The sequence below is a fragment of the Phalacrocorax aristotelis genome, chromosome 27 (genome assembly GCF_949628215.1).
Source record: "Phalacrocorax aristotelis chromosome 27, bGulAri2.1, whole genome shotgun sequence".
Lineage (NCBI taxonomy): Eukaryota > Metazoa > Chordata > Aves > Suliformes > Phalacrocoracidae > Phalacrocorax > Phalacrocorax aristotelis.
In genome coordinates, this window is record NC_134302.1 from 360,696 (window position 1) to 495,621 (window position 134,926).

The 134,926-nt window shown below is 54.6% G+C and overlaps 8 protein-coding genes and 1 long non-coding RNA gene across 10 annotated transcripts in view; all 9 read left to right on the plus strand.

Moving 5' to 3' along the window:
* The first annotated feature begins 3,254 nt into the window (after positions 1-3,254).
* LOC142048778 (maestro heat-like repeat-containing protein family member 1) lies at positions 3,255-11,486 on the plus strand. The gene is made up of 18 exons (XM_075075970.1): positions 3,255-4,093; positions 4,253-4,332; positions 4,530-4,655; positions 4,892-4,971; positions 5,091-5,211; positions 5,490-5,579; positions 6,098-6,202; positions 6,592-6,760; positions 7,337-7,446; positions 7,724-7,873; positions 8,090-8,244; positions 8,611-8,764; positions 9,079-9,216; positions 9,448-9,615; positions 9,999-10,154; positions 10,767-10,868; positions 11,163-11,252; positions 11,415-11,486. The coding sequence occupies exons 1-18, from the start codon at positions 3,976-3,978 to the stop codon at positions 11,484-11,486; spliced, it is 2,184 nt and encodes a 727-aa protein (XP_074932071.1). The 5' UTR covers positions 3,255-3,975.
* Positions 11,487-11,562: 76 nt separating this feature from the next.
* Positions 11,563-17,681, plus strand: LOC142048794 (uncharacterized). Of its 2 annotated transcripts, none has more exons than XR_012657534.1 (3): positions 11,563-11,643; positions 17,150-17,300; positions 17,531-17,681. It is a non-coding gene; the product is annotated as an uncharacterized LOC142048794 (long non-coding RNA). The 2 variants fall into 2 exon arrangements; XR_012657533.1 differs by having other exon boundaries at positions 17,150-17,291.
* A 6,331-nt stretch (positions 17,682-24,012) lies between these two features.
* Positions 24,013-28,294, plus strand: LOC142048779 (ubiquitin carboxyl-terminal hydrolase 42-like). The gene is made up of 9 exons (XM_075075971.1): positions 24,013-24,037; positions 24,646-24,846; positions 25,303-25,413; positions 25,957-26,027; positions 26,478-26,560; positions 27,329-27,440; positions 27,828-27,968; positions 28,082-28,182; positions 28,285-28,294. The coding sequence occupies exons 1-9, from the start codon at positions 24,013-24,015 to the stop codon at positions 28,292-28,294; spliced, it is 855 nt and encodes a 284-aa protein (XP_074932072.1).
* A 19,004-nt stretch (positions 28,295-47,298) lies between these two features.
* Positions 47,299-48,881, plus strand: LOC142048780 (ubiquitin carboxyl-terminal hydrolase 42-like). The gene is made up of 4 exons (XM_075075972.1): positions 47,299-47,323; positions 47,932-48,132; positions 48,589-48,699; positions 48,775-48,881. The coding sequence occupies exons 1-4, from the start codon at positions 47,299-47,301 to the stop codon at positions 48,879-48,881; spliced, it is 444 nt and encodes a 147-aa protein (XP_074932073.1).
* A 15,362-nt stretch (positions 48,882-64,243) lies between these two features.
* Positions 64,244-68,525, plus strand: LOC142048781 (ubiquitin carboxyl-terminal hydrolase 42-like). The gene is made up of 11 exons (XM_075075974.1): positions 64,244-64,268; positions 64,877-65,077; positions 65,534-65,644; positions 65,720-65,822; positions 65,964-66,031; positions 66,188-66,258; positions 66,709-66,791; positions 67,560-67,671; positions 68,059-68,199; positions 68,313-68,413; positions 68,516-68,525. Exons 1-11 carry the CDS (start codon positions 64,244-64,246, stop codon positions 68,523-68,525), a joined length of 1,026 nt encoding a protein of 341 aa, XP_074932075.1.
* A 12,657-nt stretch (positions 68,526-81,182) lies between these two features.
* LOC142048782 (ubiquitin carboxyl-terminal hydrolase 36-like) lies at positions 81,183-85,465 on the plus strand. Its single transcript, XM_075075975.1, has 12 exons — positions 81,183-81,207; positions 81,816-82,016; positions 82,473-82,571; positions 82,665-82,761; positions 82,903-82,970; positions 83,127-83,197; positions 83,401-83,411; positions 83,648-83,759; positions 84,432-84,611; positions 84,999-85,139; positions 85,253-85,353; positions 85,456-85,465. The coding sequence occupies exons 1-12, from the start codon at positions 81,183-81,185 to the stop codon at positions 85,463-85,465; spliced, it is 1,116 nt and encodes a 371-aa protein (XP_074932076.1).
* Positions 85,466-98,124: 12,659 nt separating this feature from the next.
* Positions 98,125-102,407, plus strand: LOC142048783 (ubiquitin carboxyl-terminal hydrolase 42-like). The gene is made up of 11 exons (XM_075075976.1): positions 98,125-98,149; positions 98,758-98,958; positions 99,415-99,513; positions 99,607-99,703; positions 99,845-99,912; positions 100,069-100,139; positions 100,590-100,672; positions 101,442-101,553; positions 101,941-102,081; positions 102,195-102,295; positions 102,398-102,407. The coding sequence occupies exons 1-11, from the start codon at positions 98,125-98,127 to the stop codon at positions 102,405-102,407; spliced, it is 1,008 nt and encodes a 335-aa protein (XP_074932077.1).
* Positions 102,408-115,066: 12,659 nt separating this feature from the next.
* On the plus strand, positions 115,067-119,349 carry LOC142048784 (ubiquitin carboxyl-terminal hydrolase 42-like). The gene is made up of 9 exons (XM_075075977.1): positions 115,067-115,091; positions 115,700-115,900; positions 116,357-116,467; positions 117,011-117,081; positions 117,532-117,614; positions 118,384-118,495; positions 118,883-119,023; positions 119,137-119,237; positions 119,340-119,349. Exons 1-9 carry the CDS (start codon positions 115,067-115,069, stop codon positions 119,347-119,349), a joined length of 855 nt encoding a protein of 284 aa, XP_074932078.1.
* Positions 119,350-132,006: 12,657 nt separating this feature from the next.
* The window catches only part of LOC142048785 (ubiquitin carboxyl-terminal hydrolase 42-like), a 4,288-nt gene continuing 1,368 nt past the window's right edge, over positions 132,007-134,926 (plus strand). Inside the window, exons 1-5 of the mRNA XM_075075978.1 lie at positions 132,007-132,031; positions 132,640-132,840; positions 133,297-133,407; positions 133,951-134,021; positions 134,472-134,554. Of these exons, the coding sequence (XP_074932079.1) occupies positions 132,007-132,031; positions 132,640-132,840; positions 133,297-133,407; positions 133,951-134,021; positions 134,472-134,554 (491 nt within the window). The remainder of the gene's footprint in view (positions 132,032-132,639; positions 132,841-133,296; positions 133,408-133,950; positions 134,022-134,471; positions 134,555-134,926) is intronic.

Here is a 134,926-nt window from a genome sequence, read left to right on the forward strand (position 1 = left end):
CGTCAGGGCTTTGCAGGGCCGTGCTGGCCGTGGCTCCCAGAGCAGCTGTGTGGGCAGCAGCCCCGCGCGGGGAGAGCTGCAGGCTGCTCTGGTGCACAGGGAGGGGGACATGGCCTGGCTGGAGGGTGCCTGGCTCCCTACCTCCTGTGCGTAATGGTCAGCCAGCAAACGGCTCAGCACCCTAATCCTCCCCAGGGCTCTCTCCCACACAACTGCTCTCTCAGACTTGGTGTAGTTGAGCAGCACCTGGGAAGAGAGAAGCTGCTGGTGTGCCCTGGGAGCAGACACCTGCTCCGGCAGAAGCAGCACTGCTGACCTCCGGGGCAGGACTCTGCCCTCGCGCAGTCCATTCGAGGCTTCCTGTGATGTCGAGCAAAGCCTGCAGTGGGGTTCCTGCCCTAGGAGTCTCGCAGGCTTGCAGGCTTGGGACGAACACCGCTGGCCAACCTTGAGGCCAGGCAGGAGGGCAAATGCCACCCTCTGCCGCCACTGTGCTCCGGAAGAGCCTGGTGGGCAGCCCCAGGTCACCCCAGGGAGGTGGGCAGCCTCCCTGCAGCGTGCTCTCTCTGCATGGCACTGGGGTGGGGGCCATGCACTCAAGAGTGGACAGTCCCTTCCCCCCAGGCTGAGGAACAGCCCCTGTGAAGCCCCGTCTTTGCACATGCCAGACCTGAAAGATGTTCTGCAGCTCCTCGCTGACTCTGTCGGCAGCAAAGCTGAGCACCACCCTCTCTAGCATGTTGTCCATGGCTTCCAGGGTCTGCAAGGAGGACAAAGAGCTGTGGCAGTGTCTCCTGCTGTCCCTCTCACCCCCAGGAATTTGATCTGAACTCCCAGAGCCAAGGGAGGCCTCCCGTGCTGCGTTGTGGTTCCCCGGGAGAGACGCAGGGGCAGACAGTGTGCTGCGGGCAGAGCAGCCTGCGCCACCGGATGGGACCAGGCCCGCGGGAAGTGCACGAAGGGACGAAGGGATGAGGGTGGGAAAGCAAAGCTGAGACCCTTCATTGCCTTGGATCTCTGGTCATCTCACAGCACAGGGTGGCCCGGGGGCTCTTGTTGGTCACCCAGTGCTTACCTTGATGTAGAGATAAGCGTCCAACCGGCTGCTCATATCCTCTTTTGGAGGAAGCAAGAAGACACTCAAAAAGCAGGCTTCTAGGAGGCTTTGCTCTTTGCCCTCCCGCACCGTCTGCACTGAGCTGCAGGGAGAGAGCGGGGCCTGTCAGAGACTGGTGCTGGGAGCGGTGCCTCGAGGACTGGTGCAGGTGGAGATGGACCTCTGGGGCAGGGGTCCCCAGGAGGGATGGACAGGTACCTCAACTCGGCGATGGCATTCATGGCTTTCAGCCGCACCGCTGTTTCTATTTGGTGCGTGGGCTCCTCTTGTAGCAGGTCCTGCAGAGCAGAAGCAGGATGGCACCCAGCAGCTGCCAGCACCCAGCGCCCCCAGACCCTCTCCCTGCCCAAGTGCTCTTCTCACAGGGAGCCATTGCCGGGAAGACTTGCCCCCTTCCCAAGAGCCGCCGGGTGTCCCCTCACCTTGATATTCTCTGCCAGCTTGTAGCCCTCGCAGAAGACATCCAGGCCCCTTGACAAGCCATGGCACCTGGCCGTTCTGCACAGGGTACAGATGCTGGCAAGAAACCCTATCTTCTGTCCCTCGTCCTGGCAGCCATGGAAAGAGAGGGACAGACAGGGAACGTGAGAGGGGGGCACGGGGCCAGCAGGACTGGAGTACTGGTGGTGCAGTGCCACGGGGGCGACCTGGGAGAAGCCGCTCTGCCCAGCCAGCACACCTCCGGCAGCCCGGCAGCAGAGCCCCTGTCAGCAGACGCTGGCACAGCCACGTTCAAACTGGTGACGGTTACCTTTTCTGTGCTGCTGACAAAGGCGTGGATGAAGTCCACAGTTTCCTTTTCGTCTTGGTACACAGGTAACCACGAGGCATCTAATAGAGGAGGAGAGCAGGGAGGCTTGTAGGGAGGCTTGTAGGGAGGGTCTGGTGGCAGGGTAGAGCAGGGGAGGGAGGTCTGCCCTCCGTCCAGCCCCGTGCCTGCTCCCCTGGCACGTTCTTCCCATGCACGGCAGGGCTGGAGCGTGCCCGGCAGGCGGGCTGCCATGCTGGAGCACAGCACAGCTGGGCAAAGCCCCCAGTGCAACGGGCTGCGGAACTTGCTTGCAGATGGGCGGGAAAGGTCCCCGTCCCACAGCGTTGCTGCCTCCTGCCAGCCCTGCTGCCCCTGGCTGCCCGTGCCCCGGAGCAGGAGCTGGGTCCCCTCTGCTCTCTCCCTCCTTGGGGGAGGCTGTGCCGGGGCCAGCTCCCAGCCCTGAGCATGCCCTGCATTCAGGCCACCGCCCATGGGACCCCCACTGCCAGCGTGCCGGGGAAACGTGAGCCTGGCGTCGAGCAGGGTGCGCTGGCTGGCCCCAGCCCTGCCCAGACCAACAGGACCCCTCACTCACCAATCTGCAGTGGCTGCACCGTGCACACCTCGTAGGGTTCCGGTGGAGAGCTGCTCTCCTGGGGAGCCCTGTCCTCCTGCCAGGCCACCCTGGGGCGGCTGGGGGGTCTCTCCGCCATGCTGCGGGATGGAGGAAAGGGGTAGGAGTGGGGAAGGGGGAGGCTTTGGCAAAACGCCTTGGTGCCGCGGGGCTGCCAGCGGCAGCAGGGGAAGATGTGGGCTGCGCTCGGGGGCTCCTCGCCGTCTCCGTGCTCCTGCCCTGTCCCGTCGCTGTCCTGCTGGACACTGCGGGCTGGGGGCCGCAGCCGCACTTACCACATGCGGCGCAGTGGGGTGTCACAAAGGGAGGTGTCAAAGGGCCCCACTGTGACCCGCCGCCCGGGCAGGGAGGGGCAGGGCGTCCCCTGGGGAGGCACGGGGCCGGCTCAGACCAGGGCACCTGGGTACTCTCCAGGTGCCTCCAGGTCCCCCTTTGCCCTCATGTCCATGCAGGACCTCACAGTGGCCCTCCGGTGTGAAGGGAGCATGTGTGGAGAACTCGGCCGCGATCATTAACGATTAGCACGAGATAACCAAAAGCTTGGAAAATGTCATTAGCGCCACAAGAAGTTAGGTGGGATAGAAACACTCGGGATGCTGGCTTCACATTTTTTCATGCCCAGCTCTGAGCTTAAAGCTGAAAGTGATATTTCCTACTGTGCTGCAGCGGAGAAGTTTCCATGTTGCTAAACACCAACCACCTCTCCAACCCCTGCCTGGAGACAACATTGTCCGTGGGCCAAAAAATTCAAATTATTAAACTCTCCTGCAGAAATGGGCTGTTCATGGAAGCTGGCCCGAGGAGCAGGGGTTCAGGCAGGAGGAGTGCCCCAGCAGGTACCCACGGAGGGCTGGAGGTGGTGGTCAGCCACCACCAGTGCAACCATCGGGGAGTTCTCCATCATGGCCACAAACCAGGCTCAGAAAACAAACTGTAAGACAGGGATCTCCATTTCTGAGAGGTTCCCAAAGCCCAAAAGGGGTAAACTTGGGAAGTTGTTTCATGTTCTTTATCCTCTTCCCTGCACAAGCTCTTCATGATGAGAAGATGAGAAGAGATGAAGTGGTAAAATGATGGTTTCTGTGAAGCTAGAGTAAATTTCATCCTTTTAACTTCAGGGCTCTGGGACGTGCTGGAGAGCAACAGGGAGATCCTGAGGGCACATGAGGGTGAAGTTGCCTCGGGGTGCCCTGAGAGGACCCAGGTCGCCAGGGGCCACCCTGCCCCTCCCACCTGGGCGACGGGTCACAGTGGGCCCCTTTGTGACCCGCTGCTTTGAGACCCCCTGGCACTGTATATAGCCGGCGCGGCTCCACCCCACAGTGTCCAACAGGACAGCGGCGGGACAAGGCAGGAGCGTGGAGCTGGCGAGGACTCCCCCAGGCACAGCCCACATCTTGTCCCATTAGCCCTGAGGTGTTTCCCCAAGGCTTCCCCCTTCCCCATCCTTACTCCCTTCCTACATCTCTGAGGATGGTGAATAGACCCCCCAGCCACCCCCTTGTGGCCTGGGAGGAGGTGGGGGTTCCTCAGGAGAGCAGCTCTCCACCGGAGCCCCATGAGGTGTGTGCAGTCCAGCCGCTGCAGGCAGGTGAGTGAGGGGCTCCAGCATCACAGTCTCCAGCCTTGAGGCCCCTGGGGAGGCTGCGCCTGGGGAGTGGGCGTGGGGATGAAGGGCAGAGTTCCTTCCTCTGCCCACTCCTGCCTGCAGCTGTGCTCTACAGCCCTCCCGGCTCTCCTCCTTTGCTAGATGCCAGCTGGCTAGCTGTGTATGAAGAGGAACAGGAAACGGTGGACTTCATCCAGGCTTTTCTCAAGAGCTCAGGAAAGGTAACCGCAGCTATTTCCCTTGCTTCTCTGCCAGCGCCTCCTGATCGGAACCCCAGCTCCGCTGCCTGCTGCTGGCCGGCTGTCGGCTGGGCAGAGCTGCTCTCCCACACGACTCTGCACCCCCAGTGCTCTAGTCCCGCTGGCCATGTCTCCCCTGCTCACACTCCTCCTTCGTCTCTCTATCCCCTGGCTGCCAGGAGGAGACCGAGAAGATGCAGTTCCTCAAGCGCATCTGCACGCTCTGCAGAGCTGCCAGGCACAAGGGCTTGTTGCAGGGCCTGGATGTCTTCTGCCACAGATTTGAGCTGGCCAAGAGCATCAAAGTAAGGGGACACTCGGAGGGTCTGGGGAAGGGGTCAGGCTCCCCAGTCACCGGCACGCTGCGAGGGCAGCATTTGGGCAGGATGAAACATGCATGGACGCTCCAAGGGGACTCAGGTGCTGCTGAGAATCCCCGCCAGCAAAGACCCCAGTGCCAGGGCTGGCAGGGACCGCACTGGGTCTACTGGCACTGGGTGCTGGCGGCTGCCAGGTCCCTCATCCCAATTGTGCTCCGCAGGCACTTCTGGAAGAGGAGCCCAGGGACCAGCTGCGCACGGCTGTGCGGCAGCTTGCCATGGATGCCATTGCCGCCTTGAGGTACCTGCCCATCCCTCCTGGGGACCCCTGCCCTGGAGGTCCATGCCCTGAGGTGCCTGAGGCCTCCAGGCACCTCTCCCCAACACCAGCGTCCAACAGGCCCCTCTCTCTCTTTGCAGCTCAGTAGAGACAGTGCTGGAGGGCCAGAAGGAAAGCCTCATACATGCCTGCTTCACCAGCGTCTTCTCGCTCCCTCCAGAAGAGGACATGCAGGGTCTGGATGCTTCTCTCTACTGCCAGGTATGTGCTGAGCGAGCCCCTGGTCCCTCTGGGCTGCCCTGTGCCAGGAGATGGCTGCAGATCCAAGGCAGATTCAGGGTGTCGGTTTTGCTTTCCCGCTCTCGTCCCTTCGTCCCCTCCTCATGGGCCTGGCTGCGTCCAGGCCTCTCTGCCCCGAGGCCTCCCCCAGGCATCGCGAGGCAGCACGGATGTCCTCCTTGGTGCTGGGAGTTCAGGTCCATCTCCTGAGGGTGAGAGGGACTGCCAAAAGATGCCACCACCCTCTGTCCTCCTTGCAGACCCTGGATGCCATGGACAGCATGCTGCGTGTGTTGGTGTTCAGCTCTCCTGCCTCTGGCCTCAGCAAGGAGCTGCAGACTGTCTTGAAGGTCTGGCATTTGCAAAGATCAGGGTTGGCAGGGGCTGTTCATCTCCCTGGAGGGAAGGGACTGTCCACTCCTGAGTGGACGGTCTCCACCTCAGTGCCATGCAGGGTGCCCACCTCCCCTGGGGGAGCTGAGGGCTGCGCACAATGCTCTTCTGGAGCCCGGTGTCCCCGGGCTGCAGTCAAAGTCCCTTTCCCCTCCACAGACTTCCTCCTGTGTCATGGTAAAGCCTTGCCAGCTCAGGTCCCCAAAGCTTTTCTAGCACCAAAGCAATGGGGGAAATTTGGGCCCTCTCCTTCAGCACCCTGCGTTCCTCCCCCGACCCAAATGGGGCAGAGACCCCACTGGGACCTGCACGGGGATCCTGGCCCTGAAGTCCTCCTCCCCTGGCTTCCCAGGGGGGCGTACCCCCAAGCCTGGACTGTGTGAGTCCAGTCAGGAGTTCAGCAGCTCTGCTTCTGCTGGAGTGGGCCTCAGCTCCCCGGCAGATTGGCAGCTTCTCTCCTCTCCTCCCCTCCCAGATGCTGCTGACCTTGACCAACTCCCAAAGTGCAGCTGTGCGCACAAGGGCCTTGAGGAGGATTCAGAGGCTGAGCCACGTGCTGGCCAGATGGCCCTCACTGGAGGTAAGGAGGCAGGCAGCCTCCAGCCAGGACATCTCCCCTTCCCTGTGCACACCTGAGCAGCGTGCAGCTCAGGGTTCCTGCCAGGCCTTGGGCACCACTCAGCAAGGCTCTGCCCTGAAGCGAGGGTCTTGGTCCCGTGGACTCCTCTCCCCAGTCCCATCTCTGCCAGGACCTGGAGCTGCACCCAGCCCCGTCCCTGTGTGGGGCAGCACTGCCCCAGGAGCCTGGTGGGAGCTGCCCAGCTCTAGCTGCTTGGAGAGCTGGGGCCACCAGGGCCCTGCAAAGCTCTGAACCGCCTGAGATACTGCCCTGGGCACAGTCTTGGGTTCACGGCTTTGACCCCAACGGCCTCGCCTCAGCCCTTCTGCTGTTCTGTCTCCCTCCCCCAGGCCTGGCAAGATGAGTTCAGCCACGGCTGCTACACAGAGGTCCAGATCCCCATCCTGGGACGGCTACTGGGATGTCTCATCCTTCTCAGCTCTTGCAAGGAAGAAGAGAGCAGCCACGTGGCTTCAGATGCTCTTGACTCCATCTACAGGTTCATCTGTAAGCGAGAAAGTAAGAGGAGCTGTGTCGTGGGCTGGGTCCCTCCACACACAGACTTCTCCTGATAGCGTCTGCTCCTCTTCCTGGGCATCGCGCTGGACCGTTCTGGTGCTTGCAGGAGGCTCTCTGTCACAGTCTGCCAGCTTCCCTGACCTCCCTGGCCCTTTGCAGCTGCTTCCCATAGGATCCCAGCTATCATTTTTCTGCGGAGCGGAGTGCTCTCCTGAAGTCCAGGATCCACTCTCTGCTGCTCTCCTTCCTTGTTCCTTTCAGGATCTTGAGCCCCCCTGTTTTGTGGTCCTCACACCCACAGCTACCATCGATTACCACAGCCTGAAACCAATTCTTCCCTCTCATTGAACAGCAGATCAGGCTGGGCGTCACCCCGGCTGCACCCTCCAATGCCTGTGGCAAGAAGCTGACCCTGACACCCTCCAGAAATCCCCTTGCCCACCACCACCTACCCTGACTGTGGGTCGTAACCCCTCGCCGCGGCCATTCCAAAAAGCTCTTTTCAGCGTTTGGTAAGCTTGTTGGCAAAGTTGCTGCCTCCTAACAACAGCTCTTTGTTTTCCCCTCCCCATTTAGGTAGGACGCGGTCAGAGGACAAGCCACAGCATCAACAGGCCCAAAGGGAATGGGAAGCTGAGAGCACTTCCTCGTGTTCTTTGCTCCACAAAGCCAGCACCCTGATCATGGTAATGATCTCCCCCCTTGCTGGGACTCTTGCCTGTGGCATCAGCAGGGGACTTGTGTGAGCAAAGGCATCCAGAATCAGTGGGGCTGGCGTGGCCTTGCTGTCCCTGCTGAGAGGGTTCCTGCTGTCCCGGCGCAGGGACGATGCGAGGGCTGCTCTCCAGTGTCCCAGCAGAAGCTCCAGCCCTCCTGGCCACCAGCAAGCCCCGCTTCTCTGTAGGGGCAAGCAGCACCATCAGGGCAGTTGTGTGACATGTATTCCCTTCCTCCCTCCCGTAGGCAGGTAAAAACTACCTCCGGCCTTCTGAGAAGACAGGCATTGTCCTCACAGCCATTGAAGCCATGAGGCACTCCAGCACCTATGACAAGCAGGTGGCCAGGGCGGTGCTGAACAGGACCATGAGAGACCCTGCCTCCTGGCTGACAGATGTAAGTAGCTGGCCTGGCCTGCCCTTGAGCCCTTTCAAGCCTTATGCCTTGCCCTGCCTTTGCCCCGCCTGTCCCTGCCTTTGCCCTGCTGTGCCTTGCGTCAGGCACCTAAAGCCATTTTGAGCCACCGGAGAAGGATGGGAAGTTTCAGTGGTGGCAGCTGAGGAAACGGCTGCACTGCAGTGGCAGCGCCACCTTCACCTGTGGCCCCTCCAGGTGCCAAGCATCGTGAGGTGCATCCATGAAAGCCTGCAGTCCACCAGCACAGTGTCAGCCTGGGAGAGCCTGGAAGCCCTGCTTGTCTTCCTGGCCTGCAAGTACCCCAGGGAACTGGTCTTCAGCATGGTGATCAATGTCCCACTATGTGACAGGTATGAGCCCCGACAGACCCAAGGGCTTGCTCCATTTGGGGAGAGGGGTCCCAGAGGCTCCCTTGGCTGCGAGAGACACTGAAAACTGCACGACATCCCCGAGGAGCGGGACCCTCCATCCCACCACATTTCCCAGCCCTGGAGGGTCATCCAGGCCTACAGCAGGCAAAGCTGGCCAAGCCAGGGCCCAGCGCTCCTCCCAGCCCCACGAGGAACACCACCTCAGCCCTCTCCTGCTTGCCCCCAAGCGAGGGGGGCGGGCGGGCAGCGCCAGGGCTGCGAGGCAGCCCAGGACTGGCTGGACTAGCCTGGGCACAGTGCCATGACTGCGGCAGCTCTGCTGACGAAATGCTCTGTGCTTGGCAGCGCTGCCCTGTCCATGTGGGGGCTGATGCTCTTCCAGAACAAGACACCGGCTAAGTTCCTGCCCGAGCTGAAGACAATCGTTAATTCACGGAAACGGCGGCACCGCAAGCTGATAAGCACCGCTGTGTTGCACGCCTGCAACATTCAGGAGGCAGTAAGTGACCAGACCTGGCCTTGCTCACCCTTGGGGATGCGCACGGCCAGGGACAGGAGACGCTTGTCGCGTCCTGTGTGCCCTGCCTCCTTTGGGCCAACTCTTGCTCTCCAGTCGCTCCTCAGAGGCGTGAGAGCAAGAGGCTGCTGACAGTGGGAGGACAGGAGGAGCCAGCAAAGGCACTGCGCGGTCCTCCATGGGCAGGGCTGCTCCCACAACAGGCTGTCTGGTCCCGGTGCCCTTTCCCTGAGCTGCCAGTGGGAAGCAGGAGCCCCACGGGCTCTGCCCGTCTCTCACTGCCATCTTCGTTTCAGGTGCAAGACTGCACCAATGCTGAACGGCTGCGTTTTTCCTCCACGCAACTCCTCCAGGAGCACCTGAGGGGTCCAAACCTGGGGCTTCACTGGCTGGTGCTCAAGGGTCTCATCACCCTCTCAGAAAGACCCAAGACGGTGAGCAAGGCGTCAGGTTGAGCCACGTTGGCCAACACGGTGGCTTGGCCTTGGCTGGCAGTCAGGAGACGACTGCTCTCCCGCATACCACAACTGTCTCCAGCCAGGACTGCTGCTGCTGTGATTGCTGCACCAGAAGCTGGAGGGGGGGCTGGTGCTCAGCAGCCAGAACATGTTTGCCAGGGTGGTCTCTGAACGCTTCACAAAGAGGAAATTCTGTGCTTCATCCAGGCAGGAAAAATCCAGGTCCTGCTGCCAGATGTTGTGGAGACCCTGCAGGATGCCAACAAGAGGATGGCCCTGCTGGTCTTCCAAAACATGGTGCATTATATGAAGAGGAAGAAGGCCAGCCACACTGCTCTCCAGTTCTCAGAGAAGCTCCTGCTGCTCTTTGATGATGTAAGGCTGCTGCGGGAGCCTGAGCTCTGCAGATGGATGCTGGCCCATGATAGCTGCCCTTCAGCCCAGCCCTATGTTGGCGTGACCTTCTCCCCTCCTTGAGCGATCCCTCAGGGCTGTGTCCTGGGCTCTGCAGCCCATCACGGCTTCCCCCTGGCAGGCTGATGCCTCCGGGCAACTTGTGACCCCTGTGCTGGAGCCCAGCCCGGCCCCTGTGCAAAGCATCTGCAGGCCAAGAGCTGCTCTCCAAGCCCTGAGAGCTCCCCCAGCTGCGTGGCCATGCAGCAGTGGGCAGGATCCGACCGCAGAGCAGCTCCCCTCCAATCGGCCTCGCCAACGCCTTTGCTCATCGTGTCCTGCCCTCCTGTCCTCCTCCCTACCAGGAGTGCAGCCAGCTGCGAGAGACCTCCATCTGCCTCTTCAAAGACCTGATGGAGGCTGTGGTGTGGTGTGACAGAAGGAGGATGAAGACCAAAGTGTGGAGGGGGCTGCTCCCGCTCTTCTTCCACATGAGCGACCAGAGCCCGAGCGTGGCCAAGGTGCAGATTTCAAAGCTGGCTAGTGATATGGGGAAAGGTGTGACGACACCACCAGGGTGCTCTGGGTGTGCTGGGTCAGGGCTGCTGGCAGCTGGCACGGGCATTTCCCAGAGTTGCCCTACCTGGTCAGCAGGTCTCAGCAGCAGCAGCCCGTGGCCACCGAGGCCTGAACGCACCCTAAGGGCTGCCCAGATTTCCCTGCAGCTGTTGGAAACCAGGGCTTTGAGCCCCTGCCCCCCAGGGCTGTGCCCAATGGTACCTGAGATGTTTAGGCCAGCACATGTCCCAGCTCCCTAAGGGCAGGATCACTCCAGGGCTCAGAGCTCTGCCCACCTGGAACCGGGGCAGCTCCAGCTGAGGAGCCAAGTGTCCCTCTGGGGGATGCCCATGGGAGGTGCTGCTGCCTCTGCCCTGCCCCAGGGCCTCTGGGACTGGGGCCCTCATCGCCTACAGCGTGAGCCCACAGCTCTTGCGAATCTGTTCTGCTGGCTGGCAGGATGAGATACCTGAGGTGGTGGCTGGGAACGGCTGGCAGCCCGGCCAAGAGCAAGGGGATGCCAGGTCTCCTTTCCCAGGCCATGGTTCCACCTCCCATCCTCTGCTGCTCTGCAGGTCTCTAGGAAAGCCCTCGCTGTTGTGGCAAAGATCCTGGAATGGGAAGAGCTCAGGCACGTGATCTGCCCACAGCATACTCAGAGGATCACAGAATGCTTGGTAAGGACAACCCCCAAGCTCCAGGGCCCTCCCTTACCCTTGAGCACAGAGGCCGCAAGGGCTCTTCTCCAGTCCACTCTCCCCTCCCCACCATGTGGGCCCTGGCAGACGGACAAAGGGGTCTCTGGCCCCGGACCACCCTCTGCCTGTGGCTCTCTCTGGTCCTCAGCCCCACAGGGCTCTGGCTGGGAGATGGGAACAGCGTGGGGGGGGAAGGGGATCACTGGCTGGAGGGAGTGCTCCAGCCCACTGGGGAGGGTCCCTGCCAGCCCCATGCCCTTCTGCTCTATCCAGCTGGTTCAGGACAGCAGCAGGGTTGAAGAATACCTGCAGCAGAGCCTGCCATACCTGAAGGATGCTCAGGCCCCCTTGCGCGAGGCAGCCGTGAGGTTCATTGGTGAGCCACAGCCCCCGCAGTCCCTCTTTGGGCAGCCTGGCCCCAGTCCCCGCCGCTGCACTGGCACCAAGGAGCAGCCCTGTGGCTGCCCGAGCCCCAGCTGCCCCGCGCAGGGCCTTGGCCTCCCTCTCCCACCCCTGCCCACGCAGGTGGCCTTGGTGGCCGCCTCGCTCAGTCCAACCCCGCTGAGCTGCTGCTCTTCCCCGGGCTCAGCCCTTTGAGGGGGAGGAGGGCGTGCGGCCCATCCGGCAGGGCGGGGGGCTGCGCTGCTGGGAGCGTGCTGGGGAGCAGGGGGGACTGACAGAGCTCTGTGCCTAGGGCTTGCCGCGCGGCCCCTGAGGGACCAAAGCAAGGAGAAGCTGGCCGAGATGTGCAGCGGTGAGTAGGGGCAGTGCTGTGTTGGCCGGGGCTGGAGGGGCAGGGGACAGAGCCTGGGCAGGGTGCTGCCATGGCTGGCCCTGCTCCAGGGAAGCGCTTCAGGGCCAGGGGAATGTGTCGGGGCATTTGGGGCATTCCTGTGCAGCAGCAGCAGCAGCAGCTGCTGCTTTCTCCTGGCCGGGGAAAGCGGCAGGTGGGGCTGCCACGGTGTGCAGGGGATGCCTGGAAGCCTCTGCAGAGACAGCCCTTCATCTCACCTCTCTTTCTGTCACAGCCCTTCAGTCCCTGCAGGAAGACAGCGACCTCTCCATCCGTTCCCTGGCGGCTCAGACCGTCCTCAGCCTGAGCTCTCCCAGGGTGCAGCCAAGAGTGTGACGCACCCTGCGACCACTGTGCTGCTGGTGCTGCTAAAAGCCAGGCAGAAGAGGTGCAACCTGCCTCAGGGAAATGCCTGTCTCTCAATAAAGCCGGAGCAACAAACGCCAAACCCCTGGTCTCCTTCACACGTGTAGCACCAGGAGCGTGCTGAGCAAACAGCATCCTTGCTGGCTGCTCCTGCTGCCTGCAGGTCACTCCCCCTCAGCACACCCTGGCTCCAGGCTTGTGTTACAAGTGTACCTCTCAAGGGGGCTTTCCCCCGGAGAAGCCACGTTTGTTCCCCCCTGGGCAAGTCTTTTCTTTAGAGAGCCAGAAGGCAAAGGGGAAACGGCGGCCGTGAAGGCACCGCGATTGCCTGGAGAGCTTCCTGACGCTCCCGCTTTCCAGCAGCTCGTGGCAGCGCAGCACCCGCTGACCCAGGGTGTCCTTGTACCAAACTCCCAGCTGCTCAGCGGGGACGGAGGGGAGCGGGACCGACAGCTCTCGTCCCCTGGGAAACAGGAAACTCAAGGGGCTGCCCAGCCTGAGGACTCTGGCAAACCTGACCATCACCACGTCTGCAGCTCTGCTCGTGGCTCCCGAAGCGCCTGCAAGGGCAGCCCAGCCTTTGCACCCAAAACCCAGCAGACATCAGCAAGGCGCTAACGCGATTTCTGCACTCGGGGGACTGACATGCGAGCCAGGGTAGCAGCTTTCCTAGCTTGCTTCTTCTGAGGTGTTGGTGATGCTGGGCCCGGCCTTGAGCCTGGCAAAGCGCATGGATCCAGGCAATCTCTTGGGGAAGGAAGGGGTGGGCGATTTCACTTTGCTATTAATACCTTGAAGCAAGTGGATTTGACCCAGCCACACCTTCTCAGCCACCCGCGGACAAGAACCACACCATGAGCGTGCACGTGGCCTGCTCAGCCCCACTCGGGCGCAACGTGGCGATTGTTAGCAATTCTGCCGCCTGGGGTTTGTTTTGGCGCCTCGGCAGTTTCTCAGCCTTCCAGGCTCTTTTGCTGGCGGGCTAGCAGGAAAAGCGGCGGCGTGCGGGGTGTGCCGCAGCCTTGTTGTCAGCCTGCCCTTGTCACCTTCGGCCAACGGCTCATCTGTTATTAGCAGAGGGCAGGACAACTGGTCACAGTGGAAGCAGCACATCCCTCAATTCACAGTGAGGGTTTTGCGGTTCAAAATGAGGCTTTGAGCTTTAACACCAGGGTTTGGACCCTAAAAGTGAGGTTTGCGGTCCTAACTAAAAGGCTTTGATGTTAAAAGAGGGTTTGGGTGCTCTAAAGTGATTCTTTGGGACCTAAGAATGAGGGCTTGTCCCTAAAGAGGTGTAGTTTGGAGCCTAAATGTGGTACATAAAAATATAAAAAAGTGGGATATAAAACTGGGGCTTTGAGCCTTAAATACAGATTTGAAGCGTATAAGTGACGCTTTGGGACAGAAACCTGAGGCTTTGAGAGTTAAAAGAGGGGCTTGGGCCATAAACGTGAGGGCATGGAGCCCTAAAAATGAGGCTTTGACCCTAAAGAAGACAGGTTGAGAGCCTGAAAGTGAGGGTTTGGGACCTAAAAATGAGGCTATCATCCCTAATAGAGGGGTTTGGAACTTGAAACTGAGGCTTTGAGAGTTAAAAGAGGGGATTGGACCCTGAAACTGAGGGTTTGAGACCTCTAAATGAGGCTTTGTGTCTTTAAAATTGGGGACTGGACCCTGAAAGGGAAGGTTTGGAGAACTTAAAATGAAGCGTTGAGCCTAAAAAGACAGGTAGGTTTGAAGCCTAAAAATGACACTTTGGGACAGAAAACTGAGGCTTTGAGTGTTAAAAGAGGGGCTTATGCGTAAATGTGAGGGTTTGGAACCCTATAAATGAGGCTTGGACCCTAAAAAATGCAGGTTGAGAGCCTGAAAGTGAGGGTTTGTCACTTTAAAATGAGGCTTTAACCCCTAATAGAGATTAGAAGAGAGTATCTGTCACGCAGCGAGGGTAGGACATGGGAAGGGTGGTCAGCTCCAGCCTCCCCGTGGGTCTGTGGGCATCGCAGCGAGGCCCCAGCAAGCACCTGCTGTTGCTGCTTCGCCACTTCCCCACGCCGTGATGGACTCCGGAGGGTTTGCAAGCACAGTATGAAGGTGCTAAGGGGGCTGGAGGGCAACCGCAGGGGTCCTAGAGGGGCTAGAGGACAAAGAGAGTGCCTTGGTCGCCATGACTGCCTCAGAAAGAAAGGGGTCCTCAGGGGCCCAGATGAGCCATGGGAGGCCCTGGGCCCTGACAAACCCCTCTGGAGGAGTGCTGAGGGGAGTGAGGTGGTACTGTAGAGTGGAGGGGGCCAGGCCCTAGTCTCGTGGGGTTTCATGGCTGCTAGAGGTCCTGCAGAAGAGGGGCCTGGGGTTGCAAGGAAGGCCCCCCGAGGGGTCCTGCGTGGGCTGGAGCAATCCTCTCACAGCTACAGAGGCAAAGGGAGGAGTCCTGAGGTTGGACTGTGCCCGAGAGCCCTCCACCGGCCCCAGAGAAGGCCCACGGTGGGCTTTTGCGCCCAAGCAGGGCCAAGGGAGGGTTCCTGAGGCTCAAAGGGAGGGAACAAGGAGGCGAACGGAGGGGTGCTGCGGGGACCAGGGGGCAAGCTGAGGCCTCTGGAGCACATCAAAAGGGGCACTGGGGCGCTGAGAGGTTCTGAGGGGGCAACCGCGTCAGGCTGAGGCAACCCGAGGGGCAACTGAGGCAACCGAGGGGTTCGGAGGGGACTAGCGGCTATGAGGAGGCCTCCAGGCCTCAGGGGACTGGAAGGGAAACATAACAAGTCTCCAGGGGATCCGACGGCAAAAAGAGAGTCACCCCCCCTTACATTTCCGAGGCAGCTGGGGTTTATCCACCGCTTTCCCATGCAGTCCCCAGCTCTCCCCACTTGCCCTCAGCCAGGCAGCTCGCACGCCCACACCCAGCCAGCTTGGGCAGAGCAGGGCTCTGAAGGTGCCTGAGCGTGGTCACGCTGGGCAGCGGCTCCTTGGGACCTGAGAATGAGGGCGTGATGCTGAAAAAGAGAGGTTTGGAGGCTAAAAGTGACGGTTTGGGACCTGAAAAAATAATGCTTTGAACAGTAAAAGATGGATTTAGACCCTAAACTGGAGTCACTGCAACATACAAATGAGGCTTTGACAGCAAAAGCGACAGGTTTGGACTCTACCAGAGAGGGTCTGTCACCTCTAATTGAGGCTTTGTGCCTTAAATGAGGGGTTTGGACCCTCAAAGTTAAGAGTTGGCTGTTAAAAGTGAGGCTTTGAGAGTTAAAAGAGGGGTTTGGACTCTGTAAGTGAGGTTTGCGTCGTAACTATAAGGCTTTGCTGTTAAAAGTGAGGTTTTGGGTGATTTAAAGTGAGGCTTTGGGACCTAAAAGTGAGGCTTTGATCGTAAAAGTCAGGTTTGGACCCTGAAAGTGAAGGTTTGGGACCTAAAAATGAGGCTTTGTGCATTAAGAGAGGGGTTTGGACCCTGAAAGTGAAGGTTTGGGACCTAAAAATGAGGCTTTGTGCATTAAGAGAGGGGTTTGGACCCTGAAAGTGAGGGTTTGGAACTTAAAAATGAGGCACTGAGCGTTAAAAGAGGGGTTTCGACCCTGAAAGTGAGGGTTTGGGTGTTAAAAACGAGGCTTTGAGCTTTAAACGACAGGTTTAGACTCAAAAACTCAAGGTATAGAGCAAAAGAATGATGGTTTGAGCATTAAAAGACCTGAACTGATGCTAAAAGTGAGGGTTTGAGACTTAAAACTTAGGCTTTGAGGCTTAAACGAGGGGTATGGACGCTGAAAGTGCAGCTTTGGCTGTTCAAAATGAGGCTTTGAGCTTAAAAACAGGGGTTTGGACCCCGGAAGTGAGGTTTGTGTCCAAAGTATAAGGCTTTGAGCATGAAAAGAGGGGTTTGGACAATAAAAGGGAGGCTTTGGAACTTAAAAATGGGGGTTTGTCCCTAAAAAGGAGGGGCTTGGACCCTAAATGTGAGGGTTTGGGACCTAAAAGTGAGGCTTTGATCGTGAAAGCCTGGTTTGGACCCTAAAAGTGAAGGTTTGGGACCTAAAAATGAGTCTTTGTGTCTTTAAGAGTGGGTTTTGTACCCTGAAAGTGAGGGTTCACGACCTAAAAATGGGGCACTGAGCATTAAAAGAGGGGTTTGGACCATGAAAGTGAGGCCTTGGCTGTTAAAAATGAGGCTTTGAGTGTTAGAATTGGGCTTTGAGTCCTAAAAGTGAGGGTTTGGCTATTCAAAATGAGGCTTTGAGCTTTAAAATACGGGGATGAACCCTAACAGTGAGGTTTGCGGTCCTAACTGTAAGGTTTTGATGTTAAAAGTGAGGTTTTGGGTACTTTAAAGTGAGTCTTTGGGACCTAAAAATGAGGCTTTGTGCCTTTAAAAGCGAGGTTTGGACCCTAACAGTGAAGGTTTGAGACCTGTTAATGAGGCTTTGTGTCTTTGAAAGTGAAGGTTTGGAACTTAAAACTGAGGCTTTGAGAGTTAAAAGAGGGGGTTTGACCCTGAAAGTGAGGGTTTGAGATATAAAAATAGAGGCTTTGAACTTTAAAAGAGAGGTCATCAGATCCACACAGTCCAGTAAGCCCGGTTATCCCTTTCCTCCGCCTGGCTGGAGGCAGGGCCCCTCTAGTCTTGATCATGGCAGTCACAACTCACTTCCTGTAAATGTGAAGCAGGAGTCCCTCTGTTCGCTCAGAAATAAAATCAGCACTTCTCCTCCTCTGTCTGGGGACCTGCTCACCGGAAACTGGAGCAGCAGCTCTCCTGGAAGAGCCTCCCTGAGAGACTCTTCGTCCTTGCAGCTCACGCACTCGTGCCTCTAGGGCCGAGGTAGGCTTGCCTTCCCACCTCATCGTGTCCTCTCCGTGGTCACGCAGGTAGAACCATAGGGTGGCCCGTGGTGTGTATCCCCTCCTTTGAGCCAGAGGACGCTTGTTCCTAACAGCTGCGACACTGCTCTGTCGCGGTGGGGAGCAGGGCATATCTTCCTTGAGTTGCTGGACCTCTTGGGATAGTTTCTCCACAGCAGAGACGAGCGAGGACGAGAGATTTGTCTCGTAACCCCGGAGTCTATCAATCACCTCTGCCACTGTTGGTGCCTCATCCCCTCTCCAGGCCGTCACTGCCAATGAGGCTGCATACGAGGATGGTGCGCTCCGTACAAACTTCTGCCCCATGGCTCGTGTGCACTGGGCTTCATCTGGATCTTTGGGTGACCGTTGATCGTCCAGGTCACCGTAAATCACCTCAAGCACAGGTGACTGAGGTACTCTGAGTTACCAGTCATTAGTACTTTAAATACCAGGTGGTCTGAGTTACCAGTCATTAATATCAGTGTTTAATGGGATGTGTGCATGTGTCTGTCTGTGTGTTGATTTCTGTTAGGGCTGGTGGCATTTACAGGAATATGCAGGTAATTTTACTCTGTGGGGGCTTTTGTTCCTATATCTACTGAAGTTTCCTGTCACCTTTGTGTCAATGCTTTTCCGCCTCTAGGCTGTGAACAACCTCAGAAATGGGACTGGCTACACAAAAAGGCTCTGTAAGGAGGTTCGGCAGCAACAGCAGCCGCCGCCGCCACCACCGGTCCTGACTGTTACGCCTCCTGCTGCTCCAGCGATGGCCGCTGAACTTCCCAAATCTCCTCTCTGTCCATCAGCAGTTTGTTGGAAGAGAAGGTAAGATTTATTTCTACATAGGCCGTGATTCTTTTCTTTCAGTAGAGCTTATTTTCCAGCCGTTTGCATTGATTCACAAGGGCTGTTGGGTTCCTCTGCTAAGACAAGCAGCGTTACCAAGTCTTCTGGGCCCCCAGGGACAATCAGTACCCACAACTAGTACGTAACTAGAACTTTAGAATTGCTTTTCAAAAATTATCTTCAGATAAACTGAATAGGATTTTTTGGTTTTTCCCCTCCCCACTCCAAAAGGTCGTCCATGAGAGCCAGTACAATTCGCTCAGCAGGTGACAGACCAGGCTGGGAACTGTAAGTGTTCCACAGAAATTCAATGTATTACTACTAGTAGCCTGTTAAAGGAGTCTGTAACGCATAACTTCTACAACAGCTGATTTCTAATGAAAAAGCTACGCCCAGATAGTTGCGGAGAATACAAGTGGTAAGTGATTTTGGAATGGCTTGATTTGAATTGGCTTTAACAACAGGGATCTGTGCTTGCAGTAAGAGTATTTAAAATAAAACTCCAGTCTGTGATTGAAAAGGGAACTCTGAAAAACAAACGCTTTTTGAGGAAACCATGATTACCTATAAAAACCGAATATAATTAAAGGATCAGATGGAAAGCCACCCTTTTGATTACTGGCTGAATAGGGCCGAAGAAAGTGATTTCCCAATAGAAATCAGCCTCCAACTTTCTTTTTTTCACAACTTAGTTGATACTAATTGAAGAGATTGTTGCAAAAGTCAACGCTGTTATTTTCTGACAGTTTTGAATCTCTTCAGTTTAGTCATCCCGGATAGCCAAGCTGCTTTCCCTCGGCTGGAGAGAGAGGAGGCTGTTTTATCTATTATTGCAGTGTCAAGTTAGTCCTTCCTTTTGGTGTATGTGTGTTAGAGGCAGATTGTAAGGGTGCAGTGTGCTTATCGAATCTTAAAGATGAATCAAAACAAAACCCAGGATCCATCCCACAGATTGCCTAAAATCTCAAAATCGGTAAGCAAGAAAATAACAGTTCAGGGACCAGAGCAGGACAAAGACATCATCATGAGGCACCGACATAGGAAGCGTATGTGGCCGAAGCTAAAACGAGTTTGAGAGAAGATCGGTTCATATCTGTGCAGTACTTGGAAGATCGGGAGTGTGAAGTATTAAGTGTATCAAGGCGTGGCGGCGGAGCGGTGGGCACTTGGCACGAGGGAGATAGATGGGAGTCTCTTTTAAGCACGGGCAGCCTCCATCCACGGCGGCAGAGCTGAGCGTGAGGAGAGGAGACTGAGGGAACTCTTGGAGGGGAGGCTGTGGAAGGCAAGGATGAGGATGAAGAATCTAGTGTAGTCTCAAATGGACAGAAAGCAGGGAGACAGATGCTTAAGCTGATAACAAGAAGTGCTCGCCACCACGCTCCCACTTCATCTGCTTTCCTCTTTAAGATCAGGGCAGAGTCTAACAGAGAGTGACACATTTTTGCGGTTTCTTTAGAGGATCAAGTCGAGGCCGCCCGCACAGCGAACGTGCCCAAAGGACTCGGGCCCCAACTCTACCAGCACCAGCCTCTGTGCCTGTGCCTCCACCTCCCTTGTATCCCCCACCACCCCACACACTCCCTCTTCACCTGGTCAGCCTCCCCCTGCTGGGTGCGCTCTCCCCCCTCCCTGATATCCCCCAGCTCCTACAAACATGTGCCCAGCTTGGGTACCAACAGCAGCACCAACGGCTCATTCAAGTGCCATCCCAGCAATGCAAGCACCTCCTTTATAGAATCATAGAATTATTTAGGCTGGAAAAGAGCTTTAAGATCCTCGAGGCCAACCGTAAACCCACCACTGCCAAGTCCACCACTAACCCAGGTCCCTAAGTGCCACATCTACACACCTTTTAAATACCTCCAGGGATGGTGACCCAGCCACTGCCCTGGGCAGCCTGTCCCAGGGCTTGGCAACCTTTTTGGTGAAGGAATTTTTCCTGATATCCAGTCTAAACCTCCTCTGGCACGACTTGAGGCCATCCCCTCTTGTCCTACCCCTCAGCCTCCTTTTCTCGAGACTAAACAACCCCAGTTCCCTCAGCTGCTCCTTACAGGACTCAGGCTCTACACCCTGTCGCGTCCCAACCTGAGAGGAGGAGGACGAGCGATCAAGGTTCTAAATTAAGATGAAACACCACCAAACGATCAATTAAACACTTGATTTCAACACAGAAGTAACTTGACCTTGAAAAGGCAGCTCCCACTTGAAAAGATGGAAAAGCATTGACGGTGGGGGTTCTTGTTAAGACTAGTTGTAAAAGAAGTGGGGGGGAGAGAGGAGGGGAGAAGAGAGAGACGGGGAAAGATAGAGAGACATCACCACCCTTGGATCCAGCGCCGATGACGACAGACGCGATGATTCTCCGGTGGTGGGCACATGCCAGTCTCTTTGTTGTAGTGTCTTTTATAGTCTAAGCCCCGCCTTCAGTTGTGCCTCCTGTGAGCTTATATGGTTCCTGTTCCAGAGGTTTCATGACCTTCTGTTGGCTGCCATCTTGAGGGGAGGTCGCGAGGGGTCTTTTGGGTGGTCATAAACGCCTTCCTCAAATGAACTTTGCATGACCTCAGCAAGTTGCTCTGTGAGGCCCAGCAGAACCTGGGACTGCGCATCCTCCAGCGCACCCCCCCATGCCCTGTGTCCATGAATTTCCCGCCTGCCATTTGCTACATCCCACTTTACAGCAATGTTTGAGACATTGACCCTTCCAGTCCCTTACACCTGGGATCGGAGGGGGAAGGATGCAGGGGGACAGGCTGGGGGCAGCAGGAGAGCGGGAGAGTTTTCCTGGAGGAATGTAGTCAGCATCTGCTGTCCCTACGCTGTCGCTTGGCAGGGCGAGGCACAACTGTGTTGTCTTTCCACGGTGGACGTTGCCAGCAGCCCTGCTGCAGCCGACAGACGAGGTCATCAAAGAGGGAGAAGACATAAGGCAGATGAGGCAGCCTGGAAGCTACTATGTGACTTCAGGCGCTGCTGCTCCACCACCTCCCGTGAGCACATCAGGATCAAGGGCAGCGCACCTGGAAGCAGGCCAGAGAGGTGGAAAGCAGGAGTCTTGAAAGAGGGCTGAAGAGCAGACCGCCCCCCGCTGCCCTGCTGTGGATCACTCCTCTGTGCCCAGTCCCCACGGCACTGGAGGTGGTCCTGAGGCGCTGGAGCGAAGCGTTGGGATGCTGCAAAGCAGCAGGCAGTGACAGCCAAGAGGCAGGTCCTCTCCTCGGCTGCACGGTCACGCCTGTGTTTAGCAAAGACCTTCTCGCTCTCTACAACTACCTGAAAGGAGGTTGTAGGGAGGTGGGTGTTGGTCTCTTCTCCCAAGTTAGTAGTGATAGGGCAAGAGGAAATGGCCTCAAGCTGCGTCAGGGGATGTTTAGATTGGGTATTAGGAATAATTTCTTTACTGAAAGAGTGGTCAGGCATTGGAAGAGGCTGCCCAGAGGGGTGCTGGAGTCACCTGGACGCATTTCAAAGACATGTAGACGTGGCGCTTCAGGGCATGGTTTAGGAGACATGGTAGTGTTGGGTTGATGGTTGGACTTGATGATCCTTGATGCCTTTTGCAACCTTAATGATTCTATGATTCTGTGAAAGTTGTTGGGTTCCGGTGGTGCCAGTGAACAATTTGTGGTGCCTGGCGGGAGCATCACGGACTAGTTGGCTCTTCTTCTGTGCTCTGAGCTTGCAGAGAGCTACAGAGGTGGAAAAACTTCTTGGCCAAGAAGGTCCTCCTCAGGTGGCCCAGCACGTGCCTGAAATCTACCCCCACAGTATTTATTCTTGAAGAAGACAGACAGTCCCAAAGCATGAAGCTTTGGATGGCTGCAACAGCTTCTGGAGTCAAAAAAGACAGCAAAGTTAGAGCACTCCTGTTTTTGTTTCTCTCAGTCAAGGCATTGTTATTTACCTCAGTGATGGGCAATGTATCAGATCTGGAGAGAGCTTTGCAAGTTGGCATTTCCAGCGTCAGGGATGTCTAATGAGGGCAAACACCATCTGCACAGGTCTGACTGAGCTTTCTAGTGCCTGGAAGCCCTGGTAGCTGCTTCTGGTCAGGCTCCTTGGGCCTTTACTAATAACAGCAGTGAAATACGTATATATATTTGACATATATCTATTTTAAAACTTTTGTTTCTTTGTTTGTTTTTCACCAGGTATCTTGGGAAGAAGAGTAGTAAAAAGTCAAATAAGAAAAAAACTCTGGCCAATTCCTCTTACGGCCAAGATGCCTTCTGTAAACGGAGCCTCTTGGGGCACAAGCATTCTTCAGCCACGGTCAGCCAAGCCAGCCCGCCTGCCGTGGCGTTTTGTGAAGGGTAACAAATGCCCCTGGCCGGTGGCTGCTGCCAGGGAAACGGTTCTGGAGCCCTGGTAGTCCTGCTGTGGCAGGGGCCAAACTGGCTGCTGGGAGCGGGGTGGGTGCAGGGGCAAAAGGAGCAGGACAGGGACAAACCTAAATGCTGCAAGCAGGGCAGGAGCAAAGCTAGGCACCCCACCTTGGCCAGGGCATAAAGGGCCACCCGAGCAGGGCAGGAGTAAATGCAGGGAGCCTGTGTGGAGAAGGGGCAAAACGAGCCTCCCCCCAAGCAAAAGAGGGAAAATACCAGCCATCGTGAGAGGTGCGTGATGAAAATAAGCCAGCCGAGCAAGGCTGTGGCTAAACTGGATGTTCCAAGTGGAGGATGAAAAGGGAAAGTCCAGATAAGTGTCCTGAGCTTGGCAGGAGTCAAACTAACTGCCTCGAGCAGGCCTGGGGAAAAGCAGACGACGCAGGCGGGGCAAGGGCCAAAGCGGCCAGTTCAAGTGAGGCAGGAATAACAACCAGCTGCTCGTCAGGTCAGAAGCAACAGTGGCTGCCCTCGGAGCGGGCCAAGGCATTAAACCAGATGCTAAAAAGCTGCCCACACATTTTTTGGGGGAGCTCCAGGGCGAGGGAGCAGCTGGCTGGGGGGCTGGTGGCCAGGCAAGGTCAACCCAGCGCAGTTGCTGAGGACACTTCCTTGGTAGCGCTAGTTCCGAGTCAGCCTGTGGCTGTATCGGGGGGAGCAGATAAAGTGCCTTGGCAACGAACATGTAAGAGAGCGAGTGGTTTGCTACACAGGGCTCATGGACACAGTCCTGTACCTGGGAGGAGTGGAAAAGAAAGCCTTAGGAACCTGAGTGTGCCAGCCAGAGCTGTGAGCAGGAACGCTTACAGGCCTGGCCAGGCTTGTCTTCACCTGGCCGTGGGGCTCAGAGAAGAGGCGGGAGCTCTGCCGGCGGATGAAGGGCCCTTCACCAGCAGCGTGAGGGGAAGCCCAGGGGCTGCCAGCGGCTGCCTACGTGAGCTGCCGGGTCTGTGGCGGCTGCTGGCCGCAGCGCGTCCCCCTGCGTCCCCGTGTCACAAAGGGGGGGTGATGCGGCACCCGCCCGGCGCTTGTGAGCTCACCTGGCCAGGGCTTGTGATCCTGAGGAGCGGGCCAGGGAAGGCCAGTTGGGCTGAGCTGGCCTTGGGGACAACTCGGCTCCTGCCTTCGCTCCTCGCGTGGCTCCTCTTTTCCAAGCATTCCGCGTTTACTGCCCACTTCTCCCCAGCTTCCATCGTCTCCCAAAGGTAATTCTGATCTGACTTGCAGGACGGATCATAGAGTAGGTAGATCCAGGATAGAAGTAGGGGCTGTTCTAGACTTTCCGAGCCCTAGGCCGAGCTATTGCACCTTTCCAGGCTGGCCGGATATTTGCTAATACTTCTTTCTTTGCCAGAACCCAGTGTAGGTAAGTAGGGGGGTGGCAGCGTAGTCGGAGGCATTGGGGCAGCCTAGAATCACCAGAAGCCCACCCTGACTGATGCAGTAGGAAGGGTGACAGAAAAGGAGCGCGGCAACTGCAGCCGTTGAAGCAGCAGGAGCAGCAGCCTAAAGCCAGTCGCTCCTGCAGACAGGGGGGAAGTGTGGGCTAGAGAGCCAGAGCGGGCTCTGCTGCTAACGGTGGCAACAGGCCGGCAGCAGGTCCTCTTCAGAGGCGGTGCCATGCACTGGAGTCTTTCAAATGGGCCTTTGAAATTGCTGTGAGCTGTGGCCCTGTGGCAGCGATGGTGAGGGCGTCAGCCTGCAGCTCCGCGGCTGTTACAGGTACCACTGAAACAGGTGTGATGGCAGATGCTGTTCTGTGGGTTTTGTTTGAGGGGTTTTTTAAAACTCATTTTGTTGACCTACAATTCTTCCTTTGCAATCAGGTGACGGGACTCCTGACATCCTCTGTCATCCAGCGCTATCCCCTCTGTTCCTGAGAGGAGCGATGGCCACAACGGGGAACGACTCCTGTGAGTAACGGCTTCACCGGCAGGCTTGGGCTTTGCGAATCCCCAAAGGCAGCGGGCGCGGCTGGTGCCCCTTCCCTGAATGCTGACGTGCTGACCACCTGGAGTAGCGAATCCTGGGGCGTTCCCTGGTAGCAGCCAGACTCAGCCAGGTGTTTTCGGTTCGACAGCAGAAAACACGTTTTGTCACTCCTCTGCCACTCTGCACAAGCCTTTGAAAGATGTCATTGCTCGTAGAAAGGTCTGGCATCAGTAGGGGTACCTTCTGTGCTAGGTCCTTGCTTGGTTTTGTCAAGTTACACTCAGGAAAAGGGAAGGCTTGGCCTGCTAATCCAGTTGAGGACTCTAGAGGGAAAGGAAGGTAGCCCGAGGCACAGAAATCAGGCTGTGGGTTTGCTGGACTTTGGCCAAAGCAACCCGGGGAACAGCCTATTTTCAAAACTGTTTCTTGACCAGCAAATTTCAAGGGCAGTGTTAGGTTTCCCCCGATGTTTCTGTGTTGGAGGTTAGGGCTGGTTGTCCTGGGTGCTCCTGTACAGAACTCAACTGCTAAAATAGGCTTTCGAGCAGCAATTTCTTCTCATCTCTTTTCAAATGTCATTTCCCTGCAGTCATTGCCGAGGGAGTGGCTCCTCCACAAAGGATCCTGTTTCCCCCAGAGAAGATTCACATGGCCTGGCAGCAACGACAGAGAGTTGGAGCAGGGCTCTACAACCTGGGCAACACATGCTTCCTCAACTCCGTCCTGCAGTGCCTGACGTACACACCCCCTCTGGCCAACTACCTGCTCTCTCGGGAGCACAGCCAGTCGTGTGAGTCCTTTGAGGAACATCTCCTTGTCAATCTGTTGGGCTCTTCCCAAGGATTCCCAGAATCTGGAATTTGATTAAGGAGTACAGCAGCCCTTCTCTCTCAGCCCGCCAAGTTGGTGTTCTTTGAACACTCAAGCCTAGAAGCCGCTTATCGTACCTTGGTGTTCATCTTCAGAAAGGCAGCTCTTTCTAGCCCTGGGTCTCGGTCCTTATTCCTGCAAGTTCAACCCTCCTTGCTTACTGCACAGAAATCTTGGGTCAGTTAAGCTGCCCTCTGAAGGAAGTTTTCTACGCACTAAAGTGTCCTGGGCTTGTTGGGACCTTGGCACCTTGGGAGAGGAGGAGTGGAGACTGCCCTTGTAACTTCAAGATCTCCATTAGGTTTCCCACTGCTACTGGTATTTTGCTAACCTGCGAAGCTTGCTTCCTTCCCTCCCGCTCTCCCTCCCTCTTCAGGTCGTCAGCAAGGCTTCTGCATGATGTGCACAATGGAAGAGCACGTTAACATCGTCCTGCGTTCCTCAGCCAGAGCCATCCGGCCTAGGGCTGTCGTCAGTGTTCTGACACGTAAGTCGCTTCAGGTGCTTTGGCATGTTCCCTTCTGTTCTGGTACGAGACAACTACGAGCTGCTTCTTTCGTAGGCATAGGAGAACATTTCCAGCTTGGCGTGCAGGAGGACGCCCACGAGTTCTTATGCTACGCTGTCGATGCCATGCAGAGGGCTTGTCTGAGCGGAAGCAGCGAGTAGGCAAATTACCTCTCCAATGTTCCGAAGCCCGTGGGACTCCTTCGTGTACTCCCGTCAAGGAAAACCTGTGCCCAGGGTTTTCAGGCCGAGTAAAACTCCTGGAGGAGATAACTCTCTGCCTTACCATTTATTTCCAGCTTGGACATCTCTTCTCAAACCACTACCGTTGTCCATCAAATCTTTGGGGGCTTTCTGAGATCCAGAGGTACTTTTCCACAACTGTCGCTCTCCTGGAATTGTCTGTGCCCTTCTGCCTGCCTGTGAGAAACGGCTGTTCATGTGACTGGTGTAGTAGGTAGGAAGAGCATAAACCGGCACCGTTGATTTCCCCTGTCGCTGAGCGTTTTGATTTGCCTTCTAGTCACGTGCTTGAGCTGCCAAGCAGTCTCCGATTCCTACGAGCCCTTCCTGGATGTTCCTTTGGATATCCAGGTGAGATGTTTGGATATTGGGGTGCAAAATATTTCAAGGCCCCTGCAGGGGGCCCAGGTTATCTCCAGTAAAGTCCGTTGCCTTGAACCCGTGCGCCGTTACCACGCAAGAGCTTGTTGTTGGGTGGGAAGGGACCTGGACTTCCGTGCGCCGCATGTGGAAGCTCTGTCAATGGTCTCCCTGTGCCGTGTGCTGGGTTTCAGCTGGGCAAAGAGTACAGATGGTTCCTACAGCCAAGGCGACACTGTCCTACCGCCCTGCTCTGGGCTCCCTCAATACGTGTCTGACTGCTTTTGTTATTTCTGTTCTTTTGACCACGCGTACCGCAGGCAACTCTGGTGCCCCCCAGGGGTAGCTGTTTGTTGGGATAGCGCTGGTACCCCACGGGGAGCTATTTCTTGGGGCGCTGCGTTTCCAGCAGCTTAGCGCTCTCCTTCCTTTCTCATCCAGGAACCCTCCTCTGTCGCTGAAGCTCTGGAAGGCTTTGTCAGGCCTGAGCTGCTGGGTGGTGAAAATGGCTACAGATGTAGCAAGTAAGATGATGCCTAATGACAGCTTCCCAGTAGATCCTGGCTTATGGGATTGCGTGTCTGGGAGCACTAGTTATGGTTTGACTTATTTGGGAAACCCACTCCTGACACAGCTTGGGGTTTGTGGGTTTTTTGTTTTTTTTTTGATTTCTTCCCCATACAACTAATCCTCCTGAATCGTCCGGAATTTGGAAAATAATACATTTGTTTCTAAGGCAGGTGTTTTTTTCCCCTTCTGCCTGAATGTTTGGAAAGCTTTGATGAGCATTTTATTCCTGGCATTGTCTGCCCTGGAGGTGGTCAGCCTTCCTAGCTCTGAAGCCACCCGCTGAACTAGCCCTATGTCCAGAGGGGAAAAGACTCGTCCCCTGTGTGGTGGTGAGCCGAAGCCGGGAGGAGCTCTGGAGAGGGATTTGACAAAGGCAGCTTCCTCAAGAAAGCAGTCAACAGTTCCATTTGAAAGGCTTTTTGGATGCTTGCGTCTCTGTGTGGGAGACCTCAGTCCTTGGGGCAGCAGCCGCCCCCGCTGGCTCTCTGAGCAGTGTCGTGGCTACTTCTTGTCTTGTGAAGAGTCGCCTGCTGCTCTCCAGAGTGAGGCACCCTTGAACGAAGCTAGTAGCTTCAGTGAGAGCCTACGGGCTGAAGGGCTCTGCGATGCAAACACGGGCATCCGACAGCTGGGCAAAGCAAGCCGTAACTCCAGCCTACCTGGAGGAGGGTGGAGCAGGGAGAAGATAGGTTGCAACAGTCGGGTCTGTGCTTGTTTTCAAGGTGTGAAGAGCTGGTCGCTGCGTCCAAGAGGCTTACGATACACTGTTCCTCCAACATCCTGACAGTGTGCTTGAAGAGATTTGATCCTTTCTCTGGCAGCAAGATTAGCAAGGTATGTCTATGAGCGCGCTGGGACTTTGTCTGCTTGGAAGGAGACCTTTCCCAAAGCAGAATCCGTTTTTGGAAGTTGTTAGCATCTGCACAAAACGGCTATCGAGTGCAGCCATGTAAGAACAATCAATGCAATAGCTATGCCTGGCTCTTTCCCTTGTGGTAAGAGGAAAGTTCGGGTGTGAAGATAAGTTCCTACTGTGCTCATCAAGAGCTGGTTTGGCCGAGCAGAGATTTCTGCCACTTCAGTGATGAAATGGCAACACCTGCTTTTGCTGAAGCAAGAGCTATTTCTTGACCTCTAGCCTGTGTTTGGTGAGCAGGTTTTCTCAGGCTGTTTCCTAAAGGCTCTCAGGATAATTTCTGAGTCTTCTTGGTCTCTCTTCAGGATGTGGAGTATCCGGAATATTTGGACCTTGGCGCATACACATCTGAAGCGCCTGGAGAACCGCTGCTCTATTCCTTGTACGCTGTCCTGGTGCATGAAGGTTCCAGCTGTCAGGCAGGACACTATTACTGCTTCGTAAAGGTAAAAGTCAACTTTGCATTGGTGTATTGTGTGTCCTTCAGTGGTGCCCTGCCTGTGTTTTTCTTTTCAAAACCCTGCCGTTCGTCTAAAGATAGCGTTGCCTTTCGTTGCAGGGCAGCAATGGACAGTGGTACAAGGTGAACGATGCCTCTGTGCGCCTGTGTGACATCAAGACGGTTCTGCGCCAGCGCGCGTATTTGCTCTTCTATGCCAGGTAATATAACAAGTGTGAAAGGGTGTTTGGAATACAGTCCCCCTCCTGTTACTGACCTTGTTGTTGCTGTTTTCCCTCAGTGGGTTTTGCTTTCCGTCCCAGGAGAGCATGAGTTCTGTCTGTTGTGCAGTTTGCCAGGTCCTTCCTTCACTCTTCCCGCTTGGCACTGCAACAAGCTGCTGTGCTTGTGTAAATCGCCAGCTGCCTGCTCTCTGAGGCTGGCTAGCTGCGACAAGGGGCAAAATGGAGGTCCGAGAGGGCATAAAGATGAGTTACTGCTCTGAAAGGGGCAGACGTGGCTGCAAGACCCTAGCCTAATTTCCAGCTCCTAGTGCTGGTTCAGGCTCCTGCGTGTCATATCAAGTGCTGCTAGAAAATGATAGGATGAGACCGAAGCCGTGAAGAGGCTGCAAGAACAACCCAAGACTAAGATGACTGTTGTTTCTTGCCAGGCAAATGAAAAACCAACACACAGCAAGAGGAAACACCCCTGTGAAGAGGAGGATGAAATTGCACTCCAAAGAAAGCAGCAAAAGACAGAAGCGAGCATTCCAGTGATGCAAAATGGGAAAAGAAATGCAAGGAAGTGAAGAAGGAAGAGATACCCAAAGAGAGCTCTGGAGGGGAGGACTAAAACGTAAGCAACGTTTGCAGCATCACCAGGAAATGTTGCCTCACTCTTTGCCAGGCGTTTCAGGTGTGTGGCTTATGGAGAGATGCATTGAGTACTTGTGCCTGAGCTTGCCATCGCAACCTGCGACCGACCAGCAAAGGCTGCAGGCAAACGTTCTCAGAAGAATGCTGACCATCAAACCTGACATTTAGATTGAAGCAATAAAATTTTCCTCATAACCAAACCCAGTCCGAGGCGGTGTTGCCTGATTTCTGTAGAGAGTTTGACCACGCAAGAAATAACAGAGGGGTTCAGGGCTTTTTTAATTATTTTTTCAACTCAAGACTTCCTTTGCAGAGGTGAAGCTTCAGCCAGAGTTGTGGCTCACTTGATACTCATTTCTGCTCTCTTTAGCAAGGTGACGGCATGCGGAATGTTAGGTTTCATTTTGACATGACTTTTTCTAGTAAATCTCCCTCCCCCTTCTCTTTGAAAGAAGAGAGGCTGTGCTAACTGTTCCTGTATTTCTTTCAGTCTTACAGAGGTGAGTCAGGGGCTCCTCAGGTGATAAGAGCCAACAGGGAGACGCCAGTGAACTACCTCAAAGGAGCAAAGGGCTGTTCCTCTAAGAAGGTGGCATGGCCACCAGCCCAGCTGAAGTGCCTCTACGCCAATGCACGCAGCATGGGCAACAGACAGGAGGAGCTGGAAGCCACCGTGCTGCTAGAAAGCAACGATCCAGTTGCCATTACGGAACTTGACGGGACAAATCCCCTGACTGGAGTGCGGCTACCGATGGCTCCAGGCTGTTCAGAAGGAACCTCTGCGTCAAGGAATGGCTAGATTGTAAAGATCTGTCTCTGAAGAATAGCCACAAGCAGGTCGAAAGCCTATGGAGAAGAATTAGAGACTGAAGCAACAAAGGCCGCCCGATCGAGGGGAGCCTATTGACCAAGGCTTCTTCCTCCAGCTACTGGAGGCATCACGCTCGCAGGCTCTGTCAGCCTGCTGGGGGACTTCAGCTACCCTGACACCTGCTGGAAAAGCAGCATGGTGAGCTGCAGGCACTCCAGGAGACTCATGGAGTGCATGGAGGTTAGTGGTGCAAGACGGGACCTGATGGTCACCAAGTGAGCTAATCGGTGACAGCAAGATTGGAGGCAGCCTGATCAAGTGCAGCCTCCTCTTCACTACGTGCCTGCAGAGGATGGGAGTAGCTTTGAACTATTGCCATGAGTCCTGTCCCTGGACCCCAGGGAGAAGAGACCAGCCCCTCCCTCTCCACAACCCCTCTGCAGGAAGCTGCAGAGAGCAATGAGGTCACCCCCTCAGCCCCCTTCTCTTCAAATGAGACAAAGCCAGAGTCCTCAGCCGCCCCTCTCAGGACATGCCTTCCAGCCCTGCCACCGGCTTTGCCACCCTCCTCTGGACACATTAAAGTACTTTCGCATCCTTCTCAAATGACGGGGCTCAATTTAAGGGATTGCATTGCCACACTGTCCCCCCCCAGTACGGGAACGCAATTAGTAGAGCTATAGCTAATTGTTTCAGGCTGTGCTCTGTCAGCATTCATTTGCCTTGTGCGGCCCTTTGCACAGAGGAAAGCAAGCATGGTCTTCGGATGCACTGGCTACTAGTTCATTTTCAAGCATTTTCTTTTCTCTGTTTGTGTTGTTTCCAGAATACACAGATGATCATTCCCCGACTCCAAAGAACTACTCGGTAACTGTTAGAAGAATCCCTGCTGGAGGAGTTAAAGCTACCAGCAGAGCATCTGTTATGTGAGTAGCCATAAAGCATTACATTCTTTGTTAGGGTCTTCCGTGTGTACACCTTTTTGATGGGTATTAGCTTACAGAGACATTCCGATTGTAGCTTTCTTGTTAAAGCTGCTGTTAGTTTTTGTTGTCCTGGAGTAGATTTTAATGGGTCTGTCCCCAGGAAGACTGACATATTTAGGCCTGCTGGGACATGGGGTTCGAACTCCAACAATGGTAACTATTAAGATGATTCTCTTGAGTTTGTTCTTGGGGTTGATTTTTCTGAGAGCCAAGTTGTAGATCCAGTTTCCTGAGCGAGGACTGAGCGAGGCGGCCACCAAGGCCACCTGCGTGGGCAGGGGTGGGAGAGGGAGGCCAAGGCCCTGCGCGGGGCAGCTGGGGCTCGGGCAGCCGCAGGGCTGCTCCTTGGTGCCAGTGCAGTGGCGGGGACTGGGGCCAGGCTGCCCAAAGAGGGACTGCGGGGGCTGTGGCTCACCGATGAACCTCACGGCTGCCTCGCGCAAGGGGGCCTGAGCATCCTTCAGGTATGGCAGGCTCTGCTGCAGGTATTCTTCAACCCTGCTGCTGTCCTGCACCAGCTGGAGAGAGCAGAAGGGCACGGGGCTGGCAGGGACCCTCCCCGGTGGGCTGGAGCACTCCCTCCAGCCAGTGATCCCCTTCCCCCCCACGCTGTTCCCATCTCCCAGCCAGAGCCCTGTGGGGCTGAGGACCAGAGAGAGCCACAGGCAGAGGGTGGTCCGGGGGTCCAGAGACCCCTTTGTCCGTCTGCCAGGGCCCACGTGGGCTGGGGACTCCAGCCCTGGGGCTTGCAGCTTGTCGTCACCAAACACTCTCCAATCCTCCATGTCTGCTCTGTCTGAGTAAGGTGCTTGAGTTGTTTCCACTTGAGGAGCTCTGCAGTGGTGATGAGGCCTCTTCCAGAGAGCAGCAGAAGCTGTGAGATGTCACCATGGCCTGGGAAAGGAGACCTGGCGTCCCCCTCCTCGTGGCTTTGTTCCTGGGGTGGTCCTGGCATTTGGCAGATGGGAAAAGCCCAGTCCCAAACATGTGGGGGTCTCCTCCCTGCATCACTGCTTAACTTTGAAATCTCTGCCTTGGCTACGCTCTGGGTTTGGTCGCTCATGTGAATGAACAGCAGAATGAACAGGCGCATTCGCACTGTCTTCTTCATCTGTCTCTTGTTGTTCTGCACCATGGTCTCTGACGAGGCTTATAGAGAGCTCTCAGCTGACTGGACTCCTGGTAGGAAGAAGCACAGTGGGACTTCAGCAACAGTGCTCTCTGCTCATGGTGAGCAAAAGCATTAGCATGGCTGGTCCGAGGGGAGATGCTCTGGGGTCAGATTCTGCACACTGGAGTGGGAAGCGTCCCGGCTGCGTGCTGTCTCTGCATGGCACTGGGGTGGAGGCCCCATGCACTCAAGAGTGGACAGTCCCTTCCCCCCAGGCTGAGGAACAGCCCCTGTGAAGCCCCGTCTTTGCACATGCCAGACCTGAAGGATATTCTGCAGCTCCTCGCTGACTCTGTCGGCAGCAAAGCTGAGCACCACTCTCTCTTGCTTGTCCATGGCTTCCAGTGTCTGCAAGGAGGACAAAGAGCTGTGGCAGTGTTTCCTGCTGTCCCTCTCACCCCCAGGAATCTGATCTGAACTCCCAGAGCCAAGGGAGGCCTCCCGTGCTGCGTTGTGGTTCCCCGGGAGAGACGCAGGGGCAGACAGTGTGCTGCGGGCAGAGCAGCCTGCGCCACCGGATGGGACCAGGCCCGCGGGAAGTGCACGAAGGGACGAAGGGATGAGGGTGGGAAAGCAAAGCTGAGACCCTTCATTGCCTTGGATCTCTGGTCATCTCACAGCACAGGGTGGCCCGGGGGCTCTTGTTGGTCACCCAGTGCTTACCTTGATGTAGAGATAAGCGTCCAACCGGCTGCTCATATCCTCTTTTGGAGGAAGCAAGAAGACACTCAAAAAGCAGGCTTCTAGGAGGCTTTGCTCTTTGCCCTCCAGCACCATCTGCACTGAGCTGCAGGGAGAGAGCGGGGCCTGTCAGAGACTGGTGCTGGGAGCGGTGCCTCGAGGACTCGTGCAGGTAGAGTTGGACCTCTGGGGCAGGGGTCCCCAGGAGGGATGGGCAGGTACCTCAACTCGGCGATGGCATTCATGGCTTTCAGCCGCACCGCTGTTTCTATTTGGTGCGTGGGCTCCTCTTGTAGCAGGACCTGCAGAGCAGAAGCAGGATGGCACCCGGCAGCTGCCAGCACCCAGCGCCCCCAGACCCTCTCCCTGCCCAAGTGCTCTTCTCACAGGGAGCCATTGCCGGGAAGACTTGCCCCCTTCCCAAGAGCCGCCGGGTGTCCCCTCACCTTGAAGAGTCTCTTTGGAAGAGACACGCACGCCCCTGACGGCTATGGAGACATCCAGATCCCAATCCTGGGACAGCTGATGGGACGTCTCCTCCTTTTCTTATATTCTGATGAAAAGCCAGAGTATATAGTTTACCAGGCGCTAGATCACCTCAGAGTGTTCATCAAGAATCAAAACCATAAGAGAAGTTGTGGTGGCTTCATCTGTTTGCGCGCACACAGCTCCTGATGGGTCTGCTTCTCTCCATCACATCCTTTGCCCCTCACAGCTGCTTCCCATAGCACCCCAGCTGTCATTTTGCTGCAGAAGCTGAATGCTCTCCTGAAGTCTCCTTCCACCCTCCTTTCAGAACCTTGAACCGCGCTCTTTTGTGGAGCCCACAGCCAAAGCTACCGCTGCCATGTCTTCCCAGTTAGTGAAGAGCAGATCCATCTGTGCATCACCCCGGGTGGTCCCTCCAGTGCTTGCAGCAAGAAGCTATTCCTGATGCCCTCCACAAACCTCCCTGACTGCTTGTGTCCTGCCATCTCGCAAGCAGATCTCGCGGCCCTTTGGTTAAGCTGGCTGGCAAAGCTATTGTGTCTTATTGACCCTTTCCTGTTTTCCCCGCTCTTTAGGCAGGGCAATGCTCAAGGATGAAGCACAACAGCTCCATTGGCACCTTGTGGAAACCTCCCTGCTTTCTTTGGACACCACTGAAGACACTGCCATGGTAAGGAGCTCCCCCCTTGCTGGGACTCTTGCCCGTGGCATCAGCAGGGGGACTTGTGTGAGCAAAGGCATCCAGAATCAGTGGGGCTGGTGCGGCCTCACCCTCCCTGGTGAGCGGGTTCCTGCTGTCCCCATGCAGGGACGATGCGAGGGCTGCTCTCCAGTGTCCCAGCAGAAGCTCCAGCCCTCCTGGCCACCAGCAAGCCCCGCTTCTCTGTAGGGGCAAGCAGCACACTGCGCCCATGAGTCCAGCCTTCCTCCCTCACCCTGGGGACCCCTCCTCTCATCCTCCCCCGCGCAGTGACTGCAACCCCTGCTGCCAGCTCTCCTGCAGGCGCTGCCGCCAGCACTGCCGGGCATCTCTGGCCAGGGCTGCTTGCACTGCCCTGCGAAGCAGCACCCCCAGGGCACTCGGTGTGACATGGCTTCCCTCCCTTCCTTCCTCCCACAGGCCTTTGCAAAATACCTCCTACCTTCGGAGAGGACAGACATCGTCCTTGTGGCCATCGAGGCGATGAGAGACTCCAGCATCTTTGACAAGGGGGAAGCAAGAAACATGCTGAATGGGGTCATGAGAAACCCTGACTTCTGGCTGGCAGACGTAAGTGGCCTGTGGCTGCATTGCCCTACCCTTCAGCCCTGTCAGGCCTTGCTCCTCCCTCCCTCCCAAGCCCAGGTGTAGGTGTCTCGAGCACCCGAAGCCACCTTAAGCCAGCAGGGAGGGATGGGAAGGGCAGCTGAGGAAATGGCTGCGCTCCACTGGCAGCACCATCCTCCCCTGTGTCCCCTCCAGGTGCCAAAGCTCATGAGGTGCCTCCACGAAAACCTGGAAGGCATCAACCAGGAGTCAGAGCAGCGGAGCGTGCTGTCACTGCTTCTCCTGCTGACCGACCGGTACCCCGCGCGAGTGGTGGCAGGGGCAGCCGTGGAGGCAGAACTGACAAGTTGGTTAAGGAGTTTGATGTGATCCACACAGCCAACCAGTCAAGTGCTTCTACTGCTGATGTAGATGACCCAGAGGCTTTCCCAGCTCTGTCCTAAACTGGATGTCATAAGCCAACCCTGCCCTCGTCGGGCCTTCCTCTCCGAGGCTTGCATGCTTAAGGATCCTAAACAACTAAGAAATCAGCCTGGTGAAGTTCTCTCCACCAGGACACAGGTACTGGCCCCAACAGCCATGAGGGCTTGTTCCCTGAGGGGAGAGGGACGCGGAGCCCCTCTGGCTGCCAGACCCAAGGAATGCTGCAGGACACCCCCGAGGAGCAGGGCCCTCCATCCCAGCACGCTTTCCAGCCCTGCTGGCTCTGCCAGGCCTGCAGCAGCCAAAGCTGGCCCAGGCAGCCCCGAGCCCTGCCACCACGCTCCTCCCAGCCCCGCGGGGAGCACCCCGTCAGCCCTCTCCTGCTGCCCGGGGCATCCCAAGCAAGGGGCAGGCTCTGCCTCCTGCAGGACCCTCCCAGGCCACGCTGCTGAGGCTGCGGCAGCCCTGCTCACCCAGCGCTCTCGCTTGCAGCACGGGCATGGCCCTGTGGGAGATGGTGCTTCGCGTCCCCCAGGCTTTGGAGAACATCTTAACGGGACTCCTCAGATTGCACCGGTACCAGTGGTGGCGCAATCTTCTCAGCTCCAGCAGCGAACCCACCTGCATCTTCCCCTTGCTTGTGAGTTACCAGAGAAGGCCTTGATCCCCTCCAGCGAGCCTCACAGGCTCTGCCAGTGTCTCACTGCTGTGTTTCCTTCAGCTGATGGCCTCCGGCGAGCTTCCCTCAGAGGATTTTGGTGACCCGACCCACAACGAGACCTATCGGAGGCACCCAAGCCTGGTGACAATCTCCCTGTTTCTCAGAGGCCTCATTGTGCTGTCACAGAGACCTGACATGGTGAGCAGGTGTCATCAAGGGGAGCCATGCTGGCAGCCGGGGGCTGGGGCGCTGGGTAGGGCCGTGGCTCGGCCTTGGCTGGGAGTCAGGGGGTGGGTGAGCGCTCCAGATGCCCACCCTGCCGTGGTGGGGCCTGGTGGCTGCCTGGGGAGCTCTCCAGGCACACAGGGCTACCGAGCCATCTGCTGCTCAGTGACCAGAGCGTTTTTGCCAGGGTGCTCTTTGACCGTTTCACAAAAAGGAAACTCGTGTCTTTCATACAGGCGAGAAAAATGCAGGTCCTCCTGCCACACATCATGAAGGTGCTCGATGATGACAGCACGGAAATCAAGAAGGCGGCCCTGCTGGTCTTCAGAAACGTGGTGCCTCACCTGAAGAGGAGGCAGGCCAGCACCTTTGCTCTGGAGCTGGCGGAGAAGCTCCCACCCCTCTTTGACGATGTAAGGCTGATGTGGGAGACTGAGCCCCGCAGAGGGGCACTGGGCAATGACAGCTGCCCTTCAGCCCAGACCTGCGGGCAGCCCCGCGCGCAGGGCCTTCTGCCCTCCTCGCTCCCCTGGGCTCTCGTGGGATGGCTTCTGGGCGTTGCAGCCCAGCGCAGCTTCCCCTGACAGTTTGGTGCCGCCAAGCTGCCATCACACCTGCCATGCTCATGCCCTTGGGCTAATGCTCACAGGGAGCCGGGAGTGGCTCTTTCTCAAGTCCCCCTCTCCTTCTCCCTAACAGGAGTCCGGCGAGACGAGAGAGCTCTCCATCAGCCTCTTCAGAGTCGCGGTGGAGACTGTGGTGGGGAATGGCAAGCAGAGGATGAAGGAGGAAGTGCAAAGATGCCTGCTCCCGCTCTTCTTTCGCTTGCACGATGAGGCGGACACCGTGGCCAAGGTAGAGATTTCAAAGCTGGCCAGTGACACAGGGAAGGGCGTGCTGACCCCTTGGGTTCAGGGGCAAGAGCTGCTGGCAGTCAGGCTCTGGCAGCGTGTGTCACCTTGGGGTCCAGCTGCCCGAGGCACTGGGGACAGGGCAGAGCTCCCATCCGTCCCTGCACTGGGCCCACCACTGCCTTCCTGAACCCCCAGTGCCTCTTGCTGCAGAGCTGGAAGGGGAGGTGGGATCCCCTCCCACCCACGCTCCCACTGCTCAGCCCTCCTCCAGCACAGCCCATAGGGAGGGTCCCTGCAGACCCAGCGCAAGCACGGGCAGAGAAGCTGCCATGGACATTTCCAACACCTGCCTTGCCTGCTCCAGCAGGGCTCAGCAGCAGCCCGTGGCCCGTGAACCGTGGCGTGAACACATGCGTCCCTACGGGCTTCCCTGCTGCCCCTGCAGGTGTGGAAGGCCAGGGCTTTGAGCCTCAATGCCTGCCCCTCAGGGCTGTGCCCAAGAGACCCCCACATGTTTGGGACAGGGCATGTCCCGCCTTCCCAAGGCCAGGATCACCCCAGGAACAAAGCCACGAGGAGGGGGACGCCAGCTCTCCTTCCCCAGGCCGTGGTGCCATCTCCCAGCTTCTGCTGTTCTGCAGGCCTCCAGGGAAGCCCTCCTTGCTGGAGCAGAGCTCCTCAAGTGGAAACAGCTCAAACACCTGGTGCAGACAGAGCAGACATGGAGGACTGGAGAGTGTTTGGTGAGGACAAGCTGCAGGCCCCAGGGCCCAGGCTGGACGAGGGCTGCCCGCCGTGTCTGGGCTGTGGGCTCTGCACATGTGCCTCACCTGCCCTGCTGCAGCCCAGAGCCCACAGCCGTGAGCCGCAGCCGCCTTCCCTTCCCTGTGCGCAAGAAGAGAGCGCCCAAGGGCTCTTCTCCACGCCCCTCTCCCCTCCCACACCCCGCAGGAGGGTGGAGGGTCTCAGCACCCCTGGGGCACCTCTGCCTGTGGCGCTCTCTGCTCCTCAGCCCCACAGGGCCCCTGGCTGGGAGACGGGAATTGGCTGGGGGGGGAAGGGGAACGGGGAGGTGCTGGCAGGAGGGAGTGCTCCAGCCCACTGGGGAGGGACTGTGGCATGCCCATACCCTTCTGCTCTCTCCAGCTGGAGCAGGACAGGAGCAGGGCCGAAGGATACTGTCATCAGAGCCTGCCATACCTGAAGGATGCTCAGGCCCCCTTGCGCGAGGCAGCCGTGAGGTTCATCGGTGAGCCACAGCCCCCGCAGTCCCTCTTTGGGCAGCCTGGCCCCAGTCCCCGCCGCTGCACTGGCACCAAGGAGCAGCCCTGCGGCTGCCCGAGCCCCAGCTGCCCCGCGCAGGGCCTTGGCCTCCCTCTCCCACCCCTGCCCACGCAGGTGGCCTTGGTGGCTGCCTCGCTCAGTCCAACCCCGCTGAGCTGCTGCTCTTGCCCGGGCTCAGCCCTGATGAGGGGGAGGAGGGCGTGCGGCCCAGCCGGCAGGGCGGGGGGGCTGCGCTGCTGGGAGCGTGCTGGGGAGCAGGGGGGACTGACAGAGCTCTGTGCCTAGGGCTTGCCGCAACCCCAGGCAACCCCAGGGGCAACTGAGGCAACCGAGGGGTTCGGAGGGGACTAGCAGCTATGAGGAGGCCTCCAGGCCTCAGGGGACTGGAAGGGAAACATAACAAGTCTCCAGGGGATCCGACGGCAAAAAGAGAGTCACCCCCCCTTACATTTCTGAGGCAGCTGGGGTTTATCCACCGCTTTCCCATGCAGTCCCCAGCTCTCCCCACTTGCCCTCAGCCAGGCAGCTCGCACGCCCACACCCAGCCAGCTTGGGCAGAGCAGGGCTCTGAAGGTGCCTGAGCGTGGTCACGCTGGGCAGCGGCTCCTTGGGACCTGAGAATGAGGGCGTGATGCTGAAAAAGAGAGGTTTGGAGGCTAAAAGTGACGGTTTGGGACCTGAAAAAATAATGCTTTGAACAGTAAAAGATGGATTTAGACCCTAAACTGGAGTCACTGCAACATACAAATGAGGCTTTGACAGCAAAAGCGACAGGTTTGGACTCTACCAGAGAGGGTCTGTCACCTCTAATTGAGGCTTTGTGCCTTAAATGAGGGGTTTGGACCCTCAAAGTTAAGAGTTGGCTGTTAAAAGTGAGGCTTTGAGAGTTAAAAGAGGGGTTTGGACTCTGTAAGTGAGGTTTGCGTCGTAACTATAAGGCTTTGCTGTTAAAAGTGAGGTTTTGGGTGATTTAAAGTGAGGCTTTGGGACCTAAAAGTGAGGCTTTGATCGTAAAAGTCAGGTTTGGACCCTGAAAGTGAAGGTTTGGGACCTAAAAATGAGGCTTTGTGCATTAAGAGAGGGGTTTGGACCCTGAAAGTGAAGGTTTGGGACCTAAAAATGAGGCTTTGTGCATTAAGAGAGGGGTTTGGACCCTGAAAGTGAGGGTTTGGAACTTAAAAATGAGGCACTGAGCGTTAAAAGAGGGGTTTCGACCCTGAAAGTGAGGGTTTGGGTGTTAAAAACGAGGCTTTGAGCTTTAAACGACAGGTTTAGACTCAAAAACTCAAGGTATAGAGCAAAAGAATGATGGTTTGAGCATTAAAAGACCTGAACTGATGCTAAAAGTGAGGGTTTGAGACTTAAAACTTAGGCTTTGAGGCTTAAACGAGGGGTATGGACGCTGAAAGTGCAGCTTTGGCTGTTCAAAATGAGGCTTTGAGCTTAAAAACAGGGGTTTGGACCCCGGAAGTGAGGTTTGTGTCCAAAGTATAAGGCTTTGAGCATGAAAAGAGGGGTTTGGACAATAAAAGGGAGGCTTTGGAACTTAAAAATGGGGGTTTGTCCCTAAAAAGGAGGGGCTTGGACCCTAAATGTGAGGGTTTGGGACCTAAAAGTGAGGCTTTGATCGTGAAAGCCTGGTTTGGACCCTAAAAGTGAAGGTTTGGGACCTAAAAATGAGTCTTTGTGTCTTTAAGAGTGGGTTTTGTACCCTGAAAGTGAGGGTTCACGACCTAAAAATGAGGCACTGAGTATTAAAAGAGGGGTTTGGACCATGAAAGTGAGGCCTTGGCTGTTAAAAATGAGGCTTTGAGTGTTAGAATTGGGCTTTGAGTCCTAAAAGTGAGGGTTTGGCTATTCAAAATGAGGCTTTGAGCTTTAAAATACGGGGATGAACCCTAACAGTGAGGTTTGCGGTCCTAACTGTAAGGTTTTGATGTTAAAAGTGAGGTTTTGGGTACTTTAAAGTGAGTCTTTGGGACCTAAAAATGAGGCTTTGTGCCTTTAAAAGCGAGGTTTGGACCCTAACAGTGAAGGTTTGAGACCTGTTAATGAGGCTTTGTGTCTTTGAAAGTGAAGGTTTGGAACTTAAAACTGAGGCTTTGAGAGTTAAAAGAGGGGGTTTGACCCTGAAAGTGAGGGTTTGAGATATAAAAATAGAGGCTTTGAACCTTAAAAGAGAGGTCATCAGATCCACACAGTCCAGTAAGCCCGGTTATCCCTTTCCTCCACCTGGCTGGAGGCAGGGCCCCTCTAGTCTTGATCATGGCAGTCACAACTCACTTCCTGTAAATGTGAAGCAGGAGTCCCTCTGTTCGCTCAGAAATAAAATCAGCACTTCTCCTCCTCTGTCTGGGGACCTGCTCACCGGAAACTGGAGCAGCAGCTCTCCTGGAAGAGCCTCCCTGAGAGACTCTTCGTCCTTGCAGCTCACGCACTCGTGCCTCTAGGGCCGAGGTAGGCTTGCCTTCCCACCTCATCGTGTCCTCTCCGTGGTCACGCAGGTAGAACCATAGGGTGGCCCGTGGTGTGTATCCCCTCCTTTGAGCCAGAGGACGCTTGTTCCTAACAGCTGCGACACTGCTCTGTCGCGGTGGGGAGCAGGGCATATCTTCCTTGAGTTGCTGGACCTCTTGGGATAGTTTCTCCACAGCAGAGACGAGCGAGGACGAGAGATTTGTCTCGTAACCCCGGAGTCTATCAATCACCTCCGCCACTGTTGGTGCCTCGTCCCCTCTCCAGGCCGTCACTGCCAATGAGGCTGCATACGAGGATGGTGCGCTCCGTACAAACTTCTGCCCCATGGCTCGTGTGCACTGGGCTTCATCTGGATCTTTGGGTGACCGTTGATCGTCCAGGTCACCGTAAATCACCTCAAGCACAGGTGACTGAGGTACTCTGAGTTACCAGTCATTAGTACTTTAAATACCAGGTGGTCTGAGTTACCAGTCATTAATATCAGTGTTTAATGGGATGTGTGCATGTGTCTGTCTGTGTGTTGATTTCTGTTAGGGCTGGTGGCATTTACAGGAATATGCAGGTAATTTTACTCTGTGGGGGCTTTTGTTCCTATATCTACTGAAGTTTCCTGTCACCTTTGTGTCAATGCTTTTCCGCCTCTAGGCTGTGAACAACCTCAGAAATGGGACTGGCTACACAAAAAGGCTCTGTAAGGAGGTTCGGCAGCAACAGCAGCCGCCGCCGCCACCACCGGTCCTGACTGTTACGCCTCCTGCTGCTCCAGCGATGGCCGCTGAACTTCCCAAATCTCCTCTCTGTCCATCAGCAGTTTGTTGGAAGAGAAGGTAAGATTTATTTCTACATAGGCCGTGATTCTTTTCTTTCAGTAGAGCTTATTTTCCAGCCGTTTGCATTGATTCACAAGGGCTGTTGGGTTCCTCTGCTAAGACAAGCAGCGTTACCAAGTCTTCTGGGCCCCCAGGGACAATCAGTACCCACAACTAGTACGTAACTAGAACTTTAGAATTGCTTTTCAAAAATTATCTTCAGATAAACTGAATAGGATTTTTTGGTTTTTCCCCTCCCCACTCCAAAAGGTCGTCCATGAGAGCCAGTACAATTCGCTCAGCAGGTGACAGACCAGGCTGGGAACTGTAAGTGTTCCACAGAAATTCAATGTATTACTACTAGTAGCCTGTTAAAGGAGTCTGTAACGCATAACTTCTACAACAGCTGATTTCTAATGAAAAAGCTACGCCCAGATAGTTGCGGAGAATACAAGTGGTAAGTGATTTTGGAATGGCTTGATTTGAATTGGCTTTAACAACAGGGATCTGTGCTTGCAGTAAGAGTATTTAAAATAAAACTCCAGTCTGTGATTGAAAAGGGAACTCTGAAAAACAAACGCTTTTTGAGGAAACCATGATTACCTATAAAAACCGAATATAATTAAAGGATCAGATGGAAAGCCACCCTTTTGATTACTGGCTGAATAGGGCCGAAGAAAGTGATTTCCCAATAGAAATCAGCCTCCAACTTTCTTTTTTTCACAACTTAGTTGATACTAATTGAAGAGATTGTTGCAAAAGTCAACGCTGTTATTTTCTGACAGTTTTGAATCTCTTCAGTTTAGTCATCCCGGATAGCCAAGCTGCTTTCCCTCGGCTGGAGAGAGAGGAGGCTGTTTTATCTATTATTGCAGTGTCAAGTTAGTCCTTCCTTTTGGTGTATGTGTGTTAGAGGCAGATTGTAAGGGTGCAGTGTGCTTATCGAATCTTAAAGATGAATCAAAACAAAACCCAGGATCCATCCCACAGATTGCCTAAAATCTCAAAATCGGTAAGCAAGAAAATAACAGTTCAGGGACCAGAGCAGGACAAAGACATCATCATGAGGCACCGACATAGGAAGCGTATGTGGCCGAAGCTAAAACGAGTTTGAGAGAAGATCGGTTCATATCTGTGCAGTACTTGGAAGATCGGGAGTGTGAAGTATTAAGTGTATCAAGGCGTGGCGGCGGAGCGGTGGGCACTTGGCACGAGGGAGATAGATGGGAGTCTCTTTTAAGCACGGGCAGCCTCCATCCACGGCGGCAGAGCTGAGCGTGAGGAGAGGAGACTGAGGGAACTCTTGGAGGGGAGGCTGTGGAAGGCAAGGATGAGGATGAAGAATCTAGTGTAGTCTCAAATGGACAGAAAGCAGGGAGACAGATGCTTAAGCCGATAACAAGAAGTGCTCGCCACCACGCTCCCACTTCATCTGCTTTCCTCTTTAAGATCAGGGCAGAGTGTAACAGAGAGTGACACATTTTTGCGGTTTCTTTAGAGGATCAAGTCGAGGCCGCCCGCACAGCGAACGTGCCCAAAGGACTCGGGCCCCAACTCTACCAGCACCAGCCTCTGTGCCTGTGCCTCCACCTCCCTTGTATCCCCCCACCACCCCACACACTCCCTCTTCACCTGGTCAGCCTCCCCCTGCTGGGTGCGCTCTCCCCCCTCCCTGATATCCCCCAGCTCCTACAAACATGTGCCCAGCTTGGGTACCAACAGCAGCACCAACGGCTCATTCAAATGCCATTCCAGCAATGCAAGCACCTCCTTTATAGAATCATAGAATTATTTAGGCTGGAAAAGAGCTTTAAGATCCTCGAGGCCAACCGTAAACCCACCACTGCCAAGTCCACCACTAACCCAGGTCCCTAAGTGCCACATCTACACACCTTTTAAATACCTCCAGGGATGGTGACCCAGCCACTGCCCTGGGCAGCCTGTCCCAGGGCTTGGCAACCTTTTTGGTGAAGGAATTTTTCCTGATATCCAGTCTAAACCTCCTCTGGCACAACTTGAGGCCATCCCCTCTTGTCCTACCCCTCAGCCTCCTTTTCTCGAGACTAAACAACCCCAGTTCCCTCAGCTGCTCCTTACAGGACTCAGGCTCTACACCCTGTCGCGTCCCAACCTGAGAGGAGGAGGACGAGCGATCAAGGTTCTAAATTAAGATGAAACACCACCAAACGATCAATTAAACACTTGATTTCAACACAGAAGTAACTTGACCTTGAAAAGGCAGCTCCCACTTGAAAAGATGGAAAAGCATTGACGGTGGGGGTTCTTGTTAAGAATAGTTGTAAAAGAAGTGGGGGGGAGAGAGGAGGGGAGAAGAGAGAGACGGGGAAAGATAGAGAGACATCACCACCCTTGGATCCAGCGCCGATGACGTCAGACGTGATGATTCTCCGGTGGTGGGCACGTGCCAGTCTCTTTGTTGTAGTGTCTTTTATAGTCTAAGCCCCGCCTTCAGTTGTGCCTCCTGTGAGCTTATATGGTTCCTGTTCCAGAGGTTTCATGACCTTCTGTTGGCTGCCATCTTGAGGGGAGGTCGCGAGGGGTCTTTTGGGTGGTCATAAACGCCTTCCTCAAATGAACTTTGCATGACCTCAGCAAGTTGCGCTGTGAGGCCCAGCAGAACCTGGGACTGCGCATCCTCCAGCGCACCCCCCCATGCCCTGTGTCCATGAATTTCCCGCCTGCCATTTGCTACATCCCACTTTACAGCAATGTTTGAGACATTGACCCTTCCAGTCCCTTACACCTGGGATCAGAGGGGGAAGGATGCAGGGGGACAGGCTGGGGGCAGCAGGAGAGCGGGAGAGTTTTCCTGGAGGAATGTAGTCAGCATCTGCTGTCCCTACGCTGTCGCTTGGCAGGGCGAGGCACAACTGTGTTGTCTTTCCACGGTGGACGTTGCCAGCAGCCCTGCTGCAGCCGACAGACGAGGTCATCAAAGAGGGAGAAGACATAAGGCAGATGAGGCAGCCTGGAAGCTACTATGTGACTTCAGGCGCTGCTGCTCCACCACCTCCCGTGAGCACATCAGGATCAAGGGCAGCGCACCTGGAAGCAGGCCAGAGAGGTGGAAAGCAGGAGTCTTGAAAGAGGGCTGAAGAGCAGACCGCCCCCCGCTGCCCTGCTGTGGATCACTCCTCTGTGCCCAGTCCCCACGGCACTGGAGGTGGTCCTGAGGCGCTGGAGCGAAGCGTTGGGATGCTGCAAAGCAGCAGGCAGTGACAGCCAAGAGGCAGGTCCTCTCCTCGGCTGCACGGTCACGCCTGTGTTTAGCAAAGACCTTCTCACTCTCTACAACTACCTGAAAGGAGGTTGTAGGGAGGTGGGTGTTGGTCTCTTCTCCCAAGTTAGTAGTGATAGGGCAAGAGGAAATGGCCTCAAGCTGCGTCAGGGGATGTTTAGGTTGGCTATTAGGAATAATTTCTTTACTGAAAGAGTGGTCAGGCATTGGAAGAGGCTGCCCAGAGGGGTGCTGGAGTCACCTGGACGCATTTCAAAGACATGTAGACGTGGCGCTTCAGGGCATGGTTTAGGAGACATGGTAGTGTTGGGTTGATGGTTGGACTTGATGATCCTTGATGCCTTTTGCAACCTTAATGATTCTATGATTCTGTGAAAGTTGTTGGGTTCCGGTGGTGCCAGTGAACAATTTGTGGTGCCTGGCGGGAGCATCACGGACTAGTTGGCTCTCCTTCTGTGCTCTGAGCTTGCAGAGAGCTACAGAGGTGGAAAAACTTCTTGGCCAAGAAGGTCCTCCTCAGGTGGCCCAGCACGTGCCTGAAATCTACCCCCACAGTATTTATTCTTGAAGAAGACAGACAGTCCCAAAGCATGAAGCTTTGGATGGCTGCAACAGCTTCTGGAGTCAAAAAAGACAGCAAAGTTAGAGCACTCCTGTTTTTGTTTCTCTCAGTCAAGGCATTGTTATTTACCTCAGTGATGGGCAATGTATCAGATCTGGAGAGAGCTTTGCAAGTTGGCATTTCCAGCGTCAGGGATGTCTAATGAGGGCAAACACCATCTGCACAGGTCTGACTGAGCTTTCTAGTGCCTGGAAGCCCTGGTAGCTGCTTCTGGTCAGGCTCCTTGGGCCTTTACTAATAACAGCAGTGAAATACGTATATATATTTGACATATATCTATTTTAAAACTTTTGTTTCTTTGTTTGTTTTTCACCAGGTATCTTGGGAAGAAGAGTAGTAAAAAGTCAAATAAGAAAAAAACTCTGGCCAATTCCTCTTACGGCCAAGATGCCTTCTGTAAACGGAGCCTCTTGGGGCACAAGCATTCTTCAGCCACGGTCAGCCAAGCCAGCCCGCCTGCCGTGGCGTTTTGTGAAGGGTAACAAATGCCCCTGGCCGGTGGCTGCTGCCAGGGAAACGGTTCTGGAGCCCTGGTAGTCCTGCTGTGGCAGGGGCCAAACTGGCTGCTGGGAGCGGGGTGGGTGCAGGGGCAAAAGGAGCAGGACAGGGACAAACCTAAATGCTGCAAGCAGGGCAGGAGCAAAGCTAGGCACCCCACCTTGGCCAGGGCATAAAGGGCCACCCGAGCAGGGCAGGAGTAAATGCAGGGAGCCTGTGTGGAGAAGGGGCAAAACGAGCCTCCCCCCAAGCAAAAGAGGGAAAATACCAGCCATCGTGAGAGGTGCGTGATGAAAATAAGCCAGCCGAGCAAGGCTGTGGCTAAACTGGATGTTCCAAGTGGAGGATGAAAAGGGAAAGTCCAGATAAGTGTCCTGAGCTTGGCAGGGGTCAAACTAACTGCCTCGAGCAGGCCTGGGGAAAAGCAGACGATGCAGGCGGGGCAAGGGCCAAAGCGGCCAGTTCAAGTGAGGCAGGAATAACAACCAGCTGCTCGTCAGGTCAGAAGCAACAGTGGCTGCCCTCGGAGCAGGCCAAGGCATTAAACCAGATGCTAAAAAGCTGCCCACATATCTTTTGGGGGAGCTCCAGGGCGAGGGAGCAGCTGGCTGGGGGGCTGGTGGCCAGGCAAGGTCAACCCAGCGCAGTTGCTGAGGACACTTCCTTGGTAGCGCTAGTTCCGAGTCAGCCTGTGGCTGTATCGGGGGGAGCAGATAAAGTGCCTTGGCAACGAACATGTAAGAGAGCGAGTGGTTTGCTACACAGGGCTCATGGACACAGTCCTGTACCTGGGAGGAGTGGAAAAGAAAGCCTTAGGAACCTGAGTGTGCCAGCCAGAGCTGTGAGCAGGAACGCTTACAGGCCTGGCCAGGCTTGTCTTCACCTGGCCGTGGGGCTCAGAGAAGAGGCGGGAGCTCTGCCGGCGGATGAAGGGCCCTTCACCAGCAGCGTGAGGGGGAAGCCCAGGGGCTGCCAGCGGCTGCCTACGTGAGCTGCCGGGTCTGTGGCGGCTGCTGGCCGCAGCGCGTCCCCCTGCGTCCCCGTGTCACAAAGGGGGGGTGATGCGGCACCCGCCCGGCGCTTGTGAGCTCACCTGGCCAGGGCTTGTGATCCTGAGGAGCGGGCCAGGGAAGGCCAGTTGGGCTGAGCTGGCCTTGGGGACAACTCGGCTCCTGCCTTCGCTCCTCGCGTGGCTCCTCTTTTCCAAGCATTCCGCGTTTACTGCCCACTTCTCCCCAGCTTCCATCGTCTCCCAAAGGTAATTCTGATCTGACTTGCAGGACGGATCATAGAGTAGGTAGATCCAGGATAGAAGTAGGGGCTGTTCTAGACTTTCCGAGCCCTAGGCCGAGCTATTGCACCTTTCCAGGCTGGCCGGATATTTGCTAATACTTCTTTCTTTGCCAGAACCCAGTGTAGGTAAGTAGGGGGGTGGCAGCGTAGTCGGAGGCATTGGGGCAGCCTAGAATCACCAGAAGCCCACCCTGACTGATGCAGTAGGAAGGGTGACAGAAAAGGAGCGCGGCAACTGCAGCCGTTGAAGCAGCAGGAGCAGCAGCCTAAAGCCAGTCGCTCCTGCAGACAGGGGGGAAGTGTGGGCTAGAGAGCCAGAGCGGGCTCTGCTGCTAACGGTGGCAACAGGCCGGCAGCAGGTCCTCTTCAGAGGCGGTGCCATGCACTGGAGTCTTTCAAATGGGCCTTTGAAATTGCTGTGAGCTGTGGCCCTGTGGCAGCGATGGTGAGGGCGTCAGCCTGCAGCTCCGCGGCTGTTACAGGTACCACTGAAACAGGTGTGATGGCAGATGCTGTTCTGTGGGTTTTGTTTGAGGGGTTTTTTAAAACTCATTTTGTTGACCTACAATTCTTCCTTTGCAATCAGGTGACGGGACTCCTGACATCCTCTGTCATCCAGCGCTATCCCCTCTGTTCCTGAGAGGAGCGATGGCCACAACGGGGAACGACTCCTGTGAGTAACGGCTTCACCGGCAGGCTTGGGCTTTGCGAATCCCCAAAGGCAGCGGGCGCGGCTGGTGCCCCTTCCCTGAATGCTGACGTGCTGACCACCTGGAGTAGCGAATCCTGGGGCGTTCCCTGGTAGCAGCCAGACTCAGCCAGGTGTTTTCGGTTCGACAGCAGAAAACACGTTTTGTCACTCCTCTGCCACTCTGCACAAGCCTTTGAAAGATGTCATTGCTCGTAGAAAGGTCTGGCATCAGTAGGGGTACCTTCTGTGCTAGGTCCTTGCTTGGTTTTGTCAAGTTACACTCAGGAAAAGGGAAGGCTTGGCCTGCTAATCCAATTGAGGACTCTAGAGGGAAAGGAAGGTAGCCCGAGGCACAGAAATCAGGCTGTGGGTTTGCTGGACTTTGGCCAAAGCAACCCGGGGAACAGCCTATTTTCAAAACTGTTTCTTGACCAGCAAATTTCAAGGGCAGTGTTAGGTTTCCCCCGATGTTTCTGTGTTGGAGGTTAGGGCTGGTTGTCCTGGGTGCTCCTGTACAGAACTCAACTGCTAAAATAGGCTTTCGAGCAGCAATTTCTTCTCGTCTCTTTTCAAATGTCATTTCCCTGCAGTCATTGCCGAGGGAGTGGCTCCTCCACAAAGGATCCTGTTTCCCCCAGAGAAGATTCACATGGCCTGGCAGCAACGACAGAGAGTTGGAGCAGGGCTCTACAACCTGGGCAACACATGCTTCCTCAACTCCGTCCTGCAGTGCCTGACGTACACACCCCCTCTGGCCAACTACCTGCTCTCTCGGGAGCACAGCCAGTCGTGTGAGTCCTTTGAGGAACATCTCCTTGTCAATCTGTTGGGCTCTTCCCAAGGATTCCCAGAATCTGGAATTTGATTAAGGAGTACAGCAGCCCTTCTCTCTCAGCCCGCCAAGTTGGTGTTCTTTGAACTCTCAAGCCTAGAAGCCGCTTATCGTACCTTGGTGTTCATCTTCAGAAAGGCAGCTCTTTCTAGCCCTGGGTCTCGGTCCTTATTCCTGCAAGTTCAACCCTCCTTGCTTACTGCACAGAAATCTTGGGTCAGTTAAGCTGCCCTCTGAAGGAAGTTTTCTACGCACTAAAGTGTCCTGGGCTTGTTGGGACCTTGGCACCTTGGGAGAGGAGGAGTGGAGACTGTCCTTGTAACTTCAAGATGTCCATTAGGTTTCCCACTGCTACTGGTATTTTGCTAACCTGCGAAGCTTGCTTCCTTCCCTCCCTCTCTCCCTCCCTCTTCAGGTCGTCAGCAAGGCTTCTGCATGATGTGCACAATGGAAGAGCACGTTAACATCGTCCTGCGTTCCTCAGCCAGAGCCATCCAGCCTAGGGCTGTCGTCAGTGTTCTGACACGTAAGTCGCTTCAGGTGCTTTGGCATGTTCCCTTCTGTTCTGGTACGAGACAACTACGAGCTGCTTCTTTCGTAGGCATAGGAGAACATTTCCAGCTTGGCGTGCAGGAGGACGCCCACGAGTTCTTACGCTACACTGTCGATGCCATGCAGAGGGCTTGTCTGAGCGGAAGCAGCAAGTAGGCAAATTACCTCTCCAATGTTGCAAAGCCCGTGGGACTCCTTCGTGTACTCCCGTCAAGGAAAACCTGTGCCCAGGGTTTTCAGGCCGAGTAAAACTCCTGGAGGAGATAACTCTCTGCCTTACCATTTATTTCCAGCTTGGACATCTCTTCTCAAACCACTACCGTTGTCCATCAAATCTTTGGGGGCTTTCTGAGATCCAGAGGTACTTTTCCACAACTGTCGCTCTCCTGGAATTGTCTGTGCCCTTCTGCCTGCCTGTGAGAAACGGCTGTTCATGTGACTGGTGTAGTAGGTAGGAAGAGCATAAACCGGCACCGTTGATTTCCCCTGTCGCTGAGCGTTTTGATTTGCCTTCTAGTCACGTGCTTGAGCTGCCAAGCAGTCTCCGATTCCTACGAGCCCTTCCTGGATGTTCCTTTGGATATCCAGGTGAGATGTTTGGATATTGGGGTGCAAAATATTTCAAGGCCCCTGCAGGGGGCCCAGGTTATCTCCAGTAAAGTCCGTTGCCTTGAACCCGTGCGCCGTTACCACGCAAGAGCTTGTTGTTGGGTGGGAAGGGACCTGGACTTCCGTGCGCCGCAGGTGGAAGCTCTGTCAATGGTCTCCCTGTGCCGTGTGCTGGGTTTCAGCTGGGCAAAGAGTACGGATGGTTCCTACAGCCAAGGCGACACTGTCCTACCGCCCTGCTCTGGGCTCCCTCAATACGTGTCTGACTGCTTTTGTTATTTCTGTTCTTTTGACCACGCGTACCGCAGGCAACTCTGGTGCCCCCCAGGGGTAGCTGTTTGTTGGGATAGCGCTGGTACCCCACGGGGAGCTATTTCTTGGGGCGCTGCGTTTCCAGCAGCTTAGCGCTCTCCTTCCTTTCTCGTCCAGGAACCCTCCTCTGTCGCTGAAGCTCTGGAAGGCTTTGTCAGGCCTGAGCTGCTGGGTGGTGAAAATGGCTACAGATGTAGCAAGTAAGATGATGCCTAATGACAGCTTCCCGGTAGATCCTGGCTTATGGGATTGCGTGTCTGGGAGCACTAGTTATGGTTTGACTTATTTGGGAAACCCACTCATGACACAGCTTGGGGTTTGTGGGTTTTTTGTTGTTTTTTTTTTTTTCATTTCTTCCCCATACAACTAATCTTCCTGAATCGTCCGGAATTTGGAAAATAATACATTTGTTTCTAAGGCAGGTGTTTTTTTCCCCTTCTGCCTGAATGTTTGGAAAGCTTTGATGAGCATTTTATTCCTGGCATTGTCTGCCCTGGAGGTGGTCGGCCTTCCTAGCTCTGAAGCCACCCGCTGAACTAGCCCTATGTCCAGAGGGGAAAAGACTCGTCCCCTGTGTGGTGGTGAGCCGAAGCCAGGAGGAGCTCTGGAGAGGGATTTGACAAAGGCAGCTTCCTCAAGAAAGCAGTCAACAGTTTCATTTGAAAGGCTTTTTGGATGCTTGCGTCTCTGTGGGGGAGACCTCAGTCCTTGGGGCAGCAGCCGCCCCCGCTGGCTCTCTGAGCAGTGTTGTGGCTAGTTCTTGTCTTGTGAAGAGTCGCCTGCTGCTCTCCAGAGTGAGGCACCCTTGAACGAAGCTAGTAGCTTCAGTGAGAGCCTACGGGCTGAAGGGCTCTGCGATGCAAACACGGGCATCCGACAGCTGGGCAAAGCAAGCCGTAACTCCAGCCTACCTGGAGGAGGGTGGAGCAGGGAGAAGATAGGTTGCAACAGTCGGGTCTGTGCTTGTTTTCAAGGTGTGAAGAGCTGGTCGCTGCGTCCAAGAGGCTTACGATACACTGTTCCTCCAACATCCTGACAGTGTGCTTGAAGAGATTTGATCCTTTCTCTGGCAGCAAGATTAGCAAGGTATGTCTATGAGCGCGCTGGGACTTTGTCTGCTTGGAAGGAGACCTTTCCCAAAGCAGAATCCGTTTTTGGAAGTTGTTAGCATCTGCACAAAACGGCTATCGAGTGCAGCCATGTAAGAACAATCAATGCAATAGCTATGCCTGGCTCTTTCCCTTGTGGTAAGAGGAAAGTTCGGGTGTGAAGATAAGTTCCTACTGTGCTCATCAAGAGCTGGTTTGGCCGAGCAGAGATTTCTGCCACTTCAGTGATGAAATGGCAACACCTGCTTTTGCTGAAGCAAGAGCTATTTCTTGACCTCTAGCCTGTGTTTGGTGAGCAGGTTTTCTCAGGCTGTTTCCTAAAGGCTCTCAGGATAATTTCTGAGTCTTCTTGGTCTCTCTTCAGGATGTGGAGTATCCGGAATATTTGGACCTTGGCGCATACACATCTGAAGCGCCTGGAGAACCGCTGCTCTATTCCTTGTACGCTGTCCTGGTGCATGAAGGTTCCAGCTGTCAGGCAGGACACTATTACTGCTTCGTAAAGGTAAAAGTCAACTTTGCATTGGTGTATTGTGTGTCCTTCAGTGGTGCCCTGCCTGTGTTTTTCTTTTCAAAACCCTGCCGTTCGTCTAAAGATAGCGTTGCCTTTCGTTGCAGGGCAGCAATGGACAGTGGTACAAGATGAACGATGCCTCTGTGCGCCTGTGTGACATCAAGACGGTTCTGCGCCAGCGCGCGTATTTGCTCTTCTATGCCAGGTAATATAACAAGTGTGAAAGGGTGTTTGGAATACAGTCCCCCTCCTGTTACTGACCTTGTTGTTGCTGTTTTCCCTCAGTGGGTTTTGCTTTCCGTCCCAGGAGAGCATGAGTTCTGTCTGTTGTGCAGTTTGCCAGGTCCTTCCTTCACTCTTCCCGCTTGGCACTGCAACAAGCTGCTGTGCTTGTGTAAATCGCCAGCTGCCTGCTCTCTGAGGCTGGCTAGCTGCGACAAGGGGCAAAATGGAGGTCCGAGAGGGCATAAAGATGAGTTACTGCTCTGAAAGGGGCAGACGTGGCTGCAAGACCCTAGCCTAATTTCCAGCTCCTAGTGCTGGTTCAAGCTCCTGCGTGTCATATCAAGTGCTGCTGGAAAATGATAGGATGAGACCGAAGCCGTGAAGAGGCTGCAAGAACAACCCGAGACTAAGATGACTGTTGTTTCTTGCCAGGCAAATGAAAAACCAACACACAGCAAGAGGAAACACCCCTGTGAAGAGGAGGATGAAATTGCACTCCAAAGAAAGCGGCAAAAGACAGAAGCGAGCATTCCAGTGATGCAAAATTGGAAAAGAAATGCAAGGAAGTGAAGAAGGAAGAGATACCCAAAGAGAGCTCTGGAGGGGAGGACTAAAACGTAAGCAACGTTTGCAGCATCACCAGGAAATGTTGCCTCACTCTTTGCCAGGCGTTTCAGGTGTGTGGCTTATGGAGAGATGCATTGAGTACTTGTGCCTGAGCTTGCCATCGCAACCTGCGACCGACCAGCAAAGGCTGCAGGCAAACGTTCTCAGAAGAATGCTGACCATCAAACCTGACATTTAGATTGAAGCAATAAAATTTTCCTCATAACCAAACCCAGTCCGAGGCGGTGTTGCCTGATTTCTGTAGAGAGTTTGACCACGCAAGAAATAACAGAGGGGTTCAGGGCTTTTTTAATTATTTTTTCAACTCAAGACTTCCTTTGCAGAGGTGAAGCTTCAGCCAGAGCTGTGGCTCACTTGATACTCATTTCTGCTCTCTTTAGCAAGGTGACGGCATGCGGAATGTTAGGTTTCATTTTGACATGACTTTTTCTAGTAAATCTCCCTCCCCCTTCTCTTTGAAAGAAGAGAGGCTGTGCTAACTGTTCCTGTATTTCTTTCAGTCTTACAGAGGTGAGTCAGGGGCTCCTCAGGTGATAAGAGCCAACAGGGAGACGCCAGTGAACTACCTCAAAGGAGCAAAGGGCTGTTCCTCTAAGAAGGTGGCATGGCCACCAGCCCAGCTGAAGTGCCTCTACGCCAATGCACGCAGCATGGGCAACAAACAGGAGGAGTTGGAAGCCACCGTGCTGCTAGAAAGCAACGATCCAGTTGCCATTACGGAACTTGACGGGACAAATCCCCTGACTGGAGTGCGGCTACCGATGGCTCCAGGCTGTTCAGAAGGAACCTCTGCGTCAAGGAATGGCTAGATTGTGAAGATCTGTCTCTGAAGAATAGCCACAAGCAGGTCGAAAGCCTATGGAGAAGAATTAGAGACTGAAGCAACAAAGGCCGCCCGATCGAGGGGAGCCTATTGACCAAGGCTTCTTCCTCCAGCTACTGGAGGCATCACGCTCGCAGGCTCTGTCAGCCTGCTGGGGGACTTCAGCTACCCTGACACCTGCTGGAAAAGCAGCATGGTGAGCTGCAGGCACTCCAGGAGACTCATGGAGTGCATGGAGGTTAGTGGTGCAAGACGGGACCTGATGGTCACCAAGTGAGCTAATCGGTGACAGCAAGATTGGAGGCAGCCTGATCAAGTGCAGCCTCCTCTTCACTACGTGCCTGCAGAGGATGGGAGTAGCTTTGAACTATTGCCATGAGTCCTGTCCCTGGATCCCAGGGAGAAGAGACCAGCCCCTCCCTCTCCACAACCCCTCTGCAGGAAGCTGCAGAGAGCAATGAGGTCACCCCCTCAGCCCCCTTCTCTTCAAATGAGACAAAGCCAGAGTCCTCAGCCGCCCCTCTCAGGACATGCCTTCCAGCCCTGCCACCGGCTTTGCCGCCCTCCTCTGGACACATTAAAGTACCTTCGCATCCTTCTCAAATGACGGGGCTCAATTTAAGGGATTGCATTGCCACACTGTCCCCCCCCAGTACGGGAACGCAATTAGTAGAGCTATAGCTAATTGTTTCAGGCTGTGCTCTGTCAGCATTCATTTGCCTTGTGCGGCCCTTTGCACAGAGGAAAGCAAGCATGGTCTTCGGATGCACTGGCTACTAGTTCATTTTCAAGCATTTTCTTTTCTCTGTTTGTGTTGTTTCCAGAATACACAGATGATCATTCCCCGACTCCAAAGAACTACTCGGTAACTGTTAGAAGAATCCCTGCTGGAGGAGTTAAAGCTACCAGCAGAGCATCTGTTATGTGAGTAGCCATAAAGCATTACATTCTTTGTTAGGGTCTTCCGTGTGTACACCTTTTTGATGGGTATTAGCTTACAGAGACATTCCGATTGTAGCTTTCTTGTTAAAGCTGCTGTTAGTTTTTGTTGTCCTGGAGTAGATTTTAATGGGTCTGTCCCCAGGAAGACTGACATATTTAGGCCTGCTGGGACATGGGGTTCGAACTCCAACAATGGTAACTATTAAGATGATTCTCTTGAGTTTGTTCTTGGGGTTGATTTTTCTGAGAGCCAAGTTGTAGATCCAGTTTCCTGAGCGAGGACTGAGCGAGGCGGCCACCAAGGCCACCTGCGTGGGCAGGGGTGGGAGAGGGAGGCCAAGGCCCTGCGCGGGGCAGCTGGGGCTCGGGCAGCCGCAGGGCTGCTCCTTGGTGCCAGTGCAGCGGCGGGGACTGGGGCCAGGCTGCCCAAAGAGGGACTGCGGGGGCTGTGGCTCACCGATGAACCTCACGGCTGCCTCGCGCAAGGGGGCCTGAGCATCCTTCAGGTATGGCAGGCTCTGCTGCAGGTATTCTTCAACCCTGCTGCTGTCCTGCACCAGCTGGAGAGAGCAGAAGGGCACGGGGCTGGCAGGGACCCTCCCCGGTGGGCTGGAGCACTCCCTCCAGCCAGTGATCCCCTTCCCCCCCACGCTGTTCCCATCTCCCAGCCAGAGCCCTGTGGGGCTGAGGACCAGAGAGAGCCACAGGCAGAGGGTGGTCCGGGGGTCCAGAGACCCCTTTGTCCGTCTGCCAGGGCCCACGTGGGCTGGGGACTCCAGCCCTGGGGCTTGCAGCTTGTCGTCACCAAACACTCTCCAATCCTCCATGTCTGCTCTGTCTGAGTAAGGTGCTTGAGTTGTTTCCACTTGAGGAGCTCTGCAGTGGTGATGAGGCCTCTTCCAGAGAGCAGCAGAAGCTGTGAGATGTCACCATGGCCTGGGAAAGGAGACCTGGCGTCCCCCTCCTCGTGGCTTTGTTCCTGGGGTGGTCCTGGCATTTGGCAGATGGGAAAAGCCCAGTCCCAAACATGTGGGGGTCTCCTCCCTGCATCACTGCTTAACTTTGAAATCTCTGCCTTGGCTACGCTCTGGGTTTGGTCACTCATGTGAATGAACAGCAGAATGAACAGGCGCATTCGCACTGTCTTCTTCATCTGTCTCTTGTTGTTCTGCACCATGGTCTCTGACGAGGCTTATAGAGAGCTCTCAGCTGACTGGACTCCTGGTAGGAAGAAGCACAGTGGGACTTCAGCAACAGTGCTCTCTGCTCATGGTGAGCAAAAGCATTAGCATGGCTGGTCCGAGGGGAGATGCTCTGGGGTCAGATTCTGCACACTGGAGTGGGAAGCGTCCCGGCTGCGTGCTGTCTCTGCATGGCACTGGGGTGGGGGCCATGCACTCAAGAGTGGACAGTCCCTTCCCCCCAGGCTGAGGAACAGCCCCTGTGAAGCCCCGTCTTTGCACATGCCAGACCTGAAGGATATTCTGCAGCTCCTCGCTGACTCTGTCGGCAGCAAAGCTGAGCACCACTCTCTCTTGCTTGTCCATGGCTCTCAGGGTCTGCAAGGAGGACAAAGAGCTGTGGCAGTGTTTCCTGCTGTCCCTCTCACCCCCAGGAATCTGATCTGAACTCCCAGAGCCAAGGGAGGCCTCCCGTGCTGCGTTGTGGTTCCCCGGGAGAGACGCAGGGGCAGACAGTGTGCTGCGGGCAGAGCAGCCTGCGCCACCGGATGGGACCAGGCCCGCGGGAAGTGCACGAAGGGACGAAGGGATGAGGGTGGGAAAGCAAAGCTGAGACCCTTCATTGCCTTGGATCTCTGGTCATCTCACAGCACAGGGTGGCCCGGGGGCTCTTGTTGGTCACGCAGTGCTTACCTTGATGTAGAGAAAAGCGTCCCAGAAGCTGCTCATATCCTCTTTTGGAGGAAGCAAGAAGACACTCAAAAAGCAGGCTTCTAGGAGGCTTTGCTCTTTGCCCTCCAGCACCATCTGCACTGAGCTGCAGGGAGAGAGCGGGGCCTGTCAGAGACTGGTGCTGGGAGCGGTGCCTCGAGGACTGGTGCAGGTAGAGTTGGACCTCTGGGGCAGGGGTCCCCAGGAGGGATGGGCAGGTACCTCAACTTGGCGATGGCATTGATGGCTCTCAGCCGCACCGCTGTTTCTATTTGGTGCGTGGGCTCCTCTTGTAGCAGGTCCTGCAGAGCAGAAGCAGGATGGCACCCGGCAGCTGCCAGCACCCAGCGCCCCCAGACCCTCTCCCTGCCCAAGTGCTCTTCTCACAGGGAGCCATTGCCGGGAAGACTTGCCCCCTTCCCAAGAGCCGCCGGGTGTCCCCTCACCTTGATATTCTCTGCCAGCTTGTAGCACTCGCAGAAGACATCCAGGCCCCTTGACAAGCCATGGCACCTGGCCGTTCTGCACAGGGTACAGATGCTGCCAAGAAACCCTATCTTCTGTCCCTCGTCCTGGCAGCCATGGAAAGAGAGGGACAGACAGGGAACGTGAGAGGGGGGCACGGGGCCAGCAGGACTGGAGTACTGGTGGTGCAGTGCCACGGGGGCGACCTGGGAGAAGCCGCTCTGCCCAGCCAGCACACCTCCGGCAGCCCGGCAGCAGAGCCCCTGTCAGCAGACGCTGGCACAGCCACGTTCAAACTGGTGACGGTTACCTTTTCTGTGCTGCTGACAAAGGCGTGGATGAAGTCCACGGTTTCCTTTTCGTCTTGGTACACAGGTAACCACGAGGCATCTAATAGAGGAGGAGAGCAGGGAGGCTTGTAGGGAGGCTTGTAGGGAGGGTCTGGTGGCAGGGTAGAGCAGGGGAGGGAGGTCTGCCCTCCGTCCAGCCCCGTGCCTGCTCCCCTGGCGCGTTCTTCCCATGCACGGCAGGGCTGGAGCGTGCCCGGCAGGCGGGCTGCCATGCTGGAGCACAGCACAGCTGGGCAAAGCCCCCAGTGCAACGGGCTGCGGAACTTGCTTGCAGATGGGCAGGAAAGGTCCCCGTCCCACAGCGTTGCTGCCTCCTGCCAGCCCAGCTGCCCCTGGCTGCCCGTGCCCCGGAGCAGGAGCTGGGTCCCCTCTGCTCTCTCCCTCCTTGGGGGAGGCTGTGCCGGGGCCAGCTCCCAGCCCTGAGCATGCCCTGCATTCAGGCCACCGCCCATGGGACCCCCGCTGCCAGCGTGCCGGGGAAACGTGAGCCTGGCGTCGAGCAGGGTGCGCTGGCTGGCCCCAGCCCTGCCCAGACCACCAGGACCCCTCACTCACCAATCTGCAGTGGCTGCACCGTGCACACCTCGTAGGGTTCCGGTGGAGAGCTGCTCTCCTGGGGAGCCCTGTCCTCCTGCCAGGCCACCCTGGGGCGGCTGGGGGGTCTCTCCGCCATGCTGCGGGATGGAGGAAAGGGGTAGGAGTGGGGAAGGGGGAGGCTTTGGCAAAACACCTTGGTGCCGCGGGGCTGCCAGCGGCAGCAGGGGAAGATGTGGGCTGCGCTCGGGGGCTCCTCGCCGTCTCCGTGCTCCTGCCCTGTCCCGTCGCTGTCCTGCTGGACACTGCGGGCTGGGGGCTGCAGCCGCACTTACCACATGTGGCGCAGTGGGGTGTCACAAAGGGAGGTGTCAAAGGGCCCCACTGTGACCCGCCGCCCGGGCAGGGAGGGGCAGGGCGTCCCCTGGGGAGGCACGGGGCCGGCTCAGACCAGGGCACCTGGGTACTCTCCAGGTGCCTCCAGGTCCCCCTTTGCCCTCATGTCCATGCAGGACCTCACAGTGGCCTTCCGGTGTGAAGGGAGCATGTGTAATTTTACTCTGTGGGGGCTTTTGTTCCTATATCTACTGAAGTTTCCTGTCACCTTTGTGTCAATGCTTTTCCGCCTCTAGGCTGTGAACAACCTCAGAAATGGGACTGGCTACACAAAAAGGCTCTGTAAGGAGGTTCGGCAGCAACAGCAGCCGCCGCCGCCACCACCGCTCCTGACTGTTACGCCTCCTGCTGCTCCAGCGATGGCCGCTGAACTTCCCAAATCTCCTCTCTGTCCATCGGCAGTTTGTTGGAAGAGAAGGTAAGATTTATTTCTACATAGGCCGTGATTCTTTTCTTTCAGTAGAGCTTATTTTCCAGCCGTTTGCATTGATTCACAAGGGCTGTTGGGTTCCTCTGCTAAGACAAGCAGCGTTACCAAGTCTTCTGGGCCCCCAGGGACAATCAGTACCCACAACTAGTACGTAACTAGAACTTTAGAACTGCTTTTCAAAAATTATCTTCAGATAAACTGAATAGGATTTTTTGGTTTTTCCCCTCCCCACTCCAAAAGGTCGTCCATGAGAGCCAGTACAATTCGCTCAGCAGGTGACAGACCAGGCTGGGAACTGTAAGTGTTCCACAGAAATTCAATGTATTACTACTAGTAGCCTGTTAAAGGAGTCTGTAACGCATAACTTCTACAACAGCTGATTTCTAATGAAAAAGCTACGCCCAGATAGTTGCGGAGAATACAAGTGGTAAGTGATTTTGGAATGGCTTGATTTGAATTGGCTTTAACAACAGGGATCTGTGCTTGCAGTAAGAGTATTTAAAACAAAACTCCAGTCTGTGATTGAAAAGGGAACTCTGAAAAACAAACGCTTTTTGAGGAAACCATGATTACCTATAAAAACCGAATATAATTAAAGGATCAGATGGAAAGCCACCCTTTTGATTACTGGCTGAATAGGGCCGAAGAAAGTGATTTCCCAATAGAAATCAGCCTCCAACTTTCTTTTTTTCACAACTTAGTTGATACTAATTGAAGAGATTGTTGCAAAAGTCAACGCTGTTATTTTCTGACAGTTTTGAATCTCTTCAGTTTAGTCATCCCGGATAGCCAAGCTGCTTTCCCTCGGCTGGAGAGAGAGGAGGCTGTTTTATCTATTATTGCAGTGTCAAGTTAGTCCTTCCTTTTGGTGTATGTGTGTTAGAGGCAGATTGTAAGGGTGCAGTGTGCTTATCGAATCTTAAAGATGAATCAAAACAAAACCCAGGATCCATCCCACAGATTGCCTAAAATCTCAAAATCGGTAAGCAAGAAAATAACAGTTCAGGGACCAGAGCAGGACAAAGACATCATCATGAGGCACCGACATAGGAAGCGTATGTGGCCGAAGCTAAAACGAGTTTGAGAGAAGATCGGTTCATATCTGTGCAGTACTTGGAAGATCGGGAGTGTGAAGTATTAAGTGTATCAAGGCGTGGCGGCGGAGCGGTGGGCACTTGGCACGAGGGAGATAGATGGGAGTCTCTTTTAAGCACGGGCAGCCTCCATCCACGGCGGCAGAGCTGAGCGTGAGGAGAGGAGACTGAGGGAACTCTTGGAGGGGAGGCTGTGGAAGGCAAGGATGAGGATGAAGAATCTAGTGTAGTCTCAAATGGACAGAAAGCAGGGAGACAGATGCTTAAGCCGATAACAAGAAGTGCTCGCCACCACGCTCCCACTTCATCTGCTTTCCTCTTTAAGATCAGGGCAGAGTGTAACAGAGAGTGACACATTTTTGCGGTTTCTTTAGAGGATCAAGTCGAGGCCGCCCGCACAGCGAACGTGCCCAAAGGACTCGGGCCCCAACTCTACCAGCACCAGCCTCTGTGCCTGTGCCTCCACCTCCCTTGTATCCCCCCACCACCCCACACACTCCCTCTTCACCTGGTCAGCCTCCCCCTGCTGGGTGCGCTCTCCCCCCTCCCTGATATCCCCCAGCTCCTACAAACATGTGCCCAGCTTGGGTACCAACAGCAGCACCAACGGCTCATTCAAATGCCATTCCAGCAATGCAAGCACCTCCTTTATAGAATCATAGAATTATTTAGGCTGGAAAAGAGCTTTAAGATCCTCGAGGCCAACCGTAAACCCACCACTGCCAAGTCCACCACTAACCCAGGTCCCTAAGTGCCACATCTACACACCTTTTAAATACCTCCAGGGATGGTGACCCAGCCACTGCCCTGGGCAGCCTGTCCCAGGGCTTGGCAACCTTTTTGGTGAAGGAATTTTTCCTGATATCCAGTCTAAACCTCCTCTGGCACAACTTGAGGCCATCCCCTCTTGTCCTACCCCTCAGCCTCCTTTTCTCGAGACTAAACAACCCCAGTTCCCTCAGCTGCTCCTTACAGGACTCAGGCTCTACACCCTGTCGCGTCCCAACCTGAGAGGAGGAGGACGAGCGATCAAGGTTCTAAATTAAGATGAAACACCACCAAACGATCAATTAAACACTTGATTTCAACACAGAAGTAACTTGACCTTGAAAATGCAGCTCCCACTTGAAAAGATGGAAAAGCATTGACGGTGGGGATTCTTGTTAAGACTAGTTGTAAAAGAAGTGGGGGGGAGAGAGGAGGGGAGAAGAGAGAGATGGGGAAAGATAGAGAGACATCACCACCCTTGGATCCAGCGCCGATGACGTCAGACGTGATGATTCTCCGGTGGTGGGCACGTGCCAGTCTCTTTGTTGTAGTGTCTTTTATAGTCTAAGCCCCGCCTTCAGTTGTGCCTCCTGTGAGCTTATATGGTTCCTGTTCCAGAGGTTTCATGACCTTCTGTTGGCTGCCATCTTGAGGGGAGGTCGCGAGGGGTCTTTTGGGTGGTCATAAACGCCTTCCTCAAATGAACTTTGCATGACCTCAGCAAGTTGCTCTGTGAGGCCCAGCAGAACCTGGGACTGCGCATCCTCCAGCGCACCCCCCCATGCCCTGTGTCCATGAATTTCCCGCCTGCCATTTGCTACATCCCACTTTACAGCAATGTTTGAGACATTGACCCTTCCAGTCCCTTACACCTGGGATCGGAGGGGGAAGGATGCAGGGGGACAGGCTGGGGGCAGCAGGAGAGCGGGAGAGTTTTCCTGGAGGAATGTAGTCAGCATCTGCTGTCCCTACGCTGTCGCTTGGCAGGGCGAGGCACAACTGTGTTGTCTTTCCACGGTGGACGTTGCCAGCAGCCCTGCTGCAGCCGACAGACGAGGTCATCAAAGAGGGAGAAGACATAAGGCAGATGAGGCAGCCTGGAAGCTACTATGTGACTTCAGGCGCTGCTGCTCCACCACCTCCCGTGAGCACATCAGGATCAAGGGCAGCGCACCTGGAAGCAGGCCAGAGAGGTGGAAAGCAGGAGTCTTGAAAGAGGGCTGAAGAGCAGACCGCCCCCCGCTGCCCTGCTGTGGATCACTCCTCTGTGCCCAGTCCCCACGGCACTGGAGGTGGTCCTGAGGCGCTGGAGCGAAGCGTTGGGATGCTGCAAAGCAGCAGGCAGTGACAGCCAAGAGGCAGGTCCTCTCCTCGGCTGCACGGTCACGCCTGTGTTTAGCAAAGACCTTCTCACTCTCTACAACTACCTGAAAGGAGGTTGTAGGGAGGTGGGTGTTGGTCTCTTCTCCCAAGTTAGTAGTGATAGGGCAAGAGGAAATGGCCTCAAGCTGCGTCAGGGGATGTTTAGGTTGGCTATTAGGAATAATTTCTTTACTGAAAGAGTGGTCAGGCATTGGAAGAGGCTGCCCAGAGGGGTGCTGGAGTCACCTGGACGCATTTCAAAGACATGTAGACGTGGCGCTTCAGGGCATGGTTTAGGAGACATGGTAGTGTTGGGTTGATGGTTGGACTTGATGATCCTTGATGCCTTTTGCAACCTTAATGATTCTATGATTCTGTGAAAGTTGTTGGGTTCCGGTGGTGCCAGTGAACAATTTGTGGTGCCTGGCGGGAGCATCACGGACTAGTTGGCTCTCCTTCTGTGCTCTGAGCTTGCAGAGAGCTACAGAGGTGGAAAAACTTCTTGGCCAAGAAGGTCCTCCTCAGGTGGCCCAGCACGTGCCTGAAATCTACCCCCACAGTATTTATTCTTGAAGAAGACAGACAGTCCCAAAGCATGAAGCTTTGGATGGCTGCAACAGCTTCTGGAGTCAAAAAAGACAGCAAAGTTAGAGCACTCCTGTTTTTGTTTCTCTCAGTCAAGGCATTGTTATTTACCTCAGTGATGGGCAATGTATCAGATCTGGAGAGAGCTTTGCAAGTTGGCATTTCCAGCGTCAGGGATGTCTAATGAGGGCAAACACCATCTGCACAGGTCTGACTGAGCTTTCTAGTGCCTGGAAGCCCTGGTAGCTGCTTCTGGTCAGGCTCCTTGGGCCTTTACTAATAACAGCAGTGAAATACGTATATATATTTGACATATATCTATTTTAAAACTTTTGTTTCTTTGTTTGTTTTTCACCAGGTATCTTGGGAAGAAGAGTAGTAAAAAGTCAAATAAGAAAAAAACTCTGGCCAATTCCTCTTACGGCCAAGATGCCTTCTGTAAACGGAGCCTCTTGGGGCACAAGCATTCTTCAGCCACGGTCAGCCAAGCCAGCCCGCCTGCCGTGGCGTTTTGTGAAGGGTAACAAATGCCCCTGGCCGGTGGCTGCTGCCAGGGAAACGGTTCTGGAGCCCTGGTAGTCCTGCTGTGGCAGGGGCCAAACTGGCTGCTGGGAGCGGGGTGGGTGCAGGGGCAAAAGGAGCAGGACAGGGACAAACCTAAATGCTGCAAGCAGGGCAGGAGCAAAGCTAGGCACCCCACCTTGGCCAGGGCATAAAGGGCCACCCGAGCAGGGCAGGAGTAAATGCAGGGAGCCTGTGTGGAGAAGGGGCAAAACGAGCCTCCCCCCAAGCAAAAGAGGGAAAATACCAGCCATCGTGAGAGGTGCGTGATGAAAATAAGCCAGCCGAGCAAGGCTGTGGCTAAACTGGATGTTCCAAGTGGAGGATGAAAAGGGAAAGTCCAGATAAGTGTCCTGAGCTTGGCAGGGGTCAAACTAACTGCCTCGAGCAGGCCTGGGGAAAAGCAGACGATGCAGGCGGGGCAAGGGCCAAAGCGGCCAGTTCAAGTGAGGCAGGAATAACAACCAGCTGCTCGTCAGGTCAGAAGCAACAGTGGCTGCCCTCGGAGCAGGCCAAGGCATTAAACCAGATGCTAAAAAGCTGCCCACATATCTTTTGGGGGAGCTCCAGGGCGAGGGAGCAGCTGGCTGGGGGGCTGGTGGCCAGGCAAGGTCAACCCAGCGCAGTTGCTGAGGACACTTCCTTGGTAGCGCTAGTTCCGAGTCAGCCTGTGGCTGTATCGGGGGGAGCAGATAAAGTGCCTTGGCAACGAACATGTAAGAGAGCGAGTGGTTTGCTACACAGGGCTCATGGACACAGTCCTGTACCTGGGAGGAGTGGAAAAGAAAGCCTTAGGAACCTGAGTGTGCCAGCCAGAGCTGTGAGCAGGAACGCTTACAGGCCTGGCCAGGCTTGTCTTCACCTGGCCGTGGGGCTCAGAGAAGAGGCGGGAGCTCTGCCGGCGGATGAAGGGCCCTTCACCAGCAGCGTGAGGGGGAAGCCCAGGGGCTGCCAGCGGCTGCCTACGTGAGCTGCCGGGTCTGTGGCGGCTGCTGGCCGCAGCGCGTCCCCCTGCGTCCCCGTGTCACAAAGGGGGGGTGATGCGGCACCCGCCCGGCGCTTGTGAGCTCACCTGGCCAGGGCTTGTGATCCTGAGGAGCGGGCCAGGGAAGGCCAGTTGGGCTGAGCTGGCCTTGGGGACAACTCGGCTCCTGCCTTCGCTCCTCGCGTGGCTCCTCTTTTCCAAGCATTCCGCGTTTACTGCCCACTTCTCCCCAGCTTCCATCGTCTCCCAAAGGTAATTCTGATCTGACTTGCAGGACGGATCATAGAGTAGGTAGATCCAGGATAGAAGTAGAGGCTGTTCTAGACTTTCCGAGCCCTAGGCCGAGCTATTGCACCTTTCCAGGCTGGCCGGATATTTGCTAATACTTCTTTCTTTGCCAGAACCCAGTGTAGGTAAGTAGGGGGGTGGCAGCGTAGTCGGAGGCATTGGGGCAGCCTAGAATCACCAGAAGCCCACCCTGACTGATGCAGTAGGAAGGGTGACAGAAAAGGAGCGCGGCAACTGCAGCCGTTGAAGCAGCAGGAGCAGCAGCCTAAAGCCAGTCGCTCCTGCAGACAGGGGGGAAGTGTGGGCTAGAGAGCCAGAGCGGGCTCTGCTGCTAACGGTGGCAACAGGCCGGCAGCAGGTCCTCTTCAGAGGCGGTGCCATGCACTGGAGTCTTTCAAATGGGCCTTTGAAATTGCTGTGAGCTGTGGCCCTGTGGCAGCGATGGTGAGGGCGTCAGCCTGCAGCTCCGCGGCTGTTACAGGTACCACTGAAACAGGTGTGATGGCAGATGCTGTTCTGTGGGTTTTGTTTGAGGGGTTTTTTAAAACTCATTTTGTTGACCTACAATTCTTCCTTTGCAATCAGGTGACGGGACTCCTGACATCCTCTGTCATCCAGAGCTATCCCCTCTGTTCCTGAGAGGAGCGATGGCCACAACGGGGAACGACTCCTGTGAGTAACGGCTTCACCGGCAGGCTTGGGCTTTGCGAATCCCCAAAGGCAGCGGGCGCGGCTGGTGCCCCTTCCCTGAATGCTGACGTGCTGACCACCTGGAGTAGCGAATCCTGGGGCGTTCCCTGGTAGCAGCCAGACTCAGCCAGGTGTTTTCGGTTCGACAGCAGAAAACACGTTTTGTCACTCCTCTGCCACTCTGCACAAGCCTTTGAAAGATGTCATTGCTCGTAGAAAGGTCTGGCATCAGTAGGGGTACCTTCTGTGCTAGGTCCTTGCTTGGTTTTGTCAAGTTACACTCAGGAAAAGGGAAGGCTTGGCCTGCTAATCCAGTTGAGGACTCTAGAGGGAAAGGAAGGTAGCCCGAGGCACAGAAATCAGGCTGTGGGTTTGCTGGACTTTGGCCAAAGCAACCCGGGGAACAGCCGATTTTCAAAACTGTTTCTTGACCAGCAAATTTCAAGGGCAGTGTTAGGTTTCCCCCGATGTTTCTGTGTTGGAGGTTAGGGCTGGTTGTCCTGGGTGCTCCTGTACAGAACTCGACTGCTAAAATAGGCTTTCGAGCAGCAATTTCTTCTCATCTCTTTTCAAATGTCATTTCCCTGCAGTCATTGCCGAGGGAGTGGCTCCTCCACAAAGGATCCTGTTTCCCCCAGAGAAGATTCACATGGCCTGGCAGCAACAACAGAGAGTTGGAGCAGGGCTCTACAACCTGGGCAACACATGCTTCCTCAACTCCGTCCTGCAGTGCCTGACGTACACACCCCCTCTGGCCAACTACCTGCTCTCTCGGGAGCACAGCCAGTCGTGTGAGTCCTTTGAGGAACATCTCCTTGTCAATCTGTTGGGCTCTTCCCAAGGATTCCCAGAATCTGGAATTTGATTAAGGAGTACAGCAGCCCTTCTCTCTCAGCCCGCCAAGTTGGTGTTCTTTGAACACTCAAGCCTAGAAGCCGCTTATCGTACCTTGGTGTTCATCTTCAGAAAGGCAGCTCTTTCTAGCCCTGGGTCTCGGTCCTTATTCCTGCAAGTTCAACCCTCCTTGCTTACTGCACAGAAATCTTGGGTCAGTTAAGCTGCCCTCTGAAGGAAGTTTTCTACGCACTAAAGTGTCCTGGGCTTGTTGGGACCTTGGCACCTTGGGAGAGGAGGAGTGGAGACTGTCCTTGTAACTTCAAGATCTCCATTAGGTTTCCCACTGCTACTGGTATTTTGCTAACCTGCGAAGCTTGCTTCCTTCCCTCCCTCTCTCCCTCCCTCTTCAGGTCGTCAGCAAGGCTTCTGCATGATGTGCACAATGGAAGAGCACGTTAACATCGTCCTGCGTTCCTCAGCCAGAGCCATCCGGCCTAGGGCTGTCGTCAGTGTTCTGACACGTAAGTCGCTTCAGGTGCTTTGGCATGTTCCCTTCTGTTCTGGTACGAGACAACTACGAGATGCTTCTTTCGTAGGCATAGGAGAACATTTCCAGCTTGGCGTGCAGGAGGACGCCCACGAGTTCTTATGCTACGCTGTCGATGCCATGCAGAGGGCTTGTCTGAGCGGAAGCAGCGAGTAGGCAAATTACCTCTCCAATGTTCCGAAGCCCGTGGGACTCCTTCGTGTACTCCCGTCAAGGAAAACCTGTGCCGAGGGTTTTCAGGCCGAGTAAAACTCCTGGAGGAGATAACTCTCTGCCTTACCATTTATTTCCAGCTTGGACATCTCTTCTCAAACCACTACCGTTGTCCATCAAATCTTTGGGGGCTTTCTGAGATCCAGAGGTACTTTTCCACAACTGTCGCTCTCCTGGAATTGTCTGTGCCCTTCTGCCTGCCTGTGAGAAACGGCTGTTCATGTGACTGGTGTAGTAGGTAGGAAGAGCATAAACCGGCACCGTTGATTTCCCCTGTCGCTGAGCGTTTTGATTTGCCTTCTAGTCACGTGCTTGAGCTGCCAAGCAGTCTCCGATTCCTACGAGCCCTTCCTGGATGTTCCTTTGGATATCCAGGTGAGATGTTTGGATATTGGGGTGCAAAATATTTCAAGGCCCCTGCAGGGGGCCCAGGTTATCTCCAGTAAAGTCCGTTGCCTTGAACCCGTGCGCCGTTACCACGCAAGAGCTTGTTGTTGGGTGGGAAGGGACCTGGACTTCCGTGCGCCGCATGTGGAAGCTCTGTCAATGGTCTCCCTGTGCCGTGTGCTGGGTTTCAGCTGGGCAAAGAGTACGGATGGTTCCTACAGCCAAGGCGACACTGTCCTACCGCCCTGCTCTGGGCTCCCTCAATACGTGTCTGACTGCTTTTGTTATTTCTGTTCTTTTGACCACGCGTACCGCAGGCAACTCTGGTGCCCCCCAGGGGTAGCTGTTTGTTGGGATAGCGCTGGTACCCCACGGGGAGCTATTTCTTGGGGCGCTGCGTTTCCAGCAGCTTAGCGCTCTCCTTCCTTTCTCATCCAGGAACCCTCCTCTGTCGCTGAAGCTCTGGAAGGCTTTGTCAGGCCTGAGCTGCTGGGTGGTGAAAATGGCTACAGATGTAGCAAGTAAGATGATGCCTAATGACAGCTTCCCGGTAGATCCTGGCTTATGGGATTGCGTGTCTGGGAGCACTAGTTATGGTTTGACTTATTTGGGAAACCCACTCATGACACAGCTTGGGGTTTGTGGGTTTTTTGTTTTTTTTTTCATTTCTTCCCCATACAACTAATCCTCCTGAATCGTCCGGAATTTGGAAAATAATACATTTGTTTCTAAGGCAGGTGTTTTTTTCCCCTTCTGCCTGAATGTTTGGAAAGCTTTGATGAGCATTTTATTCCTGGCATTGTCTGCCCTGGAGGTGGTCGGCCTTCCTAGCTCTGAAGCCACCCGCTGAACTAGCCCTATGTCCAGAGGGGAAAAGACTCGTCCCCTGTGTGGTGGTGAGCCGAAGCCGGGAGGAGCTCTGGAGAGGGATTTGACAATGGCAGCTTCCTCAAGAAAGCAGTCAACAGTTCCATTTGAAAGGCTTTTTGGATGCTTGCGTCTCTGTGTGGGAGACCTCAGTCCTTGGGGCAGCAGCCGCCCCTGCTGGCTCTCTGAGCAGTGTCGTGGCTAGTTCTTGTCTTGTGAAGAGTCGCCTGCTGCTCTCCAGAGTGAGGCACCCTTGAACGAAGCTAGTAGCTTCAGTGAGAGCCTACGGGCTGAAGGGCTCTGCGATGCAAACACGGGCATCCGACAGCTGGGCAAAGCAAGCCGTAACTCCAGCCTACCTGGAGGAGGGTGGAGCAGGGAGAAGATAGGTTGCAACAGTCGGGTCTGTGCTTGTTTTCAAGGTGTGAAGAGCTGGTCGCTGCGTCCAAGAGGCTTACGATACACTGTTCCTCCAACATCCTGACAGTGTGCTTGAAGAGATTTGATCCTTTCTCTGGCAGCAAGATTAGCAAGGTATGTCTATGAGCGCGCTGGGACTTTGTCTGCTTGGAAGGAGACCTTTCCCAAAGCAGAATCCGTTTTTGGAAGTTGTTAGCATCTGCACAAAACGGCTATCGAGTGCAGCCATGTAAGAACAATCAATGCAATAGCTATGCCTGGCTCTTTCCCTTGTGGTAAGAGGAAAGTTTGGGTGTGAAGATAAGTTCCTACTGTGCTCATCAAGAGCTGGTTTGGCCGAGCAGAGATTTCTGCCACTTCAGTGATGAAATGGCAACACCTGCTTTTGCTGAAGCAAGAGCTATTTCTTGACCTCTAGCCTGTGTTTGGTGAGCAGGTTTTCTCAGGCTGTTTCCTAAAGGCTCTCAGGATAATTTCTGAGTCTTCTTGGTCTCTCTTCAGGATGTGGAGTATCCGGAATATTTGGACCTTGGCGCATACACATCTGAAGCGCCTGGAAAACCGCTGCTCTATTCCTTGTACGCTGTCCTGGTGCATGAAGGTTCCAGCTGTCAGGCAGGACACTATTACTGCTTCGTAAAGGTAAAAGTCAACTTTGCATTGGTGTATTGTGTGTCCTTCAGTGGTGCCCTGCCTGTGTTTTTCTTTTCAAAACCCTGCCGTTCGTCTAAAGATAGCGTTGCCTTTCGTTGCAGGGCAGCAATGGACAGTGGTACAAGGTGAACGATGCCTCTGTGCGCCTGTGTGACATCAAGACGGTTCTGCGCCAGCGCGCGTATTTGCTCTTCTATGCCAGGTAATATAACAAGTGTGAAAGGGTGTTTGGAATACAGTCCCCCTCCTGTTACTGACCTTGTTGTTGCTGTTTTCCCTCAGTGGGTTTTGCTTTCCGTCCCAGGAGAGCATGAGTTCTGTCTGTTGTGCAGTTTGCCAGGTCCTTCCTTCACTCTTCCCGCTTGGCACTGCAACAAGCTGCTGTGCTTGTGTAAATCGCCAGCTGCCTGCTCTCTGAGGCTGGCTAGCTGCGACAAGGGGCAAAATGGAGGTCCGAGAGGGCATAAAGATGAGTTACTGCTCTGAAAGGGGCAGACGTGGCTGCAAGACCCTAGCCTAATTTCCAGCTCCTAGTGCTGGTTCAGGCTCCTGCGTGTCATATCAAGTGCTGCTAGAAAATGATAGGATGAGACCGAAGCCGTGAAGAGGCTGCAAGAACAACCCGAGACTAAGATGACTGTTGTTTCTTGCCAGGCAAATGAAAAACCAACACACAGCAAGAGGAAACACCCCTGTGAAGAGGAGGATGAAATTGCACTCCAAAGAAAGCGGCAAAAGACAGAAGCGAGCATTCCAGTGATGCAAAATGGGAAAAGAAATGCAAGGAAGTGAAGAAGGAAGAGATACCCAAAGAGAGCTCTGGAGGGGAGGACTAAAACGTAAGCAACGTTTGCAGCATCACCAGGAAATGTTGCCTCACTCTTTGCCAGGCGTTTCAGGTGTGTGGCTTATGGAGAGATGCATTGAGTACTTGTGCCTGAGCTTGCCATCGCAACCTGCGACCGACCAGCAAAGGCTGCAGGCAAACGTTCTCAGAAGAATGCTGACCATCAAACCTGACATTTAGATTGAAGCAATAAAATTTTCCTCATAACCAAACCCAGTCCGAGGCGGTGTTGCCTGATTTCTGTAGAGAGTTTGACCACGCAAGAAATAACAGAGGGGTTCAGGGCTTTTTTAATTATTTTTTCAACTCAAGACTTCCTTTGCAGAGGTGAAGCTTCAGCCAGAGTTGTGGCTCACTTGATACTCATTTCTGCTCTCTTTAGCAAGGTGACGGCATGCGGAATGTTAGGTTTCATTTTGACATGACTTTTTCTAGTAAATCTCCCTCCCCCTTCTCTTTGAAAGAAGAGAGGCTGTGCTAACTGTTCCTGTATTTCTTTCAGTCTTACAGAGGTGAGTCAGGGGCTCCTCAGGTGATAAGAGCCAACAGGGAGACGCCAGTGAACTACCTCAAAGGAGCAAAGGGCTGTTCCTCTAAGAAGGTGGCATGGCCACCAGCCCAGCTGAAGTGCCTCTACGCCAATGCACGCAGCATGGGCAACAGACAGGAGGAGTTGGAAGCCACCGTGCTGCTAGAAAGCAACGATCCAGTTGCCATTACGGAACTTGACGGGACAAATCCCCTGACTGGAGTGCGGCTACCGATGGCTCCAGGCTGTTCAGAAGGAACCTCTGCGTCAAGGAATGGCTAGATTGTGAAGATCTGTCTCTGAAGAATAGCCACAAGCAGGTCGAAAGCCTATGGAGAAGAATTAGAGACTGAAGCAACAAAGGCCGCCCGATCGAGGGGAGCCTATTGACCAAGGCTTCTTCCTCCAGCTACTGGAGGCATCACGCTCGCAGGCTCTGTCAGCCTGCTGGGGGACTTCAGCTACCCTGACACCTGCTGGAAAAGCAGCATGGTGAGCTGCAGGCACTCCAGGAGACTCATGGAGTGCATGGAGGTTAGTGGTGCAAGACGGGACCTGATGGTCACCAAGTGAGCTAATCGGTGACAGCAAGATTGGAGGCAGCCTGATCAAGTGCAGCCTCCTCTTCACTACGTGCCTGCAGAGGATGGGAGTAGCTTTGAACTATTGCCATGAGTCCTGTCCCTGGACCCCAGGGAGAAGAGACCAGCCCCTCCCTCTCCACAACCCCTCTGCAGGAAGCTGCAGAGAGCAATGAGGTCACCCCCTCAGCCCCCTTCTCTTCAAATGAGACAAAGCCAGAGTCCTCAGCCGCCCCTCTCAGGACATGCCTTCCAGCCCTGCCACCGGCTTTGCCGCCCTCCTCTGGACACATTAAAGTACTTTCGCATCCTTCTCAAATGACGGGGCTCAATTTAAGGGATTGCATTGCCACACTGTCCCCCCCCAGTACGGGAACGCAATTAGTAGAGCTATAGCTAATTGTTTCAGGCTGTGCTCTGTCAGCATTCATTTGCCTTGTGCGGCCCTTTGCACAGAGGAAAGCAAGCATGGTCTTCGGATGCACTGGCTACTAGTTCATTTTCAAGCATTTTCTTTTCTCTGTTTGTGTTGTTTCCAGAATACACAGATGATCATTCCCCGACTCCAAAGAACTACTCGGTAACTGTTAGAAGAATCCCTGCTGGAGGAGTTAAAGCTACCAGCAGAGCATCTGTTATGTGAGTAGCCATAAAGCATTACATTCTTTGTTAGGGTCTTCCGTGTGTACACCTTTTTGATGGGTATTAGCTTACAGAGACATTCCGATTGTAGCTTTCTTGTTAAAGCTGCTGTTAGTTTTTGTTGTCCTGGAGTAGATTTTAATGGGTCTGTCCCCAGGAAGACTGACATATTTAGGCCTGCTGGGACATGGGGTTCGAACTCCAACAATGGTAACTATTAAGATGATTCTCTTGAGTTTGTTCTTGGGGTTGATTTTTCTGAGAGCCAAGTTGTAGATCCAGTTTCCTGAGCGAGGACTGAGCGAGGCGGCCACCAAGGCCACCTGCGTGGGCAGGGGTGGGAGAGGGAGGCCAAGGCCCTGCGCGGGGCAGCTGGGGCTCGGGCAGCCGCAGGGCTGCTCCTTGGTGCCAGTGCAGCGGCGGGGACTGGGGCCAGGCTGCCCAAAGAGGGACTGCGGGGGCTGTGGCTCACCGATGAACCTCACGGCTGCCTCGCGCAAGGGGGCCTGAGCATCCTTCAGGTATGGCAGGCTCTGCTGCAGGTATTCTTCAACCCTGCTGCTGTCCTGCACCAGCTGGAGAGAGCAGAAGGGCACGGGGCTGGCAGGGACCCTCCCCGGTGGGCTGGAGCACTCCCTCCAGCCAGTGATCCCCTTCCCCCCCACGCTGTTCCCATCTCCCAGCCAGAGCCCTGTGGGGCTGAGGACCAGAGAGAGCCACAGGCAGAGGGTGGTCCGGGGGTCCAGAGACCCCTTTGTCCGTCTGCCAGGGCCCACGTGGGCTGGGGACTCCAGCCCTGGGGCTTGCAGCTTGTCGTCACCAAACACTCTCCAATCCTCCATGTCTGCTCTGTCTGAGTAAGGTGCTTGAGTTGTTTCCACTTGAGGAGCTCTGCAGTGGTGATGAGGCCTCTTCCAGAGAGCAGCAGAAGCTGTGAGATGTCACCATGGCCTGGGAAAGGAGACCTGGCGTCCCCCTCCTCGTGGCTTTGTTCCTGGGGTGGTCCTGGCATTTGGCAGATGGGAAAAGCCCAGTCCCAAACATGTGGGGGTCTCCTCCCTGCATCACTGCTTAACTTTGAAATCTCTGCCTTGGCTACGCTCTGGGTTTGGTCGCTCATGTGAATGAACAGCAGAATGAACAGGCGCATTCGCACTGTCTTCTTCATCTGTCTCGTTGTTCTGCACCATGGTCTCTGACGAGGCTTATAGAGAGCTCTCAGCTGACTGGACTCCTGGTAGGAAGAAGCACAGCGGGACTTCAGCAACAGTGCTCTCTGCTCATGGTGAGCAAAAGCATTAGCATGGCTGGTCCGAGGGGAGATGCTCTGGGGTCAGATTCTGCACACTGGAGTGGGAAGCGTCCCGGCTGCGTGCTGTCTCTGCATGGCACTGGGGTGGAGGCCCCATGCACTCAAGAGTGGACAGTCCCTTCCCCCCAGGCTGAGGAACAGCCCCTGTGAAGCCCCGTCTTTGCACATGCCAGACCTGAAGGATATTCTGCAGCTCCTCGCTGACTCTGTCGGCAGCAAAGCTGAGCACCACTCTCTCTTGCTTGTCCATGGCTTCCAGTGTCTGCAAGGAGGACAAAGAGCTGTGGCAGTGTCTCCTGCTGTCCCTCTCACCCCCAGGAATCTGATCTGAACTCCCAGAGCCAAGGGAGGCCTCCCGTGCTGCGTTGTGGTTCCCCGGGAGAGACGCAGGGGCAGACAGTGTGCTGCGGGCAGAGCAGCCTGCGCCACCGGATGGGACCAGGCCCGCGGGAAGTGCACGAAGGGACGAAGGGATGAGGGTGGGAAAGCAAAGCTGAGACCCTTCATTGCCTTGGATCTCTGGTCATCTCACAGCACAGGGTGGCCCGGGGGCTCTTGTTGGTCACGCAGTGCTTACCTTGATGTAGAGAAAAGCGTCCCAGAAGCTGCTCATATCCTCTTTTGGAGGAAGCAAGAAGACACTCAAAAAGCAGGCTTCTAGGAGGCTTTGCTCTTTGCCCTCCAGCACCATCTGCACTGAGCTGCAGGGAGAGAGCGGGGCCTGTCAGAGACTGGTGCTGGGAGCGGTGCCTCGAGGACTCGTGCAGGTAGAGTTGGACCTCTGGGGCAGGGGTCCCCAGGAGGGATGGGCAGGTACCTCAACTTGGCGATGGCATTGATGGCTCTCAGCCGCACCGCTGTTTCTATTTGGTGCGTGGGCTCCTCTTGTAGCAGGACCTGCAGAGCAGAAGCAGGATGGCACCCGGCAGCTGCCAGCACCCAGCGCCCCCAGACCCTCTCCCTGCCCAAGTGCTCTTCTCACAGGGAGCCATTGCCGGGAAGACTTGCCCCCTTCCCAAGAGCCGCCGGGTGTCCCCTCACCTTGATATTCTCTGCCAGCTTGTAGCCCTCGCAGAAGACATCCAGGCCCCTTGACAAGCCATGGCACCTGGCCGTTCTGCACAGGGTACAGATGCTGCCAAGAAACCCTATCTTCTGTCCCTCGTCCTGGCAGCCAAGGAAAGAGAGGGACAGACAGGGAACGTGAGAGGGGGGCATGGGGCCAGCAGGACTGGAGTACTGGTGGTGCAGTGCCGCGTGGGCGACCTGGGAGAAGCTGCTCTGCCCAGCCAGCACACCTCCGGCAGCCTGGCAGCAGAGCCCCTGTCAGCAGACGCTGGCACAGCCACGTTCAAACTGGTGACGGTTACCTTTTCTGTGCTGCTGACAAAGGCGTGGATGAAGTCCACGGTTTCCTTTTCATCTTGGTACACAGGTAACCACGAGGCATCTAATAGAGGAGGAGAGCAGGGAGGCTTGTAGGGAGGCTTGTAGGGAGGGTCTGGTGGCAGGGTAGAGCAGGGGAGGGAGGTCTGCCCTCCGTCCAGCCCCGTGCCTGCTCCCCTGGCGCGTTCTTCCCATGCACGGCAGGGCTGGAGCGTGCCCGGCAGGCGGGCTGCCATGCTGGAGCACAGCACAGCTGGGCAAAGCCCCCAGTGCAACAGGCTGCGGAACCTCCTTGCAGATGGGCGGGAAAGGTCCCCGTCCCGCAGCGTTGCTGCCTCCTGCCAGCCCAGCTGCCCCTGGCTGCCCGTGCCCCGGAGCAGGAGCTGGGTCCCCTCTGCTCTCTCCCTCCTTGGGGGAGGCTGTGCCGGGGCCAGCTCCCAGCCCTGAGCATGCCCTGCATTCAGGCCACCGCCCATGGGACCCCCGCTGCCAGCGTGCCGGGGAAACGTGAGCCTGGCGTCGAGCAGGGTGCGCTGGCTGGCCCCAGCCCTGCCCAGACCACCAGGACCCCTCACTCACCAATCTGCAGTGGCTGCACCGTGCACACCTCGTAGGGTTCCGGTGGAGAGCTGCTCTCCTGGGGAGCCCTGTCCTCCTGCCAGGCCACCCTGGGGCGGCTGGGGGGTCTCTCCGCCATGCTGCGGGATGGAGGAAAGGGGTAGGAGTGGGGAAGGGGGAGGCTTTGGCAAAACGCCTTGGTGCCGCGGGGCTGCCAGCGGCAGCAGGGGAAGATGTGGGCTGCGCTCGGGGGCTCCTCGCCGTCTCCGTGCTCCTGCCCTGTCCCGTCGCTGTCCTGCTGGACACTGCGGGCTGGGGGCTGCAGCCGCACTTACCACATGTGGCGCAGTGGGGTGTCACAAAGGGAGGTGTCAAAGGGCCCCACTGTGACCCGCCGCCCGGGCAGGGAGGGGCAGGGCGTCCCCTGGGGAGGCACGGGGCCGGCTCAGACCAGGGCACCTGGGTACTCTCCAGGTGCCTCCAGGTCCCCCTTTGCCCTCATGTCCATGCAGGACCTCACAGTGGCCTTCCGGTGTGAAGGGAGCATGTGTAATTTTACTCTGTGGGGGCTTTTGTTCCTATATCTACTGAAGTTTCCTGTCACCTTTGTGTCAATGCTTTTCCGCCTCTAGGCTGTGAACAACCTCAGAAATGGGACTGGCTACACAAAAAGGCTCTGTAAGGAGGTTCGGCAGCAACAGCAGCCGCCGCCGCCACCACCGCTCCTGACTGTTACGCCTCCTGCTGCTCCAGCGATGGCCGCTGAACTTCCCAAATCTCCTCTCTGTCCATCGGCAGTTTGTTGGAAGAGAAGGTAAGATTTATTTCTACATAGGCCGTGATTCTTTTCTTTCAGTAGAGCTTATTTTCCAGCCGTTTGCATTGATTCACAAGGGCTGTTGGGTTCCTCTGCTAAGACAAGCAGCGTTACCAAGTCTTCTGGGCCCCCAGGGACAATCAGTACCCACAACTAGTACGTAACTAGAACTTTAGAACTGCTTTTCAAAAATTATCTTCAGATAAACTGAATAGGATTTTTTGGTTTTTCCCCTCCCCACTCCAAAAGGTCGTCCATGAGAGCCAGTACAATTCGCTCAGCAGGTGACAGACCAGGCTGGGAACTGTAAGTGTTCCACAGAAATTCAATGTATTACTACTAGTAGCCTGTTAAAGGAGTCTGTAACGCATAACTTCTACAACAGCTGATTTCTAATGAAAAAGCTACGCCCAGATAGTTGCGGAGAATACAAGTGGTAAGTGATTTTGGAATGGCTTGATTTGAATTGGCTTTAACAACAGGGATCTGTGCTTGCAGTAAGAGTATTTAAAACAAAACTCCAGTCTGTGATTGAAAAGGGAACTCTGAAAAACAAACGCTTTTTGAGGAAACCATGATTACCTATAAAAACCGAATATAATTAAAGGATCAGATGGAAAGCCACCCTTTTGATTACTGGCTGAATAGGGCCGAAGAAAGTGATTTCCCAATAGAAATCAGCCTCCAACTTTCTTTTTTTCACAACTTAGTTGATACTAATTGAAGAGATTGTTGCAAAAGTCAACGCTGTTATTTTCTGACAGTTTTGAATCTCTTCAGTTTAGTCATCCCGGATAGCCAAGCTGCTTTCCCTCGGCTGGAGAGAGAGGAGGCTGTTTTATCTATTATTGCAGTGTCAAGTTAGTCCTTCCTTTTGGTGTATGTGTGTTAGAGGCAGATTGTAAGGGTGCAGTGTGCTTATCGAATCTTAAAGATGAATCAAAACAAAACCCAGGATCCATCCCACAGATTGCCTAAAATCTCAAAATCGGTAAGCAAGAAAATAACAGTTCAGGGACCAGAGCAGGACAAAGACATCATCATGAGGCACCGACATAGGAAGCGTATGTGGCCGAAGCTAAAACGAGTTTGAGAGAAGATCGGTTCATATCTGTGCAGTACTTGGAAGATCGGGAGTGTGAAGTATTAAGTGTATCAAGGCGTGGCGGCGGAGCGGTGGGCACTTGGCACGAGGGAGATAGATGGGAGTCTCTTTTAAGCACGGGCAGCCTCCATCCATGGCGGCAGAGCTGAGGGTGAGGAGAGGAGACTGAGGGAACTCTTGGAGGGGAGGCTGTGGAAGGCAAGGATGAGGATGAAGAATCTAGTGTAGTCTCAAATGGACAGAAAGCAGGGAGACAGATGCTTAAGCCGATAACAAGAAGTGCTCGCCACCACGCTCCCACTTCATCTGCTTTCCTCTTTAAGATCAGGGCAGAGTGTAACAGAGAGTGACACATTTTTGCGGTTTCTTTAGAGGATCAAGTCGAGGCCGCCCGCACAGCGAACGTGCCCAAAGGACTCGGGCCCCAACTCTACCAGCACCAGCCTCTGTGCCTGTGCCTCCACCTCCCTTGTATCCCCCCACCACCCCACACACTCCCTCTTCACCTGGTCAGCCTCCCCCTGCTGGGTGCGCTCTCCCCCCTCCCTGATATCCCCCAGCTCCTACAAACATGTGCCCAGCTTGGGTACCAACAGCAGCACCAACGGCTCATTCAAATGCCATTCCAGCAATGCAAGCACCTCCTTTATAGAATCATAGAATTATTTAGGCTGGAAAAGAGCTTTAAGATCCTCGAGGCCAACCGTAAACCCACCACTGCCAAGTCCACCACTAACCCAGGTCCCTAAGTGCCACATCTACACACCTTTTAAATACCTCCAGGGATGGTGACCCAGCCACTGCCCTGGGCAGCCTGTCCCAGGGCTTGGCAACCTTTTTGGTGAAGGAATTTTTCCTGATATCCAGTCTAAACCTCCTCTGGCACAACTTGAGGCCATCCCCTCTTGTCCTACCCCTCGGCCTCCTTTTCTCGAGACTAAACAACCCCAGTTCCCTCAGCTGCTCCTTACAGGACTCAGGCTCTACACCCTGTCGCGTCCCAACCTGAGAGGAGGAGGACGAGCGATCAAGGTTCTAAATTAAGATGAAACACCACCAAACGATCAATTAAACACTTGATTTCAACACAGAAGTAACTTGACCTTGAAAAGGCAGCTCCCACTTGAAAAGATGGAAAAGCATTGACGGTGGGGGTTCTTGTTAAGAATAGTTGTAAAAGAAGTGGGGGGGAGAGAGGAGGGGAGAAGAGAGAGACGGGGAAAGATAGAGAGACATCACCACCCTTGGATCCAGCGCCGATGACGTCAGACGTGATGATTCTCCGGTGGTGGGCACATGCCAGTCTCTTTGTTGTAGTGTCTTTTATAGTCTAAGCCCCGCCTTCAGTTGTGCCTCCTGTGAGCTTATATGGTTCCTGTTCCAGAGGTTTCATGACCTTCTGTTGGCTGCCATCTTGAGGGGAGGTCGCGAGGGGTCTTTTGGGTGGTCATAAACGCCTTCCTCAAATGAACTTTGCATGACCTCAGCAAGTTGCTCTGTGAGGCCCAGCAGAACCTGGGACTGCGCATCCTCCAGCGCACCCCCCCATGCCCTGTGTCCATGAATTTCCCGCCTGCCATTTGCTACATCCCACTTTACAGCAATGTTTGAGACATTGACCCTTCCAGTCCCTTACACCTGGGATCGGAGGGGGAAGGATGCAGGGGGACAGGCTGGGGGCAGCAGGAGAGCGGGAGAGTTTTCCTGGAGGAATGTAGTCAGCATCTGCTGTCCCTACGCTGTCGCTTGGCAGGGCGAGGCACAACTGTGTTGTCTTTCCACGGTGGACGTTGCCAGCAGCCCTGCTGCAGCCGACAGACGAGGTCATCAAAGAGGGAGAAGACATAAGGCAGATGAGGCAGCCTGGAAGCTACTATGTGACTTCAGGCGCTGCTGCTCCACCACCTCCCGTGAGCACATCAGGATCAAGGGCAGCGCACCTGGAAGCAGGCCAGAGAGGTGGAAAGCAGGAGTCTTGAAAGAGGGCTGAAGAGCAGACCCCCCCCCCGCTGCCCTGCTGTGGATCACTCCTCTGTGCCCAGTCCCCACGGCACTGGAGGTGGTCCTGAGGCGCTGGAGCGAAGCGTTGGGATGCTGCAAAGCAGCAGGCAGTGACAGCCAAGAGGCAGGTCCTCTCCTCGGCTGCACGGTCACGCCTGTGTTTAGCAAAGACCTTCTCGCTCTCTACAACTACCTGAAAGGAGGTTGTAGGGAGGTGGGTGTTGGTCTCTTCTCCCAAGTTAGTAGTGATAGGGCAAGAGGAAATGGCCTCAAGCTGCGTCAGGGGATGTTTAGATTGGGTATTAGGAATAATTTCTTTACTGAAAGAGTGGTCAGGCATTGGAAGAGGCTGCCCAGAGGGGTGCTGGAGTCACCTGGACGCATTTCAAAGACATGTAGACGTGGCGCTTCAGGGCATGGTTTAGGAGACATGGTAGTGTTGGGTTGATGGTTGGACTTGATGATCCTTGATGCCTTTTGCAACCTTAATGATTCTATGATTCTGTGAAAGTTGTTGGGTTCCGGTGGTGCCAGTGAACAATTTGTGGTGCCTGGCGGGAGCATCACGGACTAGTTGGCTCTTCTTCTGTGCTCTGAGCTTGCAGAGAGCTACAGAGGTGGAAAAACTTCTTGGCCAAGAAGGTCCTCCTCAGGTGGCCCAGCACGTGCCTGAAATCTACCCCCACAGTATTTATTCTTGAAGAAGACAGACAGTCCCAAAGCATGAAGCTTTGGATGGCTGCAACAGCTTCTGGAGTCAAAAAAGACAGCAAAGTTAGAGCACTCCTGTTTTTGTTTCTCTCAGTCAAGGCATTGTTATTTACCTCAGTGATGGGCAATGTATCAGATCTGGAGAGAGCTTTGCAAGTTGGCATTTCCAGCGTCAGGGATGTCTAATGAGGGCAAACACCATCTGCACAGGTCTGACTGAGCTTTCTAGTGCCTGGAAGCCCTGGTAGCTGCTTCTGGTCAGGCTCCTTGGGCCTTTACTAATAACAGCAGTGAAATACGTATATATATTTGACATATATCTATTTTAAAACTTTTGTTTCTTTGTTTGTTTTTCACCAGGTATCTTGGGAAGAAGAGTAGTAAAAAGTCAAATAAGAAAAAAACTCTGGCCAATTCCTCTTACGGCCAAGATGCCTTCTGTAAACGGAGCCTCTTGGGGCACAAGCATTCTTCAGCCACGGTCAGCCAAGCCAGCCCGCCTGCCGTGGCGTTTTGTGAAGGGTAACAAATGCCCCTGGCCGGTGGCTGCTGCCAGGGAAACGGTTCTGGAGCCCTGGTAGTCCTGCTGTGGCAGGGGCCAAAGTGGCTGCTGGGAGCGGGGTGGGTGCAGGGGCAAAAGGAGCAGGACAGGGACAAACCTAAATGCTGCAAGCAGGGCAGGAGCAAAGCTAGGCACCCCACCTTGGCCAGGGCATAAAGGGCCACCCGAGCAGGGCAGGAGTAAATGCAGGGAGCCTGTGTGGAGAAGGGGCAAAACGAGCCTCCCCCCAAGCAAAAGAGGGAAAATACCAGCCATCGTGAGAGGTGCGTGATGAAAATAAGCCAGCCGAGCAAGGCTGTGGCTAAACTGGATGTTCCAAGTGGAGGATGAAAAGGGAAAGTCCAGATAAGTGTCCTGAGCTTGGCAGGAGTCAAACTAACTGCCTCGAGCAGGCCTGGGGAAAAGCAGACGACGCAGGCGGGGCAAGGGCCAAAGCGGCCAGTTCAAGTGAGGCAGGAATAACAACCAGCTGCTCGTCAGGTCAGAAGCAACAGTGGCTGCCCTCGGAGCAGGCCAAGGCATTAAACCAGATGCTAAAAAGCTGCCCACATATCTTTTGGGGGAGCTCCAGGGCGAGGGAGCAGCTGGCTGGGGGGCTGGTGGCCAGGCAAGGTCAACCCAGCGCAGTTGCTGAGGACACTTCCTTGGTAGCGCTAGTTCCGAGTCAGCCTGTGGCTGTATCGGGGGGAGCAGATAAAGTGCCTTGGCAACGAACATGTAAGAGAGCGAGTGGTTTGCTACACAGGGCTCATGGACACAGTCCTGTACCTGGGAGGAGTGGAAAAGAAAGCCTTAGGAACCTGAGTGTGCCAGCCAGAGCTGTGAGCAGGAACGCTTACAGGCCTGGCCAGGCTTGTCTTCACCTGGCCGTGGGGCTCAGAGAAGAGGCGGGAGCTCTGCCGGCGGATGAAGGGCCCTTCACCAGCAGCGTGAGGGGAAGCCCAGGGGCTGCCAGCGGCTGCCTACGTGAGCTGCCGGGTCTGTGGCGGCTGCTGGCCGCAGCGCGTCCCCCTGCGTCCCCGTGTCACAAAGGGGCGGTGATGCGGCACCCGCCCGGCGCTTGTGAGCTCACCTGGCCAGGGCTTGTGATCCTGAGGAGCGGGCCAGGGAAGGCCAGTTGGGCTGAGCTGGCCTTGGGGACAACTCGGCTCCTGCCTTCGCTCCTCGCGTGGCTCCTCTTTTCCAAGCATTCCGCGTTTACTGCCCACTTCTCCCCAGCTTCCATCGTCTCCCAAAGGTAATTCTGATCTGACTTGCAGGACGGATCATAGAGTAGGTAGATCCAGGATAGAAGTAGGGGCTGTTCTAGACTTTCCGAGCCCTAGGCCGAGCTATTGCACCTTTCCAGGCTGGCCGGATATTTGCTAATACTTCTTTCTTTGCCAGAACCCAGTGTAGGTAAGTAGGGCGGTGGCAGCGTAGTCGGAGGCATTGGGGCAGCCTAGAATCACCAGAAGCCCACCCTGACTGATGCAGTAGGAAGGGTGACAGAAAAGGAGCGCGGCAACTGCAGCCGTTGAAGCAGCAGGAGCAGCAGCCTAAAGCCAGTCGCTCCTGCAGACAGGGGGGAAGTGTGGGCTAGAGAGCCAGAGCGGGCTCTGCTGCTAACGGTGGCAACAGGCCGGCAGCAGGTCCTCTTCAGAGGCGGTGCCATGCACTGGAGTCTTTCAAATGGGCCTTTGAAATTGCTGTGAGCTGTGGCCCTGTGGCAGCGATGGTGAGGGCGTCAGCCTGCAGCTCCGCGGCTGTTACAGGTACCACTGAAACAGGTGTGATGGCAGATGCTGTTCTGTGGGTTTTGTTTGAGGGGTTTTTTAAAACTCATTTTGTTGACCTACAATTCTTCCTTTGCAATCAGGTGACGGGACTCCTGACATCCTCTGTCATCCAGAGCTATCCCCTCTGTTCCTGAGAGGAGCGATGGCCACAACGGGGAACGACTCCTGTGAGTAACGGCTTCACCGGCAGGCTTGGGCTTTGCGAATCCCCAAAGGCAGCGGGCGCGGCTGGTGCCCCTTCCCTGAATGCTGACGTGCTGACCACCTGGAGTAGCGAATCCTGGGGCGTTTCCTGGTAGCAGCCAGACTCAGCCAGGTGTTTTCGGTTCGACAGCAGAAAACACGTTTTGTCACTCCTCTGCCACTCTGCACAAGCCTTTGAAAGATGTCATTGCTCGTAGAAAGGTCTGGCATCAGTAGGGGTACCTTCTGTGCTAGGTCCTTGCTTGTTTTTGTCAAGTTACACTCAGGAAAAGGGAAGGCTTGGCCTGCTAATCCAATTGAGGACTCTAGAGGGAAAGGAAGGTAGCCCGAGGCACAGAAATCAGGCTGTGGGTTTGCTGGACTTTGGCCAAAGCAACCCGGGGAACAGCCGATTTTCAAAACTGTTTCTTGACCAGCAAATTTCAAGGGCAGTGTTAGGTTTCCCCCGATGTTTCTGTGTTGGAGGTTAGGGCTGGTTGTCCTGGGTGCTCCTGTACAGAACTCGACTGCTAAAATAGGCTTTCGAGCAGCAATTTCTTCTCATCTCTTTTCAAATGTCATTTCCCTGCAGTCATTGCCGAGGGAGTGGCTCCTCCACAAAGGATCCTGTTTCCCCCAGAGAAGATTCACATGGCCTGGCAGCAACAACAGAGAGTTGGAGCAGGGCTCTACAACCTGGGCAACACATGCTTCCTCAACTCCGTCCTGCAGTGCCTGACGTACACACCCCCTCTGGCCAACTACCTGCTCTCTCGGGAGCACAGCCAGTCGTGTGAGTCCTTTGAGGAACATCTCCTTGTCAATCTGTTGGGCTCTTCCCAAGGATTCCCAGAATCTGGAATTTGATTAAGGAGTACAGCAGCCCTTCTCTCTCAGCCCGCCAAGTTGGTGTTCTTTGAACACTCAAGCCTAGAAGCCGCTTATCGTACCTTGGTGTTCATCTTCAGAAAGGCAGCTCTTTCTAGCCCTGGGTCTCGGTCCTTATTCCTGCAAGTTCAACCCTCCTTGCTTACTGCACAGAAATCTTGGGTCAGTTAAGCTGCCCTCTGAAGGAAGTTTTCTACGCACTAAAGTGTCCTGGGCTTGTTGGGACCTTGGCACCTTGGGAGAGGAGGAGTGGAGACTGTCCTTGTAACTTCAAGATCTCCATTAGGTTTCCCACTGCTACTGGTATTTTGCTAACCTGCGAAGCTTGCTTCCTTCCCTCCCGCTCTCCCTCCCTCTTCAGGTCGTCAGCAAGGCTTCTGCATGATGTGCACAATGGAAGAGCACGTTAACATCGTCCTGCGTTCCTCAGCCAGAGCCATCCGGCCTAGGGCTGTCGTCAGTGTTCTGACACGTAAGTCGCTTCAGGTGCTTTGGCATGTTCCCTTCTGTTCTGGTACGAGACAACTACGAGCTGCTTCTTTCGTAGGCATAGGAGAACATTTCCAGCTTGGCGTGCAGGAGGACGCCCACGAGTTCTTACGCTACGCTGTCGATGCCATGCAGAGGGCTTGTCTGAGCGGAAGCAGCGAGTAGGCAAATTACCTCTCCAATGTTCCGAAGCCCGTGGGACTCCTTCGTGTACTCCCGTCAAGGAAAACCTGTGCCCAGGGTTTTCAGGCCGAGTAAAACTCCTGGAGGAGATAACTCTCTGCCTTACCATTTATTTCCAGCTTGGACATCTCTTCTCAAACCACTACCGTTGTCCATCAAATCTTTGGGGGCTTTCTGAGATCCAGAGGTACTTTTCCACAACTGTCGCTCTCCTGGAATTGTCTGTGCCCTTCTGCCTGCCTGTGAGAAACGGCTGTTCATGTGACTGGTGTAGTAGGTAGGAAGAGCATAAACCGGCACCGTTGATTTCCCCTGTCGCTGAGCGTTTTGATTTGCCTTCTAGTCACGTGCTTGAGCTGCCAAGCAGTCTCCGATTCCTACGAGCCCTTCCTGGATGTTCCTTTGGATATCCAGGTGAGATGTTTGGATATTGGGGTGCAAAATATTTCAAGGCCCCTGCAGGGGGCCCAGGTTATCTCCAGTAAAGTCCGTTGCCTTGAACCCGTGCGCCGTTACCACGCAAGAGCTTGTTGTTGGGTGGGAAGGGACCTGGACTTCCGTGCGCCGCATGTGGAAGCTCTGTCAATGGTCTCCCTGTGCCGTGTGCTGGGTTTCAGCTGGGCAAAGAGTACGGATGGTTCCTACAGCCAAGGCGACACTGTCCTACCGCCCTGCTCTGGGCTCCCTCAATACGTGTCTGACTGCTTTTGTTATTTCTGTTCTTTTGACCACGCGTACCGCAGGCAACTCTGGTGCCCCCCAGGGGTAGCTGTTTGTTGGGATAGCGCTGGTACCCCACGGGGAGCTATTTCTTGGGGCGCTGCGTTTCCAGCAGCTTAGCGCTCTCCTTCCTTTCTCGTCCAGGAACCCTCCTCTGTCGCTGAAGCTCTGGAAGGCTTTGTCAGGCCTGAGCTGCTGGGTGGTGAAAATGGCTACAGATGTAGCAAGTAAGATGATGCCTAATGACAGCTTCCCGGTAGATCCTGGCTTATGGGATTGCGTGTCTGGGAGCACTAGTTATGGTTTGACTTATTTGGGAAACCCACTCATGACACAGCTTGGGGTTTGTGGGTTTTTTGTTTTTTTTTTTCATTTCTTCCCCATACAACTAATCCTCCTGAATCGTCCGGAATTTGGAAAATAATACATTTGTTTCTAAGGCAGGTGTTTTTTTCCCCTTCTGCCTGAATGTTTGGAAAGCTTTGATGAGCATTTTATTCCTGGCATTGTCTGCCCTGGAGGTGGTCGGCCTTCCTAGCTCTGAAGCCACCCGCTGAACTAGCCCTATGTCCAGAGGGGAAAAGACTCGTCCCCTGTGTGGTGGTGAGCCGAAGCCGGGAGGAGCTCTGGAGAGGGATTTGACAATGGCAGCTTCCTCAAGAAAGCAGTCAACAGTTCCATTTGAAAGGCTTTTTGGATGCTTGCGTCTCTGTGTGGGAGACCTCAGTCCTTGGGGCAGCAGCCGCCCCCGCTGGCTCTCTGAGCAGTGTCGTGGCTAGTTCTTGTCTTGTGAAGAGTCGCCTGCTGCTCTCCAGAGTGAGGCACCCTTGAACGAAGCTAGTAGCTTCAGTGAGAGCCTACGGGCTGAAGGGCTCTGCGATGCAAACACGGGCATCCGACAGCTGGGCAAAGCAAGCCGTAACTCCAGCCTACCTGGAGGAGGGTGGAGCAGGGAGAAGATAGGTTGCAACAGTCGGGTCTGTGCTTGTTTTCAAGGTGTGAAGAGCTGGTCGCTGCGTCCAAGAGGCTTACGATACACTGTTCCTCCAACATCCTGACAGTGTGCTTGAAGAGATTTGATCCTTTCTCTGGCAGCAAGATTAGCAAGGTATGTCTATGAGCGCGCTGGGACTTTGTCTGCTTGGAAGGAGACCTTTCCCAAAGCAGAATCCGTTTTTGGAAGTTGTTAACATCTGCACAAAACGGCTATCGAGTGCAGCCATGTAAGAACAATCAATGCAATAGCTATGCCTGGCTCTTTCCCTTGTGGTAAGAGGAAAGTTTGGGTGTGAAGATAAGTTCCTACTGTGCTCATCAAGAGCTGGTTTGGCCGAGCAGAGATTTCTGCCACTTCAGTGATGAAATGGCAACACCTGCTTTTGCTGAAGCAAGAGCTATTTCTTGACCTCTAGCCTGTGTTTGGTGAGCAGGTTTTCTCAGGCTGTTTCCTAAAGGCTCTCAGGATAATTTCTGAGTCTTCTTGGTCTCTCTTCAGGATGTGGAGTATCCGGAATATTTGGACCTTGGCGCATACACATCTGAAGCGCCTGGAGAACCGCTGCTCTATTCCTTGTACGCTGTCCTGGTGCATGAAGGTTCCAGCTGTCAGGCAGGACACTATTACTGCTTCGTAAAGGTAAAAGTCAACTTTGCATTGGTGTATTGTGTGTCCTTCAGTGGTGCCCTGCCTGTGTTTTTCTTTTCAAAACCCTGCCGTTCGTCTAAAGATAGCGTTGCCTTTCGTTGCAGGGCAGCAATGGACAGTGGTACAAGGTGAACGATGCCTCTGTGCGCCTGTGTGACATCAAGACGGTTCTGCGCCAGCGCGCGTATTTGCTCTTCTATGCCAGGTAATATAACAAGTGTGAAAGGGTGTTTGGAATACAGTCCCCCTCCTGTTACTGACCTTGTTGTTGCTGTTTTCCCTCAGTGGGTTTTGCTTTCCGTCCCAGGAGAGCATGAGTTCTGTCTGTTGTGCAGTTTGCCAGGTCCTTCCTTCACTCTTCCCGCTTGGCACTGCAACAAGCTGCTGTGCTTGTGTAAATCGCCAGCTGCCTGCTCTCTGAGGCTGGCTAGCTGCGACAAGGGGCAAAATGGAGGTCCGAGAGGGCATAAAGATGAGTTACTGCTCTGAAAGGGGCAGACGTGGCTGCAAGACCCTAGCCTAATTTCCAGCTCCTAGTGCTGGTTCAGGCTCCTGCGTGTCATATCAAGTGCTGCTAGAAAATGATAGGATGAGACCGAAGCCGTGAAGAGGCTGCAAGAACAACCCGAGACTAAGATGACTGTTGTTTCTTGCCAGGCAAATGAAAAACCAACACACAGCAAGAGGAAACACCCCTGTGAAGAGGAGGATGAAATTGCACTCCAAAGAAAGCGGCAAAAGACAGAAGCGAGCATTCCAGTGATGCAAAATGGGAAAAGAAATGCAAGGAAGTGAAGAAGGAAGAGATACCCAAAGAGAGCTCTGGAGGGGAGGACTAAAACGTAAGCAACGTTTGCAGCATCACCAGGAAATGTTGCCTCACTCTTTGCCAGGCGTTTCAGGTGTGTGGCTTATGGAGAGATGCATTGAGTACTTGTGCCTGAGCTTGCCATCGCAACCTGCGACCGACCAGCAAAGGCTGCAGGCAAACGTTCTCAGAAGAATGCTGACCATCAAACCTGACATTTAGATTGAAGCAATAAAATTTTCCTCATAACCAAACCCAGTCCGAGGCGGTGTTGCCTGATTTCTGTAGAGAGTTTGACCACGCAAGAAATAACAGAGGGGTTCAGGGCTTTTTTAATTATTTTTTCAACTCAAGACTTCCTTTGCAGAGGTGAAGCTTCAGCCAGAGCTGTGGCTCACTTGATACTCATTTCTGCTCTCTTTAGCAAGGTGACGGCATGCGGAATGTTAGGTTTCATTTTGACATGACTTTTTCTAGTAAATCTCCCTCCCCCTTCTCTTTGAAAGAAGAGAGGCTGTGCTAACTGTTCCTGTATTTCTTTCAGTCTTACAGAGGTGAGTCAGGGGCTCCTCAGGTGATAAGAGCCAACAGGGAGACGCCAGTGAACTACCTCAAAGGAGCAAAGGGCTGTTCCTCTAAGAAGGTGGCATGGCCACCAGCCCAGCTGAAGTGCCTCTACGCCAATGCACGCAGCATGGGCAACAGACAGGAGGAGTTGGAAGCCACCGTGCTGCTAGAAAGCAACGATCCAGTTGCCATTACGGAACTTGACGGGACAAATCCCCTGACTGGAGTGCGGCTACCGATGGCTCCAGGCTGTTCAGAAGGAACCTCTGCGTCAAGGAATGGCTAGATTGTGAAGATCTGTCTCTGAAGAATAGCCACAAGCAGGTCGAAAGCCTATGGAGAAGAATTAGAGACTGAAGCAACAAAGGCCGCCCGATCGAGGGGAGCCTATTGACCAAGGCTTCTTCCTCCAGCTACTGGAGGCATCACGCTCGCAGGCTCTGTCAGCCTGCTGGGGGACTTCAGCTACCCTGACACCTGCTGGAAAAGCAGCATGGTGAGCTGCAGGCACTCCAGGAGACTCATGGAGTGCATGGAGGTTAGTGGTGCAAGACGGGACCTGATGGTCACCAAGTGAGCTAATCGGTGACAGCAAGATTGGAGGCAGCCTGATCAAGTGCAGCCTCCTCTTCACTACGTGCCTGCAGAGGATGGGAGTAGCTTTGAACTATTGCCATGAGTCCTGTCCCTGGACCCCAGGGAGAAGAGACCAGCCCCTCCCTCTCCACAACCCCTCTGCAGGAAGCTGCAGAGAGCAATGAGGTCACCCCCTCAGCCCCCTTCTCTTCAAATGAGACAAAGCCAGAGTCCTCAGCCGCCCCTCTCAGGACATGCCTTCCAGCCCTGCCACCGGCTTTGCCGCCCTCCTCTGGACACATTAAAGTACTTTCGCATCCTTCTCAAATGACGGGGCTCAATTTAAGGGATTGCATTGCCACACTGTCCCCCCCCAGTACGGGAACGCAATTAGTAGAGCTATAGCTAATTGTTTCAGGCTGTGCTCTGTCAGCATTCATTTGCCTTGTGCGGCCCTTTGCACAGAGGAAAGCAAGCATGGTCTTCGGATGCACTGGCTACTAGTTCATTTTCAAGCATTTTCTTTTCTCTGTTTGTGTTGTTTCCAGAATACACAGATGATCATTCCCCGACTCCAAAGAACTACTCGGTAACTGTTAGAAGAATCCCTGCTGGAGGAGTTAAAGCTACCAGCAGAGCATCTGTTATGTGAGTAGCCATAAAGCATTACATTCTTTGTTAGGGTCTTCCGTGTGTACACCTTTTTGATGGGTATTAGCTTACAGAGACATTCCGATTGTAGCTTTCTTGTTAAAGCTGCTGTTAGTTTTTGTTGTCCTGGAGTAGATTTTAATGGGTCTGTCCCCAGGAAGACTGACATATTTAGGCCTGCTGGGACATGGGGTTCGAACTCCAACAATGGTAACTATTAAGATGATTCTCTTGAGTTTGTTCTTGGGGTTGATTTTTCTGAGAGCCAAGTTGTAGATCCAGTTTCCTGAGCGAGGACTGAGCGAGGCGGCCACCAAGGCCACCTGCGTGGGCAGGGGTGGGAGAGGGAGGCCAAGGCCCTGCGCGGGGCAGCTGGGGCTCGGGCAGCCGCAGGGCTGCTCCTTGGTGCCAGTGCAGCGGCGGGGACTGGGGCCAGGCTGCCCAAAGAGGGACTGCGGGGGCTGTGGCTCACCGATGAACCTCACGGCTGCCTCGCGCAAGGGGGCCTGAGCATCCTTCAGGTATGGCAGGCTCTGCTGCAGGTATTCTTCAACCCTGCTGCTGTCCTGCACCAGCTGGAGAGAGCAGAAGGGCACGGGGCTGGCAGGGACCCTCCCCGGTGGGCTGGAGCACTCCCTCCAGCCAGTGATCCCCTTCCCCCCCACGCTGTTCCCATCTCCCAGCCAGAGCCCTGTGGGGCTGAGGACCAGAGAGAGCCACAGGCAGAGGGTGGTCCGGGGGTCCAGAGACCCCTTTGTCCGTCTGCCAGGGCCCACGTGGGCTGGGGACTCCAGCCCTGGGGCTTGCAGCTTGTCGTCACCAAACACTCTCCAATCCTCCATGTCTGCTCTGTCTGAGTAAGGTGCTTGAGTTGTTTCCACTTGAGGAGCTCTGCAGTGGTGATGAGGCCTCTTCCAGAGAGCAGCAGAAGCTGTGAGATGTCACCATGGCCTGGGAAAGGAGACCTGGCGTCCCCCTCCTCGTGGCTTTGTTCCTGGGGTGGTCCTGGCATTTGGCAGATGGGAAAAGCCCAGTCCCAAACATGTGGGGGTCTCCTCCCTGCATCACTGCTTAACTTTGAAATCTCTGCCTTGGCTACGCTCTGGGTTTGGTCACTCATGTGAATGAACAGCAGAATGAACAGGCGCATTCGCACTGTCTTCTTCATCTGTCTCTTGTTGTTCTGCACCATGGTCTCTGACGAGGCTTATAGAGAGCTCTCAGCTGACTGGACTCCTGGTAGGAAGAAGCACAGTGGGACTTCAGCAACAGTGCTCTCTGCTCATGGTGAGCAAAAGCATTAGCATGGCTGGTCCGAGGGGAGATGCTCTGGGGTCAGATTCTGCACACTGGAGTGGGAAGCGTCCCGGCTGCGTGCTGTCTCTGCATGGCACTGGGGTGGAGGCCCCATGCACTCAAGAGTGGACAGTCCCTTCCCCCCAGGCTGAGGAACAGCCCCTGTGAAGCCCCGTCTTTGCACATGCCAGACCTGAAGGATATTCTGCAGCTCCTCGCTGACTCTGTCGGCAGCAAAGCTGAGCACCACTCTCTCTTGCTTGTCCATGGCTCTCAGGGTCTGCAAGGAGGACAAAGAGCTGTGGCAGTGTTTCCTGCTGTCCCTCTCACCCCCAGGAATCTGATCTGAACTCCCAGAGCCAAGGGAGGCCTCCCGTGCTGCGTTGTGGTTCCCCGGGAGAGACGCAGGGGCAGACAGTGTGCTGCGGGCAGAGCAGCCTGCGCCACCGGATGGGACCAGGCCCGCGGGAAGTGCACGAAGGGACGAAGGGATGAGGGTGGGAAAGCAAAGCTGAGACCCTTCATTGCCTTGGATCTCTGGTCATCTCACAGCACAGGGTGGCCCGGGGGCTCTTGTTGGTCACGCAGTGCTTACCTTGATGTAGAGAAAAGCGTCCCAGAAGCTGCTCATATCCTCTTTTGGAGGAAGCAAGAAGACACTCAAAAAGCAGGCTTCTAGGAGGCTTTGCTCTTTGCCCTCCAGCACCATCTGCACTGAGCTGCAGGGAGAGAGCGGGGCCTGTCAGAGACTGGTGCTGGGAGCGGTGCCTCGAGGACTGGTGCAGGTAGAGTTGGACCTCTGGGGCAGGGGTCCCCAGGAGGGATGGGCAGGTACCTCAACTTGGCGATGGCATTGATGGCTCTCAGCCGCACCGCTGTTTCTATTTGGTGCGTGGGCTCCTCTTGTAGCAGGTCCTGCAGAGCAGAAGCAGGATGGCACCCGGCAGCTGCCAGCACCCAGCGCCCCCAGACCCTCTCCCTGCCCAAGTGCTCTTCTCACAGGGAGCCATTGCCGGGAAGACTTGCCCCCTTCCCAAGAGCCGCCGGGTGTCCCCTCACCTTGATATTCTCTGCCAGCTCGTAGCACTCGCAGAAGACATCCAGGCCCCTTGACAAGCCATGGCACCTGGCCGTTCTGCACAGGGTACAGATGCTGCCAAGAAACCCTATCTTCTGTCCCTTGTCCTGGCAGCCAAGGAAAGAGAGGGACAGACAGGGAACGTGAGAGGGGGGCACGGGGCCAGCAGGACTGGAGTACTGGTGGTGCAGTGCCGCGTGGGCGACCTGGGAGAAGCCGCTCTGCCCAGCCAGCACACCTCCGGCAGCCCGGCAGCAGAGCCCCTGTCAGCAGACGCTGGCACAGCCACGTTCAAACTGGTGACGGTTACCTTTTCTGTGCTGCTGACAAAGGCGTGGATGAAGTCCACGGTTTCCTTTTCGTCTTGGTACACAGGTAACCACGAGGCATCTAATAGAGGAGGAGAGCAGGGAGGCTTGTAGGGAGGCTTGTAGGGAGGGTCTGGTGGCAGGGTAGAGCAGGGGAGGGAGGTCTGCCCTCCGTCCAGCCCTGTTCCTGCTCCCTTGGCGCGTTCTTCCCATGCACGGCAGGGCTGGAGCGTGCCCGGCAGGCGGGCTGCCATGCTGGAGCACAGCACAGCTGGGCAAAGCCCCCAGTGCAACGGGCTGCGGAACTTGCTTGCAGATGGGCAGGAAAGGTCCCCGTCCCACAGCGTTGCTGCCTCCTGCCAGCCCAGCTGCCCCTGGCTGCCCGTGCCCCGGAGCAGGAGCTGGGTCCCCTCTGCTCTCTCCCTCCTTGGGGGAGGCTGTGCCGGGGCCAGCTCCCAGCCCTGAGCATGCCCTGCATTCAGGCCACCGCCCATGGGACCCCCGCTGCCAGCGTGCCGGGGAAACGTGAGCCTGGCGTCGAGCAGGGTGCGCTGGCTGGCCCCAGCCCTGCCCAGACCACCAGGACCCCTCACTCACCAATCTGCAGTGGCTGCACCGTGCACACCTCGTAGGGTTCCGGTGGAGAGCTGCTCTCCTGGGGAGCCCTGTCCTCCTGCCAGGCCACCCTGGGGCGGCTGGGGGGTCTCTCCGCCATGCTGCGGGATGGAGGAAAGGGGTAGGAGTGGGGAAGGGGGAGGCTTTGGCAAAACACCTTGGTGCCGCGGGGCTGCCAGCGGCAGCAGGGGAAGATGTGGGCTGCGCTCGGGGGCTCCTCGCCGTCTCCGTGCTCCTGCCCTGTCCCGTCGCTGTCCTGCTGGACACTGCGGGCTGGGGGCCGCAGCCGCACTTACCACATGCGGCGCAGTGGGGTGTCACAAAGGGAGGTGTCAAAGGGCCCCACTGTGACCCGCCGCCCGGGCAGGGAGGGGCAGGGCGTCCCCTGGGGAGGCACGGGGCCGGCTCAGACCAGGGCACCTGGGTACTCTCCAGGTGCCTCCAGGTCCCCCTTTGCCCTCATGTCCATGCAGGACCTCACAGTGGCCTTCCGGTGTGAAGGGAGCATGTGTAATTTTACTCTGTGGGGGCTTTTGTTCCTATATCTACTGAAGTTTCCTGTCACCTTTGTGTCAATGCTTTTCCGCCTCTAGGCTGTGAACAACCTCAGAAATGGGACTGGCTACACAAAAAGGCTCTGTAAGGAGGTTCGGCAGCAACAGCAGCCGCCGCCGCCACCACCGCTCCTGACTGTTACGCCTCCTGCTGCTCCAGCGATGGCCGCTGAACTTCCCAAATCTCCTCTCTGTCCATCGGCAGTTTGTTGGAAGAGAAGGTAAGATTTATTTCTACATAGGCCGTGATTCTTTTCTTTCAGTAGAGCTTATTTTCCAGCCGTTTGCATTGATTCACAAGGGCTGTTGGGTTCCTCTGCTAAGACAAGCAGCGTTACCAAGTCTTCTGGGCCCCCAGGGACAATCAGTACCCACAACTAGTACGTAACTAGAACTTTAGAACTGCTTTTCAAAAATTATCTTCAGATAGACTGAATAGGATTTTTTGGTTTTTCCCCTCCCCACTCCAAAAGGTCGTCCATGAGAGCCAGTACAATTCGCTCAGCAGGTGACAGACCAGGCTGGGAACTGTAAGTGTTCCACAGAAATTCAATGTATTACTACTAGTAGCCTGTTAAAGGAGTCTGTAACGCATAACTTCTACAACAGCTGATTTCTAATGAAAAAGCTACGCCCAGATAGTTGCGGAGAATACAAGTGGTAAGTGATTTTGGAATGGCTTGATTTGAATTGGCTTTAACAACAGGGATCTGTGCTTGCAGTAAGAGTATTTAAAATAAAACTCCAGTCTGTGATTGAAAAGGGAACTCTGAAAAACAAACGCTTTTTGAGGAAACCATGATTACCTATAAAAACCGAATATAATTAAAGGATCAGATGGAAAGCCACCCTTTTGATTACTGGCTGAATAGGGCCGAAGAAAGTGATTTCCCAATAGAAATCAGCCTCCAACTTTCTTTTTTTCACAACTTAGTTGATACTAATTGAAGAGATTGTTGCAAAAGTCAACGCTGTTATTTTCTGACAGTTTTGAATCTCTTCAGTTTAGTCATCCCGGATAGCCAAGCTGCTTTCCCTCGGCTGGAGAGAGAGGAGGCTGTTTTATCTATTATTGCAGTGTCAAGTTAGTCCTTCCTTTTGGTGTATGTGTGTTAGAGGCAGATTGTAAGGGTGCAGTGTGCTTATCGAATCTTAAAGATGAATCAAAACAAAACCCAGGATCCATCCCACAGATTGCCTAAAATCTCAAAATCGGTAAGCAAGAAAATAACAGTTCAGGGACCAGAGCAGGACAAAGACATCATCATGAGGCACCGACATAGGAAGCGTATGTGGCCGAAGCTAAAACGAGTTTGAGAGAAGATCGGTTCATATCTGTGCAGTACTTGGAAGATCGGGAGTGTGAAGTATTAAGTGTATCAAGGCGTGGCGGCGGAGCGGTGGGCACTTGGCACGAGGGAGATAGATGGGAGTCTCTTTTAAGCACGGGCAGCCTCCATCCACGGCGGCAGAGCTGAGGGTGAGGAGAGGAGACTGAGGGAACTCTTGGAGGGGAGGCTGTGGAAGGCAAGGATGAGGATGAAGAATCTAGTGTAGTCTCAAATGGACAGAAAGCAGGGAGACAGATGCTTAAGCCGATAACAAGAAGTGCTCGCCACCACGCTCCCACTTCATCTGCTTTCCTCTTTAAGATCAGGGCAGAGTGTAACAGAGAGTGACACATTTTTGCGGTTTCTTTAGAGGATCAAGTCGAGGCCACCCGCACAGCGAACGTGCCCAAAGGACTCGGGCCCCAACTCTACCAGCACCAGCCTCTGTGCCTGTGCCTCCACCTCCCTTGTATCCCCCCACCACCCCACACACTCCCTCTTCACCTGGTCAGCCTCCCCCTGCTGGGTGCGCTCTCCCCCCTCCCTGATATCCCCCAGCTCCTACAAACATGTGCCCAGCTTGGGTACCAACAGCAGCACCAACGGCTCATTCAAATGCCATTCCAGCAATGCAAGCACCTCCTTTATAGAATCATAGAATTATTTAGGCTGGAAAAGAGCTTTAAGATCCTCGAGGCCAACCGTAAACCCACCACTGCCAAGTCCACCACTAACCCAGGTCCCTAAGTGCCACATCTACACACCTTTTAAATACCTCCAGGGATGGTGACCCAGCCACTGCCCTGGGCAGCCTGTCCCAGGGCTTGGCAACCTTTTTGGTGAAGGAATTTTTCCTGATATCCAGTCTAAACCTCCTCTGGCACAACTTGAGGCCATCCCCTCTTGTCCTACCCCTCAGCCTCCTTTTCTCGAGACTAAACAACCCCAGTTCCCTCAGCTGCTCCTTACAGGACTCAGGCTCTACACCCTGTCGCGTCCCAACCTGAGAGGAGGAGGACGAGCGATCAAGGTTCTAAATTAAGATGAAACACCACCAAACGATCAATTAAACACTTGATTTCAACACAGAAGTAACTTGACCTTGAAAAGGCAGCTCCCACTTGAAAAGATGGAAAAGCATTGACGGTGGGGGTTCTTGTTAAGAATAGTTGTAAAAGAAGTGGGGGGGAGAGAGGAGGGGAGAAGAGAGAGACGGGGAAAGATAGAGAGACATCACCACCCTTGGATCCAGCGCCGATGACGTCAGACGTGATGATTCTCCGGTGGTGGGCACGTGCCAGTCTCTTTGTTGTAGTGTCTTTTATAGTCTAAGCCCCGCCTTCAGTTGTGCCTCCTGTGAGCTTATATGGTTCCTGTTCCAGAGGTTTCATGACCTTCTGTTGGCTGCCATCTTGAGGGGAGGTCGCGAGGGGTCTTTTGGGCGGTCATAAACGCCTTCCTCAAATGAACTTTGCATGACCTCAGCAAGTTGCTCTGTGAGGCCCAGCAGAACCTGGGACTGCGCATCCTCCAGCGCACCCCCCCATGCCCTGTGTCCATGAATTTCCCGCCTGCCATTTGCTACATCCCACTTTACAGCAATGTTTGAGACATTGACCCTTCCAGTCCCTTACACCTGGGATCGGAGGGGGAAGGATGCAGGGGGACAGGCTGGGGGCAGCAGGAGAGCGGGAGAGTTTTCCTGGAGGAATGTAGTCAGCATCTGCTGTCCCTACGCTGTCGCTTGGCAGGGCGAGGCACAACTGTGTTGTCTTTCCACGGTGGACGTTGCCAGCAGCCCTGCTGCAGCCGACAGACGAGGTCATCAAAGAGGGAGAAGACATAAGGCAGATGAGGCAGCCTGGAAGCTACTATGTGACTTCAGGCGCTGCTGCTCCACCACCTCCCGTGAGCACATCAGGATCAAGGGCAGCGCACCTGGAAGCAGGCCAGAGAGGTGGAAAGCAGGAGTCTTGAAAGAGGGCTGAAGAGCAGACCGCCCCCCGCTGCCCTGCTGTGGATCACTCCTCTGTGCCCAGTCCCCACGGCACTGGAGGTGGTCCTGAGGCGCTGGAGCGAAGCGTTGGGATGCTGCAAAGCAGCAGGCAGTGACAGCCAAGAGGCAGGTCCTCTCCTCGGCTGCACGGTCACGCCTGTGTTTAGCAAAGACCTTCTCACTCTCTACAACTACCTGAAAGGAGGTTGTAGGGAGGTGGGTGTTGGTCTCTTCTCCCAAGTTAGTAGTGATAGGGCAAGAGGAAATGGCCTCAAGCTGCGTCAGGGGATGTTTAGGTTGGCTATTAGGAATAATTTCTTTACTGAAAGAGTGGTCAGGCATTGGAAGAGGCTGCCCAGAGGGGTGCTGGAGTCACCTGGACGCATTTCAAAGACATGTAGACGTGGCGCTTCAGGGCATGGTTTAGGAGACATGGTAGTGTTGGGTTGATGGTTGGACTTGATGATCCTTGATGCCTTTTGCAACCTTAATGATTCTATGATTCTGTGAAAGTTGTTGGGTTCCGGTGGTGCCAGTGAACAATTTGTGGTGCCTGGCGGGAGCATCACGGACTAGTTGGCTCTCCTTCTGTGCTCTGAGCTTGCAGAGAGCTACAGAGGTGGAAAAACTTCTTGGCCAAGAAGGTCCTCCTCAGGTGGCCCAGCACGTGCCTGAAATCTACCCCCACAGTATTTATTCTTGAAGAAGACAGACAGTCCCAAAGCATGAAGCTTTGGATGGCTGCAACAGCTTCTGGAGTCAAAAAAGACAGCAAAGTTAGAGCACTCCTGTTTTTGTTTCTCTCAGTCAAGGCATTGTTATTTACCTCAGTGATGGGCAATGTATCAGATCTGGAGAGAGCTTTGCAAGTTGGCATTTCCAGCGTCAGGGATGTCTAATGAGGGCAAACACCATCTGCACAGGTCTGACTGAGCTTTCTAGTGCCTGGAAGCCCTGGTAGCTGCTTCTGGTCAGGCTCCTTGGGCCTTTACTAATAACAGCAGTGAAATACGTATATATATTTGACATATATCTATTTTAAAACTTTTGTTTCTTTGTTTGTTTTTCACCAGGTATCTTGGGAAGAAGAGTAGTAAAAAGTCAAATAAGAAAAAAACTCTGGCCAATTCCTCTTACGGCCAAGATGCCTTCTGTAAACGGAGCCTCTTGGGGCACAAGCATTCTTCAGCCACGGTCAGCCAAGCCAGCCCGCCTGCCGTGGCGTTTTGTGAAGGGTAACAAATGCCCCTGGCCGGTGGCTGCTGCCAGGGAAACGGTTCTGGAGCCCTGGTAGTCCTGCTGTGGCAGGGGCCAAACTGGCTGCTGGGAGCGGGGTGGGTGCAGGGGCAAAAGGAGCAGGACAGGGACAAACCTAAATGCTGCAAGCAGGGCAGGAGCAAAGCTAGGCACCCCACCTTGGCCAGGGCATAAAGGGCCACCCGAGCAGGGCAGGAGTAAATGCAGGGAGCCTGTGTGGAGAAGGGGCAAAACGAGCCTCCCCCCAAGCAAAAGAGGGAAAATACCAGCCATCGTGAGAGGTGCGTGATGAAAATAAGCCAGCCGAGCAAGGCTGTGGCTAAACTGGATGTTCCAAGTGGAGGATGAAAAGGGAAAGTCCAGATAAGTGTCCTGAGCTTGGCAGGAGTCAAACTAACTGCCTCGAGCAGGCCTGGGGAAAAGCAGACGACGCAGGCGGGGCAAGGGCCAAAGCGGCCAGTTCAAGTGAGGCAGGAATAACAACCAGCTGCTCGTCAGGTCAGAAGCAACAGTGGCTGCCCTCGGAGCAGGCCAAGGCATTAAACCAGATGCTAAAAAGCTGCCCACATATCTTTTGGGGGAGCTCCAGGGCGAGGGAGCAGCTGGCTGGGGGGCTGGTGGCCAGGCAAGGTCAACCCAGCGCAGTTGCTGAGGACACTTCCTTGGTAGCGCTAGTTCCGAGTCAGCCTGTGGCTGTATCGGGGGGAGCAGATAAAGTGCCTTGGCAACGAACATGTAAGAGAGCGAGTGGTTTGCTACACAGGGCTCATGGACACAGTCCTGTACCTGGGAGGAGTGGAAAAGAAAGCCTTAGGAACCTGAGTGTGCCAGCCAGAGCTGTGAGCAGGAACGCTTACAGGCCTGGCCAGGCTTGTCTTCACCTGGCCGTGGGGCTCAGAGAAGAGGCGGGAGCTCTGCCGGCGGATGAAGGGCCCTTCACCAGCAGCGTGAGGGGGAAGCCCAGGGGCTGCCAGCGGCTGCCTACGTGAGCTGCCGGGTCTGTGGCGGCTGCTGGCCGCAGCACATCCCCCTGCGTCCCCGTGTCACAAAGGGGCGGTGATGCGGCACCCGCCCGGCGCTTGTGAGCTCACCTGGCCAGGGCTTGTGATCCTGAGGAGCGGGCCAGGGAAGGCCAGTTGGGCTGAGCTGGCCTTGGGGACAACTCGGCTCCTGCCTTCGCTCCTCGCGTGGCTCCTCTTTTCCAAGCATTCCGCGTTTACTGCCCACTTCTCCCCAGCTTCCATCGTCTCCCAAAGGTAATTCTGATCTGACTTGCAGGACGGATCATAGAGTAGGTAGATCCAGGATAGAAGTAGGGGCTGTTCTAGACTTTCCGAGCCCTAGGCCGAGCTATTGCACCTTTCCAGGCTGGCCGGATATTTGCTAATACTTCTTTCTTTGCCAGAACCCAGTGTAGGTAAGTAGGGGGGTGGCAGCGTAGTCGGAGGCATTGGGGCAGCCTAGAATCACCAGAAGCCCACCCTGACTGATGCAGTAGGAAGGGTGACAGAAAAGGAGCGCGGCAACTGCAGCCGTTGAAGCAGCAGGAGCAGCAGCCTAAAGCCAGTCGCTCCTGCAGACAGGGGGGAAGTGTGGGCTAGAGAGCCAGAGCGGGCTCTGCTGCTAACGGTGGCAACAGGCCGGCAGCAGGTCCTCTTCAGAGGCGGTGCCATGCACTGGAGTCTTTCAAATGGGCCTTTGAAATTGCTGTGAGCTGTGGCCCTGTGGCAGCGATGGTGAGGGCGTCAGCCTGCAGCTCCGCGGCTGTTACAGGTACCACTGAAACAGGTGTGATGGCAGATGCTGTTCTGTGGGTTTTGTTTGAGGGGTTTTTTAAAACTCATTTTGTTGACCTACAATTCTTCCTTTGCAATCAGGTGACGGGACTCCTGACATCCTCTGTCATCCAGCGCTATCCCCTCTGTTCCTGAGAGGAGCGATGGCCACAACGGGGAACGACTCCTGTGAGTAACGGCTTCACCGGCAGGCTTGGGCTTTGCGAATCCCCAAAGGCAGCGGGCGCGGCTGGTGCCCCTTCCCTGAATGCTGACGTGCTGACCACCTGGAGTAGCGAATCCTGGGGCGTTTCCTGGTAGCAGCCAGACTCAGCCAGGTGTTTTCGGTTCGACAGCAGAAAACACGTTTTGTCACTCCTCTGCCACTCTGCACAAGCCTTTGAAAGATGTCATTGCTCGTAGAAAGGTCTGGCATCAGTAGGGGTACCTTCTGTGCTAGGTCCTTGCTTGTTTTTGTCAAGTTACACTCAGGAAAAGGGAAGGCTTGGCCTGCTAATCCAATTGAGGACTCTAGAGGGAAAGGAAGGTAGCCCGAGGCACAGAAATCAGGCTGTGGGTTTGCTGGACTTTGGCCAAAGCAACCCGGGGAACAGCCGATTTTCAAAACTGTTTCTTGACCAGCAAATTTCAAGGGCAGTGTTAGGTTTCCCCCGATGTTTCTGTGTTGGAGGTTAGGGCTGGTTGTCCTGGGTGCTCCTGTACAGAACTCGACTGCTAAAATAGGCTTTCGAGCAGCAATTTCTTCTCATCTCTTTTCAAATGTCATTTCCCTGCAGTCATTGCCGAGGGAGTGGCTCCTCCACAAAGGATCCTGTTTCCCCCAGAGAAGATTCACATGGCCTGGCAGCAACAACAGAGAGTTGGAGCAGGGCTCTACAACCTGGGCAACACATGCTTCCTCAACTCCGTCCTGCAGTGCCTGACGTACACACCCCCTCTGGCCAACTACCTGCTCTCTCGGGAGCACAGCCAGTCGTGTGAGTCCTTTGAGGAACATCTCCTTGTCAATCTGTTGGGCTCTTCCCAAGGATTCCCAGAATCTGGAATTTGATTAAGGAGTACAGCAGCCCTTCTCTCTCAGCCCGCCAAGTTGGTGTTCTTTGAACACTCAAGCCTAGAAGCCGCTTATCGTACCTTGGTGTTCATCTTCAGAAAGGCAGCTCTTTCTAGCCCTGGGTCTCGGTCCTTATTCCTGCAAGTTCAACCCTCCTTGCTTACTGCACAGAAATCTTGGGTCAGTTAAGCTGCCCTCTGAAGGAAGTTTTCTACGCACTAAAGTGTCCTGGGCTTGTTGGGACCTTGGCACCTTGGGAGAGGAGGAGTGGAGACTGTCCTTGTAACTTCAAGATCTCCATTAGGTTTCCCACTGCTACTGGTATTTTGCTAACCTGCGAAGCTTGCTTCCTTCCCTCCCGCTCTCCCTCCCTCTTCAGGTCGTCAGCAAGGCTTCTGCATGATGTGCACAATGGAAGAGCACGTTAACATCGTCCTGCGTTCCTCAGCCAGAGCCATCCGGCCTAGGGCTGTCGTCAGTGTTCTGACACGTAAGTCGCTTCAGGTGCTTTGGCATGTTCCCTTCTGTTCTGGTACGAGACAACTACGAGCTGCTTCTTTCGTAGGCATAGGAGAACATTTCCAGCTTGGCGTGCAGGAGGACGCCCACGAGTTCTTACGCTACGCTGTCGATGCCATGCAGAGGGCTTGTCTGAGCGGAAGCAGCGAGTAGGCAAATTACCTCTCCAATGTTCCGAAGCCCGTGGGACTCCTTCGTGTACTCCCGTCAAGGAAAACCTGTGCCCAGGGTTTTCAGGCCGAGTAAAACTCCTGGAGGCGATAACTCTCTGCCTTACCATTTATTTCCAGCTTGGACATCTCTTCTCAAACCACTACCGTTGTCCATCAAATCTTTGGGGGCTTTCTGAGATCCAGAGGTACTTTTCCACAACTGTCGCTCTCCTGGAATTGTCTGTGCCCTTCTGCCTGCCTGTGAGAAACGGCTGTTCATGTGACTGGTGTAGTAGGTAGGAAGAGCATAAACCGGCACCGTCGATTTCCCCTGTCGCTGAGCGTTTTGATTTGCCTTCTAGTCACGTGCTTGAGCTGCCAAGCAGTCTCCGATTCCTACGAGCCCTTCCTGGATGTTCCTTTGGATATCCAGGTGAGATGTTTGGATATTGGGGTGCAAAATATTTCAAGGCCCCTGCAGGGGGCCCAGGTTATCTCCAGTAAAGTCCGTTGCCTTGAACCCGTGCGCCGTTACCACGCAAGAGCTTGTTGTTGGGTGGGAAGGGACCTGGACTTCCGTGCGCCGCAGGTGGAAGCTCTGTCAATGGTCTCCCTGTGCCGTGTGCTGGGTTTCAGCTGGGCAAAGAGTACGGATGGTTCCTACAGCCAAGGCGACACTGTCCTACCGCCCTGCTCTGGGCTCCCTCAATACGTGTCTGACTGCTTTTGTTATTTCTGTTCTTTTGACCACGCGTACCGCAGGCAACTCTGGTGCCCCCCAGGGGTAGCTGTTTGTTGGGATAGCGCTGGTACCCCACGGGGAGCTATTTCTTGGGGCGCTGCGTTTCCAGCAGCTTAGCGCTCTCCTTCCTTTCTCGTCCAGGAACCCTCCTCTGTCGCTGAAGCTCTGGAAGGCTTTGTCAGGCCTGAGCTGCTGGGTGGTGAAAATGGCTACAGATGTAGCAAGTAAGATGATGCCTAATGACAGCTTCCCGGTAGATCCTGGCTTATGGGATTGCGTGTCTGGGAGCACTAGTTATGGTTTGACTTATTTGGGAAACCCACTCATGACACAGCTTGGGGTTTGTGGGTTTTTTGTTTTTTTTTTTCATTTCTTCCCCATACAACTAATCCTCCTGAATCGTCCGGAATTTGGAAAATAATACATTTGTTTCTAAGGCAGGTGTTTTTTTCCCCTTCTGCCTGAATGTTTGGAAAGCTTTGATGAGCATTTTATTCCTGGCATTGTCTGCCCTGGAGGTGGTCGGCCTTCCTAGCTCTGAAGCCACCCGCTGAACTAGCCCTATGTCCAGAGGGGAAAAGACTCGTCCCCTGTGTGGTGGTGAGCCGAAGCCGGGAGGAGCTCTGGAGAGGGATTTGACAATGGCAGCTTCCTCAAGAAAGCAGTCAACAGTTCCATTTGAAAGGCTTTTTGGATGCTTGCGTCTCTGTGGGGGAGACCTCAGTCCTTGGGGCAGCAGCCGCCCCCGCTGGCTCTCTGAGCAGTGTCGTGGCTACTTCTTGTCTTGTGAAGAGTCGCCTGCTGCTCTCCAGAGTGAGGCACCCTTGAACGAAGCTAGTAGCTTCAGTGAGAGCCTACGGGCTGAAGGGCTCTGCGATGCAAACACGGGCATCCGACAGCTGGGCAAAGCAAGCCGTAACTCCAGCCTACCTGGAGGAGGGTGGAGCAGGGAGAAGATAGGTTGCAACAGTCGGGTCTGTGCTTGTTTTCAAGGTGTGAAGAGCTGGTCGCTGCGTCCAAGAGGCTTACGATACACTGTTCCTCCAACATCCTGACAGTGTGCTTGAAGAGATTTGATCCTTTCTCTGGCAGCAAGATTAGCAAGGTATGTCTATGAGCGCGCTGGGACTTTGTCTGCTTGGAAGGAGACCTTTCCCAAAGCAGAATCCGTTTTTGGAAGTTGTTAGCATCTGCACAAAACGGCTATCGAGTGCAGCCATGTAAGAACAATCAATGCAATAGCTATGCCTGGCTCTTTCCCTTGTGGTAAGAGGAAAGTTCGGGTGTGAAGATAAGTTCCTACTGTGCTCATCAAGAGCTGGTTTGGCCGAGCAGAGATTTCTGCCACTTCAGTGATGAAATGGCAACACCTGCTTTTGCTGAAGCAAGAGCTATTTCTTGACCTCTAGCCTGTGTTTGGTGAGCAGGTTTTCTCAGGCTGTTTCCTAAAGGCTCTCAGGATAATTTCTGAGTCTTCTTGGTCTCTCTTCAGGATGTGGAGTATCCGGAATATTTGGACCTTGGCGCATACACATCTGAAGCGCCTGGAGAACCGCTGCTCTATTCCTTGTACGCTGTCCTGGTGCATGAAGGTTCCAGCTGTCAGGCAGGACACTATTACTGCTTCGTAAAGGTAAAAGTCAACTTTGCATTGGTGTATTGTGTGTCCTTCAGTGGTGCCCTGCCTGTGTTTTTCTTTTCAAAACCCTGCCGTTCGTCTAAAGATAGCGTTGCCTTTCGTTGCAGGGCAGCAATGGACAGTGGTACAAGGTGAACGATGCCTCTGTGCGCCTGTGTGACATCAAGACGGTTCTGCGCCAGCGCGCGTATTTGCTCTTCTATGCCAGGTAATATAACAAGTGTGAAAGGGTGTTTGGAATACAGTCCCCCTCCTGTTACTGACCTTGTTGTTGCTGTTTTCCCTCAGTGGGTTTTGCTTTCCGTCCCAGGAGAGCATGAGTTCTGTCTGTTGTGCAGTTTGCCAGGTCCTTCCTTCACTCTTCCCGCTTGGCACTGCAACAAGCTGCTGTGCTTGTGTAAATCGCCAGCTGCCTGCTCTCTGAGGCTGGCTAGCTGCGACAAGGGGCAAAATGGAGGTCCGAGAGGGCATAAAGATGAGTTACTGCTCTGAAAGGGGCAGACGTGGCTGCAAGACCCTAGCCTAATTTCCAGCTCCTAGTGCTGGTTCAGGCTCCTGCGTGTCATATCAAGTGCTGCTGGAAAATGATAGGATGAGACCGAAGCCGTGAAGAGGCTGCAAGAACAACCCGAGACTAAGATGACTGTTGTTTCTTGCCAGGCAAATGAAAAACCAACACACAGCAAGAGGAAACACCCCTGTGAAGAGGAGGATGAAATTGCACTCCAAAGAAAGCAGCAAAAGACAGAAGCGAGCATTCCAGTGATGCAAAATGGGAAAAGAAATGCAAGGAAGTGAAGAAGGAAGAGATACCCAAAGAGAGCTCTGGAGGGGAGGACTAAAACGTAAGCAACGTTTGCAGCATCACCAGGAAATGTTGCCTCACTCTTTGCCAGGCGTTTCAGGTGTGTGGCTTATGGAGAGATGCATTGAGTACAAGTGTGCCTGAGCTTGCCATCGCAACCTGCGACCGACCAGCAAAGGCTGCAGGCAAACGTTCTCAGAAGAATGCTGACCATCAAACCTGACATTTAGATTGAAGCAATAAAATTTTCCTCATAACCAAACCCAGTCCGAGGCGGTGTTGCCTGATTTCTGTAGAGAGTTTGACCACGCAAGAAATAACAGAGGGGTTCAGGGCTTTTTTAATTATTTTTTCAACTCAAGACTTCCTTTGCAGAGGTGAAGCTTCAGCCAGAGCTGTGGCTCACTTGATACTCATTTCTGCTCTCTTTAGCAAGGTGACGGCATGCGGAATGTTAGGTTTCATTTTGACATGACTTTTTCTAGTAAATCTCCCTCCCCCTTCTCTTTGAAAGAAGAGAGGCTGTGCTAACTGTTCCTGTATTTCTTTCAGTCTTACAGAGGTGAGTCAGGGGCTCCTCAGGTGATAAGAGCCAACAGGGAGACGCCAGTGAACTACCTCAAAGGAGCAAAGGGCTGTTCCTCTAAGAAGGTGGCATGGCCACCAGCCCAGCTGAAGTGCCTCTACGCCAATGCACGCAGCATGGGCAACAAACAGGAGGAGTTGGAAGCCACCGTGCTGCTAGAAAGCAACGATCCAGTTGCCATTACGGAACTTGACGGGACAAATCCCCTGACTGGAGTGCGGCTACCGATGGCTCCAGGCTGTTCAGAAGGAACCTCTGCGTCAAGGAATGGCTAGATTGTAAAGATCTGTCTCTGAAGAATAGCCACAAGCAGGTCGAAAGCCTATGGAGAAGAATTAGAGACTGAAGCAACAAAGGCCGCCCGATCGAGGGGAGCCTATTGACCAAGGCTTCTTCCTCCAGCTACTGGAGGCATCACGCTCGCAGGCTCTGTCAGCCTGCTGGGGGACTTCAGCTACCCTGACACCTGCTGGAAAAGCAGCATGGTGAGCTGCAGGCACTCCAGGAGACTCATGGAGTGCATGGAGGTTAGTGGTGCAAGACGGGACCTGATGGTCACCAAGTGAGCTAATCGGTGACAGCAAGATTGGAGGCAGCCTGATCAAGTGCAGCCTCCTCTTCACTACGTGCCTGCAGAGGATGGGAGTAGCTTTGAACTATTGCCATGAGTCCTGTCCCTGGATCCCAGGGAGAAGAGACCAGCCCCTCCCTCTCCACAACCCCTCTGCAGGAAGCTGCAGAGAGCAATGAGGTCACCCCCTCAGCCCCCTTCTCTTCAAATGAGACAAAGCCAGAGTCCTCAGCCGCCCCTCTCAGGACATGCCTTCCAGCCCTGCCACCGGCTTTGCCACCCTCCTCTGGACACATTAAAGTACCTTTGCATCCTTCTCAAATGACGGGGCTCAATTTAAGGGATTGCATTGCCACACTGTCCCCCCCCAGTACGGGAACGCAATTAGTAGAGCTATAGCTAATTGTTTCAGGCTGTGCTCTGTCAGCATTCATTTGCCTTGTGCGGCCCTTTGCACAGAGGAAAGCAAGCATGGTCTTCGGATGCACTGGCTACTAGTTCATTTTCAAGCATTTTCTTTTCTCTGTTTGTGTTGTTTCCAGAATACACAGATGATCATTCCCCGACTCCAAAGAACTACTCGGTAACTGTTAGAAGAATCCCTGCTGGAGGAGTTAAAGCTACCAGCAGAGCATCTGTTATGTGAGTAGCCATAAAGCATTACATTCTTTGTTAGGGTCTTCCGTGTGTACACCTTTTTGATGGGTATTAGCTTACAGAGACATTCCGATTGTAGCTTTCTTGTTAAAGCTGCTGTTAGTTTTTGTTGTCCTGGAGTAGATTTTAATGGGTCTGTCCCCAGGAAGACTGACATATTTAGGCCTGCTGGGACATGGGGTTCGAACTCCAACAATGGTAACTATTAAGATGATTCTCTTGAGTTTGTTCTTGGGGTTGATTTTTCTGAGAGCCAAGTTGTAGATCCAGTTTCCTGAGCGAGGACTGAGCGAGGCGGCCACCAAGGCCACCTGCGTGGGCAGGGGTGGGAGAGGGAGGCCAAGGCCCTGCGCGGGGCAGCTGGGGCTCGGGCAGCCGCAGGGCTGCTCCTTGGTGCCAGTGCAGTGGCGGGGACTGGGGCCAGGCTGCCCAAAGAGGGACTGCGGGGGCTGTGGCTCACCGATGAACCTCACGGCTGCCTCGCGCAAGGGGGCCTGAGCATCCTTCAGGTATGGCAGGCTCTGCTGCAGGTATTCTTCAACCCTGCTGCTGTCCTGCACCAGCTGGAGAGAGCAGAAGGGCACGGGGCTGGCAGGGACCCTCCCCGGTGGGCTGGAGCACTCCCTCCAGCCAGTGATCCCCTTCCCCCCCACGCTGTTCCCATCTCCCAGCCAGAGCCCTGTGGGGCTGAGGACCAGAGAGAGCCACAGGCAGAGGGTGGTCCGGGGGTCCAGAGACCCCTTTGTCCGTCTGCCAGGGCCCACGTGGGCTGGGGACTCCAGCCCTGGGGCTTGCAGCTTGTCGTCACCAAACACTCTCCAATCCTCCATGTCTGCTCTGTCTGAGTAAGGTGCTTGAGTTGTTTCCACTTGAGGAGCTCTGCAGTGGTGATGAGGCCTCTTCCAGAGAGCAGCAGAAGCTGTGAGATGTCACCATGGCCTGGGAAAGGAGACCTGGCGTCCCCCTCCTCGTGGCTTTGTTCCTGGGGTGGTCCTGGCATTTGGCAGATGGGAAAAGCCCAGTCCCAAACATGTGGGGGTCTCCTCCCTGCATCACTGCTTAACTTTGAAATCTCTGCCTTGGCTACGCTCTGGGTTTGGTCACTCATGTGAATGAACAGCAGAATGAACAGGCGCATTCGCACTGTCTTCTTCATCTGTCTCTTGTTGTTCTGCACCATGGTCTCTGACGAGGCTTATAGAGAGCTCTCAGCTGACTGGACTCCTGGTAGGAAGAAGCACAGCGGGACTTCAGCAACAGTGCTCTCTGCTCATGGTGAGCAAAAGCATTAGCATGGCTGGTCCGAGGGGAGATGCTCTGGGGTCAGATTCTGCACACTGGAGTGGGAAGCGTCCCGGCTGCGTGCTGTCTCTGCATGGCACTGGGGTGGGGGCCATGCACGCAAGAGTGGACAGTCCCTTCCCCCCAGGCTGAGGAACAGCCCCTGTGAAGCCCCGTCTTTGCACATGCCAGACCTGAAGGATATTCTGCAGCTCCTCGCTGACTCTGTCGGCAGCAAAGCTGAGCACCACTCTCTCTTGCTTGTCCATGGCTTCCAGTGTCTGCAAGGAGGACAAAGAGCTGTGGCAGTGTCTCCTGCTGTCCCTCTCACCCCCAGGAATCTGATCTGAACTCCCAGAGCCAAGGGAGGCCTCCCGTGCTGCGTTGTGGTTCCCCGGGAGAGACGCAGGGGCAGACAGTGTGCTGCGGGCAGAGCAGCCTGCGCCACCGGATGGGACCAGGCCCGCGGGAAGTGCACGAAGGGACGAAGGGATGAGGGTGGGAAAGCAAAGCTGAGACCCTTCATTGCCTTGGATCTCTGGTCATCTCACAGCACAGGGTGGCCCGGGGGCTCTTGTTGGTCACGCAGTGCTTACCTTGATGTAGAGAAAAGCGTCCCAGAAGCTGCTCATATCCTCTTTTGGAGGAAGCAAGAAGACACTCAAAAAGCAGGCTTCTAGGAGGCTTTGCTCTTTGCCCTCCAGCACCATCTGCACTGAGCTGCAGGGAGAGAGCGGGGCCTGTCAGAGACTGGTGCTGGGAGCGGTGCCTCGAGGACTGGTGCAGGTAGAGTTGGACCTCTGGGGCAGGGGTCCCCAGGAGGGATGGGCAGGTACCTCAACTTGGCGATGGCATTGATGGCTCTCAGCCGCACCGCTGTTTCTATTTGGTGCGTGGGCTCCTCTTGTAGCAGGTCCTGCAGAGCAGAAGCAGGATGGCACCCAGCAGCTGCCAGCACCCAGCGCCCCCAGACCCTCTCCCTGCCCAAGTGCTCTTCTCACAGGGAGCCATTGCCGGGAAGACTTGCCCCCTTCCCAAGAGCCGCCGGGTGTCCCCTCACCTTGATATTCTCTGCCAGCTTGTAGCACTCGCAGAAGACATCCAGGCCCCTTGACAAGCCATGGCACCTGGCCGTTCTGCACAGGGTACAGATGCTGCCAAGAAACCCTATCTTCTGTCCCTCGTCCTGGCAGCCAAGGAAAGAGAGGGACAGACAGGGAACGTGAGAGGGGGGCATGGGGCCAGCAGGACTGGAGTACTGGTGGTGCAGTGCCGCGTGGGCGACCTGGGAGAAGCCGCTCTGCCCAGCCAGCACACCTCCGGCAGCCCGGCAGCAGAGCCCCTGTCAGCAGACGCTGGCACAGCCACGTTCAAACTGGTGACGGTTACCTTTTCTGTGCTGCTGACAAAGGCGTGGATGAAGTCCACGGTTTCCTTTTCGTCTTGGTACACAGGTAACCACGAGGCATCTAATAGAGGAGGAGAGCAGGGAGGCTTGTAGGGAGGCTTGTAGGGAGGGTCTGGTGGCAGGGTAGAGCAGGGGAGGGAGGTCTGCCCTCCGTCCAGCCCTGTTCCTGCTCCCTTGGCGCGTTCTTCCCATGCACGGCAGGGCTGGAGCGTGCCCGGCAGGCGGGCTGCCATGCTGGAGCACAGCACAGCTGGGCAAAGCCCCCAGTGCAACGGGCTGCGGAACTTGCTTGCAGATGGGCAGGAAAGGTCCCCGTCCCACAGCGTTGCTGCCTCCTGCCAGCCCTGCTGCCCCTGGCTGCCCGTGCCCCGGAGCAGGAGCTGGGTCCCCTCTGCTCTCTCCCTCCTTGGGGGAGGCTGTGCCGGGGCCAGCTCCCAGCCCTGAGCATGCCCTGCATTCAGGCCACCGCCCATGGGACCCCCGCTGCCAGCGTGCCGGGGAAACGTGAGCCTGGCATCGAGCAGGGTGCGCTGGCTGGCCCCAGCCCTGCCCAGACCACCAGGACCCCTCACTCACCAATCTGCAGTGGCTGCACCGTGCACACCTCGTAGGGTTCCGGTGGAGAGCTGCTCTCCTGGGGAGCCCTGTCCTCCTGCCAGGCCACCCTGGGGCGGCTGGGGGGTCTCTCCGCCATGCTGCGGGATGGAGGAAAGGGGTAGGAGTGGGGAAGGGGGAGGCTTTGGCAAAACACCTTGGTGCCGCGGGGCTGCCAGCGGCAGCAGGGGAAGATGTGGGCTGCGCTCGGGGGCTCCTCGCCGTCTCCGTGCTCCTGCCCTGTCCCGTCGCTGTCCTGCTGGACACTGCGGGCTGGGGGCTGCAGCCGCACTTACCACATGTGGCGCAGTGGGGTGTCACAAAGGGAGGTGTCAAAGGGCCCCACTGTGACCCGCCGCCCGGGCAGGGAGGGGCAGGGCGTCCCCTGGGGAGGCACGGGGCCGGCTCAGACCAGGGCACCTGGGTACTCTCCAGGTGCCTCCAGGTCCCCCTTTGCCCTCATGTCCATGCAGGACCTCACAGTGGCCTTCCGGTGTGAAGGGAGCATGTGTAATTTTACTCTGTGGGGGCTTTTGTTCCTATATCTACTGAAGTTTCCTGTCACCTTTGTGTCAATGCTTTTCCGCCTCTAGGCTGTGAACAACCTCAGAAATGGGACTGGCTACACAAAAAGGCTCTGTAAGGAGGTTCGGCAGCAACAGCAGCCGCCGCCGCCACCACCGCTCCTGACTGTTACGCCTCCTGCTGCTCCAGCGATGGCCGCTGAACTTCCCAAATCTCCTCTCTGTCCATCGGCAGTTTGTTGGAAGAGAAGGTAAGATTTATTTCTACATAGGCCGTGATTCTTTTCTTTCAGTAGAGCTTATTTTCCAGCCGTTTGCATTGATTCACAAGGGCTGTTGGGTTCCTCTGCTAAGACAAGCAGCGTTACCAAGTCTTCTGGGCCCCCAGGGACAATCAGTACCCACAACTAGTACGTAACTAGAACTTTAGAACTGCTTTTCAAAAATTATCTTCAGATAAACTGAATAGGATTTTTTGGTTTTTCCCCTCCCCACTCCAAAAGGTCGTCCATGAGAGCCAGTACAATTCGCTCAGCAGGTGACAGACCAGGCTGGGAACTGTAAGTGTTCCACAGAAATTCAATGTATTACTACTGGTAGCCTGTTAAAGGAGTCTGTAACGCATAACTTCTACAACAGCTGATTTCTAATGAAAAAGCTACGCCCAGATAGTTGCGGAGAATACAAGTGGTAAGTGATTTTGGAATGGCTTGATTTGAATTGGCTTTAACAACAGGGATCTGTGCTTGCAGTAAGAGTATTTAAAACAAAACTCCAGTCTGTGATTGAAAAGGGAACTCTGAAAAACAAACGCTTTTTGAGGAAACCATGATTACCTATAAAAACCGAATATAATTAAAGGATCAGATGGAAAGCCACCCTTTTGATTACTGGCTGAATAGGGCCGAAGAAAGTGATTTCCCAATAGAAATCAGCCTCCAACTTTCTTTTTTTCACAACTTAGTTGATACTAATTGAAGAGATTGTTGCAAAAGTCAACGCTGTTATTTTCTGACAGTTTTGAATCTCTTCAGTTTAGTCATCCCGGATAGCCAAGCTGCTTTCCCTCGGCTGGAGAGAGAGGAGGCTGTTTTATCTATTATTGCAGTGTCAAGTTAGTCCTTCCTTTTGGTGTATGTGTGTTAGAGGCAGATTGTAAGGGTGCAGTGTGCTTATCGAATCTTAAAGATGAATCAAAACAAAACCCAGGATCCATCCCACAGATTGCCTAAAATCTCAAAATCGGTAAGCAAGAAAATAACAGTTCAGGGACCAGAGCAGGACAAAGACATCATCATGAGGCACCGACATAGGAAGCGTATGTGGCCGAAGCTAAAACGAGTTTGAGAGAAGATCGGTTCATATCTGTGCAGTACTTGGAAGATCGGGAGTGTGAAGTATTAAGTGTATCAAGGCGTGGCGGCGGAGCGGTGGGCACTTGGCACGAGGGAGATAGATGGGAGTCTCTTTTAAGCACGGGCAGCCTCCATCCATGGCGGCAGAGCTGAGCGTGAGGAGAGGAGACTGAGGGAACTCTTGGAGGGGAGGCTGTGGAAGGCAAGGATGAGGATGAAGAATCTAGTGTAGTCTCAAATGGACAGAAAGCAGGGAGACAGATGCTTAAGCCGATAACAAGAAGTGCTCGCCACCACGCTCCCACTTCATCTGCTTTCCTCTTTAAGATCAGGGCAGAGTGTAACAGAGAGTGACACATTTTTGCGGTTTCTTTAGAGGATCAAGTCGAGGCCGCCCGCACAGCGAACGTGCCCAAAGGACTCGGGCCCCAACTCTACCAGCACCAGCCTCTGTGCCTGTGCCTCCACCTCCCTTGTATCCCCCCACCACCCCACACACTCCCTCTTCACCTGGTCAGCCTCCCCCTGCTGGGTGCGCTCTCCCCCCTCCCTGATATCCCCCAGCTCCTACAAACATGTGCCCAGCTTGGGTACCAACAGCAGCACCAACGGCTCATTCAAATGCCATCCCAGCAATGCAAGCACCTCCTTTATAGAATCATAGAATTATTTAGGCTGGAAAAGAGCTTTAAGATCCTCGAGGCCAACCGTAAACCCACCACTGCCAAGTCCACCACTAACCCAGGTCCCTAAGTGCCACATCTACACACCTTTTAAATACCTCCAGGGATGGTGACCCAGCCACTGCCCTGGGCAGCCTGTCCCAGGGCTTGGCAACCTTTTTGGTGAAGGAATTTTTCCTGATATCCAGTCTAAACCTCCTCTGGCACGACTTGAGGCCATCCCCTCTTGTCCTACCCCTCGGCCTCCTTTTCTCGAGACTAAACAACCCCAGTTCCCTCAGCTGCTCCTTACAGGACTCAGGCTCTACACCCTGTCGCGTCCCAACCTGAGAGGAGGAGGACGAGCGATCAAGGTTCTAAATTAAGATGAAACACCACCAAACGACCAATTAAACACTTGATTTCAACACAGAAGTAACTTGACCTTGAAAAGGCAGCTCCCACTTGAAAAGATGGAAAAGCATTGACGGTGGGGGTTCTTGTTAAGAATAGTTGTAAAAGAAGTGGGGGGGAGAGAGGAGGGGAGAAGAGAGAGACGGGGAAAGATAGAGAGACATCACCACCCTTGGATCCAGCGCCGATGACGTCAGACGTGATGATTCTCCGGTGGTGGGCACGTGCCAGTCTCTTTGTTGTAGTGTCTTTTATAGTCTAAGCCCCGCCTTCAGTTGTGCCTCCTGTGAGCTTATATGGTTCCTGTTCCAGAGGTTTCATGACCTTCTGTTGGCTGCCATCTTGAGGGGAGGTCGCGAGGGGTCTTTTGGGCGGTCATAAACGCCTTCCTCAAATGAACTTTGCATGACCTTAGCAAGTTGCGCTGTGAGGCCCAGCAGAACCTGGGACTGCGCATCCTCCAGCGCACCCCCCCATGCCCTGTGTCCATGAATTTCCCGCCTGCCATTTGCTACATCCCACTTTACAGCAATGTTTGAGACATTGACCCTTCCAGTCCCTTACACCTGGGATCAGAGGGGGAAGGATGCAGGGGGACAGGCTGGGGGCAGCAGGAGAGCGGGAGAGTTTTCCTGGAGGAATGTAGTCAGCATCTGCTGTCCCTACGCTGTCGCTTGGCAGGGCGAGGCACAACTGTGTTGTCTTTCCACGGTGGACGTTGCCAGCAGCCCTGCTGCAGCCGACAGACGAGGTCATCAAAGAGGGAGAAGACATAAGGCAGATGAGGCAGCCTGGAAGCTACTATGTGACTTCAGGCGCTGCTGCTCCACCACCTCCCGTGAGCACATCAGGATCAAGGGCAGCGCACCTGGAAGCAGGCCAGAGAGGTGGAAAGCAGGAGTCTTGAAAGAGGGCTGAAGAGCAGACCGCCCCCCGCTGCCCTGCTGTGGATCACTCCTCTGTGCCCAGTCCCCACGGCACTGGAGGTGGTCCTGAGGCGCTGGAGCGAAGCGTTGGGATGCTGCAAAGCAGCAGGCAGTGACAGCCAAGAGGCAGGTCCTCTCCTCGGCTGCACGGTCACGCCTGTGTTTAGCAAAGACCTTCTCACTCTCTACAACTACCTGAAAGGAGGTTGTAGGGAGGTGGGTGTTGGTCTCTTCTCCCAAGTTAGTAGTGATAGGGCAAGAGGAAATGGCCTCAAGCTGCGTCAGGGGATGTTTAGGTTGGCTATTAGGAATAATTTCTTTACTGAAAGAGTGGTCAGGCATTGGAAGAGGCTGCCCAGAGGGGTGCTGGAGTCACCTGGACGCATTTCAAAGACATGTAGACGTGGCGCTTCAGGGCATGGTTTAGGAGACATGGTAGTGTTGGGTTGATGGTTGGACTTGATGATCCTTGATGCCTTTTGCAACCTTAATGATTCTATGATTCTGTGAAAGTTGTTGGGTTCCGGTGGTGCCAGTGAACAATTTGTGGTGCCTGGCGGGAGCATCACGGACTAGTTGGCTCTTCTTCTGTGCTCTGAGCTTGCAGAGAGCTACAGAGGTGGAAAAACTTCTTGGCCAAGAAGGTCCTCCTCAGGTGGCCCAGCACGTGCCTGAAATCTACCCCCACAGTATTTATTCTTGAAGAAGACAGACAGTCCCAAAGCATGAAGCTTTGGATGGCTGCAACAGCTTCTGGAGTCAAAAAAGACAGCAAAGTTAGAGCACTCCTGTTTTTGTTTCTCTCAGTCAAGGCATTGTTATTTACCTCAGTGATGGGCAATGTATCAGATCTGGAGAGAGCTTTGCAAGTTGGCATTTCCAGCGTCAGGGATGTCTAATGAGGGCAAACACCATCTGCACAGGTCTGACTGAGCTTTCTAGTGCCTGGAAGCCCTGGTAGCTGCTTCTGGTCAGGCTCCTTGGGCCTTTACTAATAACAGCAGTGAAATACGTATATATATTTGACATATATCTATTTTAAAACTTTTGTTTCTTTGTTTGTTTTTCACCAGGTATCTTGGGAAGAAGAGTAGTAAAAAGTCAAATAAGAAAAAAACTCTGGCCAATTCCTCTTACGGCCAAGATGCCTTCTGTAAACGGAGCCTCTTGGGGCACAAGCATTCTTCAGCCACGGTCAGCCAAGCCAGCCCGCCTGCCGTGGCGTTTTGTGAAGGGTAACAAATGCCCCTGGCCGGTGGCTGCTGCCAGGGAAACGGTTCTGGAGCCCTGGTAGTCCTGCTGTGGCAGGGGCCAAACTGGCTGCTGGGAGCGGGGTGGGGGCAGGGGCAAAAGGAGCAGGACAGGGACAAACCTAAATGCTGCAAGCAGGGCAGGAGCAAAGCTAGGCACCCCACCTTGGCCAGGGCATAAAGGGCCACCCGAGCAGGGCAGGAGTAAATGCAGGGAGCCTGTGTGGAGAAGGGGCAAAACGAGCCTCCCCCCAAGCAAAAGAGGGAAAATACCAGCCATCGTGAGAGGTGCGTGATGAAAATAAGCCAGCCGAGCAAGGCTGTGGCTAAACTGGATGTTCCAAGTGGAGGATGAAAAGGGAAAGTCCAGATAAGTGTCCTGAGCTTGGCAGGAGTCAAACTAACTGCCTCGAGCAGGCCTGGGGAAAAGCAGACGACGCAGGCGGGGCAAGGGCCAAAGCGGCCAGTTCAAGTGAGGCAGGAATAACAACCAGCTGCTCGTCAGGTCAGAAGCAACAGTGGCTGCCCTCGGAGCAGGCCAAGGCATTAAACCAGATGCTAAAAAGCTGCCCACACATTTTTTGGGGGAGCTCCAGGGCGAGGGAGCAGCTGGCTGGGGGGCTGGTGGCCAGGCAAGGTCAACCCAGCGCAGTTGCTGAGGACACTTCCTTGGTAGCGCTAGTTCCGAGTCAGCCTGTGGCTGTATCGGGGGGAGCAGATAAAGTGCCTTGGCAACGAACATGTAAGAGAGCGAGTGGTTTGCTACACAGGGCTCATGGACACAGTCCTGTACCTGGGAGGAGTGGAAAAGAAAGCCTTAGGAACCTGAGTGTGCCAGCCAGAGCTGTGAGCAGGAACGCTTACAGGCCTGGCCAGGCTTGTCTTCACCTGGCCGTGGGGCTCAGAGAAGAGGCGGGAGCTCTGCCGGCGGATGAAGGGCCCTTCACCAGCAGCGTGAGGGGGAAGCCCAGGGGCTGCCAGCGGCTGCCTACGTGAGCTGCCGGGTCTGTGGCGGCTGCTGGCCGCAGCGCGTCCCCCTGCGTCCCCGTGTCACAAAGGGGGGGTGATGCGGCACCCGCCCGGCGCTTGTGAGCTCACCTGGCCAGGGCTTGTGATCCTGAGGAGCGGGCCAGGGAAGGCCAGTTGGGCTGAGCTGGCCTTGGGGACAACTCGGCTCCTGCCTTCGCTCCTCGCGTGGCTCCTCTTTTCCAAGCATTCCGCGTTTACTGCCCACTTCTCCCCAGCTTCCATCGTCTCCCAAAGGTAATTCTGATCTGACTTGCAGGACAGATCATAGAGTAGGTAGATCCAGGATAGAAGTAGGGGCTGTTCTAGACTTTCCGAGCCCTAGGCCGAGCTATTGCACCTTTCCAGGCTGGCCGGATATTTGCTAATACTTCTTTCTTTGCCAGAACCCAGTGTAGGTAAGTAGGGGGGTGGCAGCGTAGTCGGAGGCATTGGGGCAGCCTAGAATCACCAGAAGCCCACCCTGACTGATGCAGTAGGAAGGGTGACAGAAAAGGAGCGCGGCAACTGCAGCCGTTGAAGCAGCAGGAGCAGCAGCCTAAAGCCAGTCGCTCCTGCAGACAGGGGGGAAGTGTGGGCTAGAGAGCCAGAGCGGGCTCTGCTGCTAACGGTGGCAACAGGCCGGCAGCAGGTCCTCTTCAGAGGCGGTGCCATGCACTGGAGTCTTTCAAATGGGCCTTTGAAATTGCTGTGAGCTGTGGCCCTGTGGCAGCGATGGTGAGGGCGTCAGCCTGCAGCTCCGCGGCTGTTACAGGTACCACTGAAACAGGTGTGATGGCAGATGCTGTTCTGTGGGTTTTGTTTGAGGGGTTTTTTAAAACTCATTTTGTTGACCTACAATTCTTCCTTTGCAATCAGGTGACGGGACTCCTGACATCCTCTGTCATCCAGCGCTATCCCCTCTGTTCCTGAGAGGAGCGATGGCCACAACGGGGAACGACTCCTGTGAGTAACGGCTTCACCGGCAGGCTTGGGCTTTGCGAATCCCCAAAGGCAGCGGGCGCGGCTGGTGCCCCTTCCCTGAATGCTGACGTGCTGACCACCTGGAGTAGCGAATCCTGGGGCGTTCCCTGGTAGCAGCCAGACTCAGCCAGGTGTTTTCGGTTCGACAGCAGAAAACACGTTTTGTCACTCCTCTGCCACTCTGCACAAGCCTTTGAAAGATGTCATTGCTCGTAGAAAGGTCTGGCATCAGTAGGGGTACCTTCTGTGCTAGGTCCTTGCTTGGTTTTGTCAAGTTACACTCAGGAAAAGGGAAGGCTTGGCCTGCTAATCCAGTTGAGGACTCTAGAGGGAAAGGAAGGTAGCCCGAGGCACAGAAATCAGGCTGTGGGTTTGCTGGACTTTGGCCAAAGCAACCTGGGGAACAGCCTATTTTCAAAACTGTTTCTTGACCAGCAAATTTCAAGGGCAGTGTTAGGTTTCCCCCGATGTTTCTGTGTTGGAGGTTAGGGCTGGTTGTCCTGGGTGCTCCTGTACAGAACTCAACTGCTAAAATAGGCTTTCGAGCAGCAATTTCTTCTCATCTCTTTTCAAATGTCATTTCCCTGCAGTCATTGCCGAGGGAGTGGCTCCTCCACAAAGGATCCTGTTTCCCCCAGAGAAGATTCACATGGCCTGGCAGCAACGACAGAGAGTTGGAGCAGGGCTCTACAACCTGGGCAACACATGCTTCCTCAACTCCGTCCTGCAGTGCCTGACGTACACACCCCCTCTGGCCAACTACCTGCTCTCTCGGGAGCACAGCCAGTCGTGTGAGTCCTTTGAGGAACATCTCCTTGTCAATCTGTTGGGCTCTTCCCAAGGATTCCCAGAATCTGGAATTTGATTAAGGAGTACAGCAGCCCTTCTCTCTCAGCCCGCCAAGTTGGTGTTCTTTGAACACTCAAGCCTAGAAGCCGCTTATCGTACCTTGGTGTTCATCTTCAGAAAGGCAGCTCTTTCTAGCCCTGGGTCTCGGTCCTTATTCCTGCAAGTTCAACCCTCCTTGCTTACTGCACAGAAATCTTGGGTCAGTTAAGCTGCCCTCTGAAGGAAGTTTTCTACGCACTAAAGTGTCCTGGGCTTGTTGGGACCTTGGCACCTTGGGAGAGGAGGAGTGGAGACTGCCCTTGTAACTTCAAGATGTCCATTAGGTTTCCCACTGCTACTGGTATTTTGCTAACCTGCGAAGCTTGCTTCCTTCCCTCCCTCTCTCCCTCCCTCTTCAGGTCGTCAGCAAGGCTTCTGCATGATGTGCACAATGGAAGAGCACGTTAACATCGTCCTGCGTTCCTCAGCCAGAGCCATCCGGCCTAGGGCTGTCGTCAGTGTTCTGACACGTAAGTCGCTTCAGGTGCTTTGGCATGTTCCCTTCTGTTCTGGTACGAGACAACTACGAGCTGCTTCTTTCGTAGGCATAGGAGAACATTTCCAGCTTGGCGTGCAGGAGGACGCCCACGAGTTCTTACGCTACACTGTCGATGCCATGCAGAGGGCTTGTCTGAGCGGAAGCAGCGAGTAGGCAAATTACCTCTCCAATGTTGCAAAGCCCGTGGGACTCCTTCGTGTACTCCCGTCAAGGAAAACCTGTGCCCAGGGTTTTCAGGCCGAGTAAAACTCCTGGAGGAGATAACTCTCTGCCTTACCATTTATTTCCAGCTTGGACATCTCTTCTCAAACCACTACCGTTGTCCATCAAATCTTTGGGGGCTTTCTGAGATCCAGAGGTACTTTTCCACAACTGTCGCTCTCCTGGAATTGTCTGTGCCCTTCTGCCTGCCTGTGAGAAACGGCTGTTCATGTGACTGGTGTAGTAGGTAGGAAGAGCATAAACCGGCACCGTTGATTTCCCCTGTCGCTGAGCGTTTTGATTTGCCTTCTAGTCACGTGCTTGAGCTGCCAAGCAGTCTCCGATTCCTACGAGCCCTTCCTGGATGTTCCTTTGGATATCCAGGTGAGATGTTTGGATATTGGGGTGCAAAATATTTCAAGGCCCCTGCAGGGGGCCCAGGTTATCTCCAGTAAAGTCCGTTGCCTTGAACCCGTGCGCCGTTACCACGCAAGAGCTTGTTGTTGGGTGGGAAGGGACCTGGACTTCCGTGCGCCGCAGGTGGAAGCTCTGTCAATGGTCTCCCTGTGCCGTGTGCTGGGTTTCAGCTGGGCAAAGAGTACGGATGGTTCCTACAGCCAAGGCGACACTGTCCTACCGCCCTGCTCTGGGCTCCCTCAATACGTGTCTGACTGCTTTTGTTATTTCTGTTCTTTTGACCACGCGTACCGCAGGCAACTCTGGTGCCCCCCAGGGGTAGCTGTTTGTTGGGATAGCGCTGGTACCCCACGGGGAGCTATTTCTTGGGGCGCTGCGTTTCCAGCAGCTTAGCGCTCTCCTTCCTTTCTCATCCAGGAACCCTCCTCTGTCGCTGAAGCTCTGGAAGGCTTTGTCAGGCCTGAGCTGCTGGGTGGTGAAAATGGCTACAGATGTAGCAAGTAAGATGATGCCTAATGACAGCTTCCCGGTAGATCCTGGCTTATGGGATTGCGTGTCTGGGAGCACTAGTTATGGTTTGACTTATTTGGGAAACCCACTCATGACACAGCTTGGGGTTTGTGGGTTTTTTGTTGTTTTTTTTCATTTCTTCCCCATACAACTAATCCTCCTGAATCGTCTGGAATTTGGAAAATAATACATTTGTTTCTAAGGCAGGTGTTTTTTTCCCCTTCTGCCTGAATGTTTGGAAAGCTTTGATGAGCATTTTATTCCTGGCATTGTCTGCCCTGGAGGTGGTCGGCCTTCCTAGCTCTGAAGCCACCCGCTGAACTAGCCCTATGTCCAGAGGGGAAAAGACTCGTCCCCTGTGTGGTGGTGAGCCGAAGCCGGGAGGAGCTCTGGAGGGGGATTTGACAATGGCAGCTTCCTCAAGAAAGCAGTCAACAGTTCCATTTGAAAGGCTTTTTGGATGCTTGCGTCTCTGTGGGGGAGACCTCAGTCCTTGGGGCAGCAGCCGCCCCCGCTGGCTCTCTGAGCAGTGTCGTGGCTACTTCTTGTCTTGTGAAGAGTCGCCTGCTGCTCTCCAGAGTGAGGCACCCTTGAACGAAGCTAGTAGCTTCAGTGAGAGCCTACGGGCTGAAGGGCTCTGCGATGCAAACACGGGCATCCGACAGCTGGGCAAAGCAAGCCGTAACTCCAGCCTACCTGGAGGAGGGTGGAGCAGGGAGAAGATAGGTTGCAACAGTCGGGTCTGTGCTTGTTTTCAAGGTGTGAAGAGCTGGTCGCTGCGTCCAAGAGGCTTACGATACACTGTTCCTCCAACATCCTGACAGTGTGCTTGAAGAGATTTGATCCTTTCTCTGGCAGCAAGATTAGCAAGGTATGTCTATGAGCGCGCTGGGACTTTGTCTGCTTGGAAGGAGACCTTTCCCAAAGCAGAATCCGTTTTTGGAAGTTGTTAGCATCTGCACAAAACGGCTATCGAGTGCAGCCATGTAAGAACAATCAATGCAATAGCTATGCCTGGCTCTTTCCCTTGTGGTAAGAGGAAAGTTCGGGTGTGAAGATAAGTTCCTACTGTGCTCATCAAGAGCTGGTTTGGCCGAGCAGAGATTTCTGCCACTTCAGTGATGAAATGGCAACACCTGCTTTTGCTGAAGCAAGAGCTATTTCTTGACCTCTAGCCTGTGTTTGGTGAGCAGGTTTTCTCAGGCTGTTTCCTAAAGGCTCTCAGGATAATTTCTGAGTCTTCTTGGTCTCTCTTCAGGATGTGGAGTATCCGGAATATTTGGACCTTGGCGCATACACATCTGAAGCGCCTGGAGAACCGCTGCTCTATTCCTTGTACGCTGTCCTGGTGCATGAAGGTTCCAGCTGTCAGGCAGGACACTATTACTGCTTCGTAAAGGTAAAAGTCAACTTTGCATTGGTGTATTGTGTGTCCTTCAGTGGTGCCCTGCCTGTGTTTTTCTTTTCAAAACCCTGCCGTTCGTCTAAAGATAGCGTTGCCTTTCGTTGCAGGGCAGCAATGGACAGTGGTACAAGGTGAACGATGCCTCTGTGCGCCTGTGTGACATCAAGACGGTTCTGCGCCAGCGCGCGTATTTGCTCTTCTATGCCAGGTAATATAACAAGTGTGAAAGGGTGTTTGGAATACAGTCCCCCTCCTGTTACTGACCTTGTTGTTGCTGTTTTCCCTCAGTGGGTTTTGCTTTCCGTCCCAGGAGAGCATGAGTTCTGTCTGTTGTGCAGTTTGCCAGGTCCTTCCTTCACTCTTCCCGCTTGGCACTGCAACAAGCTGCTGTGCTTGTGTAAATCGCCAGCTGCCTGCTCTCTGAGGCTGGCTAGCTGCGACAAGGGGCAAAATGGAGGTCCGAGAGGGCATAAAGATGAGTTACTGCTCTGAAAGGGGCAGACGTGGCTGCAAGACCCTAGCCTGATTTCCAGCTCCTAGTGCTGGTTCAGGCTCCTGCGTGTCATATCAAGTGCTGCTGGAAAATGATAGGATGAGACCGAAGCCGTGAAGAGGCTGCAAGAACAACCCGAGACTAAGATGACTGTTGTTTCTTGCCAGGCAAATGAAAAACCAACACACAGCAAGAGGAAACACCCCTGTGAAGAGGAGGATGAAATTGCACTCCAAAGAAAGCAGCAAAAGACAGAAGCGAGCATTCCAGTGATGCAAAATGGGAAAAGAAATGCAAGGAAGTGAAGAAGGAAGAGATACCCAAAGAGAGCTCTGGAGGGGAGGACTAAAACGTAAGCAACGTTTGCAGCATCACCAGGAAATGTTGCCTCACTCTTTGCCAGGCGTTTCAGGTGTGTGGCTTATGGAGAGATGCATTGAGTACTTGTGCCTGAGCTTGCCATCGCAACCTGCGACCGACCAGCAAAGGCTGCAGGCAAACGTTCTCAGAAGAATGCTGACCATCAAACCTGACATTTAGATTGAAGCAATAAAATTTTCCTCATAACCAAACCCAGTCCGAGGCGGTGTTGCCTGATTTCTGTAGAGAGTTTGACCACGCAAGAAATAACAGAGGGGTTCAGGGCTTTTTTAATTATTTTTTCAACTCAAGACTTCCTTTGCAGAGGTGAAGCTTCAGCCAGAGCTGTGGCTCACTTGATACTCATTTCTGCTCTCTTTAGCAAGGTGACGGCATGCGGAATGTTAGGTTTCATTTTGACATGACTTTTTCTAGTAAATCTCCCTCCCCCTTCTCTTTGAAAGAAGAGAGGCTGTGCTAACTGTTCCTGTATTTCTTTCAGTCTTACAGAGGTGAGTCAGGGGCTCCTCAGGTGATAAGAGCCAACAGGGAGACGCCAGTGAACTACCTCAAAGGAGCAAAGGGCCGTTCCTCTAAGAAGGTGGCATGGCCACCAGCCCAGCTGAAGTGCCTCTACGCCAATGCACGCAGCATGGGCAACAGACAGGAGGAGTTGGAAGCCACCGTGCTGCTAGAAAGCAACGATCCAGTTGCCATTACGGAACTTGACGGGACAAATCCCCTGACTGGAGTGCGGCTACCGATGGCTCCAGGCTGTTCAGAAGGAACCTCTGCGTCAAGGAATGGCTAGATTGTGAAGATCTGTCTCTGAAGAATAGCCACAAGCAGGTCGAAAGCCTATGGAGAAGAATTAGAGACTGAAGCAACAAAGGCCGCCCGGTCGAGGGGAGCCTATTGACCAAGGCTTCTTCCTCCAGCTACTGGAGGCATCACGCTCGCAGGCTCTGTCAGCCTGCTGGGGGACTTCAGCTACCCTGACACCTGCTGGAAAAGCAGCATGGTGAGCTGCAGGCACTCCAGGAGACTCATGGAGTGCATGGAGGTTAGTGGTGCAAGACGGGACCTGATGGTCACCAAGTGAGCTAATCGGTGACGGCAAGATTGGAGGCAGCCTGATCAAGTGCAGCCTCCTCTTCACTACGTGCCTGCAGAGGATGGGAGTAGCTTTGAACTATTGCCATGAGTCCTGTCCCTGGACCCCAGGGAGAAGAGACCAGCCCCTCCCTCTCCACAACCCCTCTGCAGGAAGCTGCAGAGAGCAATGAGGTCACCCCCTCAGCCCCCTTCTCTTCAAATGAGACAAAGCCAGAGTCCTCAGCCGCCCCTCTCAGGACATGCCTTCCAGCCCTGCCACCGGCTTTGCCACCCTCCTCTGGACACATTAAAGTACCTTTGCATCCTTCTCAAATGACGGGGCTCAATTTAAGGGATTGCATTGCCACACTGTCCCCCCCCAGTACGGGAACGCAATTAGTAGAGCTATAGCTAATTGTTTCAGGCTGTGCTCTGTCAGCATTCATTTGCCTTGTGCGGCCCTTTGCACAGAGGAAAGCAAGCATGGTCTTCGGATGCACTGGCTACTAGTTCATTTTCAAGCATTTTCTTTTCTCTGTTTGTGTTGTTTCCAGAATACACAGATGATCATTCCCCGACTCCAAAGAACTACTCGGTAACTGTTAGAAGAATCCCTGCTGGAGGAGTTAAAGCTACCAGCAGAGCATCTGTTATGTGAGTAGCCATAAAGCATTACATTCTTTGTTAGGGTCTTCCGTGTGTACACCTTTTTGATGGGTATTAGCTTACAGAGACATTCCGATTGTAGCTTTCTTGTTAAAGCTGCTGTTAGTTTTTGTTGTCCTGGAGTAGATTTTAATGGGTCTGTCCCCAGGAAGACTGACATATTTAGGCCTGCTGGGACATGGGGTTCGAACTCCAACAATGGTAACTATTAAGATGATTCTCTTGAGTTTGTTCTTGGGGTTGATTTTTCTGAGAGCCAAGTTGTAGATCCAGTTTCCTGAGCGAGGACTGAGCGAGGCGGCCACCAAGGCCACCTGCGTGGGCAGGGGTGGGAGAGGGAGGCCAAGGCCCTGCGCGGGGCAGCTGGGGCTCGGGCAGCCGCAGGGCTGCTCCTTGGTGCCAGTGCAGCGGCGGGGACTGGGGCCAGGCTGCCCAAAGAGGGACTGCGGGGGCTGTGGCTCACCGATGAACCTCACGGCTGCCTCGCGCAAGGGGGCCTGAGCATCCTTCAGGTATGGCAGGCTCTGCTGCAGGTATTCTTCAACCCTGCTGCTGTCCTGCACCAGCTGGAGAGAGCAGAAGGGCACGGGGCTGGCAGGGACCCTCCCCGGTGGGCTGGAGCACTCCCTCCAGCCAGTGATCCCCTTCCCCCCCATGCTGTTCCCATCTCCCAGCCAGAGCCCTGTGGGGCTGAGGACCAGAGAGAGCCACAGGCAGAGGGTGGTCCGGGGGTCCAGAGACCCCTTTGTCCGTCTGCCAGGGCCCACGTGGGCTGGGGACTCCAGCCCTGGGGCTTGCAGCTTGTCGTCACCAAACACTCTCCAATCCTCCATGTCTGCTCTGTCTGAGTAAGGTGCTTGAGTTGTTTCCACTTGAGGAGCTCTGCAGTGGTGATGAGGCCTCTTCCAGAGAGCAGCAGAAGCTGTGAGATGTCACCATGGCCTGGGAAAGGAGACCTGGCGTCCCCCTCCTCGTGGCTTTGTTCCTGGGGTGGTCCTGGCATTTGGCAGATGGGAAAAGCCCAGTCCCAAACATGTGGGGGTCTCCTCCCTGCATCACTGCTTAACTTTGAAATCTCTGCCTTGGCTACGCTCTGGGTTTGGTCGCTCATGTGAATGAACAGCAGAATGAACAGGCGCATTCGCACTGTCTTCTTCATCTGTCTCTTGTTGTTCTGCACCATGGTCTCTGACGAGGCTTATAGAGAGCTCTCAGCTGACTGGACTCCTGGTAGGAAGAAGCACAGTGGGACTTCAGCAACAGTGCTCTCTGCTCATGGTGAGCAAAAGCATTAGCATGGCTGGTCCGAGGGGAGATGCTCTGGGGTCAGATTCTGCACACTGGAGTGGGAAGCGTCCCGGCTGCGTGCTGTCTCTGCATGGCACTGGGGTGGAGGCCCCATGCACTCAAGAGTGGACAGTCCCTTCCCCCCAGGCTGAGGAACAGCCCCTGTGAAGCCCCGTCTTTGCACATGCCAGACCTGAAGGATATTCTGCAGCTCCTCGCTGACTCTGTCGGCAGCAAAGCTGAGCACCACTCTCTCTTGCTTGTCCATGGCTTCCAGTGTCTGCAAGGAGGACAAAGAGCTGTGGCAGTGTCTCCTGCTGTCCCTCTCACCCCCAGGAATCTGATCTGAACTCCCAGAGCCAAGGGAGGCCTCCCGTGCTGCGTTGTGGTTCCCCGGGAGAGACGCAGGGGCAGACAGTGTGCTGCGGGCAGAGCAGCCTGCGCCACCGGATGGGACCAGGCCCGCGGGAAGTGCACGAAGGGACGAAGGGATGAGGGTGGGAAAGCAAAGCTGAGACCCTTCATTGCCTTGGATCTCTGGTCATCTCACAGCACAGGGTGGCCCGGGGGCTCTTGTTGGTCACGCAGTGCTTACCTTGATGTAGAGAAAAGCGTCCCAGAAGCTGCTCATATCCTCTTTTGGAGGAAGCAAGAAGACACTCAAAAAGCAGGCTTCTAGGAGGCTTTGCTCTTTGCCCTCCAGCACCATCTGCACTGAGCTGCAGGGAGAGAGCGGGGCCTGTCAGAGACTGGTGCTGGGAGCGGTGCCTCGAGGACTCGTGCAGGTAGAGTTGGACCTCTGGGGCAGGGGTCCCCAGGAGGGATGGGCAGGTACCTCAACTTGGCGATGGCATTGATGGCTCTCAGCCGCACCGCTGTTTCTATTTGGTGCGTGGGCTCCTCTTGTAGCAGGACCTGCAGAGCAGAAGCAGGATGGCACCCGGCAGCTGCCAGCACCCAGCGCCCCCAGACCCTCTCCCTGCCCAAGTGCTCTTCTCACAGGGAGCCATTGCCGGGAAGACTTGCCCCCTTCCCAAGAGCCGCCGGGTGTCCCCTCACCTTGATATTCTCTGCCAGCTCGTAGCACTCGCAGAAGACATCCAGGCCCCTTGACAAGCCATGGCACCTGGCCGTTCTGCACAGGGTACAGATGCTGCCAAGAAACCCTATCTTCTGTCCCTCGTCCTGGCAGCCAAGGAAAGAGAGGGACAGACAGGGAACGTGAGAGGGGGGCATGGGGCCAGCAGGACTGGAGTACTGGTGGTGCAGTGCCGCGTGGGCGACCTGGGAGAAGCTGCTCTGCCCAGCCAGCACACCTCCGGCAGCCTGGCAGCAGAGCCCCTGTCAGCAGACGCTGGCACAGCCACGTTCAAACTGGTGACGGTTACCTTTTCTGTGCTGCTGACAAAGGCGTGGATGAAGTCCACGGTTTCCTTTTCATCTTGGTACACAGGTAACCACGAGGCATCTAATAGAGGAGGAGAGCAGGGAGGCTTGTAGGGAGGCTTGTAGGGAGGGTCCGGTGGCAGGGTAGAGCAGGGGAGGGAGGTCTGCCCTCCGTCCAGCCCCGTGCCTGCTCCCCTGGCGCGTTCTTCCCATGCACGGCAGGGCTGGAGCGTGCCCGGCAGGCGGGCTGCCATGCTGGAGCACAGCACAGCTGGGCAAAGCCCCCAGTGCAACGGGCTGCGGAACTTGCTTGCAGATGGGCAGGAAAGGTCCCCGTCCCACAGCGTTGCTGCCTCCTGCCAGCCCTGCTGCCCCTGGCTGCCCGTGCCCCGGAGCAGGAGCTGGGTCCCCTCTGCTCTCTCCCTCCTTGGGGGAGGCTGTGCCGGGGCCAGCTCCCAGCCCTGAGCATGCCCTGCATTCAGGCCACCGCCCATGGGACCCCCGCTGCCAGCGTGCCGGGGAAACGTGAGCCTGGCGTCGAGCAGGGTGCGCTGGCTGGCCCCAGCCCTGCCCAGACCACCAGGACCCCTCACTCACCAATCTGCAGTGGCTGCACCGTGCACACCTCGTAGGGTTCCGGTGGAGAGCTGCTCTCCTGGGGAGCCCTGTCCTCCTGCCAGGCCACCCTGGGGCGGCTGGGGGGTCTCTCCGCCATGCTGCGGGATGGAGGAAAGGGGTAGGAGTGGGGAAGGGGGAGGCTTTGGCAAAACGCCTTGGTGCCGCGGGGCTGCCAGCGGCAGCAGGGGAAGATGTGGGCTGCGCTCGGGGGCTCCTCGCCGTCTCCGTGCTCCTGCCCTGTCCCGTTGCTGTCCTGCTGGACACTGCGTGCTGGGGGCTGCAGCCGCACTTACCACATGTGGCGCAGTGGGGTGTCACAAAGGGAGGTGTCAAAGGGCCCCACTGTGACCCGCCGCCCGGGCAGGGAGGGGCAGGGCGTCCCCTGGGGAGGCACGGGGCCGGCTCAGACCAGGGCACCTGGGTACTCTCCAGGTGCCTCCAGGTCCCCCTTTGCCCTCATGTCCATGCAGGACCTCACAGTGGCCTTCCGGTGTGAAGGGAGCATGTGTAATTTTACTCTGTGGGGGCTTTTGTTCCTATATCTACTGAAGTTTCCTGTCACCTTTGTGTCAATGCTTTTCCGCCTCTAGGCTGTGAACAACCTCAGAAATGGGACTGGCTACACAAAAAGGCTCTGTAAGGAGGTTCGGCAGCAACAGCAGCCGCCGCCGCCACCACCGCTCCTGACTGTTACGCCTCCTGCTGCTCCAGCGATGGCCGCTGAACTTCCCAAATCTCCTCTCTGTCCATCGGCAGTTTGTTGGAAGAGAAGGTGAGATTTATTTCTACATAGGCCGTGATTCTTTTCTTTCAGTAGAGCTTATTTTCCAGCCGTTTGCATTGATTCACAAGGGCTGTTGGGTTCCTCTGCTAAGACAAGCAGCGTTACCAAGTCTTCTGGGCCCCCAGGGACAATCAGTACCCACAACTAGTACGTAACTAGAACTTTAGAACTGCTTTTCAAAAATTATCTTCAGATAAACTGAATAGGATTTTTTGGTTTTTCCCCTCCCCACTCCAAAAGGTCGTCCATGAGAGCCAGTACAATTCGCTCAGCAGGTGACAGACCAGGCTGGGAACTGTAAGTGTTCCACAGAAATTCAATGTATTACTACTAGTAGCCTGTTAAAGGAGTCTGTAACGCATAACTTCTACAACAGCTGATTTCTAATGAAAAAGCTACGCCCAGATAGTTGCGGAGAATACAAGTGGTAAGTGATTTTGGAATGGCTTGATTTGAATTGGCTTTAACAACAGGGATCTGTGCTTGCAGTAAGAGTATTTAAAATAAAACTCCAGTCTGTGATTGAAAAGGGAACTCTGAAAAACAAACGCTTTTTGAGGAAACCATGATTACCTATAAAAACCGAATATAATTAAAGGATCAGATGGAAAGCCACCCTTTTGATTACTGGCTGAATAGGGCCGAAGAAAGTGATTTCCCAATAGAAATCAGCCTCCAACTTTCTTTTTTTCACAACTTAGTTGATACTAATTGAAGAGATTGTTGCAAAAGTCAACGCTGTTATTTTCTGACAGTTTTGAATCTCTTCAGTTTAGTCATCCCGGATAGCCAAGCTGCTTTCCCTCGGCTGGAGAGAGAGGAGGCTGTTTTATCTATTATTGCAGTGTCAAGTTAGTCCTTCCTTTTGGTGTATGTGTGTTAGAGGCAGATTGTAAGGGTGCAGTGTGCTTATCGAATCTTAAAGATGAATCAAAACAAAACCCAGGATCCATCCCACAGATTGCCTAAAATCTCAAAATCGGTAAGCAAGAAAATAACAGTTCAGGGACCAGAGCAGGACAAAGACATCATCATGAGGCACCGACATAGGAAGCGTATGTGGCCGAAGCTAAAACGAGTTTGAGAGAAGATCGGTTCATATCTGTGCAGTACTTGGAAGATCGGGAGTGTGAAGTATTAAGTGTATCAAGGCGTGGCGGCGGAGCGGTGGGCACTTGGCACGAGGGAGATAGATGGGAGTCTCTTTTAAGCACGGGCAGCCTCCATCCACGGCGGCAGAGCTGAGGGTGAGGAGAGGAGACTGAGGGAACTCTTGGAGGGGAGGCTGTGGAAGGCAAGGATGAGGATGAAGAATCTAGTGTAGTCTCAAATGGACAGAAAGCAGGGAGACAGATGCTTAAGCTGATAACAAGAAGTGCTCGCCACCACGCTCCCACTTCATCTGCTTTCCTCTTTAAGATCAGGGCAGAGTGTAACAGAGAGTGACACATTTTTGCGGTTTCTTTAGAGGATCAAGTCGAGGCCGCCCGCACAGCGAACGTGCCCAAAGGACTCGGGCCCCAACTCTACCAGCACCAGCCTCTGTGCCTGTGCCTCCACCTCCCTTGTATCCCCCCACCACCCCACACACTCCCTCTTCACCTGGTCAGCCTCCCCCTGCTGGGTGCGCTCTCCCCCCTCCCTGATATCCCCCAGCTCCTACAAACATGTGCCCAGCTTGGGTACCAACAGCAGCACCAACGGCTCATTCAAATGCCATCCCAGCAATGCAAGCACCTCCTTTATAGAATCATAGAATTATTTAGGCTGGAAAAGAGCTTTAAGATCCTCGAGGCCAACCGTAAACCCACCACTGCCAAGTCCACCACTAACCCAGGTCCCTAAGTGCCACATCTACACACCTTTTAAATACCTCCAGGGATGGTGACCCAGCCACTGCCCTGGGCAGCCTGTCCCAGGGCTTGGCAACCTTTTTGGTGAAGGAATTTTTCCTGATATCCAGTCTAAACCTCCTCTGGCACAACTTGAGGCCATCCCCTCTTGTCCTACCCCTCGGCCTCCTTTTCTCGAGACTAAACAACCCCAGTTCCCTCAGCTGCTCCTTACAGGACTCAGGCTCTACACCCTGTCGCGTCCCAACCTGAGAGGAGGAGGACGAGCGATCAAGGTTCTAAATTAAGATGAAACACCACCAAACGATCAATTAAACACTTGATTTCAACACAGAAGTAACTTGACCTTGAAAAGGCAGCTCCCACTTGAAAAGATGGAAAAGCATTGACGGTGGGGGTTCTTGTTAAGAATAGTTGTAAAAGAAGTGGGGGGGAGAGAGGAGGGGAGAAAGAGACGGGGAAAGATAGAGAGACATCACCACCCTTGGATCCAGCGCCGATGACGTCAGACGTGATGATTCTCCGGTGGTGGGCACATGCCAGTCTCTTTGTTGTAGTGTCTTTTATAGTCTAAGCCCCGCCTTCAGTTGTGCCTCCTGTGAGCTTATATGGTTCCTGTTCCAGAGGTTTCATGACCTTCTGTTGGCTGCCATCTTGAGGGGAGGTCGCGAGGGGTCTTTTGGGTGGTCATAAACGCCTTCCTCAAATGAACTTTGCATGACCTCAGCAAGTTGCTCTGTGAGGCCCAGCAGAACCTGGGACTGCGCATCCTCCAGCGCACCCCCCCATGCCCTGTGTCCATGAATTTCCCGCCTGCCATTTGCTACATCCCACTTTACAGCAATGTTTGAGACATTGACCCTTCCAGTCCCTTACACCTGGGATCAGAGGGGGAAGGATGCAGGGGGACAGGCTGGGGGCAGCAGGAGAGCGGGAGAGTTTTCCTGGAGGAATGTAGTCAGCATCTGCTGTCCCTACGCTGTCGCTTGGCAGGGCGAGGCACAACTGTGTTGTCTTTCCACGGTGGACGTTGCCAGCAGCCCTGCTGCAGCCGACAGACGAGGTCATCAAAGAGGGAGAAGACATAAGGCAGATGAGGCAGCCTGGAAGCTACTATGTGACTTCAGGCGCTGCTGCTCCACCACCTCCCGTGAGCACATCAGGATCAAGGGCAGCGCACCTGGAAGCAGGCCAGAGAGGTGGAAAGCAGGAGTCTTGAAAGAGGGCTGAAGAGCAGACCCCCCCCCCGCTGCCCTGCTGTGGATCACTCCTCTGTGCCCAGTCCCCACGGCACTGGAGGTGGTCCTGAGGCGCTGGAGCGAAGCGTTGGGATGCTGCAAAGCAGCAGGCAGTGACAGCCAAGAGGCAGGTCCTCTCCTCGGCTGCACGGTCACGCCTGTGTTTAGCAAAGACCTTCTCGCTCTCTACAACTACCTGAAAGGAGGTTGTAGGGAGGTGGGTGTTGGTCTCTTCTCCCAAGTTAGTAGTGATAGGGCAAGAGGAAATGGCCTCAAGCTGCGTCAGGGGATGTTTAGGTTGGCTATTAGGAATAACTTCTTTACTGAAAGAGTGGTCAGGCATTGGAAGAGGCTGCCCAGAGGGGTGCTGGAGTCATCTGGACGCATTTCAAAGACATGTAGACGTGGTGCTTCAGGGCATGGTTTAGGAGACATGGTAGTGTTGGGTTGATGGTTGGACTTGATGATCCTTGATGCCTTTTGCAACCTTAATGATTCTATGATTCTGTGAAAGTTGTTGGGTTCCGGTGGTGCCAGTGAACAATTTGTGGTGCCTGGCAGGAGCATCACGGACTAGTTGGCTCTCCTTCTGTGCTCTGAGCTTGCAGAGAGCTACAGAGGTGGAAAAACTTCTTGGCCAAGAAGGTCCTCCTCAGGTGGCCCAGCACGTGCCTGAAATCTACCCCCACAGTATTTATTCTTGAAGAAGACAGACAGTCCCAAAGCATGAAGCTTTGGATGGCTGCAACAGCTTCTGGAGTCAAAAAAGACAGCAAAGTTAGAGCACTCCTGTTTTTGTTTCTCTCAGTCAAGGCATTGTTATTTACCTCAGTGATGGGCAATGTATCAGATCTGGAGAGAGCTTTGCAAGTTGGCATTTCCAGCGTCAGGGATGTCTAATGAGGGCAAACACCATCTGCACAGGTCTGACTGAGCTTTCTAGTGCCTGGAAGCCCTGGTAGCTGCTTCTGGTCAGGCTCCTTGGGCCTTTACTAATAACAGCAGTGAAATACGTATATATATTTGACATATATCTATTTTAAAACTTTTGTTTCTTTGTTTGTTTTTCACCAGGTATCTTGGGAAGAAGAGTAGTAAAAAGTCAAATAAGAAAAAAACTCTGGCCAATTCCTCTTACGGCCAAGATGCCTTCTGTAAACGGAGCCTCTTGGGGCACAAGCATTCTTCAGCCACGGTCAGCCAAGCCAGCCCGCCTGCCGTGGCGTTTTGTGAAGGGTAACAAATGCCCCTGGCCGGTGGCTGCTGCCAGGGAAACGGTTCTGGAGCCCTGGTAGTCCTGCTGTGGCAGGGGCCAAACTGGCTGCTGGGAGCGGGGTGGGGGCAGGGGCAAAAGGAGCAGGACAGGGACAAACCTAAATGCTGCAAGCAGGGCAGGAGCAAAGCTAGGCACCCCACCTTGGCCAGGGCATAAAGGGCCACCCGAGCAGGGCAGGAGTAAATGCAGGGAGCCTGTGTGGAGAAGGGGCAAAACGAGCCTCCCCCCAAGCAAAAGAGGGAAAATACCAGCCATCGTGAGAGGTGCGTGATGAAAATAAGCCAGCCGAGCAAGGCTGTGGCTAAACTGGATGTTCCAAGTGGAGGATGAAAAGGGAAAGTCCAGATAAGTGTCCTGAGCTTGGCAGGGGTCAAACTAACTGCCTCGAGCAGGCCTGGGGAAAAGCAGACGACGCAGGCGGGGCAAGGGCCAAAGCGGCCAGTTCAAGTGAGGCAGGAATAACAACCAGCTGCTCGTCAGGTCAGAAGCAACAGTGGCTGCCCTCGGAGCAGGCCAAGGCATTAAACCAGATGCTAAAAAGCTGCCCACACATTTTTTGGGGGAGCTCCAGGGCGAGGGAGCAGCTGGCTGGGGGGCTGGTGGCCAGGCAAGGTCAACCCAGCGCAGTTGCTGAGGACACTTCCTTGGTAGCGCTAGTTCCGAGTCAGCCTGTGGCTGTATCGGGGGGAGCAGATAAAGTGCCTTGGCAACGAACATGTAAGAGAGCGAGTGGTTTGCTACACAGGGCTCATGGACACAGTCCTGTACCTGGGAGGAGTGGAAAAGAAAGCCTTAGGAACCTGAGTGTGCCAGCCAGAGCTGTGAGCAGGAACGCTTACAGGCCTGGCCAGGCTTGTCTTCACCTGGCCGTGGGGCTCAGAGAAGAGGCGGGAGCTCTGCCGGCGGATGAAGGGCCCTTCACCAGCAGCGTGAGGGGGAAGCCCAGGGGCTGCCAGCGGCTGCCTACGTGAGCTGCCGGGTCTGTGGCGGCTGCTGGCCGCAGCGCGTCCCCCTGCGTCCCCGTGTCACAAAGGGGGGGTGATGCGGCACCCGCCCAGCGCTTGTGAGCTCACCTGGCCAGGGCTTGTGATCCTGAGGAGCGGGCCAGGGAAGGCCAGTTGGGCTGAGCTGGCCTTGGGGACAACTCGGCTCCTGCCTTCGCTCCTCGCGTGGCTCCTCTTTTCCAAGCATTCCGCGTTTACTGCCCACTTCTCCCCAGCTTCCATCGTCTCCCAAAGGTAATTCTGATCTGACTTGCAGGACAGATCATAGAGTAGGTAGATCCAGGATAGAAGTAGGGGCTGTTCTAGACTTTCCGAGCCCTAGGCCGAGCTATTGCACCTTTCCAGGCTGGCCGGATATTTGCTAATACTTCTTTCTTTGCCAGAACCCAGTGTAGGTAAGTAGGGGGGTGGCAGCGTAGTCGGAGGCATTGGGGCAGCCTAGAATCACCAGAAGCCCACCCTGACTGATGCAGTAGGAAGGGTGACAGAAAAGGAGCGCGGCAACTGCAGCCGTTGAAGCAGCAGGAGCAGCAGCCTAAAGCCAGTCGCTCCTGCAGACAGGGGGGAAGTGTGGGCTAGAGAGCCAGAGCGGGCTCTGCTGCTAACGGTGGCAACAGGCCGGCAGCAGGTCCTCTTCAGAGGCGGTGCCATGCACTGGAGTCTTTCAAATGGGCCTTTGAAATTGCTGTGAGCTGTGGCCCTGTGGCAGCGATGGTGAGGGCGTCAGCCTGCAGCTCCGCGGCTGTTACAGGTACCACTGAAACAGGTGTGATGGCAGATGCTGTTCTGTGGGTTTTGTTTGAGGGGTTTTTTAAAACTCATTTTGTTGACCTACAATTCTTCCTTTGCAATCAGGTGACGGGACTCCTGACATCCTCTGTCATCCAGCGCTATCCCCTCTGTTCCTGAGAGGAGCGATGGCCACAACGGGGAACGACTCCTGTGAGTAACGGCTTCACCGGCAGGCTTGGGCTTTGCGAATCCCCAAAGGCAGCGGGCGCGGCTGGTGCCCCTTCCCTGAATGCTGACGTGCTGACCACCTGGAGTAGCGAATCCTGGGGCGTTTCCTGGTAGCAGCCAGACTCAGCCAGGTGTTTTCGGTTCAACAGCAGAAAACACGTTTTGTCACTCCTCTGCCACTCTGCACAAGCCTTTGAAAGATGTCATTGCTCGTAGAAAGGTCTGGCATCAGTAGGGGTACCTTCTGTGCTAGGTCCTTGCTTGTTTTTGTCAAGTTACACTCAGGAAAAGGGAAGGCTTGGCCTGCTAATCCAATTGAGGACTCTAGAGGGAAAGGAAGGTAGCCCGAGGCACAGAAATCAGGCTGTGGGTTTGCTGGACTTTGGCCAAAGCAACCCGGGGAACAGCCGATTTTCAAAACTGTTTCTTGACCAGCAAATTTCAAGGGCAGTGTTAGGTTTCCCCCGATGTTTCTGTGTTGGAGGTTAGGGCTGGTTGTCCTGGGTGCTCCTGTACAGAACTCGACTGCTAAAATAGGCTTTCGAGCAGCAATTTCTTCTCATCTCTTTTCAAATGTCATTTCCCTGCAGTCATTGCCGAGGGAGTGGCTCCTCCACAAAGGATCCTGTTTCCCCCAGAGAAGATTCACATGGCCTGGCAGCAACGACAGAGAGTTGGAGCAGGGCTCTACAACCTGGGCAACACATGCTTCCTCAACTCCGTCCTGCAGTGCCTGACGTACACACCCCCTCTGGCCAACTACCTGCTCTCTCGGGAGCACAGCCAGTCGTGTGAGTCCTTTGAGGAACATCTCCTTGTCAATCTGTTGGGCTCTTCCCAAGGATTCCCAGAATCTGGAATTTGATTAAGGAGTACAGCAGCCCTTCTCTCTCAGCCCGCCAAGTTGGTGTTCTTTGAACACTCAAGCCTAGAAGCCGCTTATCGTACCTTGGTGTTCATCTTCAGAAAGGCAGCTCTTTCTAGCCCTGGGTCTCGGTCCTTATTCCTGCAAGTTCAACCCTCCTTGCTTACTGCACAGAAATCTTGGGTCAGTTAAGCTGCCCTCTGAAGGAAGTTTTCTACGCACTAAAGTGTCCTGGGCTTGTTGGGACCTTGGCACCTTGGGAGAGGAGGAGTGGAGACTGTCCTTGTAACTTCAAGATCTCCATTAGGTTTCCCACTGCTACTGGTATTTTGCTAACCTGCGAAGCTTGCTTCCCTCCCTCCCGCTCTCCCTCCCTCTTCAGGTCGTCAGCAAGGCTTCTGCATGATGTGCACAATGGAAGAGCACGTTAACATCGTCCTGCGTTCCTCAGCCAGAGCCATCCGGCCTAGGGCTGTCGTCAGTGTTCTGACACGTAAGTCGCTTCAGGTGCTTTGGCATGTTCCCTTCTGTTCTGGTACGAGACAACTACGAGCTGCTTCTTTCGTAGGCATAGGAGAACATTTCCAGCTTGGCGTGCAGGAGGACGCCCACGAGTTCTTACGCTACGCTGTCGATGCCATGCAGAGGGCTTGTCTGAGCGGAAGCAGCGAGTAGGCAAATTACCTCTCCAATGTTCCGAAGCCCGTGGGACTCCTTCGTGTACTCCCGTCAAGGAAAACCTGTGCCCAGGGTTTTCAGGCCGAGTAAAACTCCTGGAGGCGATAACTCTCTGCCTTACCATTTATTTCCAGCTTGGACATCTCTTCTCAAACCACTACCGTTGTCCATCAAATCTTTGGGGGCTTTCTGAGATCCAGAGGTACTTTTCCACAACTGTCGCTCTCCTGGAATTGTCTGTGCCCTTCTGCCTGCCTGTGAGAAACGGCTGTTCATGTGACTGGTGTAGTAGGTAGGAAGAGCATAAACCGGCACCGTTGATTTCCCCTGTCGCTGAGCGTTTTGATTTGCCTTCTAGTCACGTGCTTGAGCTGCCAAGCAGTCTCCGATTCCTACGAGCCCTTCCTGGATGTTCCTTTGGATATCCAGGTGAGATGTTTGGATATTGGGGTGCAAAATATTTCAAGGCCCCTGCAGGGGGCCCAGGTTATCTCCAGTAAAGTCCGTTGCCTTGAACCCGTGCGCCGTTACCACGCAAGAGCTTGTTGTTGGGTGGGAAGGGACCTGGACTTCCGTGCGCCGCAGGTGGAAGCTCTGTCAATGGTCTCCCTGTGCCGTGTGCTGGGTTTCAGCTGGGCAAAGAGTACGGATGGTTCCTACAGCCAAGGCGACACTGTCCTACCGCCCTGCTCTGGGCTCCCTCAATACGTGTCTGACTGCTTTTGTTATTTCTGTTCTTTTGACCACGCGTACCGCAGGCAACTCTGGTGCCCCCCAGGGGTAGCTGTTTGTTGGGATAGCGCTGGTACCCCACGGGGAGCTATTTCTTGGGGCGCTGCGTTTCCAGCAGCTTAGCGCTCTCCTTTCTTTCTCGTCCAGGAACCCTCCTCTGTCGCTGAAGCTCTGGAAGGCTTTGTCAGGCCTGAGCTGCTGGGTGGTGAAAATGGCTACAGATGTAGCAAGTAAGATGATGCCTAATGACAGCTTCCCAGTAGATCCTGGCTTATGGGATTGCGTGTCTGGGAGCACTAGTTATGGTTTGACTTATTTGGGAAACCCACTCATGACACAGCTTGGGGTTTGTGGGTTTTTTGTTGTTTTTTTTTTTTTCATTTCTTCCCCATACAACTAATCCTCCTGAATCGTCCGGAATTTGGAAAATAATACATTTGTTTCTAAGGCAGGTGTTTTTTTCCCCTTCTGCCTGAATGTTTGGAAAGCTTTGATGAGCATTTTATTCCTGGCATTGTCTGCCCTGGAGGTGGTCGGCCTTCCTAGCTCTGAAGCCGCCCGCTGAACTAGCCCTATGTCCAGAGGGGAAAAGACTCGTCCCC

Bases quoted from the DNA above. Each gene is read 5' to 3' on its own strand.
- LOC142048778 (XM_075075970.1), top strand. From the start codon at position 3,976: ATGGTGAATAGACCCCCCAGCCACCCCCTTGTGGCCTGGGAGGAGGTG. The intron at 6,203-6,591 runs GTAAGGAGGCAG...TCCCTCCCCCAG, and splicing joins CCAGATGGCCCTCACTGGAG to GCCTGGCAAGATGAGTTCAG. The intron at 6,761-7,336 runs GTAAGAGGAGCT...CTCCCCATTTAG, and splicing joins GTTCATCTGTAAGCGAGAAA to GTAGGACGCGGTCAGAGGAC.
- LOC142048779 (XM_075075971.1), top strand. From the start codon at position 24,013: ATGGCCACAACGGGGAACGACTCCT. The intron at 24,038-24,645 runs GTGAGTAACGGC...ATTTCCCTGCAG, and splicing joins CACAACGGGGAACGACTCCT to TCATTGCCGAGGGAGTGGCT. The intron at 26,028-26,477 runs GTGAGATGTTTG...TTTCTCATCCAG, and splicing joins ATGTTCCTTTGGATATCCAG to GAACCCTCCTCTGTCGCTGA.
- LOC142048780 (XM_075075972.1), top strand. From the start codon at position 47,299: ATGGCCACAACGGGGAACGACTCCT. The intron at 47,324-47,931 runs GTGAGTAACGGC...ATTTCCCTGCAG, and splicing joins CACAACGGGGAACGACTCCT to TCATTGCCGAGGGAGTGGCT. The intron at 48,700-48,774 runs GTAAGTCGCTTC...CTTCTTTCGTAG, and splicing joins TGTCGTCAGTGTTCTGACAC to GCATAGGAGAACATTTCCAG.
- LOC142048781 (XM_075075974.1), top strand. From the start codon at position 64,244: ATGGCCACAACGGGGAACGACTCCT. The intron at 66,792-67,559 runs GTAAGATGATGC...CTTGTTTTCAAG, and splicing joins AATGGCTACAGATGTAGCAA to GTGTGAAGAGCTGGTCGCTG. The intron at 68,200-68,312 runs GTAAAAGTCAAC...CTTTCGTTGCAG, and splicing joins ACTATTACTGCTTCGTAAAG to GGCAGCAATGGACAGTGGTA.
- LOC142048782 (XM_075075975.1), top strand. From the start codon at position 81,183: ATGGCCACAACGGGGAACGACTCCT. The intron at 82,017-82,472 runs GTGAGTCCTTTG...CTCCCTCTTCAG, and splicing joins TCGGGAGCACAGCCAGTCGT to GTCGTCAGCAAGGCTTCTGC. The intron at 82,572-82,664 runs GTGTTCTGACAC...TCGTAGGCATAG, and splicing joins CCGGCCTAGGGCTGTCGTCA to GAGAACATTTCCAGCTTGGC.
- LOC142048783 (XM_075075976.1), top strand. From the start codon at position 98,125: ATGGCCACAACGGGGAACGACTCCT. The intron at 99,514-99,606 runs GTGTTCTGACAC...TCGTAGGCATAG, and splicing joins CCGGCCTAGGGCTGTCGTCA to GAGAACATTTCCAGCTTGGC. The intron at 102,082-102,194 runs GTAAAAGTCAAC...CTTTCGTTGCAG, and splicing joins ACTATTACTGCTTCGTAAAG to GGCAGCAATGGACAGTGGTA.
- LOC142048784 (XM_075075977.1), top strand. From the start codon at position 115,067: ATGGCCACAACGGGGAACGACTCCT. The intron at 116,468-117,010 runs GTAAGTCGCTTC...TTTGCCTTCTAG, and splicing joins TGTCGTCAGTGTTCTGACAC to TCACGTGCTTGAGCTGCCAA. The intron at 119,024-119,136 runs GTAAAAGTCAAC...CTTTCGTTGCAG, and splicing joins ACTATTACTGCTTCGTAAAG to GGCAGCAATGGACAGTGGTA.